General features: G+C 32.3%; 6 protein-coding genes and 1 pseudogene across 7 annotated transcripts; 5 read left to right on the top strand and 2 right to left on the bottom strand.

Annotated features, from left to right (window-relative positions):
• Nucleotides 1–52,956: 52,956 nt before the first annotated feature.
• LOC107962609 (uncharacterized) lies at nucleotides 52,957–54,442 on the top strand. Its single transcript, XM_016899055.2, has 3 exons — nucleotides 52,957–53,676; nucleotides 53,767–53,939; nucleotides 54,061–54,442. The coding sequence occupies exons 1-3, from the start codon at nucleotides 53,170–53,172 to the stop codon at nucleotides 54,200–54,202; spliced, it is 822 nt and encodes a 273-aa protein (XP_016754544.2). The 5' UTR covers nucleotides 52,957–53,169; the 3' UTR covers nucleotides 54,203–54,442.
• Nucleotides 54,443–54,613: 171 nt separating this feature from the next.
• Nucleotides 54,614–55,601, bottom strand: LOC107963265 (equilibrative nucleotide transporter 8-like; annotated as a pseudogene).
• An 18,024-nt stretch (nucleotides 55,602–73,625) lies between these two features.
• Nucleotides 73,626–80,273, top strand: LOC107962608 (nuclear pore complex protein NUP1). The gene is made up of 8 exons (XM_016899054.2): nucleotides 73,626–74,030; nucleotides 74,208–74,269; nucleotides 74,402–74,556; nucleotides 74,844–75,051; nucleotides 77,028–77,339; nucleotides 77,433–77,519; nucleotides 78,253–78,924; nucleotides 79,535–80,273. Exons 1-8 carry the CDS (start codon nucleotides 73,748–73,750, stop codon nucleotides 79,979–79,981), a joined length of 2,226 nt encoding a protein of 741 aa, XP_016754543.1. The 5' UTR covers nucleotides 73,626–73,747; the 3' UTR covers nucleotides 79,982–80,273.
• A 12,533-nt stretch (nucleotides 80,274–92,806) lies between these two features.
• LOC107962606 (axial regulator YABBY 5) lies at nucleotides 92,807–95,848 on the bottom strand. Of its 2 annotated transcripts, XM_016899053.2 has the most exons (7): nucleotides 95,247–95,848; nucleotides 94,411–94,533; nucleotides 93,822–93,948; nucleotides 93,671–93,719; nucleotides 93,501–93,576; nucleotides 93,341–93,409; nucleotides 92,807–93,001 (listed from the first exon to the last, which is right to left on the bottom strand). In XM_016899053.2, exons 1-7 carry the CDS (start codon nucleotides 95,319–95,321, stop codon nucleotides 92,996–92,998), a joined length of 525 nt encoding a protein of 174 aa, XP_016754542.1. In that variant the 5' UTR covers nucleotides 95,322–95,848; the 3' UTR covers nucleotides 92,807–92,995. The 2 variants fall into 2 exon arrangements, with proteins under 2 accessions (XP_016754542.1, XP_016754541.1); XM_016899052.2 differs by having other exon boundaries at nucleotides 92,807–93,409; nucleotides 95,247–95,846.
• A 33,128-nt stretch (nucleotides 95,849–128,976) lies between these two features.
• Nucleotides 128,977–130,749, top strand: LOC107962605 (methyl-CpG-binding domain-containing protein 11). The gene is made up of 2 exons (XM_016899051.2): nucleotides 128,977–129,135; nucleotides 129,676–130,749. Exons 1-2 carry the CDS (start codon nucleotides 129,070–129,072, stop codon nucleotides 130,498–130,500), a joined length of 891 nt encoding a protein of 296 aa, XP_016754540.1. The 5' UTR covers nucleotides 128,977–129,069; the 3' UTR covers nucleotides 130,501–130,749.
• Nucleotides 130,750–132,001: 1,252 nt separating this feature from the next.
• LOC107962604 (glucan endo-1,3-beta-glucosidase 11) lies at nucleotides 132,002–136,349 on the top strand. The gene is made up of 3 exons (XM_016899050.2): nucleotides 132,002–132,445; nucleotides 132,800–133,836; nucleotides 135,674–136,349. Exons 1-3 carry the CDS (start codon nucleotides 132,394–132,396, stop codon nucleotides 135,755–135,757), a joined length of 1,173 nt encoding a protein of 390 aa, XP_016754539.2. The 5' UTR covers nucleotides 132,002–132,393; the 3' UTR covers nucleotides 135,758–136,349.
• A 2,060-nt stretch (nucleotides 136,350–138,409) lies between these two features.
• Nucleotides 138,410–139,321, top strand: LOC107963534 (stellacyanin). The gene is made up of 2 exons (XM_016900006.2): nucleotides 138,410–138,729; nucleotides 138,825–139,321. Exons 1-2 carry the CDS (start codon nucleotides 138,546–138,548, stop codon nucleotides 139,142–139,144), a joined length of 504 nt encoding a protein of 167 aa, XP_016755495.1. The 5' UTR covers nucleotides 138,410–138,545; the 3' UTR covers nucleotides 139,145–139,321.
• Nucleotides 139,322–144,179: the final 4,858 nt, after the last annotated feature.

Genomic DNA, 144,179 nt, shown 5'->3' with positions numbered 1-144,179 from the left:
TTATTGTGAAATTGAATATTTATTAGTGAAAAGTGAATGAAATTATATTGAATTGAAAAAAAAATAATTAATTAATTAAAATATAAATTAATTGAAAACTGAAAAGTGAATTAAATACCCTATTAACTAGTCGGGCTAGTCGGATATAGTTGGCATGCCATAGGATATGAAAGAGTACGGGTTTTTGCTGGCTTACTGATCAGGCACTTATGTGCCGACTACTGTTACTGTTACCATTACTGTTACCGATTCAGCACTTTGTGTGTCGGATATTGTTACTGTTACCGTTACTGTTACTGTTTTGGATTTGTTCCGATGAGGTACTCTGTGTACCGTATTGTTACTGTTCCAGATTTGTTCCGATGAGGTACTCTGTGTACCGTATTGCTACTGTTACTGTTACTGTTTCGGCTTCGGCCGATAAGGCACTATGTGTCGTACTGGTGTATTGGTTGGATCCGTGTATCCGTCTGAGTCCGAGTCATGTTAATAGGGGTAAATAAAGGAACTGGAAAGATCGACTGTTACTGAATAATTTAATTGTTACTGAGTAACTTATTATTATTGAATAATTGATTGTTACCGAATAACTGACTGTTACTGAATAAATAATCGTTCTGATTGACTGGTTGTTAATGAATATTACTGATTGATTAATTGCTATTGAAAAATAATAAATGATTTTGAATTTAAAATAGACCAAAACATTGGTTGGAAAGTAAATGTTTGAATACTCATTGAGTTTGAATAGTTCAATATATAAAAATTAATATGTTTTATAATTGTTTAAGTGTTTGGATTATAGAAATACCACTGAGTGTATACTCAGCGTACGGTTTGTTTCCGTGCGCAAGTTAAGGTTAGACTGTTGAATCAGCATCCCAGGCTGATCTCGAATTCAATGAGGTAAAGTATGTTGAGTATTGGTAATGGCATGTACCTAGGATGTCTTATGAGAGTCATTTAGGTTGTGAAAGTATTGATAAAATAAGTAAATTACGGTTGGCAATGGTATATAGTATGAATTTGAAATTTGAAAGAAAAATTCGTAGTAATTCAAAATTAGTTCCGAATTGATTTTACTGTTCATATTAGACCACGAGGGCCCATTAAAGGGACGACATCTTAAAATTATGATGAGTCTGAACGTTTATATTTATTTAATGTCTGTATTGTACTGTACTGACTGGTAATGTCTCGTAACCCTGTTCTGGCGACGGTATGGGGTTAGGGGACGTTACATTCCCAACCTAGTTGATGATGCAACCAAATGAAAAACCAGCACAACTTCATGATCAAGATGATCTAGAATGTTGTTGTCCGTTGTGTGAACCTGGCCCAGAAAGAAGCCTAATAGGAAGCTTTTCTACAGATGGAAAACCTTTATATATGTTTAAAGTCCCTGTAACTGGACATTGTCCTTGGGCTTTAAACTGTTCATGTGAATTATACACAGATGACAGATTGGCCGCTTGGGTTGATAGCATGGACATGACTGCATCAAAGCCAGGAAAAAAGAAAAAGAAAAATTCAACTCAGGACGAGTTTTACAAAAGGTGGATGGATGGAGATCCAGACATTGGACCACTTGGAGAGGATAATGGTAAATATGTTTACCTTGTTGATTATTCATCCCACAAATCTTTACCAAATACACAGGTTCCACCTGAACCTTGTAAACCTCCCTCTCCTCCTCCTCCAAAATCATCCACTCAGTCTCCCGCAAACATTCCCAAGAAATCAAAACCTTTTCCTCAGCCCTGTTACAAGAAAATAAACAAATGGGTAAAGAAGAACCCAGATTTTCTTGCTCCACAAAAACCAATTTCCACTGTATGTATGATGCAACCTACAACATCATATGACAAAGATTTCCCACCTCTTTAAGAATACTCTGAAAAGAGTTATACTCATGCACCAAAAATCCCTTCAAAAATTCAGACTGATATTTTGGGTGCACCATCTAAAATAAGTGCTGCAGAAGCTACTCTCAATTGGCAAACAGAAAATGCTATTGCTCAGAATCATGTTCTGAAAAGAATTGATTCAAAGATCTCATCTATTGAAACCAAGATAGATGACAACACCAAGATGGTCAGAGATCTGATCCAACTTTTACAAAAAAGATTGGACGCAGCAGCAAAGCAACCAGCAGCACCAGGACAAGATTTCTTCTCTCATCTTGTACAAAAAGAAAAAGAAATTCAAAAATTAAAAGATCAAATTAAGACTCTTTAAGAAACAAGGAAAATCCCTGAACCAACTCATAGAGCAGAAACAATTGAATTGTTTTCCCTCTATCAGACAGAAGAATCCACTCTCAGCAGAAGGAGTACGAATAACCTTTCCAGAAGTTCCAAAACGTACTAAACCAAGTACGTATGAAATTTTTTTGGAAATCAAAAAACAAGAAGCAGAGAAGAAGAAAAAGGCTACTGAAGAAGTCAAAACAGACAGTGAAAGTGAAGCATATCAGATGGAGAAAAAATTGAGAAAAAGACCAGTCTCAGAGGAGTCTCCACCAAAATCTCCTCCTCCAAAACAAGTCTCAAAATCTCTGATGATCCAAGAAGAAGATCAAAATCCTTTAACAAAATTTTTAAAGGATTATACAAAATCTTCTATTTCTAAGATCTCAACTGTACAAAACCCAGAATCAAATACTGAAAATGATTCAGGAGAAAGTTTAGAATCATCAGATGAATCATCTGAAGAGTTTGAATCCTCATCAGACGAAAAAATAGAATCAGAAGATGAAGAATTGCATAAAGCATTCCAAACAACTAAAGTTGAAGAACCAAGTGATGATGAAATGCAAGATATGCCAGAATCATCTTCTGCACATCAGAGGCAAATGTCAAAATCTTCCATAGGAAGAACCATTTTCACTATAGATGGTTTGCCACCAGCAAAATGGCCATACAGAATTTAAGAATTTCATTCTTGGTTAGAAACTCGCAAGCTTACTGAAGATAGCAATTACGACATTCTTATGGAGTTTGTCTCCAGATTTACAGGAATGTTGAGAGATTGGTGGAATTCCATTAATCAGTATGACCAAATGCAGTTTCTAGTTCTTCAAGATCTGGCCCAACCAATCAGAATCATACATCAACATTTTGTGGGAAACCCTCAAGATTTGCTGACACTAAAAAGAAGGGAATTCTACAAAAGAAAATGTTGTTCGTATGTCAAGAGAGATTTGGAAAAACATTTCAAAATAATGACCAAGCTATATTGTGCTTTGGGACTAAATCCAAATCTCAAGCCAGTTATCCGCTCATCTCTTCCAAATCCAATCCAAGTTGTAGTTAATCAAGTCCTCCAGACACAGAACAAAGATATTCTTCAGATCACAATTGGAGAACTCCAACAAGAAGTCTTTGTTGCTTTAGAAGATATCTACAACAGAAGAATGATATTCAAAGATTATCTCCACGGCGACAAAAGAATTGATAGAGCCTACGGTGATTCCCACTTGAAGTACAAATGCCCAAAAGACCATCTGTGTGATTGCCGCACAAAGAAGAAGAAACATTTCAAAAAATATTCTTCTTTTCTAACTTCAAGAAGAAGGAAGAAAGTAAGGCCTCGATGGAGATATCTTAAGAAGAAAAGAAAGTCAACAAAATTTGACCGTTGCTACATCTGTAACCAGAAGGGACATTTTTCAAAAAATTGTCCAAAGAACAAGAAACAAGCCAAGAAGATTGCACAGATAGTAAAACAATTAGGAGTAAAGATTCAAGAAAATGATGATATTGAATGTGTCTACTCCATTGAATATGAACCATCAGACAAGACGATTTGTGCCATCCCTGCTTGTCATTCTTCAGAACCAGAATCGGACTATTCCGATATACAAATGATACAAGCTAAAGCTCAGACTGTTGACAGAACCATTGACACAGTCCTAGTTCCTCATGTACCTGTCAAGATCTATTTAGACAAATATAGTAAGCCCATTACTATAATTGCCTTCATAGATACCGGTGCAGTAGAAACCATCATGAACCCAGACGTTTTACCTTCAGAATGGTGGAAACCTCACATAAGGTATTTTGATTCTGCTGCTGATGTTCCTTTTGCTACTCATCTGATTAGCAAACCAATTACTATCCAATTCTTCCTAGGTTGTTGTGTAAAAACCACAGTATTGGGATCAAAACTCCCTGGAAAAGATATTGTAGTAGGCTTTGACCTCTACAAAAAAGGCTAGCATCTTAGAATACTCCCTGAAGGAGTAAGATTCAAATATCTTTTCCAACCTTTTGTCAGAATCCCAAAACTTTTTGTCATCCAACCTGAAAGAATCCTTCACATTATCCAGGAATTAAAAGCCCAATCTTGTGCAGAATCTCATTCTGAATTCCTAAATAAATGCTCAAACCCTTTTTGGAAAAACACAGATTTCTTCATTAAACTCCCTTTCAAGAAAAATAAAAACATCAATCCAACAAAGGCCAGCCACTAGGGAATGAATCCAAATCATCTGATGCTAGCAGAAAAAAATGTAAAGAATTACAACATCAAGATTTGATTGAACCCTCAGATTCTCAATGGGTATGTGAAGTTTTTTATGTAAATAAAAAATCTGAACAGATCAGAGGAAATTTAAGATTGGTAATTAATTATTAGCCTCTTAATCATTTCCTTCAAGATGACAAATTCCCTCTTCTGAAGAAAGACTTACTCTTCTCAAGTCTAGCCAAAGCAAGAGTTTTCTCTAAGTTTAACCTCAATACAGGTTTTTGGCAATTAGGAATTCATCCTGATGACAGACCAAAAACAGGATTTTGCATTCCTAATGGACACTTTCAATGGAAAGTCATGCCGTTTGGACTAAAGACTGCTCCTTCTCTATTCTAGAAAGCAATGATAAAGATTTTTCATCCTTTAATGGAAAATGCTTTAGTATACATTGATGACATCCTACTCTACAGCAAAGACGAAGATTCTCATGCACAACTCCTCGAAGAATTCAAATCCCTTATTTTCAAATATGGGATAATGCTGTCAGAAAAAAAATATAGATCAATAAATCAGAAATTCAGTTTCTCCGAATGGATATCAAAGAAGGAAAATACTCTCCAGGGCCACACATTGCTCAAGAACTTCTCAAATTTCCTTCAAAAGATTTGTCTTTCAAACAAGTCCAACAATTTATTGGGATTGTTAATTATCTTAGAGTTTTTATCCCTAAAGTTTCTAAGTATATTAACCCCTTACAAAAACTACTCAAAAAAGACCCTCCTCCATGGTCTTCTTCTCAGACAAAAGCCCTCCAAAAATTGAAGAAAATTACTCAGGATTTGCCTCCACTTCAAATCCCCTCAGATGGAGAAAGAATTCTACAAACAGATGCCAGTGATAAATACTGGGGAGCAATCTTACTTGAAAAAAAAATTGCAAAAGACAACTCTGTGGATACAAGAGTGGAAGATTCTTAGAAGTAGAAATTCATTACCACTCCACATTCAAAGAGATCCTTGCAATCAAGAAAGGTATGGCAAAATTCAAATTCCATCTTCTGGGTTATCACTTTATGGTAGAAATGGATATGTCTTCATTTCCACAAATGCTCAAGTTTAAACAGAAAACTGTCCCTCACCCACAACTCTTAAGATGGGCAGAATAGTTCTCTGAGTTTAAATTTGATGTCAGACATATATCAGGAAAGCAAAATGTTCTTGCTAATCTACTTTCCAAACCCAAAGAAAATCCAGAAGTTTTCGCCTACAAAAGAGTTTTTTGGCCTAGACCCATCATGATGTATCGACCTTATTCCTCATCGTCTACCTCTCCTACCTCCTACACTGTTACACCCAATCTCCACCCTGAATATCCACCAGAAGTTTTTACTATTGTAGAAAAGAACTGTTTTCATCAGAAAGCTAGAGACATGATGTTTGAGTATTAGATTCAAGTTTTCAAGAATTTTGGGAGACTTGTTCTTAAACCTTGAGGTATTCATCCAGATTATCCTTTTATACACCCAATAAGGTTTAGATTTGTTGAACAACCAAATGAATTAAAATGGTTTTTATGGTACTTCACCCATCTCTACCATATTGCCATACAATTCAATACCCCTGATCTCCTTTATTACTTGAAAAAAGCCATCAGATGAAACATTGAACCAGAACAACAAAATTTCTTTACTTTCCTTAGTTGGTTCCATCCTCTCCCACAATGGCTTCAGATTATTGAGCAACACTGCAATCAGGCAAGAGGTAATTATGGAAGTTATATGATTATAATCTTCTATAAGCCTTAAAACTTTGTCAAATGTGGAAAAGCAACCCAGCTCAATTCCTTTCCTACCTCCTGGATTCATAAATCTCTTGAAAATGAAATCTTCAAAGATGATGTTCAATATAGAGAATTACAAAAGTTTCTCTACCAACTCAATAGGATTATTCCATTTGAGATATGACCACCTCCAGATATTGATGCACCATAAGACACCTGGCCAAGGACATACACACATTATCATGAAGCAGTCCTAAAAGCTCTCCGTGAATATCATGAAGGAATTCCTGACCCCACAGAATGGTCTCAAGATTACCCGTGGCAGTACAGTCAAATCAGTCTTGCCAAGATAGAATTGCACGATGAAAAAGAAAAAGGCGAAGAAATGACTTGCTGCAGTGAAGATTTAATGAATAGTGCTCAGCTTCCCCATTCAAATGCAAACAGCTGAAAATCACTTGTCGGGAATCTTGCTTTAAATAATTAAAGTATTTTGCTTTATGTCAAATAATGTCTCATATCAATCCTACTTTTACTTTATGTACTATTTACTGTATGCTTTAATGTCTGATGCTTATCCAGAGTACTGTTTACTATTTTGTTGTATTGCATCTCCTTTAGCTATAAAAGGAGGATGTATTCCTATTGTAAAAACCACGAAGAAGTTCAAAAATAAAAATCTAGTGTGTTTTCTCTACTTATGGCTTTCTAAAGATCTTTCATTTTCTCTAAGTCATCTTCCTCTCAGAAAACTTCATATGAGTTTACAAAGAATTTACAATAGAGTATGCTCTGTGCTTGCCATATAATGGATCCTGCACATCAGAAATATTGAAATTCTGATCAACCATACTTATATTGATATGGATAGCATATGTCTCTTGAATTAAGGCTTTGTTGCTAAAAGGCAGTGCCTGTTGAATAACCCGTGTGGATGAAGGGTTTAAGTTTTGGCATAGCATACCTGCAACAATTCCTTTTTTCTTGCAATCCTTGTGTTTATCCATACCCATATTGAAAAATTTAAAATCAATTTGAATTATACATTTGGATGGTTTATAAAATACAAGTTAAAAAAGTGCAGTTACCCAAATTAAATCGAATTTCATTTTCATTTTATTTTTATTTTTATAATGTAAAAAAAATATTTTGTATTTAAAACAATGAAAAAAGAAAAAAGTTAAAAATTATTATTTTTTAAATACTATACAAAATTTATTGATTATTTGTGCTTGAAAATTTATACTTTTTAGAAATACTTATAAAAAAGTTGTTAAAACTTTATCAAATAATATCTAAAAGGGATAAAATAAAACTTATTTTATCAAAATAAAAATTTAATATGGAAAAATTTAAAACTAAACTAAACGGAATTATACTACACAAATTGAAAAATCTGAAAAACTCCAACTAAAATTATTCCTAAATAATATTTAGAGACAATAATTTTTTTTCTTAGAAAATATCACATCACTTGCTTGAAAGTTGAAAGTTGAAAGTGATAGATGCTTTGGAAAGTTGATGCCAAAAAAGGACAAAATTTTATTAACAAATTCATCCTTAAATTATACCATAATTCTTATGACATTTTATCCCATTTTGTCCCTAGAAAATATAAGGTATTCCGTAAGAATATCATGTGTCATGTTTTTATTAATTGATATTAGATTTTAAATTAAAATATTAAAAAAATCTTTTGGCCCCTAGTTGAAAAAGTATAGTCAATTGAACCCTTTAAATTATCATTTCTATTAAAGTCTTTTATGGATCGTTAAGTATTAACGTGGTGGGTGATGTGTGGATGACATGAAAATTTTGATGACGTGATGGCTGGCATGGTAACTGATGTGAGAATATGTTGATATGGAGGGCTTAATTGATTTTTTTTAATTTTATTTTATGTGGTTTAATTGATTTTTAGAGATTATATAATAATTCTCAAGAAATTATAATTTTTTTAATATTAATTTTTTTAGAAATTATAGAAAATTATATAAAATTAAAACTAAAATATTAAAATAATTATAGCTAAAATTCATTAAAATATTTAAAATTTTGAAATTTATAAAAAAATCTATCAAAATTATTAAATATCATAAAATTTTAAAAAATATAAAAACTATTAAATATTATAAAATTTATTAATATGTTATGAAATAATGAAAATATGAAATAAATATTATAAAAAATTAGAAATGATAGAAGATTATATAAAAAATAATTAAAATGATAAAAAATCTATAAAAATTAATAAAAAACTTATTGAAAGTATAAGAAGTTGTAAAAATTAAAATATATAAATAAGAAAATTATAGGTTTTTCTTATTTATTTTGAAGATTTGGATTAAATTTTAATAGGGAATTTGAAGTGTGACGGTAATAAAACTTGGATGGGATGTCGAGTAAAGGGTATGAGAAATAATGGATTTAGTATTTGGTGGTTTAAGGTGAGTGATGAATAATAATTTTGGTTGAGGAGAGGTGATCAATGCATATTGATAAGGATGGTTTATGATATGATGTAGGGCAACATGTGTGGAAAAAAAGAGAGTAGAAATTTAAAAAAATTAAAAATTATTAGAAATTAATAAAATATAATAATTTCTTTAGAAAATTATAAAAATATATATAAGTTATTAAAAATTATTAAATGTTATAAAAATTTAAAATTACTTCTCTTTTTATAATTTTTTTTATTTTTTTATTTTTTTTATAATCCCTAAAAATTAATTAAGCCATCATAAAAAAATAAACAATCAATTAAACCTTCCATGTCAGTTGCCACATCACCTCCCATGTCACCCGTCACGTTAGCATTTAACAATCCGTCAAGAGTCTTAGCGGAAATGACAATTTAAATGGTTCAATTAATTGTTATTTTTAGATTAAAAATTTAATTAATTGCACTTTTGATCCAATGGTCCAATTAATTTTCGCAATTTTTTTGAAATGATTTTTTTTAGTTCTAGATTTTAGATAAACTAAAACAAAAGTGACAGTTTAAATTTAGATAAGGAATTTTTTTGGTGAAAAAACCTTTAAATACTAATATGAAAATTGAAGTAAAATTTAAAAAACAAATTTGTTAATAAAGTGAATGATGTTGATTGTGTACATGGCTTAAAAATAGGAATACAAGAAACAATCACACTTGTATAATAATTTTATTGTGTTGAGTTTTTAAATTTTGTAAGTAGGATTAGAAAGTTGATAAATGTTTGGTAAAAATATACATATAAATATATATGATAATTTTTTTAAAATTATTTATAAAATAAAAAATATACATTCAATATATCAAATATTAACCATTTTATTAAATGGGAGAGGGTAAAATTACCCTGAATATTGAGAATTAAGATTTTCTTTTCTTGTTGTCGAATTGGTGGGAGGAAATTTCTTTGAAATTTGTACAAACATTGTAACTTCTATGTTGAAAAATTGTAAAATAATTTATCATTTTCATTCATTTACAATATTTTTTAAGTAAGGTTTAGGCTTAATTGCAAATTTAACATTTCACTCTCTATTTTTCAATTGCGTCCTTAATCTTTTAATCTTTTAATTACTGTATTTGACACACAAGGTTGACATAGCACTATTTTATCTTATATGTAATGTTAGCAAATTATTTAAAATTTTAAAAAATTAAAAATGCAATATTTCTTCATAGAAATAACAGGAATATATGTGTGTGCGTCAAGCAGGATAAAATCTATGGACAAATAACTGGTTCATGAACAAAGAATATGAAGCAAACTCCCACAATAGCTAGAAAGCAATTATCTTTGAACTACAACATAATTTTCAACAGAAAATACAAAAGCTTCACAAACCCAAGATGCAACTATTGAAGTAAAACCATCCAAAGATGGAAGTATTTCGATCATGCATTGCCTATGATAATTTCTTAATAATTTTCAAAAAGAATTCAAAAATTTATAAATATTTTTAATGTCTAAAGGACTAAATCAATGGCCACTTGAAAATATTAGAGATTAAAGTGGATAAAATAATTTTAAGAACCAAGATGGAAAAAGAGCATACTTTTTTATACCTACTACTCATAATCTCTCCTTAACCCAACGTCGTCCTCATTATTGAAATAGTAATAATGCCAACTAAACTAAGATCTAACTAAGCATACCTGTAAATATTGAAATTTGAACATTAATTTTTTTAGAATATACCGTTGCAAAAGTACAATCAGGTTGATAATCAAAATATATCTAAAGCTAGACCAAAATAAGTCTAAATAGGATCTGCACATAGTAAAACTTAAATCCGAATAAACCTACACTAAAAACCTATTCATGATTTATATATGATGAGATTCAAACCTCAAATATCAAAATTCTCGTAACCTCAACCTTACCATTAAACTAACTTCGCGTTAGCTGAATTTTTGGACTTGTTTGAAGCAAACCAAAAGTTGTAATCATAAAATTAAATTCGTTAAGAATATAATGAAAGTAATTGTTTTATTCAATACTGTTAGAATAAAGTGACCCAAATTCTTATTTAAATAAAATACGATGAAAAATAAAATAAAAGTAAAATCCATATAGAACTAGACTTCTTTTATTTTATTTTAAAATAAGGTTTTTTAAACCTTATTAAACTCCATCTATTTTATATTAATTAGGATAGGGTGTTTCAATCCTATTAGAATATGGCTTTACAAGCCTATAAATAGACATAGTCTATTCCTCTTGTATTGATTCAAATTTTCGACATAGTGAATTTTCTTCTCCTCTGCCATTGGTTTTTTCCTGAAAGGGTTTCCACGTAAAATTTGTGTGTTCTTTTTCTTTTTATTTTATTTTATTTTTCACAAATTGGTATCAGAGCTTCCGGGTTATTCATCTCGATCACGGTAATGACGTCTTTGAAGTATGAAATTCCGCTGTTGGATCGCAACACTAGATTTGCGTTGTAGCAAATTAAGATGCAAGCAGTTCTTGCACAGATGGATCTGGAGGATGCCCTACTAGGGATAGATAAGATGCCTTCGACATTAACAGATGAAGAGAAGAAGCGTAAGGATCGAAAGGTGTTAACACAATTACATCTTCATTTTTTCAACGAAATTTTGCAGGATGTGATGAAAGAGAAGACTGCTGCTATATTATGGAAGAGGCTAGAACAAATATGTATGTCGAAAACTCTAACAAGCAAGTTGCATATGAAGCAGCGTCTTTATGCTCATCGTTTGGAGGAAGGTGCGTCTGTACACGAACACTTAACAGTGTTTAAAGAAACTCTTTCAAACTTGGAGGCCATGGAGGTTCAGTATGATAAGGAAGATCTAGGGTTGATTCTACTTTGTTCATTGCCCCCGTCTTATTCAACCTTTAGAGACACGATTTTATATAGCCGCGAGTCTCTCACAGTTGATGAGGTTTATGATTCTTTAACCTCGTATGATAAGATGAAGCATCTTGTGATTAAACTCGACTCTCAGAGAGAGGGTCTCATTATTCGTGGGAGACAAGATCGGAATGCTGATGATGATCGTGGTAGGACACAGGAACGGAATCCTCGTGGTAAATCTAAGGGTAGATCGAAGTCTTCAAACAGAGGTAAAACTTGTAACTTCTGTAAGAAGAAAGGGCACATTAAATCTAAGTGCTATAAGTTACAAAATAAGATTAAAAGGGAGGCTGCGAATCAAAAGGGAAAACAACCAGAAAACTTCGGTAAAGCTGATGTTGTAGAAGACTACAGCGATGGTGAACTTCTAGTCGCTTCTGTCAATGATTCTAAAGTAAGTGAGGAGTGGATACTTGATTCAGGCTGCACCTTCCACATAAGTCCCAATCGGGATTGGTTTACAACTTACGAAACAGTGTCTGAAGGTGTCATTTTGATGGGAAATAATGCTTCGTGTAAAATCGCAGGTGTTGGAACAATTAGAGTTAAGATGTTTGATGAAGTTGTCAGAACACTTAGTGACGTACGACATGATCCAGAATTGAAAATAAATTTAATTTCGTTAAGTACTATTGATTCAAAAGGGTACAGATACACAGCCGAAAGTGGGGTTTTAAAGATTTCCAAAGGGTCCCTTGTTGTGATGAAAGGGTAGAGAAAGATTGCCAAGTTATATGTTTTACAGGGTTCTACTGTTACTGGTGATGTAGCTGTCGCTTCCTCTTCCTTGTCAGATGATGATATTACTAAACTTTGGTATATGCGCCTAGGGCATATGAGTGAGAATGGCATGGCAGAATTGAGCAAAAGAGGACTTTTTGATGGGCAAGGAATTTGCAAACTGAATTTCTGTGAGCACTGTGTTTTTGGGAAGCAAAAGAGATTTCAATTCACTAGAGGAATCCATAACACGAAGGGAACGTTGGAGTATATTCATTCTGATCTGTGGGGGTCATCCAGATTGCCTTCGAGAGGTGGAGCTAATTATATGCTAACCTTTATTGATGATTTTTCCAGAAAAGTTTGGGCGTTCTTCCTAAAGCAGAAAAGCGATGTGTTTTTCGCATTTAAGTTTGGAAAATTATGATTGAAAAACAGACGGGAAAACAGATAAAATACCTCCGCACAGATAATGGCTTAGAGTTCTGTTCTGATGAGTTTAATAGATTGTGCAAGTCAGAAGGAATCATGAGACACTTGACAGTTCGTCATACTCCATAGCAAAATGGCAGTGCAGAACGAATGAACAGAACGATCATGGAGAAGGTTCGATGTATGTTGTCAAATGCCAACTTACCGAAGTCATTTTGGGCAGAAGCAGCCTCTACTGCATGTTTTTTGATCAATCGATCTCCATCCATTGCCATTGAGAAAAAGACTCCACAATAGGCATGGTCTGGTAATCCTGCTAATTATTCTGATTTAAAGATCTTTGGGTGTCCCGCGTATGCTCATGTTGATAATGGAAAATTAGAACCGAGATCCATTAAATGCGTTTTTCTTGGTTATAAAGCTGGTGTAAAAGGATATAAGTTATGGTGTCCTGAAAATAGAAAAGTTGTGATTAGCAGAGATGTTGTTTTTGATGAAATTGCTATGCTACCTAACTTATCTCTTAAAGACTCTTCCAATAAAGAAAATCAAAAGCAGGTAGAGCATCAGATTAATACAGAGTCAACTCCTCAAGCCAGAGCAAAAATTGAGAATAGAGTTGCTTCTTCACCAATATACTCTATCGCCAAAAACAGAACTAGAAGAGAAATTAAACCTCCAAAGAAGTATGCCGAGGCTGATCTAGTTGCTTATGCTTTAAATTTGGTTGAAGATATAGATGCGAATCAAGAGCCATCTAATTATTCTGAGGCGGTTAGCTGTGAAGACTCAAAAAGTGGATGTTTGCTATGCAAGAAGAGATGGAATCACTCCACAAAAACAGAACATGGGACCTTGTGAAACTTCCTAAAGGTAAAAAGACTGTCCGTTGTAAATGGGTGTTTAAAAAAAAAGAATGAACTCTAGGAGTTGAAGAACCCAGATATAAAGCAAGGCTTATTGCAAAGGGTTACAGTCAAATTCCAGGAGTGGACTTTACAGATGTGTTCTCTCCAGTTGTTAAGTATAGTTCGATTCGAGCTTTGCTTAGTATTGTGGCCATGCATGATTTGGAGCTTGAGCAGTTAGAAGTAAAAACTACATTTCTGCATGGAGAACTTGAAAAGAAATTTACATGCAACAACCAGAAGGTTTTATAGTCTTAGAAAAAGAGGACTATGTTTGCTTGCTGAGAAAGTCTCTTTACAGTTTGAAACAGTCACCAAGACAATGGTACAAGAGGTTTGATTCCTTTATAACTTCTCATGATTTCAAAAGAAGTAGTTTAGACAGTTGTGTTTACTTTAAGAAAAACAGTGATGGTTCTTTTGTGTATCTACTTCTTTATGTTGATGACATGTTGATAGCAGCAAAAGATAAAGAAGAGATAAGAAAGGTCAAAGCCCAACTAAGTGAAGAATTTGAGATGAAAGATTTAGGACCAGCAAAGAAGATACTTGGTATGGAGATTCTCAGAGATAGAAAAGCAAGTAAATTGTACCTAATTCAGAAGGGGTACATTGAAAAAGTTCTTTGCAGGTTCAATATGCAGAGTGCTAAGCCTGTTAGTACTCCTTTAGCAGCCCATTTCAGACTTTCATCAGCTTTGTCTCCACAATCAGATGATGAGATTGAGTACATGTCACATGTTCCATACTCTAGTGCAGTGGGATCTCTCATGTATGCTATGGTTTGTTCACGTCCAGATTTATCATATGCAGTCAGTGTAGTTAGCAGATACATGTAAAATCCCGGTAAAGAACATTGGAAAGCAGTTCAGTGGATTTTAAGATACTTACAAGGCACTACTGATGTTTGCTTACAGTTTGGAAGGACTAAAGATGGAGTCATAGGGTATGTTGATGCTGATTTTGCTGGAGACCTTGATAGAAGAAGATCTCTTACAGGTTACGTCTTTACAATCGGAGGTTGTGTAATTAGTTGGAAAGCCACTTTGCAAACTACAGTCGCTTTGTCTACGACTGAAGCTGAGTACATGGTGATTACTGAGGCTTGTAAAGAAGCTATTTGGTTGAAGAAACTTTTTAGTGAACTCAATAAATACCTTCAAATCAGTACAGTATTTTGTGACAGTTAAAGTGTCATATCTATTACAAAAGATCAAATGTTTCCTGAGAGAACAAAACACATTGATGTTCGGTATCATTTTGTTCGTGATATTATTGCTCGTGGTGATATTGCTGTGAGCAAAATTAGTACTCATGAAAATCCTGCAGATATGATGACTAAGTCACTTCCTATAACCAAGTTTGAGCATTGCTTAGACTTGGTTGGTGTTCATTGTTGAAGTTAAACCCTTAAGGAGTTTTACGGAAGAGGTGGAGAACTTGTTTATTGAAAGTTCGCGATGAAGAACTTGTTCATTGAGAATTTGTGTCAAGGTGGAAATTGTTAGAATTAAGTGACCCAAATTCTTATTTAAATAAAATACGATGGAAAATAAAATAAAAGTAAAATTCATATAGAACTAGACTTCTTTTATTTTATTTTAGAATAAGGTTTTTTAAACCTTATTAAACTCCATCTATTTTATATTGATTAGGATAGGGTGTTTCAATCCTACTAGAATATGGCTTTACAAGCCTATAAATAGACATAGTCTATTCCTCTTGTATTGATTCAAATTTTTGACATAGTGAATTTTCTTCTCCTCTGCCCGTGGTTTTTTCCCGAAAGGGTTTCCATGTAAAATTTGTATATTCTTTTTCTTTTTTATTTTATTTTATTTTATTTTATTTTTCACAAATACAATGTGGTTATCCAATCTAAGAAAACACAGTAGAAGCCGAAAGGCAGCTTGTAAGATAATATGGACATTTTCTTTTTCAGATTGGTGTCATGTGTTTGTATGTGAAGATTTATAGCTGTTAATTAGACTACTTTAAGTTTAAGTTATTAGATACATAATTATCTCTAAACCAAATTATAATTGAGCTTCATATTGTTGACTTTATTCAACATTGCCAAAGAGCTCTAATATTTTGAGTTTGTTATACAATTTCTCACCATCCGAATTTGAGGTTAGATGCTATGAATCGTTTCTTTTCTATCATACCTAAAAAATCCAAGAGCTATTTGTTTCAAATGGTTCTAATTACTTCATCTTAATGTTAGATTAATCATGGTTAAAATATCATGAGGCCACTGTATTAAATGTCAGATTGTATTTTGTCTCATTTATTAAAAAATTTGGTAAATTAACCCCTATACATTAAATCAAAGAGCAACCAATCATTTCTGTTAAAAAATTCATGCATTTCTATTGTTAAAAATTGGTGTGACTAATAGAATAACCAAACGGTGACAAATTCCGTGCCATATGTACCTAATGCTGATGTATAGAGACCAATTTTTATTGCTGAAATTTTTAACAAAATGACCAATTTACTTATTCATCTAACGTATAGATATTAGTTTGCCCATTTTTTGAGTAGATGGAGCAAAATGCAATTTGACTCATAGTATAAGGGCCTTTTATCTTATTTATGTGCTATATTTTTGTTCTCCATAGGTGGGTTTTTAGATTTAGAAATAAAATTAATAACATTTGAATATATTTTAATTATGAAGTTCATCTTATTTATCATGTTGATTCTGATTGAAATTATTGAAATGTAGTGATTATAATTTTAACCTTTTTGACAATAAAAAAATGTCGCATAATAATCTATGGTTTTGAAAATCTTGAAAATATCAAAATCAATCCCTACTTTATAATGGAAAACAAATTGTTGTTCCCATTTATTTATTGCCCTAATAAAGAATAAAAATAATAATTTAGCTTATTTTTGTAATAAGCATTTTTTTAAATTATTACATAATAATATCATTATCTAATATAATGAAAATAATGAATAAAATGGTCAATTATTAAGTTTAATATAATACTACTATTGTAACGACTCGATTTCTAGTGTGTTGAAAAATACGGTTTTGGGACCCATTTCTGTAAATATTAATTAGGAATAATTACGGAGTTAGTGTATAAACGAATTGAAATTTGGATTAATAATTTAGCCGAAATTGTAATTAATTAAGGTCTAGAGACTAAATTATAAAAAATTAATCGCTATAGATTTTTAATTAGGAAATGACTTGGGGACTTAAATAGCAATTATAGGACTCAAAATGACTAATATGCCATTTTTAATTGGTGGATAGTGGATGATGATGGTGGATATTATTAAGCTTGATTAAAATGTGATTACAACAAATTAAATGTGATTTTGTTAATTAATTAAGTTTAATTAAACATTAATTAAAGTATATAAAGCATGTGTTACTGTAAAAAGATGATAAAATCAATCAGCTTCTTCCTTTCTTAACCGTCCACCATAGGAGAAAAAAAAAGCTTGGTTTATGCATTTAGCCATCAATGTGGTAAGAATTGCAAGTCTTTTTCTTGTAATTTTTATAGATTTTTAATCATAGGAGTTTGATTTAACTAACTCATGTACCAATTTGTAAATATGTTAAAGTTTTTAAAGTTTCCATTATCGAGAAGTGAATGATTTAGGTGTTAAATTGATAGAAAATTAGCTTAGTTTAAGAAAATGACTAAATTGTAAAGCTTAATAGTGAGTTTTGTACATTAGGGACCAAAATGAAAAAAAATGAAATTTTTATGAAATTTTGGTAAAAAAAAGTAGAGGGTCCTTAATGAATATAGGTGAAATCAGATTTTAATTTGAAGCTCTAGATTCAAAGTTATACTTGTTTCGGTTTTAGGGACTAAATTGAATAATTTATAAAATATGTGTAGATTGATAATTGATTGTGAAATTGTTGGATAATGATAGCATGATATGTTTTATGATTATTCGTAGCTAACATTGACGTGGATCCTTCGAGAAAGAGAGGAAAAGCAAAAGTAGTCAACAAGTAGTCAAAAGTTCTAGTTTGTACATTTATAATTTAAGCCCCGTAAATTGATTGCTTTTTCATGTTACTTGTAACACCCCTAACCCGCATCCGTTGTCGGAATATGATTACGAGGCATTACCAATCAACACACATCATTCACATACATAACACATACATTTATACATTCATAATTAAAATCCATCCAACATATTTACATTGTCCCTTATAAGGCTCTATAAGACCTTAAAACATGCTTGGAAGAGGTCCGAGACTAAACCGATAACATTTGCAAACTCTAGGAAACACATAAATTTTCAAGCATCCAAGGATCACACGCCCGTGTGAACAGGTCGTGTGCCTCACATGGCCACCAAATACGCCCGTGTCTCAAGCCATGTGAAAACAGGGCATATATACTGACTTGCACCACATGGCCGGAGACACGCCCGTGTGCCATGGCAGTGGGAACTCTAGAGGGTATACTGACTTCGATTATACGGCCGGCCACACGCCCATGTGCCAGCCCGTGTGTTATAAACGGCTAATAGACACGCCCGTGTGTTTAAGCCGTGTAACTCTCTAACTTGTTTTAACTAAGTTACAGCAGGCACACGGTCAAAGCACATGCCCGTGTGCTCAACCATGTGGGGTGAAATTAAGCTTGATTTAAGCCACATTTCTCACCATCCTCAAGCATACCTAAATCACATCTTTTCATACCATTTTAATACATTCAAAAACAACTAAAACATGCTATTCCATACACATATCATGCCATATATAAATCATCCATTTCACTAATCAAATCATATCCAAAACATACCACATTAATATGTCATAACCAATATTTTTCACCTAACTTTCATATGCATAATCTCACCTTCTTATCATCTATTTCATACCATAAAAATATACCATGTCATCATCAACAAGCCAATCCACAACATGTCATTTTCCAAACAAATATCAATTGACAAGTAGCTAATTGAGCAAACATATAACCATCACAAAAACCATACAAATCATGCCAAAACACAAGGCCATATATACATCATATATCACTTATCAAACTCATGAATTAAGCCAATTTAAATGGCCAAATACACACCAACATTTACATCATATACAAGCCAAACTCACATTTAACACTACCAAACACACTTCTATATAACTCAAGCCTATACATGCCATATAACCAAGTCACAAGTGTATAAATATCGAAATCAAAAACCGGATAGTGTGATGCAATCCCTGCCGATTTCCAACCTAAGCGAACGTCTGAATCACTATAAAACATATAAAAATAACACAAAGTAAGCTATAAAGCTTAGTAAACTCGTATGCTATTAAACTTATCTTATTGAATAAGCACATATTAAGCATTTACATATACTGTAATATAAATTCATTTGACTTCACCTTTATACCATAATTCCAATAACATAATTATCAAAGCTTCACAAGTTTATTTATTTCTCTGTTCATACGGATTATAAACATTCTTATCAATTTGATCACATTTACATATACATAATCAACTAACTATATAACTTTATTCAAACCAACATTCCTCACATTTTCTTTAGCCAAGGAGAATCGTGTTAATTATACCTTATGTATATATACCTTATGTATATATAATTAAAACAAACATAATTCATGCCTCATTTAACATCCAATTTATACCTTCATATAGCCAAATGAACCCATTTTGGCATAAAACATACTTACACACAAATCTTTTTCATTTCATATACATATTCAATATCATAATTGAATTCATCAAATACTTCCCTTTTCAATACATGTATGAATCTCGTACACACCTGAGTCACTTAACTCATTCACACATTCTTTCTCGACTTGATTTTGCCCGTTGAACCTTTCAGAATCGTTAAGGATACTCGAAAATCACATATAACTCGTACAATGCCATATCCCTAATATGGTCTTACATGTTATCACATATCAGTGCCACTATCCCAGACAGGGTCTTATGCAAAATCATAAAACGATGCCAATGTCCCAAACATGGTCTTACATGTAATCACAATACAATGCCAATGTCTCGGACATAGTCTTACATGTAATCACATCTCGGTAATCCTAATGTCATGACATTTGCATCCTATACTATTCCTAAGGTTCGTACGGAACTTTTGAATATCATAACTTCGTCAATTGTGCTCGTACTAATTTCCAATCAGCATTATAATTCAATTTAACAATAATAATAAATTTATAGCACAATTTAATAGCATTTATTAACATACGAACTTACCTCGTTCGTTGTAACAACGAATTAGGTCAACTAATCCGATACTTTGTTTTCCCCCGTTCTAGATCCGAATCTCATTTTTCTCAATCTATATAATAAAAAAATTTACTTATTTAATCATTAATTCAATCAATTTAACACAATTTACACATTTTTGCAAAATTACACTTTTGCTCCTATTATTTTACATTTTTGTAATTTAGTCCTTATCACATAAAATCACAATTTCATGCAATTTCATCCTACCCATGCTTAGCTGAATTCTTCTTATTACCTTAGAAGCCCACATTTTCCAAATAATCACACTTTTACCACATAATTTTAATATTTCACAATTTAATCCCTAATTTGCATTTTCATCAAAAATCACTTTATAAAATATGACAATCTAACATCAAATATTCATATTTCACCATCAAAAATCAAAGAACTAGTTCATCAATGGAAACTATCAAAATCTTTAACAGTTTTGAAATCGAAGACACAAGCTAGCTAGTACTAGTTGCAACGATTAGAAAAACGTAAAAATCATTAAAAATTGAGATCAAAATCATACCTAATCAAGCAACCAAAGTAGCCGAACCTCAAAATGATTCCATGGCGTTCTTTTTCTTTCAATTTCAGTGAAAGAGATGAGAAAATAAGCTTTAAATTGTTTTTGTTTTATTTTAACTTAACTTAATTTACTAATTACAACTTTAACCTTTAATAAAACATATATAATCATTTAAAACATGTCTAAATATGTCCACTCATTCTAAAAATGGCATATTTACCACGCAAGTACTCATTCATTTCATTTCTATAGCTATTTGGTTCATTTAACTTAGAGAACTCATATTTTATGCTTTACGCTATTGAGTCCTTTTTACCAAATTAACCACTCAAACGGTAAAATTTCTTTACGAAATTTTCACACAAACATTCTATCATACTGTAAACCTTAATAAAATAATAAAATAAATATTTTGACTTTGATTGTGGTCTCGAAACCAGTGTTCTAATTAACCCTAAAAACGGGTTGTTACATTACTTGCATATGAAAGTACAAATGTAAGTATATAGTGATGATATAAGTTATTGAATCGAGCTTGAATGTGAATTTTTGGAATATAAGATTAAATTAAATAAAATGTAAAATAGCGTGAATTGCGCTAAATATGATATGTGCTATGGAAATTGTGTAGGAAACTATGGAATAATATGGAATTTATGTATGATATGTTATTGAATTGGACTCTGACATGATAGTGAAAATGATTAAGATATGATATGTATACCAATTTGTAAAAAAGAATTGAATATCGATACCCTATTAACAAGTCAGGCTGAATCGAATATAGTTGGCATGTCATAGGATTGATTTGTATACCAGTTATGCGCTTATTCACCAGGATGCACCTCATGTGCCACGATGCACCTTGTGTGTCAAGATGCACTTTGTGTGAAAGTAATGCACTTCATGTGTCAATATGCATTTTATGTACTAGTTTCCCTCACTTTGGTTATCCAATGATGCACTTCAGTGCCAGTTTGTTGTGTTGGTTGGACAATCTAAATATTCGTCTGAGTCTGAGTCAAGTTAATAGGGTTACAAAATGAAAACTTGAAATTTTAAATGAATATGTTATAAATTTGAATGTTTAGAATGATTTATGATTAAATTCAAATGAAATGTTATAATCATATAGTTGAGTATGTAAATCCGATGAAATCGAGCCCTGGGGGCCAAAATGAGTACAAATAAGTTAGTAAACTCTAAGATCGAATAAAATGTGTGATATTATAAGTGGCATATCAGGAAAAAACTTGAAATTGATGGTTTTGAAATAGGTATTTGAAATGTTGTATTGGATTGGAAGGATTTGGTGTTTGTATTATGCACATAATACGCTTAGATTTTTAATGCAAAGCTTGGTAATTCCAAAGCGTAAGTAGGTGTTGATATGTATATATACATGTTTATTTTGGAATTGATTGATTTACGCTTATGTTATATACATTGGATTATAAATGCGACATTGAGCTCTATTACTTAGTGTACGGTTTGTTTTCTCCGTCGCAGGTTTAGGTATTTCTTAAAGCCCCGTGATTTGAAGTCAGCATCCAGACTATCGTTTCTAACTCAACAAAGTTTGTATACTATGTTTCATTTTGGTTGTATGGCATGTACTAGGGTCTATTGGCTAAATGTTTCAAATGGTTAAATTGTACATGATATGACTCTTTATTAGTACTTGAATGTGTTCTTATGGTTGGTTTCGAGTCTTAAGGTTAGTGGTTATGCAATTAAAAGAATTTTGATTGGTTTTGGAGCATGATTAGTGAAGTTATGAAAATGATTTTGATTATGTATGAACTAGGTATGAATGATTTGAAACTAGCATAATAATCATGTCTATATGTGTTCGAAGGATGAATGAGGAATTAGGGCCAAATCTTATTGATTTATGTTAAATTGACAACTCTGAAAAAAAAATAGAGGATTTGTATTCTGCCATGGATGTCGTGACTTTACACCCTGAATGCAGCAACACTGGCATTTTTTTTATTTTGAAAATTTTACAAATTGGTCCTTAGGTTAGGAAGTTTGGCTACTATTTTTTTCATGACACCCACCTATCATACTTTGAAAACTTTTCAGGTTAGTTTTAAAGCTTTGGTAAGCTCGTATAATACCCTAAAATAAATGTATATCATATTGTATGCATATCTTGCTTGAAATTATTCGTTTAATCACACATATCAAATATATTTTGACCGCAATTACTTTGGCAATTAATATAGCACAATGTAGCTTAGGCCCGACCATCGATTGGGTATCGGGGTGTTACACGTGTTATTAAATAACATATTAAGCACTTAAAATTTTAAGGATAAATTATAAAAAAATGGCCACTCAACCATGCCTTATGTTCTATTTTTTTCACCTAATTATTATTTTTTTCAATTTAATCACTATACTTGTAACGCCCTGAATAATTTATTTCTATTTCTGTAAATATCTTACATAAATAAGTATCTGCTTCAGTGGCTAAGTTTTCGGATTGTGTGTTGGAGGTTTGTGTTCGAATCCCTACACGAGCGCGGATGTTATTTTTACTCTGTTATCGTTAGAGTTTTGGTTGAGCTAAAAGTCTGACGAGGTTGTGAGTTAGTGGGTTAATGGGGGAAAATTAAGGGATATGTTATCATATCTATTATTTTTCTTTTTTTTCAAAAATTCAATTTCTTTCCCAAAATTCTGACGTAGTTTTTGCTTTTCTTCCCTATTCTTCTCTCCTGTGATTCTTCCTTTTCAATTTGTGCTCTCTTCTGTTCTTCCAAAATTATTATTTCGTTTCACTATGTTCGTACAGGTTAGTAAGTGGTAGTAATGTGTTTTGGCTTGAGTTTAGGGAGAAGTTTCGTTTAAAGTCGTTTAGAATGGGTTACTTTTCCGATAGTATTAAATGTATGTTTATGACAACAGAAATCAAGAGGTGCGGAGTGCTTCTCTTGCAAAATTGTAGGTGGTTTAGTTTAGGAATTCGGGTAAACATTGAACACTTGGATTTTACCATTTTCGGTTTCGATATTTTGGTTTAATTGAGAATTTAGATTGATTTGGGAAGTTTTTTATGACAATTTTAGGTTTTGGTAGCCTCGAAAGCGTTATTGCATCGAATTCTTACCAGGTGTGTACCTGAATCACGAAAAATTGAGCTTCGACGAAAGTCAAAAAGCTATTTTGTTAACGACACACAGGCATGTGGTCGCCCGTGTGGTTAGCCGTGTGCAAGACACGGCAGTGTGTCTGACGAAGGTAAGGTCATGCATAAGACACGATCGTGTGATGGTATGGGCGTGGCCGTGTGAGCCACACAGGATCGGGAAAATTGAGCGTGTGGATTATGGGCCAAGCTATGTGAGCCACACGAGTAAGGCCAATTTGGGCGTGTGGGCCCATACGAGCAAGTGAGCCTATATTTCTGAAATTTTCTCTTGGGTAGCACGGGTCGTTACGTTTTACTGTGAGCCTATCGTAGGGTCGGTAAAGACTAACCAAACCCTAAAACTATGTGATTTGATAGTCTGAAATTTTGTTCTAAGTATCATACTGTTATGCATGTTTGACTATTCTGCTTTACGTATATATGTTATTTGAATATAAGCATGTTAAACATGTTTACTTTGTTATTTTTGTATTTGACTTCTTCATCTGTTATTGGGGGGATTTTTATATGTGGAGGAAGTAATCTAAAAGGCGATCTTCGCCTCTATTCTGGTAGTTTGGCTGCACTTTACGTGATATGTGTCGTAATGGAACGATATGGTACGTAGGGATGGGGGTGTGTGTGTTTTTACCCCACATGATGTGATGGGATAGTCTGAGTTTGCGTGTAGAGGATGGGGTAGGATTCTATTTATCTGTTCTGTATATTTGTTTCTGATATCTGTATCTGGAAAATTACTTAAGTCCGAATCTGTATCTAACTGTTATGAAACCACTGTATGTATTGAATGTCTAATTCTATTGGGTTACACACTGAGTTTACGTGAACTAACTTCTGTTTGTCTGTTCTATTCAAGTAATCCACAGACTTAGATGGATCGGTGCGGCGGAGTCTTGCGATGACCACTAGTCTATAAACTAAATTTAATTAAAGGTTTTATTTTTTTAAAGATTATTTTTGGGAGTTTTGTATTAATTAGACTCTCCAAAAACTTGATTTAATTCTTGAGATTTCGATTTTTGTTTAATATTTTGTTTGGATAACTCGCTAAAAACACGGTTTTATTAAAGTAAAGGTTTTCTAAAAGCACGAACTGCACTTTTCGGTTATAACAGTTTTTTAAGACTTCAGCTACAAATTACATTTTGGCAATACATGAATACGAATTGTGAAACGCGAATGATTTGACGAGACGACTTTATTTTTGAAATTATACCCTGTGACACCTCCAGATTCAGCCATTACATTTGGCCCAGGTTTGGAGTGTTACATTTAGTGGTATCAGAGCCAGGTTATAAAACTCGTGTTGTGAATTTTGGGTTCCAAAATTTTGTTTCAAAAGAATTAGTTTTCAAACAATTTGAATAATTTGAGAAGGCATGTGGTACACTAAGTCTCCGACGTCAATCCTGTAAGTAATTTTGAAGCTTAGATAGTATATTCTGAAAACACTGTAGCTAGTACTTTCTGAAACTATACTGAAATAGCTAGAGACTAAAACTTCTGAAAATATTTCTGAACTTCTGATAATTTATGCATAAAATATTTGCTAATAAAAACTAGAACTGTTACATAAAATTTTATAATGCAGATAAAATTTGAAATTTACAATGAGTGCTCGTGGAACATGCGGACGTGGTATTCTGGGCCATGGTAGAGGTCGTAGGGGGCTCGAGCTAAGTCTTCCTCTCTAGGCAGTATGCCACACTTAGATACGGGTGAGGCACCAGTTTCGCCTGCTACTGAAACTCGGTCTCAAAGCCGTTCAGTTGGAGACGATGATCTGTCCTAGGCTATGTTGAGGATATTAGAGAAGGTCGTTAGACCCCATTCGAGATCTAGTAGCCATGGGTCGGCAACTGAACGACTCTGGTTCAATAGTGCTGAACTGTTTAGGGGTATCATTAGAGTCGCCTCTTTTGTGGCCGAGTGTTGGTTGGAGGCCACCTAGAGGATCATGAATAATATAGACTATACTCCTGAGCAGAAACTTAAGGGTGCAGTCTCTTTGCTTTGCGATGAGGCTTATTAGTGGTGGTTATCGATTAAGGAAGGTACTTAGTCGGATCGTCTGAACTGGAACTTCTTTAAGACTGTTTTTCAGGAAAAATATGTGGGAGCAAGCTATGTGAATGCTCGAAGGGAACGTTCATGAATCTCACACAAGGTGATAGATCTGTGGCCAACTATGAGGTTGAGTTTCTAAGGTTGAGCCACTACACTCGAGGCATGGTGATATCCGAATATGAGAAATGTGTCCGCTTTAAAGATGGTCTGAGAGATAATCTGAGACTATTAATTGCTCTGCAGAGAGAGCGCAAGTTTTCTATTCTTGTGGATAAGGAAAAGATCACCAAAGAAGTTAAATGCATAGACCGCGAGAATCGGGACCGAGAAAGAAGAAATAATAAGAGGAAGTTGGAATCCTCTAGTTCTATTCAGAAGCCTAAGAAAAGGGCCAGACCTGATGGGCCGATTAGAGTGGGGGTTCCTATTGCTCCTACTGGGATTCAGTCAGGTGGTGATTATGGTAGGCGCCATCCGGACGAGTGTTGGAGGAGGTTAGGAGCTTGTCTGAGGTGTGGATCCTTAGAGCACCGTATTAGAGAGTGTCCACAGTGGGCTAATTAGATACAAGCTTCAAAACCGGGTTTTGTACAGCCTTAAAAGGTAATTCAGCAGCCACTTAGGGGACGTGGACCGACTAGGGGTGGTAATAGTATGGGTTGTGGATAGAGAGCACTGGGCAGGGGTGCTAGTCAGACTGAGGTGAGGCAGCTTGCGTTGGTTTATACTGCTCAACGCCGAGAAAATAGAGATGCTCCAGATGTAATCACCAGTATGTTCTTAATTTTTGATGTTCATCATACTGCTTTGATAGACATAGGTTTTATGCACTCTTATGTAGCTAGTTCTATTTTTGAAAACCTGGGGATTTCTGTTGAGAGCACTTCTAGTGAGATCACTGTACTGAGTCCATTGGGGTAGTCTGTCTGGGTTAGTAAACTTTATAGGCATGTTCTGTTAGAGGTGTAAGGGGCTATATTTCTGAAAAATCTGATGGAGTTACCATTTAGGGAGTTCGATCTGATTCTGGGTACGGGTTGGCTGGTTGAGCCCCGAGTCAGTTTGAATTGTGTGACTAAGAGTGTCGTTTTAAGAACTAAGGATGGTAAATAAGAGTGTTGTTTTAAGAACTAAGGATGGTAAATAAGTGGTTGTGATCGATGAGCGTCGAGATTATTTGTCCAATGTGATCGACCCTCTTGTGGCTGAGAAACTAGTTCAGAAAGAGTGTGAGGTGTATTTAGTTTATGTTAATGTTTTGTTTCTGGAGACTCTTCTATATATCAGAATAGTAAGGGATTTTTCAGATGTCTTTCTTGAGGAGCTACCGGGTCTACCTCTGAATCAAGAAGTTGAGTTCGACATTGAGCTTCTACTGAGTACAGTTTCGGTATCCATCGCCCCCTACCGAATGGTGTTGAAGGAACTTACAGAGCTTAAGGCTTAACTTCAAGAGCTTTTGGATCGTGGTTTTATCCGCCCTAGTATGTATCCGTAGGGGGCACCGATTCTGTTTGTGAATAAAAAGGATGGCACCATGAAAATGTGCATCGATTATCATCAGTTGAATATGACTGTGAAAAAAAGTATCCACTTTCGAAGACTGACGATTTGTTTGATCAGTTCTGATGGACTTTAGTGTTTTCAAAAATTGATCTCTGATCTAGGTACCATCAGCTTAAAGCTAAGAAAGTTGATATTCATAAGACTACATTTAGGACTCGTTATTGGCATTACGAGTTCTTAGTTATGCCTTTTGGCCTGACGAATATTTCAGCTGCATTCATGGATCTGATGAACTGAGTCTTTCACCATATCTGGATCAGTTCGTCGTGGATTTCATTGACGATATTTTGCTTCACTCTCAGATTGAGGATGAGCATGATGAACATCTTAGAGTAGTGCTTCAAATACTCCGAGAGAAACAACTATACGCTAAGTTGAACAAGTATGAGTTCTGGTTGAGTGAGGTAAATTTTCTAGGACACATGGTTTTTGCTGAAGGGATCTGAGTTGATCCTAGGAAGATTGAGGTTGTGCTTGATTGGAAACAGCCTAAGAATATATTAGAGATTCGCAATTTTCTAGGTCTTACGAGGTATCATCAGTGTTTTGTTTAGAGGTTGTCTCTGATTGCAGCTCCTTTGACTAAGCTTATGCATAATGGTGTATCTTTTGTTTGGACTGATACGCAGCAATCGAGCTTTGAGAAGCTCAAGTTTGTTCTGACTCAGGCTCCTGTTCTGATACAACCTGTATCTGGTAAGGAGTTTGTGGTGTACAGTGGTACGTCACATGCCAGTTTGGGATGTATATTGATGCAAGATGGAAAATTTGTGGCTTATGAGTCACATCAGTTGAAGACACATGAAGGGAATTATGCGACGCATGATCTCGAGTTGGCTGCAGTGGTTTTTGGGTTCAAAATCTAGAGGCACTATTTGTATGGTGAGAGGTGTATTATCTACAATGATCACAAGAGCCTCAAGTACCTCATTACTTAAAAGGAGTTGAATCTTAGGCAGCAGCGATGGATTGAGCTGCTCAAAGATTATGACTGTACGATAAATTATCATCCTGGTAAGGCCAATGTGCTAGCCAGTACTCTAAGTCGTAAAGTGATGACTAATTTGAGGGTGATGTTTGCTCGTCTTAGTCTGTTTGATGATGGGAGTCTGTTAGCCGAGTTGCAAGTTAAGCTGACTTCGATTGATCAGATTCAGGATAAGCAGTTGAGGGATGAGTCTCTGGGTTTGCAGTTTCTTCAGATTGAGAGTGACATTACTTCAAATTTTGGGTTGAATAACGAAAGAGTTCTATGTTTTCAAGGTCTGATCTGTATGTTGAATGATTTTAATTTGAGGCGGTCGATTCTGAGGGAAGCGCATAGTAGCCCTTATGTTATGCATCCCAATGGTAATAAAATGTATCGCGAACTTCGTGAATTGTACTGGTGGCCGAGTTTGAAGCGTGAGGTTACGGATTTTGTTGCTCAATGTCTGACATGCCAGCAAGTTAAGGCTGAGCACTAGTTGCTTTCAGGTTTGCTACAACCAGTTAAGATTCCCTTGTGGAAATGAGAACGAATAACGATGGACTTCGTTAGTAGGTTTTCCTTGACACCCACTAAGAAGGATTCTGTTTGGGTCATCGTAGATCAATTGACCAAGTTCGCTCATTTCATTCCGGTTCAGACGAATTACTTTCTGCAGAAGCTAGCTAAGCTTTATATCTCTAAGATTGTAAGACTGTATGGCGTTCCTGTTTCGTTTATTTCTGATAGAGATTCTCGCTTCACTTCTCGGTTTTGGAAGAAATTACATGAGGCTTTAGGTTTGAGATTGGACTTCAATATTGCGTTCCATCCTTAGACCGATGGTCAATCTGATAGGGTGATTCAAATACTTGAAGATATGTTTCGAAGTTGTGTAATTTATTTCCATGGTAGTTGGGAGGATTATCTTGTGCTAGCTGAGTTCGCCTACAATAACAGTTTGCAGTCTAGCATCTAGATGGCACCTTACGAGGATTTGTATGGTCGTAAGTTTCGTACTCTGCTATGTTGAACTGAGTTGGGTGAGCGTCATATTTTGGGTCTTGAATTGGTTTTTGAGATCGAAGATGATGTTAGACTAATTTGGGATCGTCTGAAGGAGGCTTCTGATTGACAGAAGTTTTATGCTGATCTGAAAAGGAGAGATACTGAATATTTTGTGGGTGATTCCGTGTTTCTTAAGGTTTTTCCATGGAAGAAGGTTTTAAGATTCGGTCGTAATGCCAAGTTGAGCCCTACGTTTATTGGGCCATATTAGATTCTGATGCGTGTGAGACCAGTTGCTTATCAGTTAGAGTTACCTCCAAAGTTGGACCGTATCCATAGTGCGTTTCACGTCTTGATGTTGAAGCGGTATCGATCGATCCATATTACGTTGTCTCTGTTGATGAGATCAAACTTAGACCGAATTTGATATTTGAGGAGGAGCCGGTTAAGATCTTAGATCATGATGCTAAGGTTTTGAAGAGAAAGTTCATTCCGTTAGTAATGGTTCTGTGGTAGAATCATGGCACCGAGAAAGCCATGTGGGAACCTAAGAACTCGATGCATCAATAGTATCATCATCTGTTCTGATTAGGTAAATTTCAAGGTCAAAATTTCTTTTAGGGGGTAAAGTTGTAATGCCTTGAATAATTTATTTCTATTTTTGTAAATATTTGCCATAAATGAGTATCTCCTTCAGTGGCTAAGTGTTTGATTGTGTGCTGGAGGTCTTGTGTTCAAATCCTGCATGAGCGCGGATGTTATTTTTGCTCTGTTATCGATTAGAGTTTTGGTTGAGCTAAACGTCTGAGGAGGTTATGAGTTAGTGGGTTAGTGGGAGAAAATTAAGGGATGTGTTATCATATCTATTATTTTTCTTTTAATTATTTTTCTATTTTTTCAAAATTTCTGTTTCTTTCCCAAAATTCTGACATGGTTTTTGGTTTCCTTCCTATTCGTTTCTCTTGTGATTCTTCCTTTTCAATCTGTGCTCTCTTCTGTTTTTCCAAAATTCGTATTTCATTTCACTGTGTTCATATGGCTTGCTAAGTGGTAGTAATGTGTTTTTGCTTGATTTTGGGGAGAAGCTTCTTTTAAAGCCGTTTAGAATAGGTCGCTTTTCCAATGATGTTGAATGTGTGTTTCTGACATTAGAAAATCAAGAAGTGTGGAATGCTTCTCTTGTTGAATTGTAGGCAGTTTAGTTTGGGAATTCGGGTAAGCGTTGAACACTTGGATTTCACCAGTGTCGGTTTCGTTATTTCAGTTTAATTGAGAATTTAAACTGATTTTTTAAGTTTGTTATGATAATCTTAGGTTCTGGTGGCCTCAGGAGTATTTTTGCAACGAATTCGTATCAAGTGAGTACCCGAATCATGAAAAATTGAGCTTCGGCAAAAGCTGAAAAACTGTTCTGTCGACGCCACACGGGCATGTGGTCGCTCGTGTGGTTGGCCGTGTTCGAGACACGGCCGTATGTCTGACGAATGTGAGGCCGTAAGCAAGACACGACTTTGTGATGGTGTGGGCATGGTTGTGTGAGCCACATGGGCTAGGCCAAATTAGGAGTGTGGGCCACACAGGCGTGTGGATTATGGGACTGGCCGTGTAGGCCGACACGGGCAAACCACATGGGTATGTGAGTTTATATTTCTGAAATTTTCCCCAGGGTCGTATGGGTCATTACGGTCGACTATGGGCCTACTGTAGGGTCGGTAAGGGCTAGCCAAACCCTAAAACTATGTGACCTGATAATCTAAAATTCTATTCTGAGTATGATACTGTTATGCATGTCTGACTATTCTGCTTTACGTATTTCTGTTATCTGAATATAAGCATATTGAACATGTTTACTCTGTTATTTCTGTATCTGACTTCTGCATCTATTATTAGGGGGATTTGTATATGTGGAGGAAGTGATCTGAAAGGCAATCTTCACCTCTTTTCTGGCAGCATGGCTGCACTTTATCTAATATGCGTCATAATAGCACGATATGGTGTGTGGGGATGGGGTGTGTGTATTTTTTTATCTCACATGGTGTGATGGAATGGTCGGAGTTGGTGTGTAGAGGATAGGGGTAGGATTTTGTTTATCTGTTCTGTATATCTGTTTTTGATATCTTATCTGAAAAAAGACTTAAGTCTGAATCTGTATCTAGCTGTTATGAGACCACGGTATGTATTGCATGTCTAATTCTGTTGAATTACACACTGAGTTTATGTGAACTCACTTCTGTTTGTCTATTCTTTTCAGGTAATCCACAAACTTAGACGGATCGTTGCGACAGAGTCTTGCGGTGACCACTAGTCTATGAACTGAATTTTATTAAAGGTTTTATTTTCTTAAAGATTATTTCTAGGAGTTTTGTATTAATTGGACTCTCCGGACTGTTGATTAATTTTGGGGGTTTGGATTTTTGTTTAATATTTTGTTTGGATAACTCGCTAAAAACACGGTTTTTATTAAAGTAAAGGTTTTCTAAAAGCACGAACTGCACTTTTCAGTTATAACCGTTTTTTTAGACTTCCGCTGTAAATTACATTTTGAAAAATAAATGAATACGAATTGTGAAACGTGAATGACTTGACGAGACGACTTTTTTTTCAAAATCTTATCCTGTGACACCTCCAGATACGGCCATAAATCTGAGTCGGGTTTAGGGTGTTACAATAGTTTTCGAAATTAAAAATTTTAGTCACTCTAAGCTGATGTGAGCTTTTTTTATTGGTCTAGTAACAAAATTATCCCTTTAATGTTTACACATTTTATCATTTTGATCCTAAATATAAAAAATTCAACAAATTTAACCATCAATATTTACAAAATTTGTCATTTTAGTTCTAATTTTAAAAATTCAATAAATTTGGCCCTAAATATTTACAAAATCTATCAATTTAGTCCTAACTCTAAAAATTAAAACTATACTTTTTAAAAAAATCATTTTTAGTCGTGTGAGATATTAAAATAAGAAGAAGAAAAAGCACCCTCTTTCAAGTCACTTGCAACAATTTCTTTTACTATAATTTAGGCTTTACACTAGACAAAACTAATTAATTTAGAACCTATCTGGTATATTTGGTTGCATTACTACCTGAACAAATAACGTTTTTAATGCCTTTATTTTCTTTTGGATCTTAAATTTTTTTGTGTTTCATCCTAACCTTTTAGAGTTCTTTTGCAAGTGGCTTGATAGAGGGTATTCTTTTTCTTATTTTAATATCTCACATGAGTTAGTCGATGGGTTAAAAGTGGCTAAAAATGATTTTTTTTAATATTTTTTTAGTTTTAAGAGTTAAGACTAAATTGACAGATTTGGTAAATATTAAAAGCTAAATTTATTGAATCTTTTAGAATTAGAACTAAAATGACAAATTTTATAAATATTGAAAGCTAAATTTGTTTAATTTTTTATATTTACTATCAATTAAATAGAACGTGTAAATATTAGAGGGATAATTTTCTTACTAGAACAATTAAAAAAAACCTCACATTAGCTCAAAATGACTAAAATATTTAATTTTGAAAAGTTTAATGATTAAATAAAAAAAAGTTATAGTTGGATGACCAAAATAGAATGAAAAGCATAATTAGATGACAATTTTTATAATTTATCCAATTTTTATTTCAAAAACATTTTTAAACAAAACCCTAACTTAATGGAGCATGAACTTGAAATTCATAAAGAATCGACTTTTTTTTATAAAGAATCGACTTTTTTTTAAACAATCTCATTATAGGTATTGATCATATCTATTTTTTTTGATACAATACCTAGAACTACTCATAACCCCTCTCCAACAGATAAATAGGAGGATAATATACTATAGCGCACTTAAACCCACGTCCTCTTGTATTGATAACAATGCCTATACTAATCGAGTTAAATGCTCAATCGACGAAATAAATTTTTTTCCTATGTAAGAATAAAAATTAATAATTATTATGATAGTTATATTATTTTATTTTGCCGAGAAAACTTGAAGTACGAGGCTATGGATGGCATGAGACCATAAAAGGGTTGATTTCACGCATCAATGAAAGATGATGAAAAAACATATATTTTGTAAAATAAATTATATTATTATGAAAATATTTTTTCTTTTCATAATTTTATATAAAATAAATAAATAAAGTTTAAACACTTCAACAAAACCTAATTCATTTTTTATAAAAAAAATTAATAGATATATAATTTTAAATATTCAAAAGTTAAATTTTATTTTTAAATTTATAATATATAAAAAATATTTATTTATAAAATAGAAAAAAAACCAAAACTAATTTTAAAATAGGTAAATTACACTTGTAGGTACCTAACTATGAAAAGTAAAAAATAGTAACCTAACTATTCATTTTCTTTTACCAATGTGACAGCTTTTAAATTTGAAATAATAGCAATTTTAACTCTTAACATTTATATTGTGTCTAATTTAATCTTGATTCTAAAAAAATTAACCCTTAATGTTTACACATTTTGTAATCTGATCTTTCTTTTTTTAAAAAAAATTGTTTTTCTTTGTGACTCTTTTACCTAAAAAACTAAAAAAAAATAAAAATCTATCAACTAAATTTGATTGGCAATATACCAAAACTGAAAGCACCCAAAAATCTAATTTTCATATTTTCTCATTTTTCTTAAAATTAACCCTCAATATCATAAATAAAAGTAAAATTGCAAAAAAGGACCATATTACACAATGTGTAAATGTTTAGGATTGATTTTTTTTAGAATCAAGATTACATTGTCACAATGTATAAATGTTGACGGTTAAAGTTATTATCATGCCAACTATTAAGTCTTTCCGTTAGTAATTTAAAATTAATGACCAAAAAAGAAAATTATGAATAGTTGGATAACCAAAAAAGAAAAAAAATTGAATAGTTGTGTGGCCCGAAAAAATTTGAATAATTGAGCTACTATTTTATAACTTTTCATAATTAATGATAATAAAAAAATACCAATTATTAAGTGATTACAAATATAATTTACCCATTGCAAATTAGAAAAATTAACAGAATATGCTACTTTTATTTTTTAATTAGGCCTTTGTGCCGTTTTTCTTTTATTTAGGAAAATAGGTTGATTTTAGAAGAGAGAAACGGAAAGCGTGTCCAACTAGGAGAGCTTTTTGGGATGTGCTTTCCATTTCTCTCTCCTGAAAACCCTAATTGTTTTTAATTTTTTTAGGGTTAGGGTTTTTTAATTATAAGATTTAAGGTTTTTGGCTGAAACCGTGGAAGTTCATAGGTAGATTTGAGGTGTCAGAGATGTGATAGTGCGCCTCAAAATACATACATTTCATATGTCATGACAGGATGGGACCATCACCTCAGAAACCCATCATGGGTAAATTTGGTTTCGAGGTAATAATGCATGATACGATCAGAGGTCAAAATCTAGGTGAAGGTCCTAGACGGCAGTCGTGATGCAGTCACGGGTTGAGTATAATTGGGGGTCCAAGTGACAGTCGTTACGTAGTCAGGAGTTCAAGCTTTTTGGATACTCGCAAACGATGCCTTATATATATCATACATAAGATTGATGCCATAATCATATGGAAAAACTTTGGAGACTTCTGGTGTAATCAATGTAATTTTTTTCTTTATTTCCAAGTAGTCGGTATCTTTGACCTTTCATTCTTATCTGAAGGCTGACACTGAGGTGGACACAAGAGGGCTCTCAAGTGGAGAGTGGATGTTCTAGTACAGTAAAGGTTAAACTCGGGTCAGCACGGTAGCGGTTGTAGTTATTAACGGCTTATTTAATAAAGGCAACCATCGTCACCTCGAAAAAAGCAACACCTTTACTACACCACAACAACCACTCCCCATCTGAGAGTCCTCTTGCGTCCATGACGGTGCCAGTATTAGGATAAGAAAGAAGGTTAAAGGTACCGATTGCTTGGAAATGGAGAAAAAATTACATCGATTATAGCGAGAAGTCCTAGAGTTTTTTGTACGAATATGCCCTCAAACTTCTGTATGGTATTTATAGGGCATCATTTTCGGGTATCCGAAAAGATTGAGCTCGCGGTCACGTAACGATTGTCAATTGGCTCTCCTGTTATACCTCAATCCATTACCACATAACGGTCATCGATTGAGATCTCTATGTAGACTTCTACCCTTGACCGTAGAAAGAAAAACCACTCCGAACCTGACTTTCCCGCGATAGGCTTCGGAGGTAATGGTCCCCAATCGACATGATATATGAAATGTGTGCGACTTGTAGAGATATGGCATCACCGACTACTAAAAAATACCTCGAACATTAAGGAAATATTTTTAGCAATCGGAATTGTTAGCACCCAAAAATGATTTATGGAGTAGAGGTGGAAAGTGTGTTGTAAAATATGTTTGAGGAGTAATTGAAGCTTGGCGTGTGAGACCCCTTTTATAAGCACAGGAAAGGGTCTATATGCAAAAAAAAAATCCTTTCATTGAAGATGTGTTGCAGAAGTGAAGAACATATTCGAAATGTGATTAAAGCGGATGAAAGAATACGAATCATCAGACTTATAATTCTGGCAGAAGAAATTTTGTTAGAGAAAACACTCCTAGCTAGGCAAGCCTTTCTACTGACATGGTAAGAAATCACTTCTTCTACTGGGGCCAATGACAATCCCATCATGCGACCGCATCCCCTATTATGTTGCTACTGTGGTGATCATTGTTGTTTCTTGCACCGAATTTGGCTTCTCCTCTCTTCAGCAATAGTAGATACGATTTACCGGTGAGTCTGAACCACAACATGTATTTGACATCTGCCGTTGTGTCTATTGAGAACAATGGTTCATGGACGGGTAAAGATTGTATCCTACGCTCCTAAGCCTCGATATGCTCCCTGTGCTACTTCACCCAGTCGTCGTCGTTCTTCCCCCGCATGTCCACTTTGTGCAACTCTTCCAGGTTTCGTGGTGGCGGCGAAATTCATTGCCTCCACTCGAATTGCTGTAACACCTTGTCTAATTCGTGAATTTCAATCATCGCGTACATTACCAATGACACATTGGCGTCCCACATCTCTCGATTTCGAACACTTCTGGTGGGATGCAATAAATGATATCGGTTTCAGCATACGACATCTATTTAAACTGAAAAGTAAAATTATAAATATCGTTATGTACGTTTTTTTATAGATCATTACGTAATTAATATAGGTTCAAAAGAATAAGTAACTAACCTCGGCTTCCGAGTGTTGGTCTAACAATAACCTAAAATCTTCCATATCCTCGGGTAGTCCCACGTAACTCGACCCATGATTCCACCTGTACAAGCAATATGTTAGTCGAAACATATAATAAATAAATAAAATTAACATAGAAACTACATATTTATTATTAAATGATGTTTTCCTCGTCACCAATGGGAACATGTATGGGTTGGTCACCTTGGGACGTAGAAACTGTAATCGCCACGAGACCCACAACTACAGTAGGAGTAGGCAACCACCGATTGACATCTTATTCGGTACCATGGCTCGACAAATCTCTTGATATAACATGGACAAGACGACCAATCCCCAACTTAGTTTTCTGCATTCATTGAAGTCCACAAGATGTAGTAGTCACCTAATGTGCACCGAATTCTGAGATTTTTCAGGCATTAAAATGCCCCCGATTAACCCCATAATAAATGTTCAGGCATTGTTCTATGACCTCCTTTGTTCAGTCTTGAAGGAGCTCATCGAAATTTCTCTCCAACCAGTTGATCAATATCCAACCACCTTCAAACTTGTTCAAGACTTTCCCCAACAGTGCTCTGTAGAGATCCACTTTAATCGGAACAACCACTAACCCCATGATGACTATCCCATCCATAGGCATACCGAGTTGTAACGCTATGTCCTCGAGTGTGATTGTACACTCGCCGTATGAAAGGTGGAAAGTGTGTGTTTCAGGCCTCCATCTTTCCACCAACGCGCTGATTAGTGTAAAATCGAGTTTACAACCCCCGGTCATGCGAGACACATTCAAAAATTCAGCCTGTTGCAAGTAGCCACGAATTTCAAGGATTGCAGACTTTCCCATATTATGAATAAACCCTCCAAAACATGATCATCCTTCTATTTACACAATAAAAAATTCAAATTAAAAAAATTATTTAAATTTAACATAATTAAAAATAATGGAATTTAAAATTTTATCTTACCACTATTGCTTGGGCAACGGAAATATGTTTGTCGCCAAAGTGGGTTAGAGAAGCGACCATTCATGAAAAGTCAATTTGAAACGTTATAATTAAAAAATTATATTTTTAAATGAAAATACTGAAAAATTTAAAACGGGAGAGTTTGAGAGAATTGAGAGAAGGATGTGAATGAAAAAAATTGAGTGGTATTTATAGGGTAAAAGAATATTACCATTAAGGGTATTGATTTTTTTACCGTTGGCGTGACAACATTCAAAAAAACATTGCTTTTTACTGTTGGGAGAAAGCGCATCCAGCTGGGCGAACTTTCCTGGCACCTGACCAAAAAGCTCGCCCAACTGGACGCACTTTTTGTTTTTCTCTTCTAAAATCGGTTTATTTCTGTAAATAAATAAATAAAAATGACCCAAAGGACTAATTAAAAAATAAATTCATCTAACTTTGCTTTGAAAATTGATGACACCATTTGGAACCTATAATGCCTAAAGATATTAGGTATAAAATGTAAGGGTAGTCCAAACCTTTTTTTCTCCATTGTGGCAAACTCAGACCTGGCCTACTAAACATTCTTAATGAAGCTGAAAGTTAAGCTCACATAAATTTTTAAAATTTATATTATTAAATATCATCTGTTAAAGATGATTTTGTAAATTAGTTCTGCTAGTATGGGGATAAATTTGTGCCATATCACAAATCATAATTTATATATGTTATTGTGTTTATAACACATTTAAAAAATTTTAAGATATAAGAATTTCATTTCAAATATAATTTTTGAAGAGTTTTTTTTTATCTCTATCTCAACATAAAGTTTTGAAAGAATATGAGACTTGAAATTGAAGATAGACGTTGGAGATAATATTAGAGTTAATAAATTTATTATCTTACTTTACATGGAAGATATTCTAAGCTTGATCCAAGGAGATTTTGTAGCCTGTATATAGAGGACTTAATTAATTGTAAATTGTGTTTTGTTTGGAAGTGCATTTTATTATTTACATTTCTTATGGTTAGAATAAATTAAGCTTAAATTATTGCTTGTATCATGAGTTTTAGTAAAGAATTTCTTAAGTCATCGTAGAAGTAACTCGTGGACTGAATTGCATTACTAATTTACTTGTTTTATTTCTATTATTTATTGTTTTGTTTGTATAATTGTGTCAATACTTATTCCAAAGCTTGTGGCCAAATCACATACCACAAGTTGCAACAACATGACTAAATGTGCATTCAGTTGGTATCGTAGCCTCCTACCTAATAAAATTGGTGAGATCATGCATATGTTAATTAATCAACAATGGAGTTTATAATATATTTACCCCACTTGGGTGGATTCAATTATGTGTATTGAAAAGTTGAAACGAGATTTTTTTTTTATCAAATCAATTCATGTAAAGCATAAAAGGATAATTAAGGATGCAAATTATAACTTTAAAACATTATATGTTAGAAAAATGTCTAGATGCGTCTCTTCATGAGAAACCTAAAACATTTTACAAACAGCCCCTGAAGTTAAAATGTTTAAACTTCGAAAGTTGATAATCAAGAATTTTAAGAATATTCGAAAATAATCTTATTTATAAATTTTATGTTTTCAGTCCTCAATATTAATCTCTTTACTCCTTAAAGAAAAATGATATTACCATTTAAACAAAGCATTTCAAATTTTGGTGGAATTTCCAATTTCTAGATAAAGCCAATATCCACACCATCGTCAATATATATTAATTTTTTTAAGGAAACTATTATAAGCTCCACAAACACTATTTTTAATTTGATCTTATATCACATAAAATTCATTTATTTTCTTCTTCTTTTCCCAATAGACCATGAGATGAAGTTCCAAATTTTTATTAATAAAATTATGGAGAAAAACTCTGATATAAAAAAAATATTTTGTTTGTTGATCAAGTAAAACTATTTCTTCTTCCAAATTCATCAGCTGCAGTTGCCAATAAACTAATAACACAGACTTCTTAACGTTTAAGAATCAAAGTTTTCTTAGAATTTAGAAATTGAACTTTCAGATATTTTAATCATCGTTTCATACCAATTAAACACTAATGGATAAACATGTTATACTATTTTTTTTAGTAAATCTAATAGTATTGAATGACGTATGAAAAAAAATCACCACACAAATATTTTGACTCAAAATATTTTGTAAAATATAATCAATAAATTTGTTGATTTGAGTCATATTAATGTTATAATATTATCATGATATTTTGCTTTTATATAAAAATTATACATCTATTAACAAATATATTATAATGAAAATATTAATCATAGTATGTAACCTCCCCAATTCGATCTAGATGTTAAATCCGAATTTAGAAGACTACATTGGTCACCGGAGTGACCCAGAGAGCTATCGTAATTTTGAAAATCATCATTTTAAATCATTTGTTTAGTTTAGTAGAGAACTTAGTTTAAATATCGTTTTGTAATTACTAACATTTTAAATTATAGTTTAGCAGTCGATTAGGACGACGTTTATTTATGTTAAAAACTAGGTTTATGCATAACTAATTATTAATCGTAATTTGACATCCTAAAATTCAAATTAAATTTCATGTATCATAAAAATAAGCTCAAATCCTAAGCTCCAAGCCACAGTTCGAAATAAAATAATAAAAAAAATTCTTGAATAATAACTAAAATAAATAAAATAACAAGCCTAAAATAATTTTGTAAAATAAAATCCGAGCCAAGACCTGTCGGATGTCGTGCCCACGTTCTAACCCGGTGGATTATTTGAAAAGATGAAAATTAAAAAGGGGTGAGCTATGAAGTTCGGTGTAGGTTCCCTCACAAGAATATCAGTGCAACCAATTAGCATACAAAACCATATCACATAGAATAATTCACAGTAGCAGTGTCGGAATATCAGTACATCAGATTAACTCGACAATGTATAGATATATATACACATGTCATCTCAACAATCTTAGAATTGTATGTACATGCTTTATGAAGGCAATACAGTTTAAGTTAAACAAAAAATATCTTACTCCACTGCTACACACCAAAGTAAGAGTTCCCCAGAACTCGTCAGTCCCTACACACCGGGTTTTGGATAAACCACAAAAGTTGCAGGTTAATACACTACCAGATGGTTGTGAATGCACAACATATTTGCAAATGAGAGCTGCTTGAATCTTGGTGGATGAACCACCAGTGTTGCAAGTTAATATGTTGTCAGATGGTTGTGAATACACAACATATTTGCAAAAAAGAGCTGCCAGAAAATGGGTGGATGAACCACCAGTGTTTTAGGTTAATACGCTACCAGATGGTTGTGAATGCACAACATTTTTTGCAGATAAAAGTTGCCAAATAATTTGTGGATGAACCACTAGAGTTGCAGATTATTAATATGTCAGAACTTCCTCCTTTCAAAGCATCTCGTCCTATGCAATGCAATATAGCATGCTTATAACAGATTAAAATGCTAGCAAATAATATGCTTATAACAAATCAATACAGCAACAATAGATATGCTTTTAACTAATTAGAACAGTAGCAAAACATATGCTTTTCATGGATTCGATTTAATGGTATCATGAGACATGTTGAACGTACAATCAGAAATACAGATGTAACAAACATATATATTATTCACATATCATGCATGTATATAATAATTCAGTCAATCAGATCATGGATTCTAACATTATTCATATTACCAGGGACTCAATTGAATAAAATAAAACACCAAAAATGATTCTGGGAATATCCAAACTAAATTGGACATAACTATAAAATAGGGGATACACGGTTGTGTGGAAGGGTTACACGGCTGTGTGGTCAAGCTGTGTAATAGATTGTGGCTGTCTAAAATTTGTAAAATTAACCTGCAGGAGAGACATGACCATGTAGAGGGTTCTTGCCGTGTGGGATTCGAACTAGCCTAGGGTCAAGAGGTACATGATTTTGTGAGGGGCCGTGTGGTCCATATGCCTTTGTGGGAGACTATATGGCATTATTCCTAGACATGTTTTGCCCCACTTCACTTGTAAAAGAATACACCTTGCACCGGGAGCCTGAACGACATCTTTTACATTCAAATCTGATCTGATACAACTAAAACAAGTCCTTTAAACGACATGTATACACAAGTTAACAATTGATTAACACCCAAAACCTGACCCAAATGTTATGGCCGAATCTAGCGATTTCACATGATAACGTTTGAAACTAAGTTGTCACAATAAAATAATTTTCATTTGTTTACACTTTTGGCCCTCAAATTCATTACTTATTTAGTCACTCGCTTTAACATATTTCGTTGCAGAAGCTTTTAAAATTCTTTTTGTGTAAATTGTGTGTTTAGAGAAAACTTTACTTTTTTTTTTAAAACCGAGTTTTTAAACGTCTAGCAACTATAATCCAAAACTAGTAAAACAACCCAAATTTAAGGAAAAATCCATAGAGGCCATATTAAAGCAAAATAATCCCAATTAAAAGTAAAATCATAAATAGGTAATAAATAGCGTAATAGGAGACGTGTGGCCACCACTGAGTCCTCCGCCACATCAATCCCCCTATGTCTGGGGGTTACCTGTACAGATTAAGCAGAAGGGGTGAGTTTACGTAAACTCAGTGTGTAATCCCCATACAAACAATCAGACAATAAGCAAATAATCACAGTTTGGGCCTAGGCCCTTTACAATATCAATATCAGTATCAATTTGGCCTTAGCACATTTTAGTAATAGTAAGCATTAAGGCCTTAGCCCATCTCAGTAACAGATATGTAGATACAAAAATCCTACCCAACGAGCATCTACACTCTATCTCTGTCCAACCCTACACTCCATGTGGAGATATAATCAACCCACCCATCCCTACACTCCAATTAGTACCAAATGTCGCACTAGACAGTGATTTGCAGCTATGCTACTAGTAAGTTAGGCTCGAAGCCTTTCAGTACACTTCCTTCGATCAATATCAAACCCCAACCCGATACAGTGCAACATACAATTATGTCATGCTATCTCATAGTAACAGTTCATACAATATCGGTCCAGTGAAATATTATCATGCTCAAACACTTATATACGTGTAACAGTCATTCAGTCGTTTCATACAATTAGGGGTCTAGGTAAACTTACCGACCCTACAGTAGGTTCATAGTCGTCTCGAGCGACCCGTGCAACCTTAGCAACAAATCAGTGATAATGGGCTCACACGCCCATGTTGATTGCCCGTGTGGGTCCACACAGCCCAAATTGGCCTTGGTCATGTGGATCACACGGCCTGGCCTAGAATCTCACACACCCGTTATAACATCCCGAAATAGGGCCTAGTCAGAATAGCAATTTTGAGACCACAAATCCGACATCAAAATATTTGTTATATGATTATTATGAGGCCTAGAATATGAGTATATACATGTGTTAAAGTTTCATGAAGAAATTCTAAGTATAAGGTGTCCAATTAGAAATTAGGGACTAAATTGAATAAATTGCAAAACTTGGATTCTAGAAGCAATTTGTATGAAACTGCTTTAGATTATGAATTAGAAGGTCTTAGAGAGTAATTTTCCTAAATTCTAAATTTTTGGACAAAAATGGGCTTGCATTGATGAAATTTTAAAGAAAGGGCATAAGGGCATTTTGGTCATTTGTCATTTAATGAATTAAAATGGGAAAAATAAAGCCAAAATCAGCCATTTTCTCCTTCATCCAGCCAAAAATTTTGGGTTCTCCATAGCTAGGGTTTCCAAGCTTTCCAAGCTCAATAGTAAGTGCCCTCAAGCCCCGTTTTTCATGCTCTACGTATTTTTGAAATCCCGGTAGCTTGCTCTCTCCATTTCTACCCATATTTCATGCTAGGGTTCATGTTTAAAAATTTATCCATGCATGAGTTGCTTGTATTTTGATGGATTATGGAGGAATATGAAAGATGAATGTATGTTAAACATCTTTTCCTAGTTGATTTTCATGAGAAACCCTTATAGGGACTATTTTGTAAAAGATGTAAATGTGTGGTAGAAATGAGAAAATAATGGATAATGTGGGCTACCATAAGAAGGAAAAGTGTGCTAGACTTGGGTAAGATAGAAAGTGCATGTGTTTCATTATACGAGCTTAGAGACTAAATCGTAATAATGTGAAAGGTTAGGGGCAAAATAGTCATTTGGACTGGGGGTAGATATTAAACTTGAAATGTATAATGTAGTGCATTAATGAGTTAATTTTGTTGATATAGACCCCGAGGAACAAATTTTGGAGGTCAATGTGGTAAACGCAAGGTTTCGGAATAACCGAAACACAACTCTGAAACGAATACCAGGTAAGTTCGGATAACTTAAAGTGAACCCCTAATATGTATAATTGTATGAATTATAAATGCATGATGATTGCATTTATTATTGGTATGAAATATCATAGAAATGCATATTTGATGATAACATGTGAAAAATGTCTCGGTTGAAGATGAAAAAGGGAATTCGATGGATAAACCATTGACATGTGAACTGAGATCCTGCATGTGTTGCAGTAAGAATTTAGCCCGGACGGGTAATCCGTGATCTCAAGTATGAAAAGGATCTAGCCCGGACGGGTGTTCCTTGAATGATTAAGCCTCTCGAAGAATATGTGTGCATTCTGGATTTAGCCCGGACAGGTAATCCGATTAGGGTCTGAATTTAGCCTAGGCTGGTAATTCAGATCCGAGCTCATTAAGGGTGTTTGTCGCTATAAGGGATTTAGCCTAGACTGGTAATCCTGGCATCATCTTATAAGTTCATGACATAGGGGATTTAGCTTGGACTGGTAATCCTGCCATGAGATGTGAGGTTCGCGGGAGTGCATATATGTGAAATGATCATTCGAAGAATTGACGGATAATGGGTATTCCATCAATATTTCCTGGAAACTCAACGGGATTAATATGATGTATGTCAATAAGGTGATGAATGATGAGCTCATCTACATAAATTACATGATGCTTTGATATGTAACTAACTCATTGATTGAGTGCATGTGATAGGGAACTGTTTCATAATTGATGGTTTCATGATTTAAATATGGATGTATGCTAATTACTCAGTAAGTTTACTTTCCGATTATTCCAGCTTACTAAGCATGAAAATGCTTACCCCTCTCTTTTTTTCTGTCTCACAGAGCTCGAGGACTCATAAGGACTGGAAGACAATTGGAGAGTCAACACACTATAAACTAAACAAGCTTTGGTATAATGACTCTGTTTATTTTGTTCAATGGCATGTATAGTATTTTTTTTTTAGTATTTTGTTATATATGTCATTCGATTTTCCAAATGAATGCATGTAAAAATATGTTTATCTCTTTGTATATGACCTACGATTTTATGTATGGTTTTAATTACAAATGAAGGGTTGCTATCAATTGTCAATGAGTCACATGAATGAGCCAATTTCGGATGGATTAAAGTAATAAGGGAAACCATAACACTAAAAGGGAAATAACCATTTATGTATGAAACCAATGATATGAGGTTTCCATACAACTATTTTCATTAAGATTATTTACAAGTGTAAAATTATGTTTTCTCTCAAACTTGGTAACCACTAGGCACAAGTAGTAGAAATAGGTAACTAAAGGCTTGGAAAATAGGCTAATAGAGTCCACATGGTTCCCTCCCATGGGCGTGTGCCATGGCTATGTGTCCCCTGCACTTAAAATTTTAGCACAAAGATGTACACGGGTGTTCCACACGGGCGTGCGCCATGGCCGTGTTGATAAGTCAGTGTCGCCCACGGCTGAAGGGTATGGGCGTGCCCCAAGTTACACGGGTGTGTGAATCCACACGGCCCACCTACATGGGCATGTGACATGTTTTGATAAAAAATTTTTTCCAAAAAGCTCAATGTTTATCAAACGTGTCCGAATTTGTCCCGCACTGCCTCTAGGTATGTTATAGGTCTCGAAGGCCTATACAAGGGACGGGATGTTCATGATTGAAAAGTTTTAAATTCAAATGAAATTTTGTAACCCGAGTTAGTATACTGAAAATGTAAAGTTCCGGTAATGCCTCGAGCCCTGTCCTGGTGTTGGATACGGGTGAAGGGTGTTACACCCGTATGGTTTACTCAGTGTGGGCCCACACGCCCCAAATTGGTCAAGCCCGTGTGTCGCACATAGCCTCGCCCAGCCATTACACGGTCGTGTCATGTGCGTAAGGCCTAGCCTGTCGATCACATTCCCGTGTACCATCACACGGCCTCCCACACAGGTGGCCACACGCCCGTGTGAAGTCGACGGAATGCATTTTTTAGCTTTTTATCGAATTTTTCTTTCTGCGTTTCAGGTACACACCTGTTGCCGATTCGTTGTGGAAAGTATCTCGAGCTTTCAATAACCTATGTTAAACCAATACAACACTTAATAAATCAATTGATTTGTCTTCCAAACAAAACCCCCAAACTAAAATACTAGAGAAGCTAATCCAACAACGATTCGAAAAACTCACCACGACAAAACCAATAACCAGCCGACCAGACACTAGAGTATTCGTTTAACACCTTTGAACAACACCTAAACGAGAGTAAAACGAACCCTCATGTTAATCACTTAATCAAACCAACAATAGAATTAAGGAAAATACCACTTACCGAGCAAGGGAAACAATCGCAGTAGGACAAAATCGAATTGATAAAAAGAATAAAACAATAAAGGGGAAAACAAATGCAAATAGGGCAAGTGGGAAGGAGAGACAGCAGAGAGAAAGGGAGAGTAGAGTTTCTCTTCTTTGTTTTTCAAAAAAGAAAACAAATAGGATATTCAGATACCCCCAAATCCTTTCCCCTTAATTCTCTTCACCTAACTCCGCACTACATCCACTACCAAGAGTTCCAACCCAATCAAAACTCTCTCTTAGGAACGAACTAAAATAATTCTCCACGCTCACTCTAAGATTCGAACAAAAGACCCTCAACATATTAACACTCCACTTAACCACTAGACTAGTTGGCCCATTCTGTTAATTACTTACCATCTTTTATTTAAAAGCCTATCAACCAAAGATTGGGCTTTATTCATAAAATACCAAAATTTGCCGAAGTCATGGCTTGAACTTTAGACCTCACACATACACCTAGAACATTTAACCATTGAAGCAGATACATATTTTGTCAATTACTTATAGAAACAAAAACAAATGTTTTGGGGCGTTACAATTGATTTAAAGATCTATCAAGATTACTAAAAGATTTGGCAAGAACAAAAAAAAATTGATTAATTGAACGTAAGATTAACATCGAATAGAAATATTACGAAAATTTGGGATCCAAACATTGGAAACGAAATGTACTTACCAATTCTTGGTAAAGGTAGGGATGTTATTGACGGAAATTACATAATCGATAGAAAAAACGATTGTATAGAGGATTATTTGAGTCGGGAAAGCAAAATAATTATCAACAATTAAGATGAAAATATGGTGTAAAGAAAAGAGAAAGAAAATAAAAAGACAATAAATAGAAGGATGGGGGCAAATTCTATTGTAATTTTGAGGAAGGGCAATATATGAATTCTAGTTAGGAAAGAATTGAGTCAATTCCTTGGGCTTGTGAACCTTAGGGGCTGTACTTGCAATTTTCCCAATATTTTGCCGAAATTTGAAGTTAGGAAGAGGCTTATTGGTCACTTAAGGAGGTCATTTCTTATTTATTTTTTAGTCTTAATTATATTGATATGTTTTGGGGGCTTTTTTGGTGAAATTATGAAATAAAAAAAGAAAGAGGGGATTAAACTTAAATAAGGAAAAGATAGAATAACATGTTAACCATTGAGCTGTTACTCATTCTTGTTAAGTTTCTACTCTAAATAATATTTATTTTAGTGTGATTTTTATCTTAGATTGTTGAAAATTAAAAGGAAAAGATTTAAGAAAAGGGTGACTTGAACCTTAACTTCTAATGAGGAGACGCCAATACCTAACCATTCAATCTATGTCTTATTTCTTTTAGTCACTCAATTATATATATTTATTTCAAGCTCAACTTACATATTATTTATTAGCTTACACATTTACTTAATTTTTTCTTATTAACTTATTTAACTTTATAATTTTTAACATATTCCTATTTTAGTTTATATATAATAATTAATACTCATAGTCAAGTCTCATTATTAATATTTTAATTCATTTTACCCCTTTTCCAGTTAGGTCCTAACTCAAGTAAAACACACTATTTTTAAATTAAACCTCGTAATCAACTTTTTTTTTTGGATTAATTAATATAATAATACCTAATTATATTATTTTAATACTTTAATTAATTATTTAAAGCAAAGTTTAAGGATTAAATCGTAATTTTAGTAAAACATTTTTTGGTAAAATCGAGAGTAAAATTATGAAATTATCCAAATAAGACTTAATCATGTAAATTTTCAAGTCATTTCATAGCATTTAGGGACTCCGGTTGCATAGCATAAAAATTCAAAACTCAACTGCAAAGATAACAAAACATGCCCAACCTACCTTGACACCTATACTTACTATTTTGTGTTTTTTAATGTCAATTTTCATATTCTAACATGTTGTGTATCATATATAGATCATACAAACCATGCTTAGTTACACTAAAATATACATTAACACACTTTAACAATCGTGCGTATTCAGGCTTAAATCCAATTAATCAATCAATTACAAACCCAATTTTTCTAACCTCATTTTTGAGATGTGACATGTTGTCAATTAGTTATATATTATATTAGTGCATGAAAATTGTTACCGTTTCATATATAACTAATTTTTAATGTTATAAATGGTATATGTAATTTTACGTGTTTACTTTTTAAATTAATTTTGAATAATTTATTTTAAACTATTGTAATTATTTTTTAATTCATTATTCAAATGGTTAAATATAATTAAAACGTATTGATTTATTTAACAATTCAAGTATAAGAAAAAAATTCAAATAAAATATTAAAATATCAATATTTGTAGATCAATAATTTTTTTAATAATATTTAAAAATATAAACCATAATTAAAACATTTGTAAGATGTTCAACGTACAATATAATTTTATTTCAAGTAACAATTATTTAAAATAATAACTAATAAACATTATTAAAATATATTAATTATTTTGATAATTTAAATATAGTACTAATAAAAATTTTCTATTATTAAACCATTTGTACAAACAATAAAAAAATTTATACATTATAAAATAAAAATTTCACTATTCAAATTTATTTTTATTTTATATTTTTAGTAATCAATAAATTGACTATAATAATTTATAAATAATCTATAAACTAATATGTAGAAAAATAATAAAAATATTTAAAAACTTTTTTTAAATGATTATAATCGTAAAAAACCTTTTTATGTCAACTTCTACTTATATTATAATTATTTAAACTAAACTTTTTTAATTAAGAAATGTAAATTAAATTGTAATTATTTTTTAATGTGTAATTATCACAATTTCTATTAAATTATAATTATTTTTTAAATTTATGTAAACTTTTTAATTAATAATTTTAAATTAAATATTATAATTATTTTTAAATATCAATTTAATAATATAATAAAAAATAAAGGGTATTTTAGTAGGTCCAAAAATTTGTCTAAACTCGTAGTTTTATATATATTATTATAGATATATTAACATACATTTACATTGTATTCCAATATTTTTAATACAAAAATCTTCTTAAAAATATGATTTTAAAATATATAATTATTAAATTAATTTTATTTTTTAGAGATTAAATAATACGTGACATAATTTTTAGTGTAATTAAAATAAATATAGGTTATTAAATTTTAAAGAATAAAATTTATATAATTATACAAAATATTTTAAACAACGGTTGACAATATAAAATCTATCATATTTATAGTCAAAATTATTAGGGTGTTCCATACCATTAATATAATTACAAAAAATAATTAAAAAAAATGAGATTATAGTAAAAACATCATAATAAGAAAATACCATATTTATATAAAGAAGAAGTCAAAAGAAAGCATGGCGGAAATTTATGATCAGCGCCAACAATGGATTGTAAGGTTTTAATATATGAATGAGGGAGAAATGAAGATCAAATTTGCTTTTCTTTTCACTTAACAAAATCAAAGATTGTAATCATGGACAAAAACATCACTATTGCTTACTTTAATTTCTTTTTGCAAACATGCCCTACCATTCATCATTTTCTAATTTTTATTCCAAGAGCCAATTTATTTCTTTCCAACTTTCATATAAATAATATTAATTAAAAAAATTAATTATACTCAAAATTCACTCCTTTCTGATTGTTAAGTCTAGTTTAAAAATACTTTTCAGAAGTGATTTTGAGAAGAAAAAAATTTTTTTGAGAAGAAGTTAAGATTTTTTAAGTTTTGAAAAAAATGCTATTGGGTCATGTTTTAGTTTGAAAGAATCACGTTTTCTCTAAAATAAAAAAAAACAACTTATTTTAAAATGTTTTTATGTCTAAAGTACTTTTTATTCTAAAAATATTTCTTTGAAGTAATTCTAAACTTAACCTTGGAACAATAATAGAAGCAATTGAATTAAAGTTATTTAACAAAATATGAAGCGCTAATAAACTTGTAAGAAAACATTTAAACCCTACACCCATATAAGTTGATGCCTTAAGGCTTAAATTAAACCGCCAAAACGCAGGGGAATGAATCTCCATCACATAAACTTGGTTTTCTCATATATATGGCTCTTTCCAAGATGGTCCAATGTTGTTCAACCAATAGAAGAAAGATATCATGAATCTCACCCTCTCTGGTGCTTGTCAAACACCTTTCTTGATACGTACTTGCAAATGCATTGCAACGGTTGAGACTTTCTTTCTTAATTTATCTATTATGTGGGACTCATTCTTCCATTTTGAGTCTATTTACAGGGTTTTTGTTTACTATTATATTTGAGTTTATTCTGTTTTCAGTCAGTATCATGGTGTCATCTTATGTAAATTCCTTTCCTTTTTCAGTTAAAATGCTGGCTTACGTTGTTCTTTTTTATACAGTTGCTCATAAAACAGTGAACCCATTCTCCGGTTGTATTAAACAAATTATAAATTCTTAAAAAAGTAATTAAAATAAACAAAATTAATTCAATCAATTTTTTAACTTGTGTTTAACTTCTCTAATTGAATCGATACTCCAATTGATTCTAAACACTATTGACCTAACTAGCAATCCCGATCCAGGTCAAACAAATTGCATAAAAATAAAAATACATAAAGATTAATTTGGCCCTCTAACTTTACAAAAAAAGTTATTTAACTATTCATTTAATTTTCATCCCTTTTAGTCTTTGAGTTTATATTTTTTTATCAAATTACTCCAAAATAGATCAAAATATTAATGTTTATTGACTTTGCTAACATGTCAGTATTTAATTAATTTTAAATTTTAAAAAATTAATTATATACCGGAATGTTATCTCCATATATACAATGTCAACAAAGCTTAAAAAGTTAAAAAATGAAAAATTAAAATAATTATTTATAAAATTAGAGGGATAAATAAAAAAATTATAAAAATCCAGCTTATAAGTCTACACTCCAAAGATAAAAACAAAAATCCTTGACTTACGGAACACCCAATTGAAAAAAAAAAGGTAAAAGAATAAATAATTGGTTAGAATGAAAGGATGAAATTAGCCTTAGAATAGCAAGTTGCAAAGGGTAAATAGAAACTGAAATTTCAAATTTGGGAAAATTCAGGGAAAGCCGAAGTTTAGTTCGTCCATTTGAGGCTGAATAGTCAGTCAGCCCACCCCAAAGACGTAACTCTCTTGAAATTGATGGCTTCCAAAACTCTCCACCGTTGAGACCAAGTCCCCAGGGCTCCACCATATCTCAAAAACTCATTTGCTTCCATTGGCGCACCTAGGTCAAGACCAGCCACTCATGCTAATTCCGCTACAAAACTCAACTCTTTTCTCTCTTCGCCGTTACCAAAATTATCTTTCCCTTTCCCTTTCCCATTTCCGCTTGTTTTTTGTTTGTCACGTGAAGATATCATATCACAACCGTTCATATTCTGATGGGAGGCCCAATATCACGTGATATCTTTTTCTGTGGGGGTCTACAGTTTCTGAAGCAAACGTCAACCAAGGGGCAGGTCCGACCCTCTAAAAAGAATTTTTTTAATTAAATTTTTAATAATTTATAAAATTTTTAATTAGTAATAATAAAATTATATTTTAATTTTTTTAGAATAATAAAAATTTAATTTAATTATAAAAATATAAATTATTAAAATAATAAAATTACATATTTATTATCATAAAAATATACAATTTAATTCTAATCCACTAAAATAATTTTCGAACTCCATCACTACCTCTACCATTCATAAGCAGAAAAAGACTCACTTTAGGGTCACTTTCGCTATTTAACCCACACCAACAAAAGGATTCATTTTTATCAACTATTCTTTAATTCTACCCATAACACTAATACATAATTATAAATATAAAATATAATATTTAAATTGTTAAAATATCAACATGTAAAAAATTATTAATTTTATATAATAAAATAAATTTGTATATAATTAATACTTAACAATTTGATTATTGAATTTAATAATATAATATTAATGATCATATATGTAAAATATTAAAGTAATACAATCATACCAATTAAACATACTATCTTTCCAACATAAATTCAACAATTAAAAGAGTTCTATGTCGAACAAATAGTTTAGATATAATATGATAACCTATTTATTAATATATAGATAATATAAAAAGTTACACTAATGTGTGAACCTAATTTACTTTTATATTAATGTAAATGGACCACTCCTCATGTATATAAATATTAAATCCATTCAATTTTTCTTATTGATTTAAGAATATTGACTTTATCATATATATTTAAAACAAATATTATACAATTTTAATTTACTTAAAACTCAACATGCTTAATCTATATGAATAGAGTATAAAAGATTAATCATTTACAATTTTTTTAAAAAAGATGATATAAAATGTTATTTGAAGTATGTAAAGGATATAATTATTTTATTTTAGAGATAAATCTTAAAAGTATGATTTTAAATTTTCCTAAAATTAAAAATTTAGGTGTGAGTTAGAACTTCCCTAACATTAAAACTTTGCCTCCGCCACCACCTTTCAACACATATGATATTTTTTATGAAGCTGGCGAAAAGCCAATTTTTAAAGTAATCTCTTTTATATATCAATTATTTTTTTTTACATAATATTTACAACTATTTAAATTCGTTTCAATACATTTAAATTCGTGTAATCTCTTATTGACAATAATATTTATATTAATTAAGTTAAGACTCAATTAATTTTTTATTTAATCAATAAGAAGAACAGAAAAAGGATTAAATAAGAATTAATTTAACTTTGTTCATAAGTAAAAAAAAAAAGAAGAAAAGAAGAATAATCTTATATTAAAAATCATATTACTAAGTCAAATAAATTAAATTAATCAACGAAAACGACTCGACTCTCGAGCCATAATTCTCATTGATCCTGGACGACAAGCAGATCTTTAAAAAACCCAGCTCAGCCAAAACCCACGTGCAAATCAGGTGTTATTAGATTCATCATTTAGATCAACGGTCCAGATCTTCTCTGTTCATTTGCTTAGTCTCCCTATAAAACCCTTTCACCGCCTCTTCTCCTTTTCCAAACTTCTCTCGTAAACGCTGCAACAGCAGCAGGCAGGCGAAGCTCAGGTATTTGATCCCCCATCTTTGGCTTATTTCCGAGTATCGACCCTTTCATTTTAGTCCGAAATGATTTTGAGGAGTGCATCAACGCCGTTACTCAATTCATTGGTTCCACATTCTAAGGAGCCATCGCCGGACCTCGAGTTTCCGTACCAGATTTCTCGAACCCGAACCCTTTCGTTCACGGTTTCGTGTTCGAGCTCGATTTCGGTAGGATGGAGCGACGATTCGACTCGGAGGATGACGAGGGCGGTGTCGGAGACGGATCTCAGGGACCTAGTGGTTCCGAAAATTAAAACCATTCAGAAAAATGGCGGCATCTTGAATGGGGTCTGTGTTGAGGAAGAAGAGGTGGAAAAGGAAGAAGCTGGGTTTGAATGGTGGAGAGCGTCGTCTCTTGGAGTTGAGGAAGAGTGTGGGATAGGCGGTGGTAGAGGAGGTGGTGATGGATCCGACGGCAGTGATAACGAATGGAACGGGAAAGACAGCACCGATACTTATTATCAGAAAATGATCCAAGCTAATCCTGGAAATTCGCTTCTCCTCAGCAATTACGCTAGATTCTTAAAAGAGGTAACTTTATTTATTTGTTTCACTAAAAGAAAGATTAAAACGAACTTTTCTGAGTTTTGAGCTCGATCTAATATCCGAAATCTTAAACAGGTTCGTGGGGATTTAGTGAGAGCCGAAGAATATTGTGGGAGAGCAATCTTGGCAAATCCAAATGATGGGAATCTTCTCTCCATGTACGCTGATTTAATCTGGCAAACTCATAAAGATGGTCCTAGAGCTCAAACTTACTTTGATCGAGCCGTTAAATCTGCCCCTGACCACTGGTAAATACCCTTTAAACCAATTTCTAAACTTTGAGTTTTAATCGTTTTGTTTTTTTTTTTGTTTCATTACACAATGATTAACATAAATCTGCATATATATATATATTTATGAAATATGCAGTTTTGTACTAGCATCATATGCACGGTTTCTTTGGGATGCTGAGGAGGAAGACGATGAAGAGGAAAAGGCTGGCGAAAATTTTAGTAATGGATCAGATCAAAGCTTTTTCCATGGAGCTCCTCCTTTGGCTGCTGCTTCTTAAGCCTCGGGTGTGAAATAACTTGTATTTAAGCTTTTTTCTGACTTTTGGTAATTTCCCCCCTTTTCTTTAGTTATATTTTGATTCGTCTTTTGAGCTTTTATTTAATTAGCTTCTTTGCAATTGTAGAAAAAAGAGTGAGATTTGTAGTTATTTGAGAGCTCTGTTTTGCTCTTCTTATTCTTGAATCCATGTTATGTAAAAGTGAAATATTAAGATATGGAAATGTATTGTTCATTAGAATCTTCCTCTTTTGTCTCCTTTTCTTTTTAAACCTTAACCCCTGTTATGTTTTGTTGCTCTTTTGTTGAAAACTTTCAGGGAAGTGATGATATTTTTTAAGCTATAAGCTCTTTTTTGCTGTTAATAACAATAGGCACGAAGGCGTATAAAGGTCTTTGATCTTATGAAAGATCAAATGATACAAAACCAACCAAGTACTGAACCACTAACCAAACCAATTCCCAGGAACACGACCAATACAATCGCAGATAACTCTGCTTCCGAAACCGGCAAGGACTTGGGGCCTAGGATCATGAGCACGCTTGTTAGGTATCCATTTTGTGAGACCAAGCATAAACCTAGCAACCACTACCAGCACTTCATTCTTGAGCTACTCCGGTCCGTGAAGGCAAGCGGTGAAAACTGGATAGAACAAAAGCCTAGATATGCAACTCTGTGAAGCTTTCTTTATGCTCTGCATTACATATATTGCAGTAAGAGACTTCCCCATGAAATCTGCGACATCACACACTGAGCAAAACAGGATACGAAATCCCGAATAAGCTTGGATTCCATATTCTCGGCTACGAATCCTGGGAAAATAGGTAGTGTGACGATGTATATCATGAGAATACCAAAAGCTTGCCAGCAAACCTTTCTTTTTAACTGTCCAAAATTGTGGCCTTGAGCAAAATGGGTCATTTTGGAGAAGCCTCTAATGGTGTTGGAGAGCGGTGGTGACTATAAAATAGAAGTGAGCACTGACTTGAAGATCCTGCGGGGTTTGAGGAAGTGAAATCTTGGTTATTATTCTCAGGATGCAAACCAGCAGACCTGTTTATCAGATAACGAATACTAACAAATTTTTTTATACAATTTTAGAATTATTCATAATTCGTTTCAATCTCTAAGAAGAGGATAAATGCTCTTTAACATGTATTTTTAGCATTGACAATGATTTCTAATGCCAATTAATTTAAGATTGAGTCGAGAATATTAATTAACTTGAAAAGAACTACATCCATAAAAAAATGAAAAATATTAATAAACTTGAAAAAGTATATCAAAATATATTGATAAATGACACATAATACATAACAATATCATAACAAAAATAATATGTTCATACATTATTAGTTACTATGTATATTACAATATGTACATTACCCGAGCTTAGCATATACTTTTGAGCTTCTTCGGAGGAGGGAAAAGGGAGAAACAAAGGGTAAATTACATTGTTGATCATTCAATTTTTATAAATTTTCATTTTAGGCATTGAAAATAGAAAATTTGTAAATTGGGTATTACCTTTAACAAACTATTTTCATTCTAGCCACTCAATTTTAATAAGTTTACATTTTAGGTCACTTTTTGTTAATTGTACACTCATTCTAGCCACTCAACTTTAATAAATTATCTTTTTACAAGAACATTAAATTAACGACGAGTGACCAAAATGAAATTTATTAAAATTGGATGATTAAAATTAAAATTGCTGTCAATAATAGTGTCTGATTTGCAAATTTTTAATTTTAGTGTCCAAAATAAAAATTTATAAAAATTGAGTCATCAACAATGTACCTACCGAAAAGGCAAAGAAAAGAAAAGGTACTTTGATTTGATTAAATTGTGAAATCAAATTTTTTTTTAAAGATTTTTGGCATCTTTGATTTTTTTTCAATTGAACTTTGCCATAAAAAGATATTTTATATTATTTGAAGACAAAATTCACAAAAGGATATACTTTAAACATTTCATTTTTATAATTAAAAACAAGAAACAGAAATTTAATTTATGTGAAAAAAGTTGAAAAAAAGAAAAGATTAAAAATTTAGCCTTTTTCTTTAATAAAATAAAGATGATTAATTTATTATAAATTAATTCATTGTCTGTGATATTAAATTTGTTCAAACCAGTCCTTTTCTAACTTCATAAAGTGGTTTTAATATTATTTGTGTTGAAAAAGTATGGTAGGAAATAGAGATCTTTCCAAACCAGTCCTTTTCTAAGCAGTTTTTTTTAGTCTTCGAATTGCTTATTTGGTTTTGTTCGTATTTTGAGGCTGGGGTTTTTATCAAACTTCACTATTTGGTGTTCCCAAAAACTTCTGGTCATACACAAGGCAGGAAGGTGTTAAGAGAATTAAAGCAGCAGTTGACGCTTATTCAACACTGCAATTGAGAGAGCAAAGTTACTTCTTCAGCACTACAGTGAATCTGGTTCGTGTATTTTTGGTAGTTTATCATATATTTTTGTGATTGTTGCAATGATTGTGTGCTTATGACCTTACTGTTTAAAAGGCCAACTTTAAGAACAATATCTGATGATATTTTATGTAGTCTACCAAAGAGCTCGAGTTCTCATTATTGTCCACTTTCAAAGAGACAAATCCTTCAAAATTTGTTTACTCGTGCCTATGAGCTTAAATAGACTTTTTCCTTTTAATCTATGTTGTCTCACTCATTTGATCTACTTTCAGGCTATAACCACTAATGTCATGGTTTCAAGATTTCAAAAAAATGAAGAATTTGTTTGGAACAAGGTTTATGCCAAATTCAGAGTATGGTTCCACTTATGCTGGTTGATGAGGTTTGTCAAATCCCATGTGCACTAAACCATTGTATTTGATTGTTTATTAAGTTATTATGTGTGGTATTGTGTTCGAAGTAGGGCAACTAAGTATTGTTTGAAGTACACATCTATTAGATGGGGACGGAGTACGGAGAATGGAGATGCCATCAAGTTTAGTAGGCTTGGATTTGTGGTTTGTCTTTTTATATTTATGCCAACTTTGTAAAATTTGTTATGCTTGAACCTTTTATGATGCATAACATATTTGATGTTCAGATACTCCAAATGATGCACAATTTTATTAATTATTAGATGATTTTTTTTCTTTATTAATATGATTGATTTTAATTATATTTCTCATTTAGTAATTTTTTAATAAATACTATTATAAAATCATAAATTAATATTACTACTGTAAATTTTTTTATTGATATAAAATCATAAATTCTTTTACCCATCGAAACTATTGGCAAATACCAATAAAATGGGTAAAAGTTACAAACTTGAACTTTGCCGACAAAATTTGTTCTTCAATTTGTCATTATAGCATTCAGTAGTGCAATGACTGACAAAGTGAATTGTCAGTAAAGGTATGGTAAAATAGTTGCCCTTTAAAGAAACTTTATTGACGGACAAATTGTCACAATAGGATAAAAGGTATATATCAACGGGCTTTTACTGTTGCTATAGGGTTATAGCGACAACCCCCTATAGCAACGACCAATACTTCGTCAGGGTATCCTTGCTGACCATTGGTATAAATCCCCTTATTTTGCCGCTGTATTTATTTCTTCAGCAAGTGATGAGATTCGGGTCACACAATCTCTAACAATACACTATACTCTTCCACACCTAAGAGTCTCTGACCTTTGCCTCTGCTTCCAAATATTTCTTCTCTCAACAATATTACCTTGTGATAGTTTGGTTCAACAACTAGCTCTCCTACCTCAAGATTTGCCAAGCTTGCTTTGCTAAAAGGGCTTTGTTAAGCAATCACATTTTGCGAAAGCCAATCCTACCACTTTCCTTTGGTAGGCATAAGTGGTCCCAACTGCGAAAATGAACCTTTCTCACTTCACTCGTATGACCCTACCAAAGGTCTCATATTCTTTTATCAAGTTAACTGCATAAGTGGTTCGCGACGAAACGTACAAATGTACATAATTGTTATCAAGTAATAAGTAAATAAAAGAATTATCGTCTCCACAGGGACTGTATCTGTTAATCAAATAATTGCAAAATTATGAATTTACAAGTTGGTGAAGAAAACACAATATTTTTGAGTGATAGATGTTAAATTAAACTAATTAACTAAGTGCAAATTAATCCTAAAAGCAAATAATATGAAGTAGAATGCAAGGTGATTTAGTAGTAATTTCACAAGTTTAACAACAATAACATGAATAAACTAGAATAATTACAACACTTGACTCAATTCATTCTCATCTTGTTCAACAATGTTCTAGAAAAATTCCATGGCAACTCGATCATTCATTAACTTGGAATCTGATATAAGTTCTTTCAAAGTCTTACGCTTAGAAAAACATGTATATTTCTATGTCCACATTTTATTAAGGATTCCTTAGAATTTATGTGAGGTAACAGAGACGGATCATGTTTAAAACAATTTAATCACACAAACCTAAAGTTATGCAAGGTAATAGAGCTCTCCTGAGTTATTACGAACCTTTAATTTAATCGAATCAGGATCTAATTTAAGCAAGCACCTTCCAATTATTGTGTCCATTAATTGTCATTTGGTCAGGATTGATCAACTAATTCTAATGCATCCAAACATGTTCTAATGCATGAAATACATAAATGATTTTAATTGGAAGCATGAACAACTGAGGCACAGAACATCATAAACATGAATCAAATGGATTTTATCAAATTATTGCAATCATTCCAGCTAAAATAAAATTAAGTCATCATCGTTAATGGAAAAATAATTAAAAAATTGCAAACATATTTGAATAACTAAGAAAAAAATAAAGAATAAGGAATAAGGAACTCTTGATGGTTTTAGCAATTCTTTGAAGACTGATTATGGTGGCTTCCTCTAATTCTCGTGATTGCTCTTTCGCAAATTGCTTCTTAAGGTGGCCGACCAAGAGAGTTTTTCTCAAGAGAAATGCTAGCTAAAGGGAAGTGAGAAAATGGATGGCTTATACGTGGAAGAGAGGAAAGAACGATGAGAGGAAATGATAGAAATGTGAATTGAGGGATGTGTAGGATGAATGAAATAGGAGATGGAAGGTGGTATTTATACTAGAGGAATGACTTGGGAGTTTGCTAAAAATAGCATGGAGATCTCTTGGATTTCTCCCTTGCATGGCCAACCATAAAATGTGGAAAGAGGGTTGAGTGGTTGCTTGATTCATGTTTGATTTTATGCATGGATCATGCAAAAGGTTAGAAGGTTTTCAAAGGTTAAGTTGGGGGCTAATTTTTGATTTTTTACACATGCAAGGGCCTTCAATTCTAATATTCTAAAGCTAATTTGGGTTGATTTTCATGCCTTAGGCGAATTTGGGCTTCTCTTCCCCTTGTTGGACGGTTTTGGTAACCCAATTAAGCAACAATTTAATTCTCTTCAGAAACCTTCTTCAAGCTAGGTCAAGGCAATATTTCTGAGCCCAATTCATCATCTAGTTGTCCAAATGAGGTGGATTTTAGCTCACATGCATGTGTTTTTTTATTGACTCTCACATTAATTAATTCAGTGGTCCAACTGTAACAAATTGAGTAAAAATTAACATTGAACATAAAATAGTAAAATTAATTCTAAAATTCATAAAATTACACATTTTACTAAAATTATGCCCAATGTCTAAATATGAACTAAAATGACGCAATTAACTATCCATATGCTCGAAATTTGCATAGATTATAAGTAAAAAGATGCTTGAAAAACATATATATTTTAGACATATCAATAAGGAGGTTGTCATCTTAATGTAAGATAACTAATACATAGGTAGGTTGTTAAGGGTAGATTTAATAAAAAGATTCATGTGCCAACTATGCAAATTGTCCTTGAATGTAACAACTCAATTTTCAATGGTGTCGAAAAAGGCTGTTTCGGAATCCCATTTTTGTAAACCAGGTCCAGAGTTGGTATAAAATTTTATTAAAGTTTGGTCTTTCAATTTTGTCTATTAATTGTTCAATTAAGATACATGGACTAGATTTTAAAAGTTTTATCGCTATATGTTTTTAATTGGCTAAAGACTTAAGGACTTAAATTATAATTAGCCAAAGGACCAAAATGAAAATTAAACCTTTTTGGAATATGTGTTAGTGGATGGTAATGTTAAAATCCACTAAAATTGTTTAAGATTAGGTTCTATTAATTAATCCATGTTAATGATAATTAAACTAGTTTAATTATACCTTAATTATACTATATAAGAAAAAATAGAGAAAAAGAAGACATATTTTCTTTATCTTCTTCATTTGTGCCCAAAATTGAAGGAAAGAAAAACCTAAGAAGCTTTCACCATTTGGTCCCTATTAGGTAAGTAATTTCAAGTCTTTTTCTTACAATTTTTATGTTTTTGAGGTCATGAGAGCTTGATTTAGTTAGCCCATGTACCAATTTGCAAAACTGTTAAAGTTTTTGAAAGTTGTTATTGTTGATTTTTTGAAGATTTTGGTGTTAAATTTATATATTTTAAGCTTAAATTATGAAAAATGATTAAATTGTAAAGTTTAATTATTAATTTTACACATAAGGACCAAAATGAATAATTTGTAAAACTATCATGAAATTTTGATATAAATAGATGGTAAAGGGTTTGTAATGAATGTAATTTAAGTCAGTTTTCAAACCGAAGCTCAAAATTCAAGGTTATGGCTGTTTCAATTTTAGGGACTAAATTGAATAAAATGTAAAAATTTAGGTATATCAAAAAATAAAGTTTCATAGGTTCATTCATATCATTATATAATGTATAAATGTTTGGAATTAATGAATTGAATGGAATAATTGTATAGATCGAGAATTGGATCAAATTGGAGATAATCAATGAAAAATAAAAATTGTAGATTAGTCCTTGAAGTTTAAGCTTGTTTGGTGTTTTGGCCATGTAAGTTCATGTAACAACCTAAACCCAGCCTAGACGTTATGGCCGAACCTGGAGATGTTACTAAGAAAAGTTAGAAACCATCGAATGTATATTCTTTCAAATAAGACCATAATTTACAGCGGAAGTTTAAAAGTCGTTGTGTTTTTAAAACTGAGTTTATGTTCTCAAAAACGTTTGTTTGCATAAAACAGTTTGTTCTCTTAAATTGATTTGTCGAGCGTCACAAGAAAACATAAATCAAATTCAAAATCCAAAAACAAAAACCAAAATGTCCAGAGAGTCCCAAAATTACAAAACTTTCAAAAGGAAACTAGAAAATTAAGTCAACTTTTAAGTAAATACGATTTATAGACATGTGGTCACAACTAAGCCTCTGTCGCACCGACCCGCCTAAGCCTAAGGATTACCTGAACAAAACAGACAAACAGAAAATGAGTTTTACAAATTTAATGTGTAACTCAATAGAAACATAAATTTAGAATCTATCGTACAACAGAACAAAACAGATATAGACATAATCCTTTACAAAATCAGATTATCAACAGGATCATACAGAAACAGACATGCATAGTCCTACCCCTATGCTCTACACACCAACTTCGGCCATCCCAACACACCACGTGAGGTTTAAAACACCCACCTAGCCCTATACAGCACGTAGTGTCAATACGAAACTTATCAGAATAATGCGCAGCCGTGCTGCCCGTATATTGGCGAGATATCGCCTTATAGAATACTTCCTTCACAAATCATATACCCTACAATCAGATTCAATAGAATACCAGATTAAACAAAATTACAAGATACCAGAATTATTATATCAAACATGCTCATATAACATATAATAGACATGCATATACATAGCAGATCACACAAACAATTTATCAAACCTCATGCTTTAAGGCTTATCTAAGCCTATATCGACCCCACGAAAGGCCCGCAGTTGATTAGAACGACGTGTACAACCCTAGGGAAAAATTCTAAAATTTAGGCCCACATGCTAGTGTGGTTCGCCTATGTGGGCCCACATGCCTTAATTGGCCCTACTTGTGTGGCCCAAATAGCCTGGCTTATGGCGCACACACCAGTGTGGGCCCCTACCCCCAAATTGGCTAAGGCCGTGTAACCTACATGACCACACACCCCCGTTCCATAGCCGTGTGTCGTACACGGCCAGGCACATGCTCGAGTGGTGTTGACAGGCTAGATTTTTGGCTTCCATTGGTCGTTATTTTCTTGTGTTATCGTTGCACACCTGGTTTGATTCTGATGCAAACACAATCTCGAGCCCTTCGAAACCTAAAAATAGTATCCTAACAACTATTTAGCAAATGGTTTACGAATTTGACAACAATAACCCGAACAACGCACACAAACTTACCGACGACGAAAACAACCACTATCACGGATTAGGCTGTTAGAGTGAAATTCGCTGCTTCACAGTCTTCTCCTACGCAACGCATATTCACAAAAAATTAAATCCCCTAACTACACACCATTACGCCATTTCAAAAGATAAAATTCCAAATAGCCTTATAGAAATTAAAAGCTATAGATAAACAATTCCCACTTACTAAACCAAACGAAGAAAATTGAAAATCCAAAACACAGTAATAAAAATGAATGATTGTGAACAGGATAGAAGAAGAAAACAAAAAAAATTGCAGAGAGAGGAAAGGGAAGAACATCAGAAAAGAAAAGGGATTTTTGGGAAGAAAACAAAACAAAATAAAATTACAAAAATTTAATTCAGAATAAAATCCCAACTCCCCCTACTATCTACTAACCAACCAACTCCCTTAAAACTGACCCACTAACTTATCCAACAACTACAAAGTACCTACAGATAAACAAAACCCCACTTACTAAACCAAACGAAGAAAATTGAAAATCCAAAACACAGTGATAAAAACGAATGATTGTGAACAGGATAGAAGATGAAAACAAAAAGAAACTTGCAGAGAGAGGAAAGGGAAGAACATCAGAAAAGAAAAGGGATTTTTGGGAAGAAAACAAAACAAAATAAAATTATAAAAATTTAATTCAGAATAAAATCCCAACTCAACACAGTGATAAAAACGAATGATTGTGAACAGGATAGAAGAAGAAAACAAAAAGAAACTTGGAAAGAGAGGAAAGGGAAGAACATCAGAAAAGAAAAGGGATTTTTGGGAAGAAAACAAAACAAAATAAAATTACAAAAATTTAATTCAGAATAAAATCCCAACTCCCCCTACTATCCACTAGCCAACCAACTCCCTTAAAACTGACCCACTAACTTATCCAACAACTACAAAGTACCAGTTCCATCCAACTTCTACTGTATAACCGGCACACACTCACAGAAGCAAGAATTAACATCCTTCGCTCACACGGGGGTTCGAACACAAGACCCTAAGGCAAGCTAACACTTTACCACTTGAACCAGCAAGCTCATTTTGATATGAGTTGACTGAAAGTGATATGTAAGCCAATCCACTAAAGATAAGGCTAGGATAATAAATAACATAAATTTCTAAAAGTGGGACTCTAACCCAAGACCTCAAACATACAATCAGAACACTTAGCCACTGAAGTAGATACTCATTTATGACAAAATTCATAAAAACAAAATAAAATAAATCAAGGTATTACAGTTCATATGGTGATTTTTATATAGGATGTTGTGTATTTTATTTGTAATTGTATATGTGCTTGGTTGTGAATTGGTTCAAAAGGTGAGATTTGGACTAAACAAAAAAGTGGAGTTAATACGTGTATTAAGGCTCGTGTGAACTTAGTAAATGTTAGGATACGAGTGGCATGCCAATAAGGTTTTGTACACGCTTGTGCAGAATTGGTTACAAATGTTACCAAATTCTAACATTTGCTACGAATTCGAAGATACATGTGATATAGGTTTAGCTTGGAGTGGTAACCTGATGTCATTTTAAAGGTTTAGCCTGGATGGGTAACCTGACATGTATATTTTCAGCTTGGACAAGCAATCGAATGTGTCGTTATAAATGTTTAGCTTGGATTGGTAACCTGACATGAGTATATTAAGCTTGGACGAATAGATACCTGTGTATTTGAGTCTGTTTACTAGGGTTCATCGGGCGAAACTGAGAACATGAAGTGAGAAATTGAAACGAGACATAATGATATTGATATTTATTTGTGAAATGTTAAATTTGAACTAGAACAAGGTATTGAAAAAATGACATTAGTATATATGTAATTGTTTCATTCCATGATTGAATAAGTTTTGAATTGGTAAGTCAAAATGACGTGAATTGTATGATATGTGATTGTGGTATTATATGTTTATTTCCAAGTTAAAACTCACTTTATTGTATTTAATTAAAAGATGAGGTAAGTTTTTGTTTAATGCTTATGAACTTATATGATTATCCTGTAACAACTCGATTTTCAGTTATACCAAAAAATGGGTTTTGAAACCCTATTTTCGTAAATCGAGCCTGTAAATATTAATATTTAATATTTATGAGTTTATTATAGAAATATATTAAAGTTTTGTCTTGTAATTTTGTTGAATTGATAGTTAATTATGGTATAAGGACTAAATTGTAAAAATCCAATCGCTATAAATTTTTAAATAGATAAAGGTCCCAAATGGAAATCAAACCAATTTTTAAATTGATTCATGATTAATGGTTGATAAGTTAAAGGTATAATTAACTTAATTAAACTAAATTAATTAATTATTAAACAAGGTATAAAAGAAAAATAAATGGAGTTGCCATCTTTATGCTTTCTTCTGCACCGAAACAAACAAGAGAAAAACTGAAAAAAGCTATTTTTGGAGGCTTTCAACTTTCGATCCTCAATTCTAGGGTGATTTTATGTCCTTTTCTTGTATTTTTTATGTTTTTGAGATCATGAAAGTTTAACTTAGATAGCCCATGTACCAATTTGCAAAATCGTTAAAATTTTTGAAAGTTTTCATTGTTGATTTCTTAAAGAAATTAATGTTAAATTGATAGATTTTAAGCTTAGATATGAAAAAAAGACTATATTGTAATGTTTAATTGATAGTTTTGTACACAAGGACTGAAGTAAATAATTTGTAAAATTGTTATGAAAATTTGGTATTAATAGAAAGTAGAGGGTCCCTAAAGGATGTAACTGGAATTGGTTTTTAAATCGAATCTCAAAATTGAAAGATATTGCTATTTTGGTTTTAAGGACTAAATTGAATAAAACGTAAAACTTTAGGGGTATCAAAAAATAGAATTATATAGGTTCATACATATCATGGAATAATATGAAAATGTTTGTGTAACACCCCTCGCCCATATCCGACGCTGGGATAGGGTTCGAGGTGCTACCAAACTTAACTCAAGCATACGCATATAAAACTGGGCTTTTAACTTAAAAGTTCTCGTTCACATGCATTTTGTCCTTTAAACCATCTTACGAGGCCCAAAACATGCATTAGAGATAGTTCGGGACTAAACCAAGAACAAAAAAAACTTGGAAATTTTCATGCTTTAAGGCTCCACATGCCCGTGTGAGTATAGAGCACAAGCCCGTGTGCTAGGGACATGCCCATGTCCCGAACCCGTGTCCAAAGACCTGGACATTCTGCCAATTTGGTCATGAACAAATTGAGGCCACATGGCTAAGGCACACGCCCGTGTCCTATGACCGTGTCCTTCACACGGCTGAGACACATGGCCGTGTCTCTTGGCCGTGTGCATACTACCATGCATACTGACTTGAAAAACTTAGGTTCAGGGGACACACGGCTGGACAACACACCCATGGGGGCGGACCGTGTGTCACACATGGCCTAGACACACACCTGTGTGTCTACCCGTAATACAAGGCTATTTTCCAAGCCATTTTATCACCCTCATAACACATGCACGCATACTTATACAATAACATACAACAAGGCATACATGAGCACTTAAACTTCCATAAACATGTTATGATCATGTCAAATTCTCATGCAATAGATATCATAGATTTTACTCACATCCTTTCCACATTCATGACATAATCATTATAAACTCATCACATAAGACCATAGCACATGCATGCATATATAAATAGGTTTACAATCTCAATAGCTAATGTAAGTCAATACATCTGGCTAAAAAAAATGTCACACACTCAAATATTTAAACTCCTATACATGCCATAGACTCAAAGCACTTGAAATTACTTACACCAATGGCGATTGCTTGACAGTGTGATAATATCTCCGACGAACTCCGACCCGAGCTAACCTAACAACACTAGAGAACATGGGAAAGGAAAAGGGGTAAGCTTTATGCTTAGTAAGTTCATATGAAAACAATAAGAAACTCATTGACATGCTTTTATCAATGTTCCCAACCTATTCTCAAGTTCATAATAAGTTGTCTTTTTATAGAACAGTCAATAAAATATTTATATCTGGAGCTACAAAACTCCAAATTAAGTTTTGTTAATTTTCCTTGAAACTAGACTCATGTACCTTTCTACCAGACAATTTCCAGAATTTTTGGTTTAGCCAATTAGTATAGTTTATTCCTCAAAGTTACCTCTGGTTCACAGTCTGACAGTTCCGACCCTTTTGCACTAAAGTTTAATTATCTCATAGCACAAGACTCGAATAATGTTTCTGTCTATTTCTCTTGAAAATATATTCATTAAGGATTCTAAACATATAAATTATAATTCATAACTATTTTTTTTCAATTTATAATGATTTTCTCAAATTAGAACAAGGGATTTCGAAGTTATTCTGACTTTGTCTCACACAACTTCAATTATCTCATTATAGGAAATTCTTTTGCTTACATGGTTTCTTTTATAAGAAACTAAACTCAATAAGCTTTAATTCCATATTTTATTTAGCCTTTAACTCATTTTGAACTATTTTAGTCTATTTTCAAAGTTACACCACTGCAGTAGCCCAAAACTGTCAAGGCTAATTTACTCATTCACAATTATTGTTCACCAAATTAATACAACAACATTTCATCCATCACGGTAAGAACAAATAGCTATGCATCATAAGCATGGACCCATAAGCTCAATATCATCAAGTATCAAAGACTTAGTCCAAATCATGCCATTTTCATAGTACTCACCAAATATTATATACATCATAAATTTTCACATATCAAGGCATTACTCATAAGCTCAGTGTACATACATGTACAACTTGTAACATAACTCAAGTACATACCTATACCAACTCGTAATAAAGTATATAATCATACCTTTTTTAACATGCCCTCCTTAGGGCTTTCATCACATCATCCATTTCATTACCCGTTGAACACTCGGGATGCTAAATGATGTTTGGAATTATCATACACTGAATAGAATACCAAATCCATGTCCCATACATAGTCTTACATGGATCCACATATCGTTGCCATATCCCGGATATGGTCTTATAATAGCACACATATCATTGCCGATGTCATATCCTAGACATGGTCTTACACTGGCATACATTTAATATGGTGTCATGATAATCGAAATCCAAAGCATTCCTCAGAGTCACCCGGGATTTTCGAGATACAAAGCTATCATCACATTTTCATTGAATCATCACAAGTAAATTCCAATAAAGGCACATATCCACATTTTGTACAATATCAAGTATTAAGCACATGATAATGAAATTGATAAATTACTTTCGTACAAACTTACTCGTTTCAAAGAAACATCATATTCCATCAGACTTCCAATATATTAAATCATACACTTAATGTCATAACAATAGAGAATTTTAATTCAAGCATGATATTGCATTATTATTACCATACGAACTTACCTCGACACCAAATTGGTAAGAAGGACTTAAACATCAATTTCTCGTTTTTTTCTCGTTCTAAGCCCGAAACTCTTTTTTCATCATCTATAACATCACATTTAACTTATTAAAACAATATACTAATCAAATTAGTCCAATGACACATTTTGGCAAAATTTACAATTTTACCCATATACTTTGCCAAAATTACCAAATTGCCCATAGGCTCGCAAAATGATTTTTATCACATTTTCTTATTAAGCTTATAAAAATCATTTTCATAACTATAGCAACTCACAAATTCAATTATTTCACACATTTACACTTATTTTACAACTTTACAAAATAACCCTTTTTAGGTGCTCTCATGCAAACTTCTTTCACAAAAGTTATTTATAACACTACCAAGACTCATATTCTTCCATAAAAACTCAGCAAACAACACATATGCTTTCATGGAAAAACCCTAGACTCTTAATCATTTTGCAAAATAGTCCCCTCTTTTGAAAGCTCATACTTCAGGGGTTTCAAAAATGTAAAAATTATCAAAAAAATGCATTAAAAACACTTACTTACTAGGGAAATATATTGCTGAATTTTTCCAGCTCTCAAACCCCCCATGTTGCTACCATTTTCGGTGAAAGAGAAGAAGAAAAATGAAAGAAAATGACAACTTTTTCTTTATTTTATTTTATTACCAAAAAGTCACCTAATATCCCATAAATTTTGGCTTTTTGACCAATCTTGTCTCCCTTGGCCGGCCATCACACTTTCAATGGTCTAATTTCACTTTAAAGACCTCCAATTTAAGATACAAATCAATTTAACATGTTTAGGCATCAAAGCACAACTTTCAATGGACTAGAAATTGCTAAAATTAATATACCAAAAGTTTTATGCACCTTTATAAACATGCTATATCACATAAAATAACATCAAAATAATTTTCTCCGGCCTTGGAATAGTGGTTTCGAAACCACTGTTCCGACTAGGCCCAAAATCGGGCTGTTACAGTTTGGTATTGATTAATTTAATAGAATAATTGTATAAATCAAGAATTGGATCAAACCAGAGATGATCGAGGAAAAGTCAAAATTGTCAATTAGTCTTTAGATGTTTAACTTGCTTGCTATTTAGACCAAGTAAGTTCATATGGTAATTGTTTTATATAGGTTTTTGTGTATTTGATTTGTAATCCTATATGTGTTTGGTTGTGAATTGGTTCAAAAGGTGAGATTTAGACTAAACTAAAAAGTGGAGTTAATATGTGTAATAAGGCTTGTGTGAACTTAGTAAATGTTAGGATACGATTGACATGCCAATAGGGTTTGTGCATGCTTGTGCAAAATTGGTTACAGATGTTACCGAGATTTAACATTTATTGCGGACTCGAAGATACATGTGATACAGGTTTAGCCAGAAGTGGTAACCTGATGTCGTTTTAAAGGTTTAGCTTGGACTGGTAACCTAACATGTATATATTCAGCTTGGACAAGCAATCAAACATTGCATTATAAATGTTTAGCTTGGATTGGTAACCTGACAGGAGTATATTCAGCTTGGACGAGCAATTGGTGTAACGGAGATACCTATGTATCCAAATCCGTTTACTAGGGTTCATCAGCCGAAACGATTAAAGTGAAATTAAATGATATGAACTTCATGTCCAAATGGACAATTGTTGAATTGAACATGAGTATGGTATTGAATTATTGACATTGTCATATATATATACATGATTGTAACATTGCTTAGTTGAATAAGTTTTGAGTTTGGTTAAGTAAATGATTTTAATGGGCATTTACGTACTTGTGATATCATATGATTTGATTATAAGTAAATACTCACCTTTTTAATGTTTTGGTTTGCTGTGTTTGCCAAAATATACAACATGTGGTAGTTTTTTATATTTAATTAAAAGCAAAGGTAAGTTTTGTTTAATGCTTATGAACTTACTAAACATTTAATATGCTTACTCCATTTGTTTTCCCATTTTCTTGTAGATCAACACTTGTGGAACTCGTCAAGCCAGATCGTTCAAAGTTCACACTATCCTATCACTGAATTGGTAGATGTTTGATCATTTTGAACTTAGGGTTGTGGCATTATTTAGGTCTTGGAACATACCTTAAGGTATAAAAGTTTTGATGAATTAAACATGGAAATGAATTTAGCTTATGATGATTTTGAATGTTGTTCATGACAATTGGTTTGGTTAATGCATAAAGTGGTTATATTTGATGTTTTGAAGAAATGATATATGTACCTATTTAAATTTAGCATAAGGAAGATTGTACTATGAGGTAAAATGAATGGTTAAGTTGATATATGTATTGGCATAGTATGTTTTGATAGATTTAGCATAGGTAAAGTTTGGCATTTGAATGAATTTGGTTGGTATGCTCAAATGGCATTAAAATAATTAAGTTTAATTGATATATAAGTAGTGAATAACTTGTTAAGAAGTTGAATTGAATGTTTAAACTTGATTGGTATGATTTTGGTATGTTTTGGACCAATTGAATTTGGCATTAGGTGCAAATGTTATAAGCTTTGTTTGGAGCAATTGAAATAGGTATCAAAATGACTCATTTTTACCAAATACAGGGTCCTCGTCCCGATAAGCAACTTTTCTCATCGCAACGTTGACCTATAGTAACTCACGTTGCAACATCGATGACCTAAGGTTACGACGTGACATATTTTTCGGCGACGTCACGACGTAGAAGAAATGACGTCACAACATCAACCTTAAACTTTTAAAAGTTTGCAATTTGGTCATGTTTCGTGCTCGAATTAAAAAAAGAGCTTTCGTAAGCTTGATTAAGACTCGAATTTAATTATTTATTAAGAATTGAGTGTATTTAACATTGGATTGCATGCGTAAAGGATTATTAATGATATATTTGACAGTAGTTTCTCTGGAAAAGATTGTGGCATCCTGTAGCTTGGACCCGACAATCGGGTTGGGCAAAGGGTATTACATATCCCATTTATTTTCCCTTTTCCTTGTAGATTGTTACCTTGTGGAATGCGTCAAGCTGGATCGACTCGAAGCTTACACTATCTTATCACCGATTTAGTAGATGTTTGATAAATTTGAACTTAAGATTGTGGCATATACATAGGTGTCTTGATACATACTTTAATGTTTAAAAGTCTTGATGAGTTGAACATGGAAATGAATTTGGCTTATGATTGTTTTGAATATGTTTCATGACAATGTTTGGTGTTTTGAGAAGGTGATATATGTACCTATTTGAATTTGGTATATGGAAGATTGTGGTATGAGGTAAAATGAGTGGTTAAGTGGATATATGAATTGGTATGGTATGTGTAATGATTTTACTTAAGGAATATGTTGATAAGTAGTTATCTTTGTTCATAAATAATGTAAAAAAAAAGTGTAGACAAATGGATTATGTGTGTATTGAAAGTGAAATGGTATGTTTGATAGATTTGGCATAGGTAAGGTTAGACATTTGAATGAATTTTCTTGGTATGCTCAAATGGTATTAAAATTCTTAAGTTTAATTGGTATATATATGTAGTGAATGTCTTGTTAAGAATATGAATTGAGTGTTTAAACTTGACTAGTATGGTTTTAGTTATGCTTTGATCAATTGGATTTGGCATTAGGTGCATATGTTGCTAGTTTTGTTTGGAAGCATTGAAATAGGTACCAAATGACTTATTTTTTTACCAAAAAACAATTTCCACTTCACAACTACAAGATCTCAACGTTGTGACATTGTCATCTTAGTGAGTATTTTCACAACTAACATAGCCTTTTCGTTGTGACGTGACATACTAAGATGACCATGTCACGACAAGAAAATGTCGAGGTCGCGTTGTCAGCCTGAGATTTTTTAAACTTTGAAATTTGGTCCTATTTCAAGCTCGAGTTGTCAAAAGAGCTTTTGTAAGCTCGATTAATACTCGAAATTGATTATTTAACATGAATGGAATGTGAATGATACTTAATTGCATGTATGAACGAATATTTACTGTATATTTGACTGTATTTGCTTCGGCAACGATTGTAGCATCCTATAGCTCAAACCCATCGATTAAGTTGAGCGAGAGGTGTAACATTGAACTTGTCCAACAATGGCTCAAATTTTTTTTCCTAGGCTTTTAGATATTGTAGATCAAAGCCTAGATACTTACCTAGCTTTGTAGTAACTAGCACTTATAGAATTTATCTAAATAGTTTTTGAAATCAAGGATGACAATTTTCACTTACCATTAACTCTAATTTCTCTAAATTTGTGTTTTGAGCTTCCTTAACCTCTTTATGTTCTTCCAAGTTTGCTTTAAAAAAGATATAGTTATCATATGCAAAAAATAGATGAGAGAGGAAAATGATTGTGTCCAATCCTAATACAATGAATTTTATTCTTTTCTTCCAATTTAAGTAAAGTTGTTGAAAGAACATTATGGCAGAGGATAAACAAATACGAAGATAGTGAGTCACCTTGTCTCAAGCCTCTATTTTGCATTATGTAAGCAAATTGATCCCCATTTACCAGTGCCTAATAGCTAATCGAAGAAACACATTACATGATATTTTGAATTCAAAATTACTATAACTTTTTTTTTTGTTATCATGAGAAAGATTTCCACTCCTACCATAATTATCGCTAATTTTCTTGTTCCAAACAGTAAGTTCTCTAAAAAGGGGTAATTGGGTCACTAATTATAGGTTCCAATCTATTGGCCATGATTTTTGCAATTAACTTATGGACTACATTACAATGACTTATTGGTCTATAGTCATCTACTCTTTGCAGACATTGTTTCTTCGGTATAAGGGCAATGAAAGTCTTATTCATTTCTTTAAACATTTTATAGGTTCGAAGAAAGTTTAATACTGCCTTAATGAGTGACTCACCCACAATATACAAATTTTTCTAGAAAATAATAAAGCAAGTTTACCATTTGGCCTAGGGGCTTTAGTTGGATTAAACATCAAGTACCAACTTCACCTCTCTTTTTTTATGAAAGGAGCGTCAATTTGCTACTTTTAATCCGTCGTCTCTTTAGTTGTAACTTGTCAAGATACTCTTTAATTTTCTCTCCCTTTTCCCCATCTTTGATTAAATAAATCCTTTTAAAATATTCAACAAATGTTCCTTACTACTTCATGCTCCTCAATCACTTACTTTTTCTCTCTCAAAACAATCTTTTCTAGCTCTCCTTTTATTAACCAATAAATGGAAATATTTGGTGTTTCTTCCCCTTGCACTACTAGCCAATTAATTTTGTGATTTTGGAACAACAAAATATTAAGTACTTTTTCTAGTTCCCATCTTACAGTTATTTCCTTTTCTATCGTGTTAGGTTTCCTTATATTTTGTTGTAAAAAAAATTGTTCTTTTTCTAGTACACATTTCCTCTCTTCCAAGTTACCAAACATTTCTTTATTCCAAAATTTCAAGGCTTGATTTGATAATTTTATTTTTAACTTGAGAACAAAGGAGAAACTAGGATCAAAATAACAAAAGTTATAAATGCTAAGGACTAAACTTATTATTATGTTAATTTTACAAAAAAAAGTAGTTTATCCAATATTAAGTAAAATATAAATTAATGAATTATTGAATCTGTAATTTAGATGTGATTTATGAAAAGAAAAATCATTAAATAAAAATATATGAAACTAATTGGTTATTTTTTTTTATTTTACATATGGCATGTCCCCATTGGTTGTAGACAGTGGCCCCACAATTTAAGGAGAAAAAATAAAAACAAATGTACTGTAGCTAAAAACTAAAAAAAAAAAGGTGACCAAAAGAAAATAAAAGCGCGCTTAGTAGTAAACACAGACACAGTGACTCAGTGAGTTCGTGCGTGATTGCGCGTGAGGGACGAAGAGAGAGACAAACTGATAAGACAACTAGAATGGAAAAAACCACCGAAACGACGCCGTCCTACTCATTGCAAGATCAGGCTACGACAGAGCTCGGCGCCGGCGGGAAACTAAGGAGGCAACGGCCACGTCGACCACCTACCACACCCTACGCCCGTCCTCAGCAGAACCAATCCTTACGCGGTCGCTTACTCTCCAAACTCGTCGATCCGGCTTGCCGTCTCATAGCCAGCGGCGCCTCTAGAATCCTCCCCTCTCTCTTCTTGAAACCCCTCAACAACGATTCTCTCCCGCCGCCAGAACCTCAAGCTCATGGTCAGTTATATATATTTGAATAAAACATCTCTTTTAAAACTTATTCTCTTCTAGGGATTAATTTGGGTTCTTTAGGGTTTTAGAGCGACTTAACTTTAGGTAAAAGGAGATGGAGATTAATTAAATCTTGAATTGCTGTTATTTGTTGTTGAAGTTTGTCAGTTCTGTTGGAAACAGGTGAGTTGGACGAAGATATAGAAGAACATACTAATGAAGAAGATCAAAGTTGTTATTCAACTGTAAGGGTTTCTATTTTCGCTATAAATTTTGTAAAATCACATTGCACTTGCTCTATTTAAGCGGAAATTTGTTAATTTTTAGCTTTTCTTGATGGCGTGGTTTGAATGAGTATATTTGCATTCCTTTCCTAGTTTGTAGTGTCCGAAACAGCTGGTACTATTGGGACAACTGATGGACCAAAGGCTAGTTCTGGCATTGCTGAAGATAGAAAAGGCAACCAGGGTGACATTAGAGACGATGGGCTTTCAGAAATTGAGAAGCTAATGAAGGGGAAAACATTTTCGAGGTAACTAGTTTTTTGTTGTTTTAAATTTCACATTCTCTGTGTTGTTCTTAAATTTTAAACTTGATTGTTTCTGCCAAGAATTACTGGTTTTGTCAGAACATCATTTATAGCCATATCCCAATTCCCAGCCATTATGCATGGGCTTGGTTTTGATGAATTAATGATCTGTTCATGCTCTTCTATGCTCACATTTCATAAATCCATGTTTGTATTTATCTTTCAGGGTGATCATTTAGTTAACTCAAAGAGTTAATTATCTAATATGAGTTTTAACATTCTATACCCAGGGATGAAATCAATCGTCTGATAGGGATTATAAATTCAAAGGCTGTTGATGTTCCTCAAGTTGACCAAGAAGATAGGAATTTAACCCTATCTACTGGAGGTGACAAGGGACCTATAGTTTCTCAAAACCTGAGAAGGCCGACTGAAGAAAAAAAGGATGATCTGAATATAACTACAAGGGATTTGGCAACCCCACTTTCGAAGCCAACTGTGAGTGAAAATCACTTTAATGAACTTGTATTTTGGATTAATGATATGCACATGGATACGGAGGTTGAATCTTGTGTCATATGTTACTTTCTAGTTATGCTGTGATGTTTGTGCAAAAATGAGGAAAAAGTATTCCACTTGTATGTTAGACTTTAATAACACTATGCTGTCTCGAATCCTTATATTCCTTGAAGCATTCATCTGTTACACACATCATATGGATATGGTATGGTGGTGCAACCCTCTAGATATATGGAAAACCTTTTAGAAAGAATTAACATGTCCACACCACATTTTGATACGAGTAACATAGCTTGTAGAAATCCACAAATTTTATTTTTAAATTCAATTATTTGAACTTGTAACTATCAAAACAATGTAATTTAATCTTTAATGAAATTGATGTCGGACATGGAAGAGAATTGCTTCAAATTAAGGTAATCTTTTTATATGGTGGGTAAGCACTTCTAACTTTAGGGGGGACTGGATAGAGGGTATGGTTTAGAAAAGAAAATACTTAATTTAGGGATCAAAAGAAAGCAACAAAGAAGAAAAAAAGGTATAGATATTTGTGCTGATTTGTGTGGTGAACAGTACCCTAAACAGTGATTGGAGTTGAAGCTTGGGGTTGCTTTTGTGAGGGTTCAGTTAGAGTTTGATAGGTGGCCATTCTAGGGTTTCAATAAAACTATCTAGGGCTGGTGTTATTTTTAAACAATGCTGCAAAGCTGAAGAAGATAAAATATCTAGCCTTCTCACCAATGCTCAAATACTTCACACTTTGGCTAGAAATTCCTTCATACAAATTTAGAAGAGAGAATAAGAGCTGTTAAATTCTCAAAATTTTGTTTATTAACTTTAAGAGGTTAGATACTTGGGTGCCTATTTGTGGACATCTAACAATCGTACTCACTCAAGGAGTAAAAAGATGCATTAGAATGTACACTATAATTAGAAGTAGTTATAGATATACTTTTGAAGTTAATAATTCAATCAAAGATTTAAGTAACAAACTTTTGAATAGACTTGTGACATATAACTAAATGCTTTTGTGGAAGCTTTTGACATACCAAAAGTAGATATAAATAACGGCTAGCCCATGTTAGTGTGTTACTAAGCTGTTTGCCTTAGTACCAGACAACAAAAGCACTTCAGACCTTTTCTGACGAGGTGCATTTGGTTAGGTACTAAGTTGGTGCACCTAGGTGGGCTTTTTCAGAAGGCACTAGGTGCAAAAAAAGAAAAAAAGCATGCCTAACTGAAGTTCTTTATAATTTCTATTTTTTCATGAATTGTACCTTCAATAAATAAATAAGAAACAGGAAATATGAGACTGAACTTCTCAATTTTGTGTATTTAACAGCAAACGTGGACTTGAAAGAAATCTTTCATACTGCCCAACAAAAGAACAAAGACATCTAAGGAAATCATGCATATTGACCAATAAATGACTAGGAAAAAATTGCCTGTTTTGTAGGATAAACCAGGCAAAGTTTAGTGTTTATTATCAGAAATGTAACACTAAGCTTATCTTTCTTATATATACACACATACAAAGCACACAAGCATATATATATATATAATGTATTTTCACTCTAGCTTGTGTTACGTTTGCTTCTTGTACCTCAAGCACTGTAAGAGTTATAGTGCCTAGAGTGTGCCTTCTGCCCATGACAACATTGGGTTAGGCTCTTGAAAGTAAATTAAATGAATTACTACAGCTGTTGGGTTGGTTGGGAAGAGGAAGGTTGGCTAGGATGAGCCTTATGGGAGTTCCCATGGATAGAAGTTTATTGGTATGTCTAATCTCTGTGTATGTGTGTTTCATAACACACGAATGCATGAACAAAGTTGCATCGTTTCTCATGTCCATCATATATCAGTGTAGCTGTACTGTTAGGTACAATGGAATCCGATGTACTTGTCCTCATATCTTTTCTGTTCTGTGTTTATTTAAATTCTATGAAATATTGCAGCTCCTAAATGATACTGCACCTTCACCAATTGAAATTGCAAAAGCATACATGGCAAACCGGACATCAGAATCAAACCTAGGTTCTAAGAGTATTATATCAAAAGATGAAAGACCAACAATGCTTGCTGACGATTTTGCATCAGAACCATTTGTTCCATTTGCTTCACCGAAGCCATCCACATGTTGGCCAGGTTCCATGGTACATGATCAACGTAGTTATCGAACTCCACAAAGTCAAAGAGGTAGATTTGGACTTCATAACATTCCAAGAACCCCTTACTCCAGAACCATCTATTCAAAATCTAAATCCAAGGTTTGGACTTTTAAAATTTTGTTTGTATTCTGTTGTGATTTACATCTGATGCTCGCTAGAGATTTATTTTTCTTGTTACTTACATTTAATCAGATGGCTCATGTACGAGGCGAGGGTGATGCTTTCCTGAATGGTTCATTCTCTCCTTTACAGCAATCACAAACTCCTGCATATGGGCAGGTAATTTTTCATGATTAGCGGTTTTGTGGGTACACCTGATTATACTTCTAGTATATATGTACACATACAATAATACATATTATTTTACCAGTATACCCTCTACACATATGCACGCATAATTTCTCTCATCTTAATTTAAAATTTTAAAATGATATGGATAATATTGTAAACATGCATACTTATTTTTTATCTTTCTCATTTTCTCTCATCTTATTTTACCAATTTGTAATGATTTTGATGTTATGCATCAAGATGGAAAATAGTCATATTTCTTATTTTCTTGCCTTTCGATTTTCTTTCCTATCAATCACACTCAAAATTTATTCTCTTTTCACTTTTCACCCAAATTGTTTCACTTTTCCACTCTATCAAGTATACCCTTAAGCTTTGCGTAATAGCAATGATAGAAATGAGTAAAGATGGACAAGTGTTTAGTCCAATGGTTAAGCAAGCTACATACTAGAAAGTGGTTATGAAATCTAATTATTAGATTTCGTACTAAGCAAAGCCTTGGGGGAAAAATGTGCACCTGGGTTGGACATAGCCCAATTTGTGTGTTTATGTGTTTGCTATCCCAAACCTGGATAGATATGAAAGCTGAATGAGGGAATATTTATCATGGTCTAGCAGCTCATGCATATTTGCAACTTACGTTTTGATGAATTGAACTCTTATCATCATTACATCTATTTGACTCGAGTCATTTGTTTATTGTTTGAACATAAAATTGAAGTTGAGGAGCAACATGGTGGATAAAGGCTATGGATCTGTGGGACCCATTTGCAGGATTCGTCATAAGGGCACTGCAGATATTCCATCCAGAGGATCTATTTATTCTTATTCATCATTAAATGATCCTTTTCCAGTGGGAAATTCCAATGTTTCCAAAGGTCAATTTTCTTCAATCAAGAAGAATTTGGAGCAAGGAAGCGCCAGTAGCTCCTCAGATATTCAATCATTAGATGGTAATAGGAGCTCTAAAATGGGTATCTCACCTGTTCATCCTCATTCCAGTCAGATGGCTAGGACAATATTGGAGCATCTTGAGCGAACTCTAGTGACTCCTAAGAAGAAGTCTGAGGAGTTAAAGATAGCCACTTCATGGAAAAAATCTGAGTCTTCGGATGTTAATGCTGCCGTTTCAGCGGAGCACAACGATTTGCCAAATTTAGGACTTGATTCTTCCAAAAGCAGGGATAAATTGAACAACAGAAGCTCTGCTCCATGGAATGATAACTCAATTTCTGTCACTTCTCCAGAAAGTACCATTGAGGCTAAGAATGTGAAGAAAACTTCTGCTTCCGATTTAAAAGTTGATAGTACTGTTACAATGTTTGGCAATAATGCAGGGTCTTTACTAGATTGTGGAAAAACTCAGGATTCTCAAATGAAGACTGCACACAAGGTATTTCATTCATCCTTTTATTATTATTCTGTGACCATGCGTGATCTTATTAGGTCTTATACTTTACTAATGGCCCATTCTCATGCCATACAGCTAATCATTTTGCTAAGCACTTTCCTAGTAAGTATAAACTATAATTAGAAGCATCGAAGTTTACAGGCTCTCTGTATCTTTTAAGAGGAAATTTAACCTTTCTTCCCCTAATATTTCTTGGAGATACCATATAGAAAATAATACATATCTTTTATCAACAAATGCAATATGGTACATATACCAACTCCAATTTCTACCATTTTGTTGTCCCAACATGGAAAGTGAGAATATAATTTTTTGTCTATTTTTTCGTCTCTCATACTAAGTTTACTTGATAGTAATCTTTTTCAGCCTCTCATACGAAGTACATTATGTGATAAGATATACTATCAGTTTTTTCTCGCTCAAATCAACTCTGAAATTTAGTTGGGGTCATGAATCTGGTAATCATAATATGATGCAGGAGTAATATTAATAACTTACTCTGCGTCTCACTTGCCAATTTGTTTAGGTCTATTAATTACTTGGAACTTTTGGTTGCATCAAAGAATGCCATACTAATCAATTTATTTGACAGGATCTCCCAAAGTTCACCGGTGCTGCAGTGTCTGAGGCACCATGTGAGGGTTTGCTAAAGCCTTCATCTAATTCTTCGGGAAATAAACCAGTTTTGGCTTCAATTTCTGTGACCAAGCCTGAGCAAAGGTGGATGTTTACTTCAGATAATAGCACAGGATTCACATTCCCTGTTTCTGCATCTTCTGGTGTGTCTTCTGAGCCTCCAACACCAACCATCGTGCCATTTCTATCAGGTAGCAGTCAGCATCAACCCAAAGAGGAACTAACAGAACCTTCATATAGTTTTGGGTTGAACAGATCTTCTCCTGCCCTCGTTTTTTCATTCCCTTCAACAAGCAGTACCCCCAACCATGTTGATGCTTCGGATATTAGCTTCAACTTCGGATCGGATAGGTCATCAAGATTATGTTTCAGTCCAATTGGAAAAAATACCATATGCCACTGACACACAAATAGATATTTTTAATTTTCCTTTTTGGGTCCTGGGAGAGTTTAGCAAGTTGGAATTTGATGATGAGAATCTCAATTGGTTATATGCTTTTATTATAGGAGAAAGCAAAAGCTGAAACATGGATTCAGTTAATTTTAGAACTTAGTTATTATTATTATTTGGTTATTACTTAAAACTGTGTTTTCATTGGTTAAGGCTGTCATCTAAAACTAAGAGTTAAATTACAGAACCATCCTCCGTTAAACCCTAAAATGCTTTGCAATAAAATACATATTTGGTTCTTGTATGTGAGTGATGCCATTTTCCCACGGCTTCTTTGTTCCCATTTTTTGAGTATCCTGTTTTAGGTCTCTGAAACAAACAAGATTTTATTTTTTTTTCAAAAACGAAGGTAGAGGGCGGGGGTGCTATTTCGGAGAATTTATGTCCCCCACAGGAACCACATGTTACGCAACCAACAACTTGTCTTTTCACTTAAATTAAATAAAAAAAAATTTAAAATTTAGATTTTGGCTTTTAAAAATCTCAATTTGGGTCTATATAAATTATAAATATGCAGCATATATTTATATTAATTGTACAAAAAGTATATAAAATTAAAAATGTGTTATCATAAATTATTTTATTATATTTATATTACAATTTTAGTTGAATACATAGTAATATCGAAATAATAAATGGCATAATAATAATATTTGTATTTGAGTAAATTATTCCTATTTTTTGTAAAATTTTTATTAATTTTCAAGAGTTATGTTTATATATAATTTTAATATATTTATTTTAATTATTTAAAAGTATTTAAAGTTGATATATCATATATTATAATATTAATTTTTTATTTTTTATTTCATAATATCATTTTAAAATGAAAATTTTAATTTTTCATAATAATATGTAAAAAATTAAAAGGTAAACTAGGAATAAATTGAAATTTAATAAGTGAGTAGGGTTTTTTTTTTTTTTTGGGGGGGGGGGGGTTTGGTGTTGGGGGTGGAGAAAATAGAAGGCTTTTGAGTGGGAGCTGAAATCACAATGAATGCCATTCATACATGAATTTGACATTTCAGATTCTTGTGTGAGAACCTCTTTTCACTAACATTTATTTATTAAATGAGTTGTTTTATTATTCCAAGAAAAATAGTAATGTTTTACTACAATCCAATCGCTGATCCCGATAACATTCACTCATTATTACCACTTACATGCACATCTACTTCTTCTCTCTACCTTTGAAGTTTACATTTAAGAGAATAGAGAAGGTGGAGATGACATTTCCCCTTCACCAGCTGTTTTTGAGAGATGCCCTAGTTGCTCCCATTTCCTGATTCTAATGGTATTGTTTCTCAGAAAGTTGAAAACTTGATGATTCTACTCTGAAACTTACTTTGAGAATAATCACGAGTCTGTTTAGCTTTTTAAAACTTTTGTCTTGACATTAAAGGCAATGCTAACCATCTAAGACATTTAAATTTAAATCAACAAGTTGTTTAATGAATACTTTTATACTATGTTTAGGTAAATAATTGTAAAAAAAATAAAAGAAAGGAAATGATTTATGTTTATTTTGTTTGAATAATTGAATTTAGTAAAGGAAAGAAAATAATTTTTGTTTGATTCAGCCACGGAAAGGTAAAAGAAATGATTATTTATATTATTTTTTTAGGTAAACTGTAATTAAGGTCACTAAACTATTAATAATTTTATGTTTTGGTCACTCAACTTTAAAAAGTTATAACGTAGTCATTAAACTATTCAAAAGTTTTTATTTAAGTATTTGGGTTGCTAAAATTATTGTTGTATGACCTTCTTTGCTCACACCGCTTGCACCAATCCAAAGCTCTCCATTAACTTTTTTTTAACAATTCAGTTTCTTTTCATGAAATAGCTTTGAACATCATGAATCTACGAACCAAAATCCAAAAAAAGTTATTCTTCAATCTCTGACACCGATCGTCAGATCAACTTGGAGCTAAGGTATGTTCTTTTACTCATCGACAGGTACTGATCCACCATATCAATCACCAAATCGCCGCTTGGTTGTTACTTGTCGATTTTTTTAAAAAAAATACTCAATAGTTCAATGACTTAAATAAAAACTTTAAAATAGTTTAGTGACTTAGATGAAAACTTCCGAATAGTTCAGTGACCATTTTGTAACCTTTTGAAGTTGAGTAACCAAAACATAAACTTACTAATAATTTAGTGACATTGGGTGTAGTTTACTTTATTTTTTTTTCCAATTATATCCTTTTTGTTAGGTAAAATATTAACAAGATAAAAATGAAATTCCTTAAAAGAAATTTTATTTTCCTTTCCTTAGCTTGGCTTTTCTCTCAAATTAGGATAAAAAAAAATCTAAGTAAATCAAGAGAAATATTCAACTTCCTTTATTTTCCCTTGCTTAAATAAAACATGTTATCCAAACAAGGGAAAGGACATTTCTTTCCCTTACTTTTCTTTCCTTTATCTTGTTATTGTTCAATCCAAACAAAGGTTAGGTTTGGTAAAGTTGATTTTGAAAGGAGTTATAAAAATACCTCCATTTTTAAAAGTTTGTCGTTTAATGAATTCACTTTAAAATGAAAAAATATATATATATTTGTAATATTTATACAGATCGTTTAGAGTCTTCGGATGATGATAGTTTTGAACCTAGTTAAGATAGGGATATTGTGTGCAATGTAGAGTTCATTATGAATTTAACAGATTGTGGGATTATGTTGTTGTTCTGAGAGATAAATATCCAATGTGCAATGTAGATTTGATGGTGGAAAGACCAATAATAGTTGAAATCCCCAAATTTGAAGAATTTATGTTTGCTTTAATGCCTTAAGGATGACTTCAAACAATATTGCATGCCAATTATGTAACACCCCTCGCCTAACCCGACTGCCGAGTCCACGCTGTAGGATGCTACTTTCGTTGTCGAAGCAACGACAGACAATTTTGCAACGTTTGATCATTCACAACATGTAAATAAGTATCATACACATTCAACATGTGATACAAAATCATTTTCGAGTCCCACACGAGCTTACAAAAGTTCTTTTGCTAATTCAAGCAGAAATTAGGACCAAATTGTAAAGTTTTAAAAATCCTAACCAACGTCGTGACTTCATCATTTCCTCATTGCAACCTCGTCAACTCAGTGAGTTATGTCGTGACGTTAAACCTTTCCATGTCGAGATGTCACTTACTGTCGGACAAAGTTGCAACGTCAAAAATACCAGGTTGCGATGTTGTCCTTATTTTTGGCAAAATGTACATTTTTTGTACCTATTCAATAGCTTCCAACCAATTCATTTCATTATGTTCATCCAAATACCAATTCTAATCTATACTAAAACAAGTTTATCACATTTTCAAATTAACCATTTACACATCATTCCAAACATGATTATCAACTAAGTTCAATCAATCCATTTATCAACATAACTATGTCAAATTACACCATTTAGCACCAACATTTACATACGTATGCATTGATGTTGGATCTAATGCCCTAAGTGTAGTATATTTATTTGTAAACTTGTAAATTTTTCGAATAAATTGGTTAATAAAACAAATTTATTGGTTACATTAATATATTTTGTATAATTTTCCTCATATGATTTTTGGTCGCAAAGCAAAATGGAAGCAAATGTTACTTATTGGTTGTCTAATGTTTAAACTAATACTAAGCGGTATTACATGGTCGGATCGTAATACAAAAAGACAACTTGTATTAGTAGACAACCTAAACATGCCTTTAGTCTAATCAGAAATGAGCAAAACGATTGGAAGACTAATATGTCGTAAATCAAGTCCAATTGGGGAGATGCTTTGTCTTGGGCATAAGAGCGGATGACTCTCAGAAGATAGAGACAAAGATGTGATTGAATAGACTAACAATATATCAAACTTGACCCAAGAAGAATAGATCCTGAATCCATTTATGGATTTATTCACTTGTGACGTTCATAGTGTGACTTACCTAAATCTTGAGTGGATGATAGGCTACGTATGCATGACTTGGACACTTTAAAGTAAAAGCTTAAATTTGAAAAAATAAGAAACCGAAAGCTGATGTGTTGGGTGTACAACTTCTGCAGTATGTAGGGTTATTCACAATAGTAGAATTCATAGCCCGAGAAATGGGTAAATGATATCTTCTTATTAGTATTACATGGCTGATGAAAAGTAAATGTGGTTACGGGTCATTTGTCTTTGTGATGGATGACTTGATCACTATTTGATAGTGATTAACTTTTCATGAAGGAAGATGTAATGATTACCATGAGATAACATAGGATTATATTAGAAGAACATATATTATCCCAAAGAGATTAAAGATATCCTATAAGGGTAATATACTTATGACAAGGTCATTGGACGAGCACTGATCAAGTTGCTTTCATAATGGTATGTTACTGGGGAGAGCTTAGTCACGATACTATAGTAGAATGACTTCGTGACTAAATGAGTTTATAGTTAATGGGCGAAAAGTTAGAACTTAATTATAAATTATTTGATCCTTAAGTACATATGTCTAATCGGTCCCTCCGCTAGCTTATTGAAGCTAGAAATGAATTGCATGTTGAATCAAATGAATAGAAATGAATAGGAATGGTGAAGTGGAGAAATAGAAAACATTTGAAAATGATTAAGGTTTTCTCCAAAATGAAAATGAAAATAAAAATGGAGAAATGAAATCATTTGGAAATGAATGTAGTTTTCTCTAAATAGAAATGAAAATGAGAAATGAATTCGTTTAGAATTGAACAAGGATTTCTCAAAAATAATCATAAGATTGAGTTTAATTTTTTGAGCTATTTTAAAACTTGAAAATGAAAATGAATCATACGGTCACAGTGAACAAGTTGAATGGTGAAATATTAAATATATTTTCTTGGAAATTTTACTAGGAGTAAAATCATCATAATTTTACAGGGTAAAATTGAGATGAGAATATTATTTAATTAAATATAAATATTGAAATTTATTTTGGAAAATAGAAAAATAGAATTGGGTTGGATCAGATTACAAAGTATTGGATCAAAAAGTCCGAAAATTACTCGTAATTGGACCCGATGTGAGATAGGCCCAAAATCCCCTCATGGAATATGAAGGGGTGACATCTGACCTGCACGCGCTTGTGCACAGAAAAATGAACTATTTTATAAAAAAATTAAAAGAGAGGGTTTTCATTGCAAGCGAACAATGCCAGTTGTAATATTTATAGTGTCCGATAGAACACCAAAGTATTCCAAAGGTCGAACCCAAAGGATTGCCAAGTGGGTAAACATGCTTATCAAGTTAATTACAAGTTAAGTAATTACTAATCTAATTGAGTCAGAAATTATTAGTGCAGGTCCAAATAAAATGATTTATAAACTAAAATTAAACTATTAACTAACTAATTAAGCTAAACTTCTTCCTAACGTTTTAGATAATGTAATGATTAAATGATGGTTGATTGATTAGTTGATTGCTAATTAAACTAATTAACCTACACCAATTACATTGGTTGCTACTCTTAGCTAGGAATCTCCTCTCGATCTCATCCTAAACTAAAAGATACCACCTAAGCTTACCTTTCAGTCTCACTATTCGGCACGGTTATATTGAACTATCTAAGAATAAACTCTCATTTTGGTCTTGTTTATCTAGGTTTTTCCCTAGAGGCATCAATTCTAACTTATTAAGCATTTCGATATAATCAAACAACTAATTAATCGAGAATAGATATTAACTTAAACTAACAAACAACCAATCAACCAACCATCTAACAATTTAGAACATGATAAAGCTTAACATCCAACCAGACATTTCATTGAAAAGTTATTAAGCATAATATAGAGATAAGGAAAAGAAATGCTCACTTATATGTGGAACCAATGACACCCAAAAGCTTATCCATCTTCATTTATGAAGTCTTTTACAAGAAAGAAGAAAGAAAACTATAAGAATAAAATCTACTCTAAAAAGACAGAGAAAACCTAAACTTAAAATGAAAAGAAAATAAAAGAAAAGAAAACCTAAACCTAAAACTATGAAAAACTAAAGAAACTATCCGCAAAAAAAATTTGAAATGAAAGGCTTATAAAGTTGTATTTATAGCCTACTAACATTTAACCTAACAATAGCCATTTTGCCCTTAAGTAAAAAGAAGACATAAGCTTGTTTGGACACAATTTCCCTGCAGTTTTTTCACTTTTTTAGGTAGCGGTATCGTGATACCCATGGTCTAGTATCACGATATCATTGTAGATGGCCTCTATTCTCCTTATTTCAGCACTGTCAGGGGTATTATGACTTCCATACTTTGATATCACGATATCCTTCTTCTAGATTGGAAGTCTTGTGAGCTAATATTTGCTTCTATTTTGCTTTGCATTCAAAAACCACTAAGAACAATATATAAAAGAATTCATGAATAATTTTATTAAACCAATCTGTTTTTATTAAACTAATCTAATTGAAAAAATTATAAGTATACAAACGAATATACTACATTTAGGGCACCATATCTAACAAAAAGTACAAACCGAATTCTTTCATCACTCATCTACGACTCTCACCTTTTTTTTTCTCTCCAAACAGTCTGACATCATCTTTAATTTGATATAGTAATGGTCGACTGCTTGGTTGATAATTTGATTATCTTCTTTCTCTTTTAACGGTGGACGACAAGGAAGATGATAAAGATTTCATCTTTCCATCCACTAATATATATATACTATAATTAAAATTTAATTAATCCTAATTAATCGTGATTATTAATTTAATTTAACATTTATTTATTAATCATAATTATAATAATTTAAAGGCTATCATCATCATTATTCACTATTAACATAAAGAACAATGGTTTAATAGCTATTTAGGTACTCAAGCATTTTCTAAATTAAAATTCAATAGAGATTTGATTTTTATAATGTAGTCCCTGAACTTTAATTAACGATTTTTTCGATTAAATTTCTTAACTGATCCTTAACATATTAACACATTAACTCCATAATTATTCCTATTTTATATTTACGGACTCAGTTTATAAAAATAAAGTTTCAAAATCGTATTTTTCAACATTGACAAAAGTCAAGTCGTTGCAACAAATACATTACAAACCTTCGCACACCAAGTGGTCTTGACGAAATTATCACTAATTTTCAATAAATCCTTCAACAAATATCAAGATTTTATGAAACCCCCAATTTTTCACTATCTTCATACCCTAAAATTTTCAATCACTAACTTCTCCATATGCTCAAGAAATGGGAAGTAAGAACAGTGAGTTTTTACTTTAGTATAATTAATTTCTTAAATTTCTATTATGTATTATTAAGTAAAAGAAAAAATTAATCCATTCTAGTATTTTCCAAAATAAAATGACGTGGCTTAATTGTCCACATGGAAGCTCCCAATTTGTTAAAATGACTACATCAAAAAATTTTTAATGGATGAGGTCATGGAAGTAGAGGGGGCAAACTGATTGAAAAAATAGTAATACGTTTAAAGTGAGAATTTCTCTATAGTAGGACAAAATTGGTATTAAGCCTTAAAAAGAAAGATATGACCATAAGAAAATAGTAATTTTACCTAAGCCTCATTATAATTGGATGCACTTGAGATTGTAAGATTTTAAAACTGTGAGTGAGTATAAATCTGCATTATTTAAGATAAGTTCTCAATTAAAATTATACGGTGAGAACATTACTAATGAGGACTTGCTAGGAAAAAAAATATTTTCAACTTTTCATGTTTCAAATGTGCTCTTGCAACAACAATACCATGAAAAGGGTTTTAAGATAATTATTCTGAATTAATATCATGTTTACTTGTGGCTAAACAAAATAACAAACTATTAATAAAAAATCATGAAACCTATCCTATTGGATTTGCTCCATTCCTTGAAGCAAATGTAGCAATACATAATGAATTTGAAAGACATAATCATTGTGGTAGATGTGGATGTGGTAAGTGGAACTATGGTTTAATGGTATAAAAGACCCTAAAAAGTTAATAAAAAAAAAGATATTTAAGTCTCACCCAACTTTTTGCTAATTAAGCTCCTAAACTTACAAAATTGATCAAATCGACCCATTGACCTTTAGTTTGTAACGAAATTGCTGAAGTGGCCATTAACGGTTATTGAGTCAGCTAATAGGTCCTGATGTGAAAAAGTAAAAAACTTTAGAAAATAAAAATTATTTTGAAAGTTCAAGCGCATAATGAACTTGAACAAATAGTTGTCCAAGTTCATTTGAATTTGGACACCTATTTATCTAAATTTATTTTAAAAATTATAAAAATAATTAAAATATTTTCTAAAAAATAAAAATTAAAAAAAACATATAAAAATCGTATAATGGCATATTATATATATATATACTTTAAAAATACAGAATTAATAGGTTGAAAATTTGGAGTCAAGAGTCCAGATCTATGAAAGAGATTGAACTTTGGCAAAATATTGAAGAATTTACATTTTTTGTTGAATTATTGTTGGCTCACTTAGATTGGATTGCTATGATTTGCTGGCCATTGACAGCTTTTTGGGAGCTCCAAGTGGTGTTAAATTCCTTTCTTCTTGGGATGTTGTGATTGGACTTTTTTTTTTAAATAAGATTTCTTCCATATGATTTATAAAACACTGTGTTTCCAAAAAAATCAATGGGCGATAGTTTGAAACTTTTAAAGTATTATAATTTAAATTCGGTAATTTATTTTGATAATTTTCATTATAAAATTATTATTCTAAATATCATTATTTAATCTTCATTTAATATCTAATACATACATGAAATCTTATAAATATTTAAGAATATTTTATGTTTTTATAATACGATTTTTATATATTTTTTAATTTTTCTTTTTTTATTTTAAGGAAATTTTTAATTATTTTTATAAATTTTGGATTTTTTTAATTATTTATACTGTTTGTATATTTTTTAAATAACTTGTTTGATTTTTTTATAATTTTAGAATAAATATGGATAAATGGATGTTCAGATTCAAATGAACCTGCACAGCCATTTGTTCAGGTTCATTATGAACTTGAATTTTCAAAATAATTTCATATTTTTTATTTTTTAAAAAATTGATTTTTTTTAATTCTTTGCTGACTTGGTAGACAACAACATGTGTTGATGTGGATCATGACGTCAATGCTCGTTGGTTAGCTCAACAGTCATAAACGACATGTCAACGATTTCGTTAGAAACCAACAGCCAACATTAGTCGAAGGGCTTTAATTAATTTTGTAAGTTCAAGGGCTTAATTGGGTGAAAAAAGTTAGGAAGGGCTTAATTGAATTTTTTTGAGATTATTCGAGGGCCTTTTAGATCATTAAGTCGTGAAATAATAATCATCAAAAGGGAGGTCATAATAATTCTTTTTACCACCAGAATTAGAAAAATGAAGATAAGTAAGAGAAGAACAAAAATTCTCAAGAAAGTCCTTTAAAAAATAGAGATAACTTATGTTTTCGATGTGGTATGAAAGACCATTGGTCACTTACCTATAGTACACATAAACATTTAATTAAAATCTGTCAAGATTCTATTTGACAAAAGAGAAATAATGTAGAAACAAATAACAAAATTGGTGTTGAATTAAATTTGACATACTAGAATGATAACTCCCAAGCTTTTTGAGGATCATGCTTAAAGAACTTACTATTTTATTAGGGATGGAGATAATTAAAATTACTTTATTATTTTGTTTGTTTTTATTATTCAACATAGCTTTTTACTTTCTTTAGGATATGTTTTCCTTATGCTAAAGGAGTATATAAGCCCTTAAACTTTGACCGAAAAATTAATTAAGTCTCTCCACCAAAAATGCATTCAATTAAGTCTACAAATTCTCAAATTGCATTAATTAAGCCTTTTGGTTGACATTTTCCATCTTTGATCGTTACAACATGAACATATAGCCACGTTAGCGCTATAACGATCAAAGATAGAAAACATCAGTTAAAAGGCTTAATTGATGAAATTTGAGAGTTTGAGGGTTTAATTGAGTGTGTTTTTCGCGGTGAGGCTTAATTGATTTTTTCGAAGTTTAGGGGCTTAAATACCCTTTTAGCCTTTCCCTAATGTTTATTTGCTACATTTCTCCTTATATATTTCGTTTATAATGAAGCATATGAACATTAGAGAAATTATCTACTCTAGCTTATTACACATACATTACTATGGTTAAATCACATGCATAGTGAGTCGGAAGTTTACTAGTCCAAATATATTAATTAATTGACATGATTGTTAAACTATCTCAATCAATAATGATGCAAAAAATGAGAATTTACATAGATATTTATTAAAGAATTTGAAGATTCTTTATTTTAAAATTTTCTCAAGTGTTGCTTGTTCTCAAAGAAGATTATTTATTAGAACCTCATTAGTAAAAGTTAAAATTGAATCTCTTGTATTTATGAATGAAAGATGACGTCATTTACCTAGTAAGTGGATGTTTTGATATTATTTTGGTACATACATCTACAAGACAATCACATGTGAGTTATCAAATTGTGACCTGTCATTTGTGAGACTACTTGTTTGATAATTAGTTGAAGAACAAACTTTAGATTATGCAATTGAGACAATTCTTGCCTATGTTGGTGAGTTTTTTACTTAGGCTTTCAATTATTATTGAATGCTAGATTGTCAATATGAATAGCTATAACAAAGCCCGATACTTTTGAGAACAAAAATTGTTTAGCATAATTAATTATTAAGTGCCTCCAGTTAGTAGCTAAACCATTACTTTTGAGAATAATTTTTTTTGTATATGCATAAAGATATGATATTTTACATGCATCAACTCTTGTACGAATCATGTTAATAAGTTATGATAAATACTCCTCATTACACTTGGCTTTGGGTGAGAGCCAAATATTTCCTATTTTAGAATTTTTGAATGAGCGGTATATATTCAAAATGCTCTACCACAATGCACAAAATGCATATTTAAAGAAAGTTAGGAGTAAATATTAGTTATTAGTTCAATTCTATCTTTTTTTCTTATTATTCTTTAGCTATTTTTAGCTTCTCTTCTCGCCTCATTATGTGAGTTAGAAGAACCTTTTATTATGTTATATCATCAGGGTAATGATCCATCAACCTGCTAGTTCTTTTTATGAGCCACAAATAGGAGAATTTATCCTAGAAGCAGAAGAACTACTGAAACTTCACGAAAGCCTCACAAGGGTTTATGTACAAAGAACGGGCAAGCCTTTTTTATTAGATATTTTTAGAAAATTGGAGATTCTATTATGATTTGATTTGGTGATTACTTTTTTGATTTGATATTTTTCCCAACACTAGGAGGAGAGAAATAACAAACTAGATGAAATAATTACTTGGGATTAATATCATTATTTAGATCCTTACATAAAGTAATTTGAACCAAAAGTTTAAAGATAATTCACTTTAGTGCAAGTTAACTACTAGATGCACTTACTGACCTGATAGAATAACCAAATGTTATATACTAGCTAATGTTTTGATTTGAATTGAAGTCCAAGTAGGGCAACCTATTAGAATATATGAAAGTAATGCATACCTGAAGCATGGTAGATCGATTGGTTCTAAGGATGAAAATTCTTATAAAAGAAAATAACAAATCTAAATGGTCATATAGTAGAAGTGGGTGCTCCAAAGAACACCAAAAATAACTAATTATTAAAACTATAGAAGAGATTTATGTACCTGAAGATTAAAATAGAGAAAATGAAGAAATTTTAATAAGTTATGTCAAAGTGAGAAAATATGGAATTGAAATGAAATGTTGTCGACAATAGTTTTGCATGCAATATTATTTTTGAAATAATAAAAGAAAATGAGGATCTTGAATAAATTTGTCGTGAAATATAGACATAGAATAGATTGGTCAAAATATAAAGAGACAATTCAAGTAGAATTAAACTCACTTTCAAATTGTGAGTTTCTAGACCTATAGTAAAAAAATTTAAAGGTGTAAAGTTTGTGGAGTACTAATTGATAGTCTTGCAAAAACAAAATAAGAAAAATGAAGTTTTCCTCTAAGTCCTAACATTTATTAAGAAAATATATAATATTATTTTTTGATAGATACAATAACATTTAAATATCTTATTAGTTTGGTGGTCCATAAAAAGTTGGCATATGCCTAATGATCGTTCTTACAGGCTTTTATATAAGTCACTATATATATTGAAATTTATATTAAAATCCTTAAAGGATTTAAAGTGCTAGAAGCATATAAAATTCTAGAGAAATTGTTCAATGTGTTTGCATAAATATTTATATAAATTAATTTGAACATATATATTTTTATAGAAGGATGATGATCAAAGTTTGATTAATGTTAGAACTCCTAAAAAGATTAAAATATATTTCCTCAAAATTCTTCCTCACTCACTCATGACATTTAGAAGAATCATGATTTAAACATTTAGTAAATCTGTTATAGTGATCATTTGAAAAGTTAGTATTCAAGATTGAAATACGTAGACTCTAATATATTATGTGACGTTGTCATGAGAGGGAGTAAATATCATTTGTACTCTTTTACCCTTAACTGATTTTTTCTCACCAAATTTTCTTGGTAAGCTTTTTAATAAGGTAGGATGTTATGCGTATTAATATTTTAACAAGATTGATTTATTGTTTCTTTTCAAAATTTTAATTTAATCCAAACCAGTCAAATAGTAGAATGATTAACAATGTAATTTGTAAATTGATTTAAAAAGTATGTTGATAGAGAATATCAAATATTAATGAACATAAAATTTGATGATGAAATTAATTTCCAAATTTTGATAATTAAAATAAAACTTTAAAAAAAATTAAGTGATAGATAACATACATTCTCTTATAATATAAATTATAATAAAAATATATATGTTGAGTTGGAAAAGGATGAAAGAAAATTAGTAGCAAACAACCCAAGACAAATAAAACTAAGGATATATCCTTAAAAGCATTGATCAACACTTTTCCTCACTTCAAACTTCAAATCTCAAACCATATTGCCTTCTTCTTAGGCCTGCTTAAAACCATCAACTTCAATCCATTACTTTTATATAAAACAAATTCATGAATTTATTCTAAAAATGTATAAATTCCTGAATTGGAAAAATACTCATAAATGTTATATGTATTATTATCACACAGTTTATATTATTTTCAAAGTCTAAATCCATAATTTCATATCAAAATTCTCAAACACAACCTGAAAATAGGAGAAATCCTCAAACCCATTAATACCCACTTCTTAAGAATAACCAAATGAACTAACTATAAAAGGAGCCATTTCTACCTTAAAGCAAGATAATCAAAGCTGAGTTTTGCAATGAACATTCCCTAAACAGAATTAGCCACTTACATTATTCATCTTAGTTTGGTTGTTGGTTTCCAGCATCAGCCCAAAATGGATATGAGGAAAGTGTGCCCACTCCATGTACGAATTGATTAAAAATAAAAAAAGTCAGTATAAACCAAAAAAAGTAAATTCTAAACAAATTTGTTACCATGCATTTCCTTACATTCTTAGCAGCAGTGCTGAATGCTTCTCTGTGGCTGATATCTGGATTGTTGGCCTTGATCCTTTGAATCTCCTCTCTACATTGGTCCACAATTAAATCCATATAATTATTTACTCTACTGTCAGACATTTAGCCTTCCATATAAGTTAATGGTGTTTAAGATATCGTACTTAATGAAGCGGTTGTATGCAGAAGGTACTCGCTGCCTCTTCTCGGGAGCTGAAAACCAAACAATGGCCCCTTACGCACATTATTTAAGAAAAAAAGTGGAAGGACTCAAAAAACAAGGTTTTAAATAGAGAGTTTATTTAATTAACTTACGTCGGTTCACTACCCTTTCCTCAGTCGCATTGTTAGGCAGAGGAGGTCGCATTGACAACTTGTTGTGGCTGCATTTCGATGAGGAACCCAAATCCCTCCTATAATCCTCTATTGCATTATTGGGTGCCTAATTATTATCATAATGTACTGGCTGATTAGTCCTTTCTTAAGTGAGAGAGAGAAAAAAACATTCAAGTGGGTGAATCAGTTAGAATTGTACCATAATTTAATATAGACCCCTAAATAAGTTTTGTAATGAAAAAAACCAATTGTTCTCTTACAAAAACCCACCCACCTTTTGCCTCTTTCAATTTTCATCTTGTTTTTGTTTCCCTAGATGAAGACAAAGTTCTCCAAATGAAATCATTACAGCACTAACTTACATGTCAATCAAATCAAGCTACCCAAAATCAGACCTTAGTAAACAAAAACAAAACATGAAAAGCGGCTGTAAAGTCCAGCTCCACCGAAAAGCAAATTAATTAGGTTTCAATCATGGAGGCTGCTAGGGTTTCCCTGTCGACTGCAACTATTACATAAAAAGAAAAATAAAATTAATTAGAAATTCATCATTCATATATCATATCACCTGAATATCTTGCCATGACAGTGACTGAGATGCGGCGGCTGCCATGTTAACGGACCATAGATTGGTGCAGTGCCCGCATCGGACTGTCACTATATCAAACAGACTGCTGCATGGAACGCTCACCTGCGCATTAATCCCTTAATTAATTAACTATTTTTTTTTTAATAGTTTGCAAACCAAAATTCAGCTGTAAATTAGTAACCACGAATCAAAGAAAATCACAGATCAGCTGAAGATTCTTAAAAAAAAAAGGATTTTCTTTATGATAATGATATGCTAGCTTCTATTTTCTTCCTAGATCAACAATATATTCAACTTAAGAAGGAAAAAAAGGAAAAAATAGTGACTAGGTCATTCGAATATTGGTCAAGGAAGAAGCTTCTTTTTTACCCAAAAAAACATAATTAAAAAAAAAAGATCAGAAATCTCAAAGGCTTTAACTTCCTCTCTTTTTCTCTCTGGTCTTTGCATTAAGACTTTATCTTTGACTGCAAAAGAAGAAGAAAAAGAAAAGTCCAACGATGGAGACCTGACTGGTAACAAAAACAAGAAAACCCAGAAAGAAAATCAATAGGTTTCAGTAAAAAGCTATCCTCAGAAGCAAAGAGACAGCTTTTATCAGCATCTAAATTGTTCTTTTCTTCTTGTAAGATATACATGGAGAAAGATATTACTACCAACACTTAAAAATATGAATTAAAAAAGATGTTAGTGGTGGCCTGTTGATAAGAAAGTGTGGAAATAAAGAAAAAATAAATAAAAAAGGCAGATCCCACCCATTAGAAAAAAAAAAAGGAAAAGAAGAAGAAGCAGCAAAGATCCATCAGATAAGATACCGCAAGAACTATGTTGCAAAAGTTGCAAGGGATATAGCAGAGTTGCTCAGGCACAACTTCGATGCAGCTCGACATGTCTTTCAAAGCTTAAAAGCAACCTCTCCTCAACCCCAACCCCTAGAAGGAACACCAAGCAAGAAAGATAACCAAATAGTTCTTCTCTCTAGATAACAAACTAGTAAAAACCACAAGAGGAAAGCAACACTCGGAACCCCCCCAAAAAAAGCTTTTAATTCCCTCCTCAACTCCTTGCTTTAAACCCGGGCTATGTATATCACACCAGTAAACTAAATTTCCCTTTATGTACAGAAAAATTTATTGGGAGAGAGAACCAAGGGATAGCATCCAAAGAGGTATTTAATAAGATATATATTTATATATATATATATATATAAGAATGAAAAGAAAAAGAAAAGTGGGTAATTAGTGTCGATCAAAGTAGCCAGGGGTGGCAGCAAATGCTGCTGGGACGTGGAAGAGGAAATAAAAGGGTGATTTTCTCTAATGGGAAACCGGGTTTAGTGCAATTACTTGGTATTGGTGAGTTAAGGAGATTAGGGTTTGAAGAGAAACGAAAAAGGAGTTTTGGAAGTATTACCTATCCTGTCCAGATTATGCTTGTTGCTATTATAATGAAATGAGTGTGACCCTGATCCTGACAACACCCCCCCTGCTACTTCCTCAGCGGACGATGGGGGCTAACTTTTCTTATCTCATTCCTTCTTTCTTCAACTATATGTAAATGGAATCTACCTACAAGATGTTAGAAGAAGTGGAAGTATTAGATTAAATTTGAATCTTAAAATCAATATTATTAAAAGTTTTACTTAAATACTACCTTCAATTTGAATAGTTTTAGACTCAAACTGGAAAATAATTAAATTAAAACACTTGTTATACCAAAAAAACAACTTGTCCAAAGCAACATTAACAACAACGCTTAGCAATATTAAAGCTGTAGGATCTTGACTGTCCATTTTCAAATTTCATCATGTAAATATTATATGAGGACTAACTTATTAATATAATTAGTTAACTATATCCTCAAAGAAAAAAAAAAGTTGAAGGGTGACATTTTCAAATTCAAAATTCTAACATTAGTAACATTTTCGGTGTTCATGGGATTTAACCCTTCAAATTTCAACTTTTTAAAACTTTTAGTGTCCTTGGTCAACTAACTCCTATAGCAATTTAAATAATGCACCTTATATTTGTGAATAAATGGTAATAATCTTCAGCCCTAATATTTAAAATCTTTCCTCTTTACCTTTGGTTTCTTAACCTTAATTCTATATGTAATTTAATAACGACTTATAAAGTTTGTCATTCATTTAGTAAAGATTTGAGATATTTTTTCTATAACAATTATCTAGCTAGGGATGACCAAAGAAAAAAGAAAAAAAACTTAGGGTGCATTTTTTTAGCTGACAATTCAGCAAGCTGATATGGTGAAATGCACTCTTAAAATCGTTCGAAAAATAGATAAAACGTAAATGAAATTTGAAAACACACCTTTGATCATATTAAGAAATTAATATATAATATAATGATGAGAAGTTTATAATTACAAGATCAAGTAAATTTGTATGAGAACTTCAAATTTCATATAATTAGGTGTAAAATGAGTGATTTTTTGAACGATGAAGCCAAAGTGGGAACCATATTATTGCACCAAGTGGGGGGTGTTTGAGTATCAATGACAAAGGGGAGTCATGGACCCTATTACAGTTGTGTTTCGAAAGGGTTATTAAAGAAAAAAAGGGACGACAGTAATAAGCAAAGCCTGCTGATGATGAAGCAAGTTGTGTCTGCTGTAAACCGAAAGGGAAAGTTCACTGAGCTCTTTCATCTTTATAATAGAAAGGGTTAAGCCTAAGATGAGATGAGATCGTGTACAGATTCTTTTTATTGCTTATACGATAGGGGTGCAGTAATAAATATAATTATATAGCATTATCTTCATATATAGGATGGGATCTTGGTGTGATATGTATATGGTGGGCTGATCTCTATGATCTGCAATACTGTGTTTGTTTGTAGTTTGAAGTAGGCACTTTAGTAGGAAAGTAATGGTGTCTATATCTAGGTGAATATGAAGCTCAGGAATTCAAGCTGATTGAAGCTTTAGAGAAGATAATTACTTTCTTCTAAGGCTAAAATTTTTATAAAAAAAAAACACTAACTTAGTAACTTTATTTAAGGAAGTTTTAAATTTTAATTTTTAAGATATGCAATTAAAATTGCCCTATTTTTTTTTCTAAAAGAAACAAAAAGATCAACTAATTAGTTACATCCATATGAACAGAAAAAAAACCTCTAGCCTGGTATTTCTTTATAAAATTCCGAACCATAAAAGGGGGGAAATCAAAAAATTGCAAATCAACTTTAGAAGTTAAAGCTCCTTTTGCCAAGCAATCAGCAGCTGCATTTTGTACCCTGGGGATACAGCGCAACTGCCAATAGTTTTCCTGAGAAAGAATATTCTGGATTCGCCGAATTAAAGTAGAATTCGACATACCTAAAAATCTCCCTTGGATGGCCCGAACAACGTCTAAACTGTCCGAGAGGATTATTACACAATCGTGACCTCTTCTTTGAATGAGCTTGAGACCTTCAAGGATGCCCCACAGTTCAGCATAAAAAATTTAGCACTTTCAAATATATCGGTTAAAACCAAAGAGCCACTGTCCATTCCTATCTCTCGCGACCCCTCCAGCAAATCTATTTCCAGTATCCAATCTCATAGCCCCATCAGTCGATTTAGTTTTAGCTTATATGGCATTGTTGTTAATGCAATAATGAGGAAGACGTTAGTTTAAACGTACTTAAGCGCATTTTTTCCTCTAATTTAAGGGTGAAGACAATTCTTTTGGCTATCCATATTAATTTTTTTGGCTATCCATATTTGAAGTGATAAAATGGTCATTCAACTGCTTTGTATTTTTTGCTTTGATTCCAGTAATTGTAGTTATCTATATGATGGAGAGATGATAAGACAATTCTAAAGTTGACATAATAATAAATTTAGTCCTTAATATTTATACATTGTTTCAATTTGATCATAATTCTAAAAAAAATAACCATTGAAATTTACACAACCTCAATTTAAACAAAAAAATAAAAGAATTCAAATATATATAATAATTTTAAAAAATTATATAAAAATAAGTTTTGAAAATTTCATATAAAAAAATTCTCAAAAAATTATAAAATATGAACAAATTCATTAAAAAATTTAAAAATAAAATCTACAATAAAAATATATGAAAATTCTAAAACTACACATAAATTGAAAAATAAAAAAATGTACTCCACGGTTTCCTTCTTTTGAAACCAAAATTCTTAATATTAGAGTAACTCGAATTAGTTATAAGTGGTTGTAAGTTTAGTTACAGGGTAATTTCACTATCTGTTGTAATTAGAACTATATGTATGGAAAGGGTCTTTAGTTTTGCTAGAGAAAAGATTAATGAATTATATTTCTATTATGGTAACAAAGTTTTAGTAGTTGTTGATTGCTACATTGATAGATCTTGCATGCATAAGAGACTCAGCAAATGGAAGGTTTTTCAACCCATTTGCATTTGTGTCACAAAAGGTAGCAGTTTTAGTTGATGATAGTAATTTTTTGCCGTGGAAACAACATGTGTTACTAGTTCTCAAAACCCATTGACTACACTTTTTCATTAATGGGACAATTATCGTGCCGCCGCAAGATATTGTTGGGTCTGACGGTGTATCAGTTGAAAATTCGGCCTATGATCAATATTAGCAACAAGATTCTACTTTGTGTGCCTAGCTTTTTTCTACCATCAGTGCTTCATTGCACAATCAACTGGTTGATCATTTATCTTCGGCTTTTGAATTTTTGGATACTCTCACACGAATTTTTGGCAGCTAATCTGCCACCAAAGCAATTAGGTATCGATCTTTACTTCACAATTTTAAGAAAAATAACCTTTCAATGTCTGATTACCTGGTAAGGATTAAACACCATTGCAATTCCTTAGCGGGAGCAGTCAACAGGTGTCTTTGGAGGAGCAACACTCTGCTGTTCTGAATGGCCTTTCATCGGAATATGATCATGTAGTTTCTATTGTTACAACGAGCAGAGTCACTTTTGATTTACAAGGGATCTCAATGGCGCTTCTCGATGCGGAAGCTCATTAGGAAGCCCATTTATCTTAGAGTACGATATTGGAAAATCTTACGGTGGATAACAAGTCATCTAAGCCAGCTTCATCGGATCTTCCCACATACACTAGTCAACCACTACCTCAGGCGTTTTGATCTAGTTGTTGAGCTTTTCATAGTCGAGGACGTGGACGGTTTGGTTGTGGTACACGACTTCAATTCAAATATGCGGCAAGTTTGGGCACGTTGCTGACTACTACTACCATTGGTACTATTCTACATACGATAAGGATGATGCTGAAAACGTTAATCCTAATTTGGGGTTAGGTCAATTGGGCTCTTCTTTTCATAGGCCCACTTCCTAAAAAATCTTGAACCAATCTCTGCCTATATGTGTCATGTTGAAAATAGGCTATCAGGTTCTCATCCAACTAGGTCGACAGCTGGGTCTTTTAATTGTTAGAATTCTGGGTCGTTTGAGTATCATTAGTCTGGGATTCATACACATTATCCAAATGGTGGGCATCATTCTTGTTTTTCCCATTATGTTTGTTCTGTTTCTGGCATTTCTCCATGTTCTGCAAGTGTGCCTAACATGTATCCATCAGTTGTTGCATCAATTAATACTATTCCATCAGTCGTCTCTGACTTAGCTTGGTATCCAGCTAGTGGAGTGACAACATATTTGACTAATGACATTGCTAAGCTTACTGAATGTCGTGTGTATAATGGGTTAGGTAAGCTGGTTGTTGGGAATGGTCATTCCATAACTATTTCTCATATTGGTAAGACTATTTTATCTGATGGATCTCACTCATTGCCACTTAAAGATTTACTCTATGTGCCTAATATTCGCAAAAAAAAAATTTCTATTTCAAATTTTGTAAGGACAATAATATGTATTTTGAGTTTTATCTCACTTCTTGCTTTATAAAGGATCTAGCAACCAAACGGATATTGCTTCAGGGCACTGAGATAAGCCATTTGTGGCTAGTAACACAGTCTATTCAACACTTCTTGAGTTTGTTGTTGCTGACTTATGGGGTCCAACTCCTTATTATTCTTCTAGTTGTCAATACTACATCTCTTTTATGGATGCTTTTTCGCGACACATATGGATTTAATTTTTTCGAAAATAATATGAGCATTGAATGCTTTTTTATCATTCAAAACTCATGTTGAACTACAGTTGGGAGTTAAGAGCAAGCAGATTCAAACTAATGGTGGATGAGAGTTTCAAAGCTTTGTTCCATATTTTAAGAAATAAGGTATAACACATCGTCTCTCTTGTCCATACACATTTGAGTAAAACGACTTGGTGGAAAGATGACATTGGTAGATTGTTGAAATGGGTCTAGTGCTTCTTGCTCATGCCTTTTTACCTTTTAGTTATTGAACTAATGTTTTTATCTTTGGATTCTATCTTTTGAGCGTGCTTTCGACGAATGTGGTAGGTTGAATGTCTCCAAGTGAAAGACTTAAAGGTCAAAACCCTTACTACAAAGGGTTTCGAGTGTTTAGGTGTCTTTGTTATCCTTTTCTTTAAGGCCATACAATTTTCATAAGTTGCAGTACTGATCCACGTCGTGCACATTTTTAGGGTATGATCCTAATCACAAAGGTTATAAATGCTTGAATAAAGCTAGGCCTATGTACATTTCTCAGCATGTGCAATTTGATGAGGATGTTTTTCCTTTTTCCAAGTTCAAATCTTTTATTTCGAGTTCTCCTTTAGTATCAAATAACTCAAGTATTGTTACTACACTCCCAATCTTCATGTTTCCTCCATCTATGAGTACTTCCTCGGTGGTACATAATGATGTTGCTTCTGGCTCTTATATGTTATCTCCTCAGCATTCTTCTACTTCTATTAGTGGTGCTGCTCCTATTGTGTATGTACTAGACTTGGTGGTTGTTCAACATGATCCGATGGTGATTCCTTTGGGTTCTTCAGTGCATTTGGATCAGCAAACATCTATTTATAGTAACTGTCATTGATAAGTCATAAAAATAACATATTTTTAATCTCATTCTTGATGCAATTTTGGATTATTTATTACGTAAATTAGTGAATTTGATGCTCATAATCCTTTAAATTCATGTTTCTATACTTAAGAGACATTTGGGAGAGAAATAAGTTAAAATAAACCAAAATCAGACAAATAGAGCTGTTTCCAAGATCCATATGGCCTAAGCATTTCCAAACTAGCTAGCCACAAGCCTGTGTGGCTCACACGGGCTAACCACATGCTCATGTTCCAGCCCCTTTCAATATCGTACATTACTTCCCAAATACACGAAAAACCTAATTTTTAGGCTTTCTGAGCATTCTAAAGTCTATAAATACATATTAGAAGAAACTGAAGGGGGTGCTCAGAGAAGAATGAAGAAAAGACTTGAAGAACGCCATCGGAATCAACTCAGAAGCGGATCTCCTTCAATATTGAAGATCTTCATCTAATTTCCTTCGATGTTTTATTGAGTTTTTTTATGTCTTGTTGTTATCGTAACTTTGAGATGTTTGCATGCCAGATTATGAACTAAATTCCCTAGATACCTAGGGAAGATAAAACCTATGATGAATTTTATTATTTGATTTCTGATTTACATGATAAATACTTGATTCTTGTTCTCAATTATGTATGCTTATTTCGTGTTTTAATATTTTTGGGATATTAATTCATGTTTAATGTGCTTATTTCAGTGGAGCAAAAGTCCATGTTTAAGAGTAGATCTAGCATAATTGAGTGAAGTTGCATGCAATTTTAGAAATAGAACGACATAAACTGAATTAGAGTCAAATCTAATAAGAGAATCCATAGATTGAGTTAATGCGATGATAGGGGTTTTAATTAGAAAGAGATTTCAATTAATCAACCTAGAGTCAGTTGTTCTTACTTTCGAAAGGGATATTAACATAATTTGGGGATTTCTACAGATCAAGACACAAGTGAATAAATTGTTTAATTCAGATTCAAAATAATAGGTAAAGCCTAGGTGGATTCTTTCCTTGGTATTGTCTTTCTCATTGGTTGCCTTCAATTATTTTTCTTATTTCATTATCAGTTGCGTTCGTAGTTAAATTAGATTAAAAATAATCACTTCAATTTATCGGCTAAATAATAGAAAAATGGTAATTTCTAGTACTTTTAGTCCTCGTGGATACGATATTCCCTATTCACCATAGCTATACTATTGTTCGATAGGTGCGTTTGCCTTTGTCATAATTATAGTTAGTTTAGTGGCCATCAGTCATCCTAGGATAACTCGAAGAAAAATGGGTGTTTACAAGCCCAAAGTTTACACTTCCACAATAAATTCGGTTGAGCCGAGTGACATTCATGAGGCCATGTCTATTTCATCCTAGAAAAATATTGTTCATGATAAGTTATAGGCTCTAGTCAAGAACAATACCTTGGATTTAGTCTCTCCACCAGCTGATAGATCACTTTTGGGCTGCAAATAGTTATTCAAAATTAAGAACTCCAATGAGAGTGTAGCCCGTAACAAAGTTCGTCTCGTCGCTCAAGGGATTTTACAAGCTCCTGGGTTATATTACCATGAGGCTTTCAACCCAGTGGTCAAAGCTAATACTGTCATAACAATCTTTGCTTTAGTCATGTTAAGAAAGTGGAAGTTGTGTCAAGTTGATGTGAACAATGCGTTCTTGAATGGTGACTTGGTTAAAGTTATTTACATGAAACAACCTCTTGGGTTTGAGGTGTGTGATGCTGATGGAAATCCATTTGAATGTCGGCTGAACAAAGCTTTGTATGGTCTTAAGTATGCATTAAGGGTATGGTTTGAGAAGTTACGATATTTTCTTGTTCAACAGTTGAAATTTCAATATTCAAAAGCTGACCCATCATTGTTTTTCAAGTAGGTTGTATCAAGTTATGTGTTTATGCTTGTGTATTTTGATGATATAATAGTAACTGGTGATAATTGTTTTGAACTTGAGAAGGTGATTCGGTGTCTTAATGAGAAGTTTTTTTTGAAGGACTTAGGCAAGTTAAGTTATTTTCTTAATCCTGAAATTCATCATCATGATGAGTACATTCATGTATCTCAGCAAAAGTATGCTCGCGAACTATTAGAGCATGCCAACATGGCAAATGCCAAGCCGTTAAACACCTCAATAGTAACTTCTCCTAGTTTGATTGCTGTGGCTGGTTCCCTACTTGGGGATGGTACTTTCTATAGGCAAATTGTGGGTAGTTTCCAATATTTGTGCTTAACTAGGCCAGACATAACATTTGCTATTAATAAAGTTAGCCAGTACATGCATCAACCCCATGATGGGCATTGGGTAGTTGTCAAACGAATTCTGAGGTATATCCAAGGTACAGTTACTCATGGATCGGTGTTTCAGCCTTTGAGTGTGTCCTTGACAGGTTTTTCTGATTCTGACTGGGCTAGTTCACTTGAAGATCGTCAGTCAACCTCAAGTTTTTGCTTGTATCTTAAGGATAATCTCATTGGTTGGGCTTCCAAGAAGTAGAGTGTGGTGTCTTGGTCAACATCTAATGCTGAATATATAAGTATTTGAATGCTACATCCAAGTTGACTTAGTTTCACTCGTTGCTTGATGAAATCAGAGTAAAACTTAAAGGTGTACCAATAATTTGGTGTGACAATTCCAACATTGTGCCTTTGGCTGCCAATCTTGTGTTGCATGCTCAACTCATGCATGTTGAGCTTGATTTACATTTTGTTCATGATAAGGTGCTTAGTGGTTAGCTTCAAGTGAATCATGTACCTAACAGTGATCAGATAGCTAATGTACTTACCAAGTCATTGACTGCATGAGCGTTTTCTCATTGTCGTGACAAAATGAATGTAATAGTAATTGATGATTTTTTTTTGTGAGCCTGGAGAAGGAATATTAGAATAACTAGAATTAGTTATAAGTAATTGTAAATTTACTATCTGTTGTAATTAGAAGTATATGCATGGCAAAGTTCTCTAGTTTTGGTAGATAAAGATTAATGAATTACATTTCTATTATTAAAACTTTTTAACTACCCCATAAAAAAATAAATAAACTCCATTCATTCTTCAACCACACATCACTTTTATCTCATCCCCAATTGAACCATCATCCACGTCATGCCCATCTCATTTTCTGTTTGAATTCCTATTAAATCAATTTTGTGGGTTTGTTACTTAGTCTCACCAAAATTAATCCACAAAAATTGCTTAAATGTTATTGAGTAAATTGAAAAGTCATAAGAAATAAAATGAAGTAGTGAATTTAAGTATAAAATTTGTTTGATATATTTTTTAAAATTTAGTATGGAATATGATTAGATTGTTTGATAAAAGTAATTTTTAAAATTTTAAAGGTAAAATATTTAAAGGATAATGTTAAAAGAAATAAAATTAAATTAAAATTAAAAAATTGTACTTTAAGTGATAAGTCGTTCTTTATCTACTTATCATTTTCCATAATTTTTCATTGAAAAAATTCTATAATTTACTTTGTATTATAGATTATCAAACATGCTTAAAAAAATTATATCACTAAAAATTTGGGTTCCTTCTGATTTAAGGAAACAGAGGCCATTTTCGTTTTCATTTTCTTGGAAAATGGAAAACATTGAAGAAAATGTGTTTGGTGAAAAAAAAATTAAAATGATTTTAAAAAAATGAAAATATGTGAAAATTAGAAAATAATAAAAAAGTTATTTTCATTGTTTTCACTAAAAATGTTTTTGTAAAAGTGAAAATAATGAAAATAGAGTTTTTTAACTTTAAATTAATTGACTCTAATTTAAATTCGTATAAACACAAAAATATTCTTTTTTTAATATTTTTCATATATTAAATTCAGTAGCCTCATCGAAATAAATATGAATGTAAAAATTGTTAATTTATTTCTCATTTTTTCTATTATAATAAAATAGTTACTAAATATGTTTTTATTATTGAAAACAATTTTTTACCTTATTTACTAGCTAATTTAATTTTTTTAAATTAGTTATCAAACATTGTCTTAATAAAAAGTAAACTCATCTCCATATCTATCCCTTTTGCAAGAATTTCTTCATCCCTTTCTTGCTTTCTCCTTTATGTTTTTCTACACTAGAGCCTAATTTGATAAACCATTAAAAATTTAAATTCATTAAAAATTTATATTTTAAATGATTTAATATTTTTCACATGTTTAATAATACAAATTAAAATAATCTGATAGAATTTTTTCTATAAAAAGTTTGAAAAATAATAAGTAAAGAGCTACTTATCACTTAATGGAGAATATTTTCAATTAATTCATTTTTTATTTTAATATTATATTATCCTATAAAATATTTTTAAGTTTAGAATTTAATTTTTTATTTAAAATAAGGTGAAATATTTAAAAAATAAAGATAAAAGGTAAAATATATTTTTTATAATTTAAAATCTATATTTATCAAACAATCTAATTATATTCCGTAATTAATTTTAAAAAATATATTAAAAAATTTTATAACTTAATTTTTTAATTTATCAATTAACCCTTAAATTTTCTACATACATTTAATTTTTCAATTACTTCAAAGAAAAATAAGATTTCAATTATTAATATTCTAGCGTTAGAACCCTCAAGGAAAATAATTCCGAGTTTTTTCTTAATAATCCAAGAGAAAAAGTTTCAAGAAGCTCTAAATCCAAGCAAACTATTTGAATTCGGCAACTTATATTTACTATTTATTTTTTTATCCTAATTAATATCTAAATTTAGAAACAGTAAACCAAGTTAATATTTTTTATTGGTAGTTAAAAAGATTATTCTTTTTACTTTCCATGAAGTTAGCGGAGTACGCCCAAAAATTAATCATGAAATTGTTTACCTATTTTATTAATGAAGATATTGTCATTATTATTTTCTTTATCATATTAAATAACTTGATTAATAACAATGCCCTGAGAATAATATAATTATTCTTAAATGCCTTTAGTTGAGTATTATTATGGGCTTGAACAATAATAATGCATTAAGACTAATATGTGGCTGATTGATGATAATATATTATCATGGGTATGAGATATTAAGTCAATGCATGGATACATGTTAGAAGAATAGTATACAAACCTAACCCACCATGAGAATGTTTCTTGAATTATTAGCAATTCTCTTAGTAATAATGGTATTTACGATCCTTAATATTAAGGTCACTATGGTTACAACATAGGGAGTTGTATATTTTGATATAGTCAAACATCTTATGTAACGAGTAGTATTATAAAAATTGTTGTTGGATATAACACAAACTATGTAATAGAAGCAATATCTTGAGCCATTTAATTGAGTGAGACTAAAACTACGTAGTCATACTCAAATGAGTTGATATGATTTATCAAACTCATTTGTTTATATTAGTCTACTCAGGATTCAAAAAATAAAAGATGGACTATACAATTGTGATTGTTTCATGACTTGTGTTCAATTCAGATACCATGAATAAAGGGATGTCCTATACGATAATATTATCATATAAAGGTTATGTCGGACCATGACTTCCTTCAAATTGGATAGTACTGATACATTGCTAGATGTCATCTACGATTTGTAATATTAGAAGTATGTTAATATTATTGTCAACATTATAAGATACTACAGGATTATATCGATTAAAATATAAAAAGAAAATGAGATTATATTCAAATCCACAATCTCGTCAAAACAATTCTCTAGATCTTTGATGATAAAAGATGACAATCAAATAATCCTTTTAATAAAACAATCCAATTTTTATTCATAAATTGGCATAGAACAAATTCCACAAATTTATGACTCTCACTATTCTTTCAACTAAATCTTAAAATAAATAATAATGAAGATAATTACAAATCGAACTGGCAGATAGAAAGTCGAGTTTTGTAGTTATAACCTCGTGTCCTCTAGGCAACTTGGCCTATGTGAAAGGCACCACTACCTGCCATTTTAATGAATGTAATATATTAGATTTTTTTTTTAATTTTTTAAGCCAAATCCATTTTATTAATAAAGCAAAGGCAGAAATGTTATTGCCAAACCAAAGCCAAGTGCACCTACCTCGGCTGTGATTATACAGTTAACAATCTAAGTCATGTACTTGGAGGCATTTTTGTAGCAATTTATAGATTTGGAACCTGAACAAAATTAAGTCATTTCTTAAAAACTTTCTATTATGTTTCTCTAATTAAAAATTTGGGTAAATTATTAGTGAATTTCTTTTTTTAACCCAATTATAAAAAGTTACAAAGTGGTCATTTAATTATTAATAAATTTCTTTCTTGATTACTTAATTATGAAAAGTCACAAAATTATCACATAACTACTCAATCTTGTCTTTTTTGTTTGCCAACAGACTAACGTAAAAGTAGAAATACCTAAAAATCCAAAATAGTTGGGTGATAAAAAATGATAATTATTTTGTAACTTTTCATGACTAAAAAAGAAATTTACTAATAGTTGAATGATCATTTTGTAATTTTTTTATAATTGAGTGATAAAAAATAATAATAATTAGGTGATTACTAGTGTGTTTATCCTAAAAAAAATTATTTAACTCAAGCTGAATTCAAGGGGATTAAACTTATATTGATTGAAATTTTTACAAGCAAATAAACACTTCTAAATTTTAGTAGAGAGAGTGATGTAATAAATGCATAGAAGTGAAGCAGATTGATAATAAATTATTCTCTCAAATTAGTAAAAGCAATTGCAACCCATGGTGGAATTGAAAGACAAATAGCCAACTATTGGGTGGCTGATGAAGTCTGCAGATTGAAGGGTAAAAAGCATGAGAATGGAAATGCATGTGCATCGATGTGATATGTGTTTTGGTTATGATGCTGAAGTTTTAAGGTTTGTCGTCAAATGAATCGATGGCATCAATAATTACGATCACCCTTCACTTTTCCTACCTCAATACTTTAGAATTACACTGACATTTCCAATCTAATTATTGTTCAATTTTGCATGTCACCATCCTTCTACAGTTCTCATATATGGCACTGTTAGTAGGAGCTACATAACCAGTTTCACCTTTGCCTTGCATTTTTTTTTAATATGAAATATGAATTTAACATTCAAAGTTGCCCGACTTGTTTCAAGGTATCTCACGTCTTAAAAACTCTAAACTTCTTTTAATTAGTAATTTTCTTTAACAAGGCTACTCCACTCTAAGTGCATTAAGGAGCTCAAAAATAGTAAAATTATTTTTTAAATTTCTTAAAAAATATAAATTAGTATAGTGATAAAGTTATTTTTTATTTTCCTTTTAAAAATTTATAATTTAATTTTAGATTATTATTATTATTTTTTTGTCATCAACTTTAAAGTTTAGCTTTAGATCCATATCATCGTGATAATTATTGGTAAGTTAAAATCAAATCGAAAATCAATTCAATTGATTCGACCACGAACTAGAAGATTTGACAATTCAATCATAATATCAAAATCAAAAGTAACAAAGATCAATAATTAACTAAAAACTAAGAACCTATTAAGGAAGAATTAAGTTTGTCATGTCGTTTTTTGTACTTAAACTTTCAACCACTTGTGAATTAAGCTTTGACACAGTTAACAAAGGTTGAGGTCATAAATTTTGAATATCTAAATTCGATTCCCATCTTACATAAATTATGTGTGGATTCTATTCAAATTTATATTTAATTTAAATCTTATACAAAACTATTTTGATGTAAAATAAATTATATTTATAATTAAGGTTTAATTCTGCCTATGGTTTTCATTGTCCATTAGCATCCAACTTGCGACTTTCAGTTCAATCCAATTATAAAGTGTTGGATTCACATTATAAATTAATATTGTAGATTGATTGAATCTTAACTTGGTTAGTATGTGTATTTTTGTCAATATAAGAGGACATAAGCTCGAGTGTATTGAAGCGTATTATCCTCGTATTTATGAGTGGAGAAGGTACTATCAAAAGACTATCTCTCTTGCAACAAGAAAGGGACTAAAAATAAAGTTTGATGTATTTTCTCCCCAAAATCATATATAATATTCAGTAATTAATTTAATTGGCCATGGTTAGAACATTAAATAAAGGTTCCACTGGAGTTTGTTATGTAGCCAGGTGTTAGGCCTTATTCTTTTAGTTGGCAATACAATTCATAAATTCAATATTCACATCCCTTTCCCTATTACTATTCTATACATATTATTGTTGATGTGAGGCCATAAAAGAGTTTCACAACTTGTGGTTCCCTTTTGCCTTTCTTTCTTCCTTTGAAATTTCCAAATACATTCCTAATTTCCTATAAATATACTTCATTTTTAATGACTCAAATCTATAATTTATATAAAAATACTGTCCAAAACATTCTTTTTTTACACCTATTCAAATAAATTAAAACTTTTTTTTTAATTTTAAAACAATGGTATGATTATAGTTTTAGTCTTTTTAATATCAATACATTAAAGGTGAGTTTGGATAAACAGTGAGGTACAGTGTGGTGCGTTTAGTTTACTTTTTATCTCACGCTACAGCTACAGTAATTTAATCTCACTGTCACTACTATTTACACTGACCACAAATAAAGTCAGCTTAAATATTTAAGTTATAAATGGATGTCCAAACCATTCGTCTTTTACACTTGCCAAAAATAAACAAACAAATTCTCTTTCTTTTTCTTTTTCTTTTTCTTTTTTTTTTATTTTAATATAATGGTATAATTTCAGTTTTAATCTTTAGAATATGCTCAAAATGTAAATCTATATATCTATATATATAAAGGGATGTCCAACACATCTTCTAGCTGACACATGTCCTTACCTTCACACAATTTTTTTATATTACATGACAATAATGAATTTACAATTTTTATAATTATGTAAAGGATACATCATTGGTGTTTTTTTTTACATTAAAAAAAATTAAATTTCAAATTTGATTCTCCTATTATACCTAAATTTGATATTTAATCACTATATATTTTTATAATGGTATTAATTAGTCCAAATAATTAATATCGTTAACTTTTCGACTAAAACATTACATGATTATATATAATTTAAATGCCCTAAATGTCTTAGAGACTAACACATGGCTCCCATTTCTTTTAGGTTTGCTTTTTTTTAATATATATATATATATTATAAGACGATGGTAAAATTTTAGTTTTGGCCCCTTATACTGTGTTGAAACTTGAGATTTAATCTATATACTTTAATTTTTTTTACATAATTTGGTCCATTTACTTTTAGGATAAACTACCCAATTAGTCACCCAATTTTTAAGGCACTTTCATTTTGGTCACTCAAAATGAAATTTATGCAAATTCGCCACCCAATTTTTAAGGCTCCTTCATTTTAGCCACTCAAGCAATAAATCTCTAATGACGGTTGATTGTACACACCACATCATGTTAACACTTTCATTTTAGTCACCCAAAACTTTCAGGTCGCTTTCATTTTGGTCACCCAAAAAAATATTTTTTTGAATTATTGATTGGGGTTAAGTATCAAAGTGAAAAAGTGGTAGAAACTAAAATAATGCATTCAAAATTTGTCAAATTGTACTTGTTTATCTCATTGTCGAAAATTTAAAATTTATTTTTTCTCAATATTAAAATTTTAAATTTCAAAACATCAAAATCAATTAAATAAATTATTGAAAAAAATTTATCCCTTAATAATGTTAACCAATCTTTTACTATAATATTGAAATTAACTAAATTAATTAATTTAATCTCTAATTTTTAAAATTTTATTTTATGTTTCTAGATTATCCTAAACAAAATCAATTAAATTAACTCATATTTAATATTGTTCTATGAAACTTAAGTACCTTTTGATTATATGATCTCAAATCTTCCATACTAAACTAAAAGCAATGAAAATTCTTCGTAATTAATTAAATTAATTGATTGTTCCTCATTTAAGTAAAGAAGTAATGAACAAAATTCTAGGTTTTGTTTGGTAAGGAAGATAAAATTAATTATTTTAATTAATTCTAAGGCTTTTTCTTTGTTTTTAGCTTAGCATGGAAGAGTAGGATCATATAATCAAAGAAATTTGAGTTTCATAGACAAATATCAAAGATGAGTTATTTGAGTTTATTTTAATTTGGAAAAATAAAATAAAATTTTAAAATTTAAAAGGAGATTAAATTAATTAACTTAATTAATTTCAATACTATAGTAACAAATCGACTAACACAATCAAGTGATAAAATTTTTTCAACAATTTATTTAATCAATTTTGATGTTTTGAAATTTAAAATTTCAATATTGAAAAAAAAAATAGAACTTTCGATAAGGGGATAAACAAGTATAAATTGGCAATTTTTTCAATGCATTATTTTAGTTTCTAACACTTTTTCATTTTAATTCTAAATATTTTTTTCCTGATCATTATTTAAAAAAAATTTTGGGTGATCAAAAAATGATACCGACCTAGAAGTTGGATAACCAAAATGAAAGTGTAAACATGATATAGTATGTACAATCAATCTCCATTAGATATTTAACACATAGGTTACTCAAATGAAAGCGCCCTATAAATTGGGTGACTAACTGGGCAATTTACCCTTGCTTTTATAATATCATTAGTTAGTCTAAAAAGTAAATATTGTAAACTATATAAATTAAAATGTTGAGGTCAATTTTTCTTAAGAACAATATTCCAACAAAAAAAAATTATTTTTATCATGATTGTAAACTCCCCAACCCGGCTTAGATGTTAGACCTGAATCTGGGAAACTATATTAGCCACCGAGATGGCCTAGCAGGGTTATCAAAGTTTTTTTAAATGATTATTTTAAAGCATTTATTTAATTTAATAGAAAACTTTGTTTAAAAGTCATTTTACTATTCCTCAATGTTATAATTATCATCTAGCAGCGGAAAAGATATATTTACTTGTGAATTTAATAAAAATCGGGGTTAAGGGTTTTAAAAAAAAATTGGCTTAATTGCTTTTTTTGAAAAAAGTTTGAGGGTCTTTTTGATACATTTTGAAAGTTTAAGTACCCAATTGAGTGCAAAACAAAGGTAGGGGCTTAATTGCTTTTTTTTAAAAGGTTTGAGGGCTTTTTTATGCATTTTGAAAGTTCAAATATCCAAATGAGTGCAAAAAAAAAGCAGGGGCTTAATTGCTTTTTTTTAAAATGTTTGAGGGTAGCACCCTTAAGCCTAAAAAAAAAGCATAATATCTTAAAGAAATAAATAAAATGTCATGCAAAATAAAAACAAACCTAAGTCCTAAATCTCATACCATAGTTCACAAAAACATTACAATCCTCAAATAATAAAACAAATCAAAAGACTAAGCCTTAAAAAAGACTGAAAATAAAATGGATTGTGCTGAGATTCTCCGGATGTCATACTCGCGTCCTAACCTGGTAGGTTATTTGTAGGGATAAAAATTTAAGGGGGTAAGCTTTGACGCTCAGTGTGAGTCCATTTACAATAAAACCAATGCAACAGTTATTAAGGCATATTAATTAACATTGCGTAATATAATCACAGATAGCAATTCAGTTTAGAATAACGATTTTTCACATGCAACCATAATTAATAAGTCAAAACTCACAGTTGAAGTTTTGAGGATAACCATATTTTTGGACTTCCCCATAATAATCATATTCATACACATATATTCATATATATATATATATATATTCATGCATATGTATCACAACATGATTTTCTAGATTTGTATGCACATGATTTAAATGACGCCATACAATTTTGAGTTTAGACTGAATAAACTCTACCCCACCGCTACACACCATAATGGGAGTTTCCCAGAACTCTCTTCTCTAGGACATCGGGATGTGGATATACCACTACTGGTTAGCAGATAATAACTATCATTTAGTTGTGGACACACAGCAAGACACTGTAGTTGGAATCTGCTTTCATATGTGGGTTCACAGCAATAAATACTACAGATAAAACCTATTTTTGGTTGTAGATTTTACAACATAATCCTACTATTGGAATCGACCTTCATCTATGGATACATAGCAGTACCTATAGATGGAATCTACCTTCGTCTGTAGGTGCACAACAAAACTGATTAATGCAGGTGAGCTGCCAGACTTCCTTCGATTGAAATGTCCCAACCCATGCAATGCAATGCGACTTGTTGAATATAGATAGACCATGATAGTATTTAATTTACTAACACATGGAAAATTAGTAGCAAAGTCATACTTTTTCATGTATTTGGGTTTTAGTATCATAAGGCGTGTCATTCACACAATTGCAAGCATAAATACAGTAGTAACATATTCTATTCAAAATTCATGCAATTATTCTTAAATATAAATAAATACCACAATATTTTGACCAATCATGAATTCTAGCATCAAGGTCTTAATTGTTTAATTTAATTCACTAAATATAGTTAGGAACCTATCCAGGGATTAATCTGATCAAAGCATAAAACTTTGGGTCAAAACTGTAAAGTATGAGGTATAAGGGACACACGGTTGTGTGACTGGACCATGTGGGAAGCCCTAGACCATGTGAAGATGGTAGACGAATGTGTAGCTAGGTCGTATGAGAGACTATGGCCATGTGACATTTGAAAATTCAACCTACAGGGAAGACATGATCATATGGAGGTCCTAGTGTAATAGCCCAGTTTAGACCCTAGTCGAAATAGTGGTTTCGGGACCAAAAATCCGAGTCAGAAAATATTTTAATATTATTTTTCGTGCTTATAATATGTGAATTGATATCTGTGAAAGTTTCGTGTGAAAATTTGATCGTTTGTGTGTTTAATTTGATAAAAGGACATAATCGCATAAAATGTAAAAGTGGCTTTCTAATTGTTAAAGTGCTTAATTACTATGTCTCTTTAAATGAGAGGTCCTTATGTGGTTAATAAACCATTGAACTTATGAGTGGACATTAATGACCTTATATGTTAATGTTATAAATGTTTATTAATCATGCGCAAAATGGTAATTGATGTATTAAATGATTTATAATAAAAAATATGAAAATAAGGCCATTATCATCTTATTGTTGCCAAAAATTGAAGAAGAAAAGAAAAGAAAAGAAAAAAGAGTTCTAGGGTTCGGCTAAGAGAATTTGTGATTAAGGTATGTGTTTTGCTCGATTTTTGATGATTTCTATGTTTTTGTAATTGTTGCTCTGTATTCTATCAAGCCCATGCCTTAATTTCTGAATTTTATAATGATTTTAAGATGTTCTATTGTTGATAATGTGAGTTTTATGAAGTTTGATGATAGAAAATGAAATATATGTGTTAGATTACTATGTTTTGTATTGGGATTTTTGATGAATTTTAGTATTTTGGGATAAATTGTGAAAATAAGAAATTGAAGGGATAAAATGTGAAATAAATGAAAGATATGGGATTATATGAATTACATGAATATTCGGCCTAACATGTGTGAAAGGAAATTTTGTGATTTTATGAATTAGGGACTAAAGTGTTAAAATGTGAAAATGTGAGGGCTAATTTGTAAAATGCCTTAAATATGTGTGTATGGAGTGATTTGAATGAATTTGAGATTGAATAAGTCAAATTTGAATTTATATAGATCAAGAACCAAAGAAAAATAAATTAGATCGAGGAAAGTCGAAAGTCATCAAATAGTCGATTCCGTCCGTTCGAATCCGTACGAGATAAGTCAATATACAAATAAATGTGTTTGAATTGAATTATTATTGCCTATATGTTAATTAATTGTGATGAATGACTATTTAAGTTGAATATGAGAAATTCGAGAAAGTTCCAATAATATGACGACGTCCGAAAAGCCTCGCACGAACCATAGGAATAGTTAGGATACATATGTCATGACATAGGATTTTTGATATATGATTTCATGTAAGACCACATCTGGGACGTTGGCATCGATTTGAGATTACGTGTAAGACCATGTCTGGGACATCAGCATCATATTTGATTTCGTGTAAGACCCTGTCTGGAACAGTGGCATCGATATTTGATTACATGTAAGACCACGTCTGGGACATTGGTATTGTACGAGCTTTTCAAGTTATCAGCGTATCCTATTTGATTCCGTACGGTTCAACAGGCACTCCGAGAAATGGATAAATATATGAATGTATATCTGCTTCAGGTACATATGGACTGTATATGGAATCTGGAAATGAAAGGTGGGTATGAATATGATCCATTGATATGTGAGTTACATGAATATGTGAAGTATTTACTAGCAAATGGTTCTGAACATTAGAGCTAAATGAGAAATATAAACTTGCTATTGAGTTATGTCATGATTCATATGAATGAAATAGTTTATAATTGTGATATATGATAAGTTTATTTGTATATGGCTTACTAAGCTTTTGAAAGCTTACTTTGTGTGTGTTTTCAACTGTTTTATAGATTATCGAAGCTACCAGGAGCTCGGGAATTGTTGAGGATCATCACCACACTATAGTACACTATTTTGGTACTTTTTGAAAATGTGAATATTGGAATATGGAATGTCTAGGCTAAGAGGAATTTGAATATGTTTTGTGAAGTGTATATTTAGCCATGTGATATGGCTTGATTATGGTTGAACTTGTGGTTTTATTTTGGTATATGATATGTGATGCAAAAAATGGTAAATTTGGTGTATATGTATGGCTTAGTGAAATGGTCTTTTTGGTAAGTTAGTTTTGTGTTGAAATGGTTATAAATGAGATATGAATCATGTGATCATGGAATGAATTAGTTCCAAGTATGAATGAATGAGTTTGGTAAGTGATTTTGATATGTTTTGGTATGAATTATAAGCATGAGGTTGGTTGTTTATGATATGACATGAATAGAGTATGTTTTGGTTATGAATTGGTTGAAAATTTGATATGAAATGTTTTGGTTTTAATGCTTGTAGTTATGACCCAAAAAGGGTGGCAAAATTGGCTTTACAAATGGCCTATTTTTGTCCACACGGGTAGAGACATGGACGTGTGTCTTAGCCATGTACGACACATGGTCATGTTACATGGTCGTGTGTCCCTTTGGGTAGTCCTACATTTTAAAGTCAGTTTTGAGCATATCCTAGACAGACGGGCGTGTCTGGTGGCTATGTGAGGCACACACCCTTGGCACATGGGCGTGTGTGGCCATTTCGAAGGGTACAAAGGCTGGACATATAAGCGTGTGGTTAGCGTGTGACCTAAGTTAGTTTCGACCACGGTCAAGGCACACGGACATGTCTTTGGCTGTGTGGACAAGTCAGTATGTATGCCCTGTTTTGCTACGGCCTAAACACAAGGGTGTGTCTAATGCCGTGTGAGGCACACGGCTTGTTCACACGGGCTTGTGACCTTTATAACTTAGAAAAATGTTTAAGTTTTAAAAAATTTTGTATCTGTTCGGTTTAGTCTCGACCTCTTTCTAAAGCATATTTAAGGTCTCATTGATCTAAGAAAGAGATTTTATGTTGATGTTTGACTATGATGCCATGATGTTTGTGAAATGAATGTGAAATGTTCTGATACGTCTGGTAATGCCTTTTAACCCTAGTCCAGCGAAGGATACGTGTTGGGGGTGTTACATTTAGTTGGTATCAGAGCCACAGTTTAGTCTATTCTAAGACTAATGTAGCGTATGTGAGTTTAGCTATACATGCCATATTTGTAAACTGTGATAGTGTGACGATTCCTGATAATAAAATGTGTTTTTATATAGTAAATGGATCCCAAACGAGCGTAGATGACAATGTTGAAAGTAATGTGACTACTCCAACTCAAGGGACCGTACCATCTGATTCTAGACCCGTGACTAGTAGCCACGAGGGAGAAACTAAACAAGCCTTTTACCAAATGATGAATGATTGGTTCACTCAGTATATTAGAACCAATCCGGCTGTGCCACAACCTTCACCCCCATTAAATTCTCCACAAGTTCCAGTTGTGCCACAAGATGTAGATCCGATTTGTCTGAATAAGCCTTCAGTTGATAAGATTAGAAAATATGGGGCTAAAGAGTTTTGAGCTACTATCAATGATGACGCTGAGAGAGATGAGTTTTGGCTCGAGAATACAATACGGGTGTTTGATGAAATGTCATGTACTCTAGAGGAATGTCTAAAATGTTTCGTTTCACTTCTGAGAAATATAGCGTATCATTGGTTCTGAGAGAACGAGTCACCTGGATTTCTTTCAAGTTGAATTCAAAAAGAAATACATCAGTCAGAAATTCATCGATCAGAAACGCAAAGAGTTTCTTGAGCTAAACAAGGTAATATGTCTGTTACAGAATACGAGCAAAAATTTGTGAGATTGAGCCAGTATGCACGGAAACGTGTCTCGATTGAAGCAATAATGTGCAAGAGATTTGAAAATGGCTTAAATGAAGACATCAAGCTATTAGTCGGGATTCTGGAAATAAAAGAATTTGTAGTACTTGTTGAATGAGTGTGTAAAGCTGAAGGCTTGGGAAAGAGAAAAGAAAAGCCGACTTAGAAGCTAGAGATACGAAAAAGAGATTCGTAAGTAAATCATTTTAGTGCGCATCAAAGAAATTTTGAGATGATTTTAGCCGTTCAAAGGCTAATGTGGGATATTCGAGTAGAGATCGTGCTAGATTGCATTCGAGTTTCAGAGCTCCAACTACTTCTGTTGTAAGTGTTGGAAATATCTGATTTGATCGTCTCGAGTGTAGACATTATGGTAAAAGACATCCGGGAAGTTGTAGATTGAATGACTGAGCTTGCTTTAGATGTGGATCCCTAGATCACTTTATTCGTGAATGTCTTGAGTCTGTAGAGCAAGAGATTGTACAAAATCTGAGGCCGAGTGGTAATACAACTCAAGGTAGACCGCCCAGAAATATGAGTGATGTAAGTGGCAGCTAGAGGGGAACTATAGATATAGCTATTCGATCTGAAGCTAGAGCACCTGCCAGAGCCTACGCCCTCCAAACTCTTGAGGAAGCTTCGCCCCCGATATTATAACTGGTACTTTTACACTTTACGATACTTCTGTGATTGCATTGATAAATCCCGGATCAACACATTCTTATATATGCATGAACTTAGTGAGCAGTAAGACTTTGTCTGTAGAGTCTACTGAATTTGTAATTAGAGTATCGAACCCCTTAGGTCGATGTGTTTTAGTTGATAAAGTGTGTAAGAATTGTCCGTTGGTGATTCGAGATTTATGTTTTTCGGCAGATTTGATGTTATTACCATTCAACAAATTTGATATAATTTTGCGTATGGATTGGTTAACTTTGCACGATGCTATTATAAACTACAAACAGAAGACTATTGATTTGAGATGTCAGAATAATGAGATTATTCGGATTGAGACTAATGATCTGAATGGTTTACCGGCAATGATTTCTTCGATTTTAGCTCAGAAGTATGTGAGAAAAGGTTGTGAAGCTTACTTTGCTTATGTGATTAACTTGGAAGTGACAGAAAAGAAAATTGAATCAGTGCCTGTTGTTTGTGAATTTCCCGATATGTTTTCTGAAGAACTTCCGAGATTACCTCTGATTCGAGAAGTTGAGTTTGGTATTGAATTAGTGCCAAGGATTACTCTGATTTCGATAGCTTCATATAGAATGGCTCTGACCGAGTTAAAAGAATTAAAGTCTCAGTTGCAAGAGTTAACTGATAAAGGATTTGCACGATCAAGCTTTTCTCTTTGGGGTGCTCCTGTTCTGTTTGTAAAAAAGAAAGATGGTACGATAAGAATGTGCATTGATTATCGTTAGTTGAAAAAAGTGACTATCAAGAATAAATATCCTCTGCCCAGAATTGATGATTTGTTTAATTAGTTGAAAGGAGCTACCGTGTTTTCAAAGATAGATCTCAGATCGGGTTATTATCAGTTGAGAGAAAAAGATTCAGACATTCAAAAAATTGTTTCCCGAACGAGGTATGGACATTTTGAGTTTTTGGTTATGCCTTTCGAATTAACGAATACACCTGTTATTTTTATGGATTTGATGAAAAAAAAATTCAGACTGTATTTAGATCGATTTGTTGTTGTATTCATTGATGACATTTTGATATATTCTTGTAATGAAACCGAACATGCTGAGTATTTGAGAATAGTGCTACAAACTTTGCGTGATAAGCAGTTGTATGCGAAGTTTAGCAAATGTGAATTCTGGTTACGAGAAGTCCATTTTCTGGGACATGTTGTGTCCTTATATGGTATCTGAATTGATCCGAGCAAAATTTCAGCTATCTTAGATTGAAAGCCTCCGAGAAATGTTTTTGAAGTTCGCAGTTTTCTGGGACTTGCCGGTTATTATAGACGATTTGTGAAAGGATTTTCTATGATTGCTATTCCGTTGACGAAATTGTTTCAGAAAGATGTGAAATTTGAATAGTCCAAAAAGTGTCAAAAAAGTTTCGATCAGTTGAAAGCCATGTTAACTGAAGCTCAGTTGTTAGTACAAACAGAATCGGGTAAAGAATTTGTAATATAAAGTGATGATTCGTTAAACGACCTTAGATGCGTTTTGATACAAGAAGACAAAGTTATAGCTTATGTCTCGAGACAGTTAAATTCGCACAAAAAGAATTATCTCACACACGATCTAGAATTGGCGGCTATTGTGTTTGCTTTGAAGTTTTGGCACCACTATCTGTTTGGTGAGAAATTTCATGTTTATTCTGATCATAAAAGTTTGAAATATCTGATGACTCAGAAAGAATTAAACCTACGACAGAGAAGATGGCTAGAATTGCTAAAAGATTACAAGCTTGTTATTGATTATCATCTGGGAAAAGCAAATGTTGTTGCTGATACTTTGAGTCGGAAATCATTGTTTGCATTGCGTTCGATGAATGCTCATTTGGTTCTGTCTAATGATGGTTTGATTTTAGCCAAATTGAAAGCAAGACTGTTATTTTTACAACAAATTATTGATGCTCAGAAAGTTGATAATGAGATAATAGCAAAACGAGTTCAATGTGATTTAGATTCTAACTTTGAATATCGAATTGATAGTGACGATTGTTTGAGATTCTGAGGTCAGATTTGTGTTCCGAGAAATTCAGAGTTTATTCAGATGATTTTGAACGAAGCTCACAACAGTTGTTTATCTATACATTCGGGTAGTACGAAAATGTATAATGATCTGAAACATCATTACTGGTGGTCTAAAATGAAAAGAGATGTCTCTGACTTTGTTTTGAAATGTTTGATCTGTCATCAAGTTAAAGCTGAACATCAGGTGTCATCAGGTTTGTTACAACTCATTATGATTCCAAAATGGAAATGGGATAGAATAACGATGGATTTTGTTTCGGGTTTGCCCTTATCTCTGAGAAAGAAAGATACAATTTGAGTTGTAGTTGACCGATTGATGAAATCAGCTCATTTTATTCCGTAACGATCTGATTACTCGCTTGATAAATTAGCTGAGTTATACTTTTCCGATATTATAATATTGTACGGGATGCCATTTTCTATTGTATCAGATAGAGATTCGAGATTCATTTCGTTATTTTGGAAGAAACTACAAGAGGCTTTAGGTACGAAATTACACTTCAGTACTGCTTTTCACCCGCAGACGAATGGCCAATCTGTGTGGATTATTTAGATTCTCGAGGATATGTTGAGATGTTGCATTCTTGAGTTTAAAGGTACGTGGGAACAGTATTTGCCATTGATTGAATTTGCTTATAGTAATAGTTTTCAATCGAGCATTAAAGTGGCACCATACGAAGCCTTATATGGTAGAAAATATCGTACACCATTCTATTGGTTAGAGCTCAGTGAGAATAAGATTTACGGGGCTGATTTGATAAAAGAGACTGAACAAAAAGTAAAAATAATCTAAGATAGTTTAAAAGCAGCTTCCAATCGTCAGAAATCATATGAAGATTTGAAACGAAAAGATATTGAATTTGAGATCGGCCACAAAGTCTTTCTGAAAGTGTTACCGTAGAAGAAAGTACTCCGATTCGGTAGAAAAGGCAAATTGAGTCCAAGATTCATTGAGCCGTATGAGATTATAGAACGCATTGGATCGATTGCATATAGATTGTTATTGCCACCTGAGCTAGAAAAGATTCATAATGTGTTTCACATATCGATGCTTTGATGATACAGATCTAATCCTTCGCATGTGATTTCTCCATCTGAGATACAGTCTGATATGACCTGTGAAGAAGAATCGATCTGTATCTTGGCTCGCGAGGTTAAAGAATTGAAAAATAAGAAAATTCTATTAGTAAAAGTAATGTGGCATCGACATGGTGTTGAAGAGGCTATGTGGGAGCCTGAAGATGCTATGAGACAGCAATATTCGAATCTGTTCAACGGTAAGATTTTTGAGGACGAAAGTCCCTAAGGGGGGAGAGTTGTAACGGCTTGGTTTAGACCCTAGTCAGAATAGTGGTTGCGGGACCACAAATCTGAGTCAAAAAATATTTTAATATTATTTTTCGTGCTTATAATATGTGAATTGATATCTGTGAAAATTTCGTGTGAAAATTTGATCGTTTGTGTGTTTAATTTGATAAAATGACCTAATCGCATAAAATGTAAGTGGCTTGCTAATTGTTAAAGTGCTTAATTGCTATGTCTCTTTAAATTAGAGGTCTTTTCGTGGTTAATAAACCATTGAACTTATGAGTGGACATTAATGACCTTATATGTTAATGTTATAAATGTTTATTAATCATAGGCAAAATGGTAATTGATGTATTAAATGATTTATAATAAAATAAATATGAAAATAAGGCCATTATCATCTTATTGTTGCCGAAAATTGAAGAAAAAAAGAAAACAAAAAGAGTTCTAGGTTTCGGCTAAGAGAATTTGTGATTAAGGTATGTGTTTTGCTCGGTTTTTGATGATTTCTATGTTTTTGTGATTGTTGCTCTGTATTCTATCAAGCCCATACCTCAATTTCTGAATTTGATTTTGATTTTAAAATGTGTCATTGTTGATAATGTGATATTTATGAAGTTTGATGATAGAAAATGAAATATATGTGTTAGATTACTATGTTTTGTATTGGGATTTTTGATGAATTTGAGTATTTTGGGCTAAATTGTGAAAATAAAAAATTGAAAGGCTAAAATGTGAAATAAATGAAAGATATGGGCTTATATGAATTACATGAATATTCGGCCTAACATGTGTAAAAGGAAATTTTGTGTTTTTGTGATTTTATAAATTAGGGACTAAAGTGTTAAAATGTTAAAATGTGAAAATGTGAGGGCTAATTTGTAAAATTCCCTAAATATGTGTATATGGCGTGATTTGAATGAATGTGAGATTGAATAAGTCAAAGTTGAATTTATATAGATCAAGAACCAAAGAAAAAGGAATTAGATCGAGGAAAGTCGAAAGTCATCGAGTAGTCGATTCCGTCCATTTGAATCCGTACGAGGTAAGTCAATATACAAATAAATGTGTTTGAATTGAATTATTTTTGCTTATATGTTAATGAATTGTGATGAATGATTATTTGAGTTGAATATGAGAAATCCGAAAAAGTTTCTATAATATAACGACGTCCGAAAAGCCCCGTACGAACCATAGGAATAGTTAGGATACGTATGTCATGACATAGGATTTCTGATATGTGATTTCGTGTAAGACCACGTCTAGGACATTGGCATCGATTTGAGATTACATGTAAGACCATATCTGGGACATCACCATCCTATTTGATTTCGTGTAAGCCCCTATTTGGGACAGTGGCATCAATATTTGATTACATGTAAGACCACGTCTGGGACGTTGGCATTGTACGAGCTTTCCAAGTTATCCGCGTTTGTTTTCGTACAGTTCAACGGGCACTCCAGGAAATGGATAAATATATGAATATATATCTGCTTCAGGTACGTATGAACTGTATATGGAATTCGGTAATGAATGGTGGGTATGAATATGATCCATTGATATGTGAATTACATGGAAATTTGAAGTATGTACTAGCAAATGGTTATGACCATTAGAGTTAAATGAGAAATATGAACTTGCTATTGAGTTATGTCATGATTCATATGAATGAAATAGTTTACAATTGTGATATGTGATAAGTTTATTTGTATATGGCTTACTAAGTTTTTGAAAGCTTACTTTGTGTGTGTTTTCAACTGTTTTATAGATTATCGAAGCTACTAGGAGCTCAGGAATCGTTGAGGATCATCACCATACTAACGAACTCTATTTTGGTACCTTTTAAAAATGTGAATATTGGAATATGGCATGTATAGGCTAGAGGAATTTGAATATGTTTTGTGAAGTGTATATTTAGCCATGTGATATGGCTTGATTATGGTTGAACTTGTGGTTTGATTTTGGTATATGATATGTGATGCAAAAATGGTAAATTTGGTGTATATGTATGGCTTAGTGAAATGGTCTTTTTGGTAAGTTAGTTTTGTGTTTAAATGGTTATAAATGTGATGTAAATCATGTAATCATGGAATGAATTAGTTACAAGTATGAATGAATAAGTTTGGTAAGTGATTTTGATATGTTTTGGTATGAATTATAAGCATGAGGTTGGTTGTTTATGATATGGCATGAATGAAGTATGTTTTGGGTATAAATTGGTTGAAATTTTGATATGAAATGTTTTGATTTTAATGCTTGTAGTTATGACCCAAAAAGGATGGCAAAATTGGCTTTACAAATGGCCTATTTTTGTCCACACGGGCAGAGACACAGGCGTGTGTCTCAGCCGTGTGTGACACATGGTCATGTTACACGATAGTGTGTCCCCTAGGGTAGTCCTACATTTTAAAGTCAGTCTTGAGCATGGCCTAGACACACAGGCGTATCTGGTGGCTGTGTGAGGCACACACCCTAGCACATGGGTGTGTGTGGCCATTTCGAAGGGTACACGAGCTGGACACACGGGCGTGTGGTTAGCCGTGTGACCCAAGTCAGTTTCGACCACGGCCAAGGCACAAGGGCATGTCTCTAGCCATGTGGACAAGTCAGTATGTATGCCCTGTTTTGCCACGGCCTAGACACATAGGTGTGTCTAATGCCGTGTGAGGCATACGACTTGTTCACACAGGCGTGTGACCTTTGTAACTTAGAAAAATGTTTAAGTTTTGAAAAATTTTGTATCTGCTCAGTTTAGTCCCGACCTCTTTTTAAAGCATGTTTAAGGTCTCGTTGACCTAAAAAAGGGACTTTATGTTGATGTTTGACTATGATGCCATGATATTTGTGAAATGAATGCGAAATGTTCTGATGTGCCTGGTAATGCTTTTTAACCCTAGTCTGGTGACGAATAAGGGATAGGGGTGTTACAACTAGGCAGTGTGAAAGTCGAACATGCTAGGGTTTTAGGGATGTCATGGACGTGTATGGGGTAGTGTAGTCCACACAGGCAGCCCACATACCCATGTGACTGGCCGTTTGACATTCAAAAAGTCAACCTACAGAAAAGACACGGTTGTGTAGGGGGTCCTTGGCCATGTGAAAGATGAACATGCTAGGGTTTTAGGGGTGTCATGGACGTGTATGGAGTCGTGTAGTCCACATAGGCAGCTTACACACCCATGAGGCTGGCCGTGTGATCTAACCTGGGTTTAATTTTGCCTTGATTTTCTTGTAAAAGAACACACACCTGACTTTTGGGGTCTCGTACGCTGTTCCTTGTGCCTAAGTCTAATCTGGGATACCTATACAGGTTCTTCAACAGAGAAACATGCAAGAAATCAATAACGGTGTCAAGATTTAACAAGAATACCGAGAATTTTGGTAAGATTCATTAAATCGAATGAAAGATTAGTATCGAATAAAAATACTATAGAAATTTGGAATCAATTATCAGGTTTGAATTGAACTTACCGATTCTTGGCAACTTAGGGATTGAATTGATGGCGTTACACTAAATCGATACGAAAAATGGATTGAACCGAGGTTGATTTCAAACTCGAGATTGAATTAAAATTTCCAGCAATGAAAAGAAAATAATGGCAAAGGGGAAGATGTAGAGGAATAAGAAAGGAAACAAAAAGGAAATAGATGTCGTACCATTTGGGTTATTATCCAAGCTTGTTCCTTTACTATCTAAGCTTGTTCCGTTTCCACCAAAACTAATATATATCTTAGTTGAACTTGACTTGATTGCTGATAAAAAAATAAAAGAAAATAAATAAATAAAAAGAAGTAAAACTTGAACCTTAGTTTTCTAAGTAATTTTCTAAGTTAATTTTTTAATAATTTTATTAACTCTAACACTATATATTATGGGTGATTATCTATTTACCAAAAACCAAAAAATGATTAAATTTAATAAAAAGTTTTTTTTAAAAAGTGAATTAATTTAATTTATTTGATATAATTGATTATGTATATTATAATTTATGGGTGTGGACTACTCTCATTCATGGATGCCTTAAAGGTAGGGGCAATTTTAAAGCCAATTCTACAAGGAAAGAGATATAAAGTTTCAAATTTGAATAATTGAAATAGACATTTGTTTCTAAGTAAATATCATTAATTATGTTAAATTTTTAAAAAATAATAAATATTCTTTTTATGAATCATTACCGGTTTTTGTAGCAAAATATTTCGAACTTTTCTGGAACTGAAGAAAGAAATTGTAAATTTGCAAGGGGTTCAGAAAGTTGATTAATAATTTTAAGGGTAAATTTGTACAATTAGTCACTCAATTATTAACGTATTTTTATTTTGGTCACCAAATTATAACAACTTTTATTTTAATTATTATTTGTTTCTATTTTGGTCAACTTATGTTAATGAAAATGATTGATTTAACCTATTTTAATTGGTATAATTATATATATAGTCTTCAACATTTACATATTTTATCAATTTAATTTTAATTTTAAATAATTCAATAAATTTAATACATCACTACACAATTATTCAACTGTCTATTTTTCTATTTTTTAAAAAGATCCCTTATTCTTTTTCTATTTTTCTTGTAGCACTGATATTGATACACGTGGAAATGAAAAGTGAATCCAACGGTTATAAAACGTTTGAATATGACAAATAATAACAAATCGAAGCGTTTTATCAGGAGTTAGAGGAATTTAGATTTTTTTTTCTTATATGACAAAAAAGCTTCTAAGAGAAAATGAAAAACACAATTAAGTCTTTATACTAAATTCGTCCCTGCCATTAATAAAAAAATTAATTAAGTCTGTTTATCAATAGTTTCTTTTATTGGCCATATTAACTGAAAAAATAAATTGATAGATCAATCAAATGGTAGCACATGACAACTTTTGATTCAATCTTATATGTTCTCGCTCAAAATACAAAAAATTAAAAAAAATCATTAAAATTATAAAATATCGTAAAAGTTATAAAAATATAAATATTAAAAATATTAAAAAATTATTAAAGTTGATATAAACTTATAAAAAATAAAAATATATAAAATTAAATAAATGCTAATAAATTATAATTTTTTTATAAAATTAATAAAACATATTTAAAATTTTATAAAATATATAAAAATTCTTAAAAAAACATATAAAAAGTCATAAAAATTATAAAATATCATAAAAATTATAAAATTATTAAAAATTTTAAAAATATTAAAGTTGATATAACGTGATAAAAATTATAAAAAAAATATCAAAACTTATAAATATTATAAAAAATTATTAAAAATCATAAAAACTTATAAATATTATAAAAATGATAAAAAAACCTAATAAGTTCTAATAAATTATAAAATTTTATTTTAATAAAATTATAATATTATTAAAAATATAAAAATATTATAAAAATTCATTTATTGATTACTCAGTTTTGAAATTAAACCCCTAAAATCAAAATGAATAGGGCTTAGTTTGGATGGGCGATTGGGTGCGGTGCGGTGCGTTTAGCTTACTTTTTGACTCACGCTACAGTATCGCTACAGTATTTAATCTCACTGCCACCGCTGTTTTTACACTAACCGCAGGTAAACGCACCGCCCATCCAAATTTGCCCTAGGTGACATTAAACCGACGGTTGGATGAGAATAACCGTTAGGATCAATGTTGTTTTGAGTTGGATCGGATTAGTTGGTCAGATTGATTAGATCGAAATCGGCAAGAGTACCAATCCAGAGAGAGCCATTAGACCGGTTGACCTAGGAACCATGCAACTAAATCGATTTTTTTAAATATTTTTATTTTTTAAAATATTTTATTTAATTGAATTAGACAGACTAATCAAACCGGCGAAATCGATGGCTTGACTGGTTCGACCACCAGTCAAATTCTAAAAACTTTGGTCAGAATATTTCATAATGACATATGCTGATAATTGGATAATCAAATTTTGGTTTGATAGCATCTAATTGTACAAAAAAATACTTAATATCATACAGTACTTAGCAAATAAGTTTCAACTTTTCAATGTCCAAACTATTGTATTATACTTAAAAAAATTAAAAATAATAATAATAATTTATCAAAAAAAGATAGGGTCTGACAATTACTATTTTATTTGTGGAATATCAAGAATATTTTATTCAACACAAAAATGACCCAAACGATTTGATAGCTATTCCCATTATTCAATGATTGGTTTGATGTCATATGTTCATTATGACTTTAGGGGTTTAAATGATTTTTTATTAATTTTTATAAATGACAAATTTTGTAAACATTGAGAGCTAATTTTGTGAAATTTTTTATGTTTAGGATGAAATTGATAGAGTTTGTAAACATTATAGGGCTAAATTTATTATTAGACCAATAAAAAAAGCCCATGTCAGCACTTCTGTCAAATTTCAAACTGTTGTTAATGTTCGGTGACCAAACAATTTGATTTCGAATAGTTTAATAACTAAATTGTAAATTTTAAAAGTTTAATGATCAAGATAGAATGCAAACAATAATTTAGTGACAATTTTTTTTACTTTACCCTTTAATTTATTGTTATAGTTTTAAGTTATGGCATGGGATATTCACATCTATATCATATAACATTTATTTTTTGAATAATCTCATTATAGATTTTGATCATATCTGCTTTTTTTGATACAATGTCTAGAATTATCCACAACCCCTCCCCAACACATAAATAGGAGGATAATACGATTTAATGCACTCAAACTCACGTACTCCTACATTGGGAGCAATATCTATGCCAATCGAGTTAAGACTCAATTGATATATCATATATCATTTTTAGTTAAACATGTTAGTTCCAAATTTTGAGATTATCATAGGAAAAAAGTAATGTAAAATCAATTAAATAAATACAAATAAAAGAAAAAAGAAATATTAAGGGATAAATATCAAAATTATATATGAATTTTGCTTCAATGTGCAATGTTATATATAAACTTTGATTTTATGCAATTTTACAAATAAAAATTTAATTTAATTTAATTTTCACAAATCACTAATTAATATAACACAAATTTATCTTTACATATTACATATACAAATATTTATACTTATACAATATAAAAAAATTTAAAGTTAGACTTAGCTTCCAATATTAATGGTGGAGCTCGACAAACCTGTATTCCAATTTTATATTTTTTTCCTATAATATATATTATATAATATAAATATTAAAAACTATGTTACATGATTTATATTTAAAATTTCAGTGAAAATATAAGTTTATTAAATAAAAATGAAAAGTATAGAAATGTTGTGGATTTTGGAGTCCAGTAGAATCTGGCCCGGCCCGGGCCGTAGACACATTAGTATAATTTTTGTGGATCAGATGGATAAATAAGTAAAATTTGGTATAAAAATTTGAGTCGGTAATTTGGTAGGTGGAAAAGGCGAGCGCGGTGGAGAAGGGGAAGGAGAAGAAGGAAATGGACAGTGCCAAAGATGATGTTGTTTGCTTACAACTCACTGCTCCTCCTGGTTGGAAGAAAATGGTTCATTTCTTCTTCTTCTTTCTTCCTAAAAAAAAAATTCAAGTTTATTGCTTGTCGTTTCACTGGGTTTTATTTTGTTTTTATTTTTCTAGTTAGGGAAGTAATGATAATTTTTAATTAGAGTTATTTTGTTTTGCTCCTAGTATTAATGGTGAATTATGAGTTTTTTTTTTCTGGTTAACACATCTGGTTTTCCCAATTTATTGGAAGCAAAGCAATAGCTAGGGTTCTATAGAAGGGTCTTTGTCTGTAATCTTTGGGTTTCTGTTTTTAAACGATTCTTGGAGGCAAATGAGCAAAGTTGGGCATCCCTTGTGATATTTTAGTGCTCTTAGTTGGAAGATTTAATTTTTTGTTTGAGAAATGATATTTTGACTATTTTTTGAAAGACTGTTGAAGAATGTCTGTTGATTAAACGTTGCTTTCAAGTTGTGCAATTGTTTCGGAACTTTATGTAGGAAACTGGAAAGTCATCAATGTCATTTTTGGTGTTGATTTTGATAATATCGTGCAATCTTAAGGTTTCTTTTTGTTCTGCAGTTGAAGCTGAAGAAAGGGGGAACTCCTAAGAAGAATGAGATCATTTTCACTGCTCCCTCTGGGGAACAAATCAGTAACAAGAAACAATTGGAGCATTACCTTAAACAACACCCTGGTGGTCCAGTAATATCGGAATTCGATTGGGGCACTGGTGAGACCCCTAGGAGATCAGCAAGGATTAGCGAGAAGGTAAAAGCAATGCCGACAGCAGATAGTGAACCTCCAAAAAAACGAGGCAGAAAATCATCAGCTTCAAAGGATGATAACAAAGAATCGGAGACAGCCCCTGAAGGAACAGAGGATAGTAAAGATGTTATGGAAGAGGCTGGAAAATCTGAGGAAGAGAATGAGAATGAGAACAAAGATAAAACGCAAGATGGTAACAGTAAATCTGAACCCACTTCTAAAGAAGTGACACGCGGAGTAGATGCAAAAATATCTACTAATATCGAAGAAGGTAAAGGAGATGGTGAAGCAGTATCTGAAAAGTTGAAATGCCCGCAGGACGGAGTTGAAATGAATGCTTCTGGATTTGGCCAAAAGGAAACAGGAGACATGGAGGATGCAACATCCGATGGAAATGTTGAACAACCAGCGAGTGAAGCTGAGAAAGGGCTTGGATCCATGGAGCAGGAGAAACCCAACGTATGCGTTACGGAGGAATGGAAAAATGAGGGGCAAGGAGAAGGAAAACCGAAACATGATAGAAGCACAATTGAATCTGAAAGAGAAATCGAAGTCAATGAAGCAGCAAATCGTGATGAAACGGAAGAAGCAATTCAAAATGGTAGTAAGGGAAGTAATGCAGAGGAGGGGAAGCCTTGAGATACTATTTACAATGGATTAACATTTAACATGATGCATCCCCCTTGTGAACCTTTTTGATTTTGGGACATACTTAAAATGACTAGCTTTACTAAGGTAGTAACTGATGAGACATCTTTTGGTATTATGGTAGATAGCTATATAATGTAACTGTGTCTGATGTATTATTGGTCTGACGTGTAGCTTGTAAGTGATGAAAGGATATGGATGTAATATGCAGTGCTAAGTAAAAGGTTAAAATTAGTGCTCTTTTCTGGTGTCTGGCATCTATTTTTTGTTGATTAATTTGGTAAACTCCCAGCATTTACTTGGTTTAAACTTTGGTAAGTATAATAATATGTACTTTTGTATTGCCCGAACCTTTTTTTTAATTAAATTAAGTAGATTTTAAAGCTAGTCAGAGAACTTTTTTAAGGTATATTAATTTAATTTATATCAATATCTCATCTTAATTTATTTGTTAATTCTCACTTTTTTTTTATAAGACCGAGTGTATGTGGTAAGCTTATTGGATTAGGATTAGTTATTGCCTCACCATGTTGGTCTGTTTCCTTTTGTTTATTTGTAAATAATATTGCTTTACCTTAAAAAAACATATTTCAGTTAAGATGGAATTTGAACTTTAGAAATAAATGTGATGATATAAAATCAAATTTGGAAACTTAAATTCGAGCTTCTTATAAATCAGTTACAACTTAAGAGTGGGTAGTCTCGTAAAAGTATTAGGGGTGGATTGCATTTTGGTCTCTTTACTAAAAAAAATGAGTAAATTAATCCTTATATATTTCGACACATGCAAATTAGTCCTCCGTTAAATTTTATCAATTAAATGATAATGTGGCAAGTTAATTTAAATGGTTAATTGCTAATTTGGTCCCTAAACTATAGTTAAAATATTATTTTGATTTTTTAAAAAAAATTCTTACAATAATTCTAAAAAACTAAAAGAAAATCTTTACAATAAATATAAATTATTAAAAATAATGTTAATTTTTTTTAACATAGTAAATATAAATATTAAAATTATGTTAAGAAACAATACTATGAAAACAAAAGAAGAATGGAAGTTAAATCCAAGTGGTTATGGTTAGTATCTATAGAGAAACCCAACTTCAAATAGTTAAAAAGATGACGATTTTGAATTTTTAGAAAAAAATTATTTTTAAAAAAGTTAACATATTTTTTAATATTTTAATAAATTATATTTATTTTTAAATTTTTTTTAGAATTATTGTAAAAAAATATTAAAAAATTAAAATAATATTTTAACTATAGTTTAAGACTAAATTAACAATTAATAATTTAAATTAATGTGCTATGTGCAAAAGAGTTAATTTGCATTTCGAAATTTATAGGAATAATTTACTCAAATTTTTTTAATAAAGAGACTATTAGTCACTAAATAGCCAGTTTAGGGCCCAATTGTGGATCGTGGAGACAATACAGAACTTCAAGTTCAACACTTCCAAATTGGCGAGTAAGCAGCACTGACCAATGGGCACAACACATTTTGTAATAACATTTTTAAAGAATAGTTGAATTTAATCAAAATCCCAAAGCTGAAGACCCTTTTCTCACACACAAGCTTTGGCTTCCTGTCTTAAAATCACTTCACAATCTTCCTTCTTACCCATATTTTAGTTGAGGCCAAAAAGAAGCTGAGCTTCTAAAGAAACACTAGGAAAATGGAGGAGACCGTGTGACATAAAGAGAGAAAGTGAAGTACTAAGGGAGAGACTTTTTTATTATTATTTTTTCTTTAATTAATGATATGGCATGCTGGAGTTACAACAAGCTTTGCATTGAAGGTGTTTGCTCAATTTCCTTATAAAGAGCGTTTCCAGAATTGGATAATTTAATTCATCCTTGAACAAAATATAGAACGAAAAGGCAATGAAAATTCTGCGAGTTTCGCTATTCTTCTTCATCTTTCTTGCTCCATTTGGTACTTTCTCTTTCACTCTTTCTTTTTCCTTAAGGTTTTGTTGGCTCTTTTTGGTTATTTGTTATGCTGTCTTTTTCTGCTCAAATTTGGATCCTTAGTTTGTAGGCTTGTTCTTAAATTTTGATAGTTTCAAGGGATGTTTTCAATTTTTTTTTATTGAATCAAAGGATTTTGAATTCCTATATATTATTTAGTTGATTTGGGATTTGTATCCTATTATCATTGTAGAATATATAGGATGTAAGATGTATTTTCCTAAAATCATGACCAAAAAGCTCTCTTCTGTCTTTGACAAGGGATATTATTGTTATTATGATTATATTCTTGATTACTATTTTGGTTTCTTTTCTCCAGCATTTGTGACTGTGCAAGCTTTCACCGGAACGTATGGTATTAATTATGGAAGAATTGCCAATAACCTCCCATCACCAGATGAAGTTGTCACGCTTCTTAAGGCAGCAAAAATAAGGAATGTTCGAATTTATGATGCTGATCAAAGTGTCCTCAAAGAATTTAGTGGGACAGGGCTGGAAATCGTGGTTGGACTTCCTAATGGAAATCTGAGAGATGTGAGTGCCGATGGTGATCATGCGATGAATTGGGTCCAGGACAATGTGTTAGCGTATCTTCCCGATACATGTATCCGTGGGATTGCTATAGGGAATGAAGTCTTAGGTGGGAGTGATCAATTTTCGGGATTTCTTCTAGGTGCAGTTAAGAATGTTTACGATGCAGTAAATAAACTTAAATTAAGTGATGTTGTTCAGATTACCACAGCACATTCACAGGCGGTTTTTGCGAATTCTTTCCCTCCCTCATCATGTGTATTCCAAGATAATGTTGTTCAGTACATGAAGCCACTGTTGGAGTTTTTTTCCCAAATTGGCTCCCCTTTCTGTTTAAATGCTTACCCATTTCTAGCCTACATGTATGATCCGGAGCATATTGATATTAATTATGCTCTCTTCCTACCAACAGAGGGAGCAAATGATCCGAAAACTAAGTTGCATTATGACAACCTGCTTGACGCACAGATTGATGCAGCCTACGCTGCATTAGAAGATGCTGGGTTTAAAAAGATGGAAGTCATAGTCACAGAGACTGGGTGGGCTTCACATGGAGATGAAAATGAGTCTGCAGCAACCGTGGATAATGCAAGGACATATAATTACAATTTGCGAAAAAGACTTGCAAAGATGAAAGGAACTCCGCTGAGGCCAAAAAATGTCGTTAGGGCATATGTTTTCGCACTCTTCAATGAAAATTTGAAGCCTGGACCAACTTCTGAGAGGAATTTTGGACTGTTCAAACCTGATGGGAGCATTTCGTACGATATTGGGTTTCCTGGTCTTAAATCTTCATCTGCAGATTCATTACTTTTGTCTTTGAAGGTATGAGATTCCTTCCCACTCTTTGACATGTGTCATCTTAGCTATATGTTAACATTTTGCGGCTTAGATTGGAGTCTTCTCAGCCAGAAGAAGCTTATTCTTGGAGCAATATAAATTTGTCACGTTTTTTGGTTTCCACTTGATGAAATTACATTGAATTAAAAATGGGTGAAAGCATTACGAATGATGTTTATTAATAAAGAGAACAATGGACCTTAACAATTTCTTCATGGGAATGGCATAGTCCATCTGTTTAGTGATGCTGCTGACCCGACCATCTTATGAGTTTGATTTTTCTTCTCATTATCTTTCAGCTTAGGCGTATCACCTTCATATCTTATAAAGCAACAAATATTCCATTTACATGTCCGCATTACATAACGTGTTGTGAACACTCTTACAATCCTTTGTAACATGTTTATATCTTATTGATTTGATTGAATAGCTTCACAGTGTCTTTTTTGCACCATACTTTACGGTTCGTCATATTCTTGAACCATTAAAAATGGGTCTGTACATTGTTTATATGTAAATGCCTCCTTTTTATTTTTGAAGTCTCCTAAGATCCAATCATTTATTAGTTTTGAATGACTAAATTCTACTTTGAACTCCGTTCTATGAAATACTCGGTGAATAGTCAACTTTCCTAATGCATCTTGAAGAGAAATAACACAATGAGGATAGAGAATGGAGAAAAGAGAGAGTAGAGATAGCCTGAGGTCAAGAAATCATAATAACAAGTTTTTATAGGGTAGGAAAGGCTTAAACCTCAAACGGAAAGGGTGCAAGTCATAAACAAATTAAGAAACAGATTAACTAAAGCCCATATTTCTTGCCTGAAGTTCTTAGGTAGTGATCTTCCTTTAGTACTTCCCCTTGTGAGCCTGCATGAAGGGAAGGTTCTCTAATTTATACGAATCGATGATTAAGCAAATCATAACAAGAGACAGGAATGCAATTGAAAGATTGGATATGCTCTGGCTAGTTAAGGTTTATCTTGTTTCATGTGATACAAAGCTTCTCCAATTTTCCATTTTTATTTCAGACCACCTGCTACCGAAACCGATTATTGTCCATATGATGCTGGAAGGATGCTAGGTAACTGTAGAAGGATGAATTTGGTGGCCTGGAATGATAGTATCCCCGGCCAAACCAATACAACCTAACTTTTGCAAGAACATTCTGTTTTCCTTGCAAAAGGTTAATCCTTCATCATACACCCCTTATTTAATCACTACTTCAAATGTGTACAAGTGATCCCTCTTTACAATGCAGTAGAACTTTCATTAAGCGCAACTGAAGAATCACACTGTTGCACCAATGCTACAGGAGAACATTTTCTTCTATTGAATCACATATGTGCTGCCTAATCTTCTACTTCCTAGTATTGTAATCATACTTGTTACCTTGCGGGATCTGATTTCTTGACAAAATGAATAACTATACCCAATTGGTGAATTAATTAAATAATTGGAAACATCTGAAGGGATGAGCAATATTTGAGTTTGATTGTACAAGAGGAACGGAAAGTTGAAGTGTAAATTAGCCTAATGGAATCCTTTTGATTTGGACTGTCTCGATGCAGTAAATTTAATATGAAAAGTACTGATATCATGAAGATAAATTTTCTTTATTGAATGGCCAGTAGATTTCCAGTCTCAGACCCTGATACTATTTGATTGTCATGCATATATCTGTAGTCTTTGTTAATGAAGGTTGCTCATATGTAGTTCTTGTTTGTCATAACTTGCTCTTTCAATATCACAGCAAAAGTAAAAGATGTAGTCTTTGTTTTATTTTATCCTATTTCATTGAATTTTTATATGCATTATTGCAGGATAATCGTGGTTGCAGTTGGTGTGGATGCTATTCGATAATATTAACAATGGCTACTGCATTCCTGCTTGTGTTCTCAAGATAGTGATCAAACATGTGTTGGGGCTTCATTCAGTTGATGCCAAAGCTAGCACCCATAAATTCTACACTTATAGATTTATTAATGATTACTTATTTTCATGTTAAACTTTATAAAACAAACCAACATACCTGATTTTGGATCTTTAGGAACACATGATTAGCTCTTTATAAATAATAGAAAATGTGTTTCTTGTGCATGAAGAAATCTCTCTTATAATTGTAGGTACATATAACTGAATATGCTGATGGGGGTTTCTTAAGCCTTTTTTAATGGCATATGCCGATGGTTTTCTTCGGCTGGTGATTGGTTCTCCGGTCGAGAGGTGATGAGGAAGTTGGGGAGCAAAGGAAACTAAGGTCAGAAGGGCGTCGGAGGAGCAAAAATAGAATAATATAGTGAGAAAGAAGATGAAAAGTTTGAGATTTTTGGGTAACCTCATGCCCTCATGGGATCTTGGAGTTGCATTGCATGTTCCATGTTCTCGCCAGCTAGCTATATGATGGGAAGAAAATAGTGAACAAGCTGCTTCACCTTTATGAACCAGTTTAAAGCTTGTTTAATATTGTTCGATTATAACAAAATTATTATTATTTAATTATTAAATTTGTTTGGATACATTTGTTTATTGTACATGACCATGACCATCATTTTGCGATCATGTACATGAATATAATTGATTATTGTTTGTAAACAAATCGAATTAAAGGAATAGGAACATGTAAAAGTAATTTTAAAGCTATAATAAATCAATATGTTAATCATAAGGTGTGATGTGATGGTTGTTCATTTCATTTGAGATCAAGGTTTGATTTTTACTCATGAGAATAGAATATATTTTATGGTTAATCCTTTTTTTTCGAAGAACTTAATTCTCACTTATAAAAATGAAACATATTTTATGACTAACCCTTTATTCGGACATAAAGAAATTAAAAATTAAATCAATTAAGAAAATCAAGTTAAAGGCCTAGACTATTGGCTATAGTGACCAATACCGTAGCAATTTGTATAAAAGGAAACGTTGAAAATGTCAAAGCATTATTTAAATGCTAATTAGCATACTTTATGGAAATTTTTAAGAAACATAGACCATTCTAGGATTGCTATTTTTTTTATTATTAAATTTAATTTTTAATATTTATATATATATTTTTTAATTTGATGTTTATCTCTTTAAAATTGAATTTAATTTTTAAGAGTTATCTTTTTTTAATAAAAATATTGATTAAAATATTATTTTTTAACGATATTAACTTAACAAGTGACAATTCATGTATATTTCATACTAACATGATACTATTTAACTTATAGACTACATCAAAAATAATTTAAAATAATAAAATAAACCCAAAATTATAAATATTATACAAATTTCATAAAAATTCAAAATATTTAGTATGAAGTATGTATGAATTGTAACGCCGTGTATGCTCCTTTAATATGATTTTGACACATGGAAATGTAGACGGTTAGCAAATTAACAGAGATTTTACCGTTAAGTTTTGCTCCTTCCTTTTTCAGAAAGTTAGTCTTTACTTTATTAATTGCTAGAATGGTCACCAATCTTGTTCTTCTTCCAACCCATGTTATCGAATCCTTCTTTACCCTCAGTTCTTCAAAATGATCAACATAACAATAATAACTTTAGTATTGAAGAATCCCAGACTCAAGTTTTAAGAAGATTAATATATTTTTTGAAATAGAGAAGCTTGTGTATTTATGATCTTGAGTGGACATGGGATAGAAGATCGAGAGGGCTATGTTGGGTGATGTTGATTAATGACTGAATCATGTTATTCAACTTGATTCTAGATCGTGTTTATATTGAGATCAGTTAAATGAAATTGATGATCATAAAACTTCAATAGGTCCTATTAATTTTGTCCAACGAAATGGTTGATTGATGTTGCTGCAAGTACCAATGGCAGGGGCGCAGTAAGGGGCTGGTATAGGCCCGGCCGCTCTTAAAATTTCTTAAAAATTTTAAATTAGTAAAGGTAAAATTGTACTTTGGTCTCCCTAAAAATTATAAAAATTTAATTTAATTCTTTACAAATTATAAAAATACAAACTATAAAAAATTAAAATTTCATCCGTCCCCCTTAAAAATATTTTCTGGCTTCGACCCTGTCGAATGGGTGTTACTGAGTTCGCTGAAAGGAAAGATAAGCTGGTGCAAAAGCAAAACGATTTGTATCTTCAGTTTCGTTCGCTGCAACTTTTGCTTTGGAGCAAAAACTTGCTCTCATGTTGCAAGGAAAGAAAGGTGTTATTGAGTTCCAATGATGTGCATTACCTGCAACCAAAAAGCTGAAATGAGAAAGGAAACTTCAAAAGGATGTAAACAATGTCTAAACAAATGGCAAGGAGAGCAGAAGGGTTAAGAAAAAGGGTCAAAGCTATGATGGGTTGGAAAAAGAAAAACAAGATTGAAAGAACAATGTCTGCAACCATTTTTGGTAGATTAATAAAAGACCAAGTTATCAGTCTACATTTCCACGTGTTAAAAAAGAGGCATGTAAAAGAACATGTAAAAGGGGTAGAATGCAGAAAATTAATCTTTCTTAAATTTGGTTTATTCAAACCATCAATCCATTCAACCTAACATTTGCTAGGAAATAAAGTAGTTTACTATAGGCCCTCACCCACAGCTTGTTTTAATAGTTTACCACAAATTTATGACTCTCCTACACTCCCTATATATAAACAGCCCAGGCAATACCAAGTTAGTGCAGAAAAAAAGAGACAAGGAATCTTGGGGGGATTGAACTCAGAGAAGGTAATAAAGAAAATGGGTAGGAAAAGCAGCATGGCCATGGCTGCAGTTTTTGTAGTTTTGGCTTCAACCCTAACCACGTATGCTTCTACAACTTACACTGTAGGAGACTCCACTGGTTGGCAAGTCCCTACCAGTAATTCTAATTTATACGATGACTGGGCTGACAATAAAACCTTCGTTGTCGGGGATGATCTCTGTGAGTTTCTAACTTAATTTCCACTAGTTATTAAATATTTCCACGTTTTTCAAACATCAGATTCAGTTACTTCCAATTGTTTTGATTGTTTGCAGTGTTCAACTTTATTACTGGGGAACATGATGTTGCAGAGGTGACCGAACCTGGTTACGACGCCTGTACCAACACCGACACCATCTCAACCGACAACAAAGGACCCGTAAAAATTACGCTTAAAAGGACTGGTGACCACTACTTCATTTGCACTTACGCTGGTCATTGTCCCGCCGGCCAAAAGCTTAAGGTCCAAGTCCGAAGTGAAGCCGGCGACACTACGCCTGGAGTTCTTAGTCCTCCCCGCAACGCAGCTTCTTCCCTTGTTGTCACCATCTCTCTTGTCTTTGTTTCCATTGCCACCTTTGTTTTGTTGTGCTGATACTATATTATGTTAACCCTTTTTCAGTTCAAACAAACACTTTGTATAACAAAAAGATTTCCGTACCCTGCTTTTGTTATGACAATGATCATGGAATCATAGTTTGTGTTTGAATAAAAAATTCGATCCAGTTTCTAGATACATCAATAAAAAATGTTGTTTTCCCTTTTTCTTTTAGCTTCCATTTTTGGTACCCAACTAACTTTTCTAAATAATGTATTTGTATAAAAAGAAAGGGTTATATGAATTTAGGATTCCATGTCAAGATGAAGTCGGAAAATTTTTGCTATGGGAGTTGAAATTAAATAATATATTTGTACGATAGTAAAAATATAATTTTATTATTTTAATATCTATATATTTATAATTTTTAAAGAATTAAATCAAATTTTTATCATTTTTAGGGGGTTCAAAGTGTAATTTTACCTTTATTAATTTAAATTTTTATAAATTTTAAGGGGCCTAAATGAATTTTTTTTCATTTTAGGGGGGTTAGGGCCCCTGCCAACCCCCTGGCTACGCCCCTATGTCATTTCATTTGTATTCTTTTCTATTAGGAGAATGACAAATCATATTTTTCTCTCCTAATTTTTAACATTTTTAGCTGGATTTAAATTTTTTAAGGAGGAAAAAATCTGATTTGTCATTCTCCTATTGAAAGGGATAAAAATGATGTGACATTCCAATTTCATACAATCATTCCTCGAATGATAAAATTACAAAAAAAAATCCTTTTGAATTATAATGGGCTCCACCCGAGTCTTGACGATTGAATTTGAGTGTTGTCAATTAAAATAAGTTATAAGATATAACTTTGGATTTAATAACCACATTGTTAAAAAAAATATATGAAATTTAAAGGAAAAAAGTAAAAAAAAAAAAGAATAAGTATGTTTGTAGCTATTTGAAAAAGGAAAGAAAAAAGTTTTTTCCATGGACACTCTCTGTGAAAACTATAATCCTGGGAAATCCATTGTGGAGGAGTTGACTCCTAAGAATGTCAGATTTCGGGATAAGGAAGAAGAGGTGGGCAATGGAATGATGATTGATTCGCCCTCAGGACAACCCGCTACTTGGAGAGAAAAACTTGTTAGACAATCCTCAAAAGATGTCTTTAACAGTTTGGATGAAAAGGAGGCTATTGATATTTTGGAAGGGGACATTCAAAAGTCTGTTGTGAATGGTGTTCATTCTATAACTTTCTCGGACAAAATCCATCAAATCCTCATTCAAGGTATGGATAATACTATGATTTTAAAACTTCTAGGGCGGAATATTGGTTTTATGGTTTTGCAGAAAAAAATTTACAGTATGTGGAGACCCACAGCTTCCATGCACATCATTGAGAATGGTTACTTCCTGATGAAATTTCAAAACAAGATGGATTACGAAAAGACCCTATCCGAAGGGCCATGGATCATATTTGGTTAGTATTTGATAGTTCAGCTGTGGATAATGGCCTTCGACCCTTCTCAGGCATATCCGAGTGTAGTGATGGCGTGGATCCGATTCTCGGCTCTACCTAGTTACTTATATAATCATAAAATCATTACTGAAATCGGGGAATTGGTTGGTAAAGTGGTTAAGCTTGATTTGAACACCGACAGTAGGACGCGAGGATACTTTGCTAGATTGGCGGTCTATGTTAATCTAGAAACGCCCTTGGTATCATAAATATTGATCAATGGTAGGTCCCAAAAGGTGGAATATTAATCATTATCTACTATCTGCTTTCATTGTGGGAGGTATGGACATGTAGAAAACATTTGTAATTTTAAAAGTACTAAAGGGAAATAAATCGTTTCTGAAAATCAGTATAAAAAGAATGTTGACCCGCATTTTAATGGATTGAATAAATTAAATAGGAAATCCAATAAAGGAAAACAAAAAGTAGCAGGCCCTGAATCTGGATCAGGCCTGGTTATTAAAGAAAATAATGGACTGACCTTCGAGCCCAGCCGGGACCTGAATAGGGACAAAAGAAATGCATCGAATTTTGAAAAAAGTACATCGGGATTGGGCTTAGGTCTGGCCCAGATGCTGATGGACCATGGTGAACAGGGAGTAGGCTAGAAAAATCCTGTTGGACTGGAAAACAATAGCCAAAACAGTGTAGAGGAACGTGTGGCCAGTATTGCTGTAGTGATTCTTCCTACTAGGGGGGAGTCTACAAATAAGCATATCTTGAATTCAAAAAAGAACAATAGAGGAGCTGAAGTGGTGGAAGTGAGAAATCTTGATTCCGCCAAGCACTCGGCGATGACTTTTTTTGGACCCAAAAATGGCCAAAATAACTCAAATTCTTTGCATAACTTGCTAGTCTAGATTCCGGTGGGATTTTTCAGATCGAAAAAAGTAAACAAATTTAGGGGCAGGTCTGTTGCTAATAAACAGAATAAAATCTTGCATGGAAGCAATGTTCATTTCAAAAATGCTAGCTCTTAAAGGGTCTCGCTAAAAAAATCCATGGAATACCTGGCTGAGAGCTTATCGACGATTTCTAAGGAGGAATTCTACTCTGGAACTATTGCCAATAATGATGAACAAAAAGAATGAGATAATCTCCTTGGAGAGCAAGGCAGCTGATTTTGGTTTGCTTTGTCTCTATTAGTTTTATTACTGCCTTTTGGTTTTTTATTTTATTTTATTTGTCTTTCTTTTTTTATGAACTTAGATCTTAAATTTTTTTCTTGGAACTGCCAAGGGAGTTCTAGCAGGAATTTCATTCGAGCTTTTCGTGAATACAACACAGAACATAGACCTGATATTGTTTTCTTGGTTGAACCGAGAGTTAGCGATAAAAAAGCTAATCTTATTATTGAGCAATTGGGTTTTAATTATTCTTATCGGGTTGAGCTGTTGATTTTTCAGGTGGCATCTGGGTGGGATGGAAGGATTCTATTCAAATTCAAATTATTAAAAGTCATCCCCAATTTATTTTTCTTTGCGTTGAAAATGGTATTCCTAATAAATCTGTTTCATTTCTTTTGTGTATGGTAGCCCTAACAGGTTAAAACGAAAGTCTCTTTTGGAGGGGTTAAAATCTGTTTCCCCAACTCCTAATATTCCTTGGTTAATTATGGAAGACTTTGATGCCATTTTATCAGCTGCGAACAAGAGAAGTTCCTTCTCTGTAGGTAAGAGATGTGCATTATTTGGTAACTTTGTTGAGTCTTATGCTTGCAAGATTTAGGTTATAGCGGTCCCTCCTTTACTTGGCAACGAGGCGACACTTTTGTCAGATTAGATCGGGCTTTAGCAAATGACAAATAGATGTCAACTTTCCCGCAGTGTTTAGTACAACACCTCACGCGTATTAAGTCTAACCATCGACCTCTCCTACTTTCTACTAAACCTGACCTTGGCACACCAAAAGGAAGACCTTTTCGATTTTTAGCAGGATGGACGCAACACAACACCTTTCCTACTTTTGTCAGGGAGAAGTGGAATTTTACTGGTAATATGTTTGATTCCCTATCTAATTTTACTTCTGATGTTAAAATTTGGAATAGGAATGTGTATGGTTTTTTGGATACTCACAAGCGACATCTTACGAGATCTTTGGATAATATTTGAAAGGCTATTGATCATTGTCCCTTTGGTCAGTTTGCCCAAAAAGAGTTGGAAATCCGAGATGATTTGGAAAACGTGCTTGATCATGAAGACTTACTTTAGAGACAAAAGACTCGTTGTGACTGGCTTCAACTGGGTGATAGAAACATAAAATTTTATCATAGTCGAACGTTAAAGAGAAGGAAATTCAATTGTATCACAGCCTTATGTATCGACAATAGGGAATGGTGTTCTGATCAAGATATCTTGCTAAATAAGGCGGTGGAATTCTTTGAAAGGCTCTATGGTGAGACTCCTCCTACTTTAGGAGCCATTCTTAGCTTTGGTTTTCCTAAAATTACTTCTTCAGAAATTACTTTTTTAGAAACTGATATCACAAATGAGGAAATCAAAAGGGCGTTATTTGATATGACACCTCTGAAAGTGACTAGAATGGATGGTTATCACGTGCATTTTTTCCAAAGTCAGTGGGACACCTTTGGTGGTGATGTGTGCTAATGGGTTAAAGGTGGTTTTTCTGGAAGACCAATCGAACAGGAGCTAAATAACACGTTGCTTGTTTTAATTCCTAAAAAAAAGTCCCGACGACTTCAGCCAATTTCGACCCATCAGCTTGTATTCTGTGTTTTATAAGTTGGTTATGAAAGTGATTGCAAACCGATTTAAGGTAATCTTTCTTAAGTTAATTTCTCAAGAACAAGCTGGTTTTATAACTGGCCGCAACATTTCTCACAACATCATCCTTGCGCAAGAAGTAATTCATTCTATGCGATGCAAGCAGAAAGGGAGAAATTGGATGGCTATTAAGTTAGACTTGGAAAAAGCTTACGACAGAATTAGTTGAGAATTTATTTCTACTTCGTTGATTGTGACTGGGATTCCTTTCTTTTTATGAAGAGTGATTATATCTATTATTTCCTCCTCTTCTATGCAAATTCTATGGAATGGAGTGCCTACTCAGAAGTTTAAATCGGTAAGAGGAATCCTTCAAGGATGTCTTTTATCACCTTACCTTTTTGTCCTTTGCATGGAATGGTTAGGGCATATAATTCAGACTAAAATGGATATTGGTAAATGGGAACCAATTCGGTTATCTAGTAATGGTTCTACAATTTTGCATTTATTTTTTGCTGATGACTTGGTGCTCTTCTGTAAAGCCCAGTTGGAGCAGGCCCGATTGTTAGATACCATTCTTAATCAGTTTTATGAGAGCTAGAGGCACAAAATCAGTGTTAGGAAAAGTAACATTTTCTTTTCCAAAGATACTGAAGTTGCTGATCATAATCAAATTGCTCAAATGTTTGGGTTCCAAGAAGTGCAGAATCTTGGCACATACTTAGGGGTTCTTCTTCTCCACGAAAGGGTTACCAACAACACTTTGAGCTTTGTTATTGATAAGGTTAGGAGAAAATTAAAAAATTGGGATGCGAAGAAGCTTTCTTTAGCAAGAAGGATCACTTTG

This window comes from Gossypium hirsutum, chromosome A06, assembly GCF_007990345.1.
Source record: "Gossypium hirsutum isolate 1008001.06 chromosome A06, Gossypium_hirsutum_v2.1, whole genome shotgun sequence".
Taxonomy (NCBI): Eukaryota; Viridiplantae; Streptophyta; class Magnoliopsida; order Malvales; family Malvaceae; genus Gossypium; species Gossypium hirsutum.
The sequence above is the reverse complement of the archived record's forward strand: the minus strand, read 5'-3'. Positions and strand labels throughout refer to the sequence as shown.

Bases quoted from the DNA above. Each gene is read 5' to 3' on its own strand.
- LOC107962606 (XM_016899052.2), bottom strand. From the start codon at position 95,321: ATGTCGAGCTGCATCGAAGTTGTGCCTGAGCAACTCTGCTATATCCCT. The intron at 94,534-95,246 runs GTATCTTATCTG...ATTAATGCGCAG, and splicing joins TTTGCAACATAGTTCTTGCG to GTGAGCGTTCCATGCAGCAG. The intron at 93,410-93,500 runs GTAAGGAAATGC...TCGTACATGGAG, and splicing joins TCAGCACTGCTGCTAAGAAT to TGGGCACACTTTCCTCATAT.
- LOC107962605 (XM_016899051.2), top strand. From the start codon at position 129,070: ATGGACAGTGCCAAAGATGATGTTGTTTGCTTACAACTCACTGCTCCT. The intron at 129,136-129,675 runs GTTCATTTCTTC...TTTGTTCTGCAG, and splicing joins CTCCTGGTTGGAAGAAAATG to TTGAAGCTGAAGAAAGGGGG.
- LOC107962609 (XM_016899055.2), top strand. From the start codon at position 53,170: ATGATTTTGAGGAGTGCATCAACGCCGTTACTCAATTCATTGGTTCCA. The intron at 53,677-53,766 runs GTAACTTTATTT...AATCTTAAACAG, and splicing joins ACGCTAGATTCTTAAAAGAG to GTTCGTGGGGATTTAGTGAG. The intron at 53,940-54,060 runs GTAAATACCCTT...TGAAATATGCAG, and splicing joins AAATCTGCCCCTGACCACTG to TTTTGTACTAGCATCATATG.
- LOC107962604 (XM_016899050.2), top strand. From the start codon at position 132,394: ATGAAAATTCTGCGAGTTTCGCTATTCTTCTTCATCTTTCTTGCTCCA. The intron at 132,446-132,799 runs GTACTTTCTCTT...TCTTTTCTCCAG, and splicing joins CATCTTTCTTGCTCCATTTG to CATTTGTGACTGTGCAAGCT. The intron at 133,837-135,673 runs GTATGAGATTCC...GCATTATTGCAG, and splicing joins CATTACTTTTGTCTTTGAAG to GATAATCGTGGTTGCAGTTG.
- LOC107962608 (XM_016899054.2), top strand. From the start codon at position 73,748: ATGGAAAAAACCACCGAAACGACGCCGTCCTACTCATTGCAAGATCAG. The intron at 74,031-74,207 runs GTCAGTTATATA...TGTTGGAAACAG, and splicing joins GCCAGAACCTCAAGCTCATG to GTGAGTTGGACGAAGATATA. The intron at 77,520-78,252 runs GTAATTTTTCAT...ATAAAATTGAAG, and splicing joins AAACTCCTGCATATGGGCAG to TTGAGGAGCAACATGGTGGA.
- LOC107963534 (XM_016900006.2), top strand. From the start codon at position 138,546: ATGGGTAGGAAAAGCAGCATGGCCATGGCTGCAGTTTTTGTAGTTTTG. The intron at 138,730-138,824 runs GTGAGTTTCTAA...GATTGTTTGCAG, and splicing joins CGTTGTCGGGGATGATCTCT to TGTTCAACTTTATTACTGGG.